The sequence below is a fragment of the Dermochelys coriacea genome, chromosome 2 (genome assembly GCF_009764565.3).
Source record: "Dermochelys coriacea isolate rDerCor1 chromosome 2, rDerCor1.pri.v4, whole genome shotgun sequence".
Taxonomy (NCBI): Eukaryota; Metazoa; Chordata; order Testudines; family Dermochelyidae; genus Dermochelys; species Dermochelys coriacea.
Genome location: NC_050069.1, coordinates 239,916,375 through 240,060,553, shown reverse-complemented (window position 1 = coordinate 240,060,553; position 144,179 = coordinate 239,916,375). Strand labels below are relative to the sequence as shown.

The window sequence follows — 144,179 nt, the reverse complement described above, 5'->3', positions numbered from 1 at the left end:
CTACGGTGACCCACACTGAGGAGAGGCAATGAAGGAAGATGTCAGAGCGGAACATAGTTCCTGACATGCTGGCGATCTGCACGTGTTCAAGGGAGTTCAGGCTCAAGGTGTAGACTTAGGCCCCTTGCTAGTTTAAATGTGGCTCTTTAACTCAGACTAAAAGCCAGAGACACAGTAACTGCCCACTGTACTGCAAATAGAAAATTACTGTGCAGTTCAGCCCTCCTTGTTCCTCGGTCATCCTCATCACTTAGCAGCCCCATTCTGCTGTCTACTGCAGCCTGCTTAAAGATTCAGGCACCTGCAGGGCTTGGCGGCTGCAAATGTTAAGCATGGCCTTTGTGATGCCAGAGGTTGAATTCAGGATACCATCAGTTAACAAAGGAAAATGAGCAGGAGGAGATTTTCCCAGCTGCGAGCAAGCCTGGGAGGAAGTGTGGCTCAGTGAATCAGGCAATGCTGGCCGAACAATTGGAGGAACTGGCTGGAGGAAATGACTAAACTCAGCCAGACGGGCAGTGCTGGAGAGGCTGTTTAAAATAAATAACTGATCCACAAAAGCTAAACTGTAAAGGTGAGAGGGAGGGACGTAGGTCAAACTTCTGTGAACAGAGGTTGCAGGATGAAGGCTGATAGATATCCCCCACCTCCTATATAGATGAGTGGCACTTCAGCTGTGAAGTTATTGCCACAGGTCTGGGATATTCAGCCAGTGCTGCTCCAGAAGGGGCATCTCCTGGGGCTTGCATAGACTGCAGGGATGTGATCAGCATGCCAGTTGTAGGAACATTTCCCAGTGCTGCCTGACATGCATGCCAGCCAATGGAGTACAGGGCCCAGTAGTCATCGCCAGCAGGTTCCCCCACCAGCAGAGTGGAGGGTGGGAGAGACAAAAACAGACATTTGCCCTCCCACCGCTGCATTGTCCCAAAATGCAAACAGAGTGCCATGATGTCAGGCTGTCACACATACACTCTAGGCTCTGGCTCTCTGTGACTGTGTTCAATCACGTGGCACTTGGAGTGCAGATCTGCTCTGAAAAGTGACAGCGAGGCTTCATTCATCTCTCAGTGTGCTTGGGTTACAAAGGTAAAAGGCAGCTTCTCTAACTGCCCGTCCTGCAAACAGACCACAATCAAACTAGGCTCTTGCCATTACATACATTATCACCAGTCAGGAAGATTCTGCAGGCCAATTCAGGCCCTCGGTTACACCCGTGCAACCCCCTTTGTACAGCTGGATTTTAGACAACAGTTCTCTTGACACACAAGGTGGAACAGATTCATGCTCAGTCTTTCTTAGTTGTGCTGGTTCTGCAAGACACACAAGAGTAAACAGCTGTAAAATCTACTTTCCTCCCTGAAGTCAGCAGCCGTGACACTGAATTCACACATTTCAACAGACCTGTTGGGTGAGAAAGGGAATACCTAGTCACTTTACAGACTGGAACTGAACTTCCAGGCTTAAACATTGTTTCCATTATAGAGCATATTTCTGTTTAACATTCAACGAATGTTTAGATGTGATAGTGGTTCACTCAAATAGAGGTTCTTCACCATCTCCTGTCCTTTTGAAACAATGGGGACAAATTAATCCTTGGCCTAGCAACACGGAAATTAAAATGTTTTCCAAGTGGCTTGGATGAAGAGAAGAGTCACACAGCTATTGAAATAAAACCCAACCCCTGTCCCCTCTACTACAGCTCAGATTAATACTGAAATCCACTTTCAGGAAAGAAAGAGCTTTACTGCCTTGTGGGTTCAGCTAAGAAAACAGCAAGCCTGCGAAGCATAAACATTCGTCTGTTATCACACTCATTAGCCTCAGCTTCAAAGAACCCAACTGTGTTTATACAAAGTACAGGAGAGTGTGCTGAGTTTATTTTAAAATAGGAGCTCTAATAAACAGTACTTTTATAAAAACAAACAAAAGAACATAACTGTTTCTGCCTTTGTTTTATAGAAGAGTCAAAACAGAGCTCTCTCCTTTGACTCTAGAATAAATGAGTTTGTTTCTTCGCAACAGTTATCCCCCCTATATAAAATGTATTGTTTAATAGCTTTGATCTCCCTACAGGCAGTACTTGAATTTGATTCAAAGTTCCGTATAGTTAAATGCTACCACATGCTATAAAATCTCTCTACAGCCTTTGCTGTTAACTACAGTAAATTGGAATAAGAATTTGAAAGTCATGCTGCCAAAATAGAGGGTGGAGCCCTTCACTCAAGCTAAACACTTTTTCCATCCCTGACCTGTTCACAGTCACCGTGCAACTTAGAGGTCTGAAGTTTATACAATAGCCATTATGCTATCTACAGTAACACTGCAGCCTTTCAATTGGCACTGGGAAATGCAGAATAAATATATCAGCCAAAACCAACAACAGCTATAAAAGTCTTTCTGATCCTTGTTAATCCCTCAGCAACCTGGTTATACTTGTTTATAAAAACCACAAATGCTTAGACAAAAAAAATGAAGAAAATCAGCAGAATGTGTGAAAAATCCCCATGCAGTGAAGTCTGATGTAATGATTTGGGGAGTTTCATGGAGGGGGCACGACACTTTCAGGATAAAGAATTTTTTCCATTTCAAACTTTTTCCTGAAACTGATAAGTCAATATTCTTCAAACGCTCAGTCAGCTGCTGTAAATCCGTTACAATTTCACCTTCCCTAGATACAATCCAGACACTATTGTTTATAAACAGGTATCGCTGTACAAATGATTACATGACTCCTATTTGTCACATAATTCTGCCCCCTTTTAAAGATGATCATATTTTTTTGAATTGTGGTAATTGATGAAGGCCCAGACTTACTTTGCTAGGCACCATAAAAACATAAAACCGATGGATGGTCCGTGCCGTGAAGAATTTGCATCTAAAATGCTGCATCATCTCTTATAGACATAATCTTGATACCATAATTTCCATTCCTGTGTAGGTTAGGAGCACTGAGTGGTAGCAATCTCTTCCCTTCCTGCAGATCTCCTAAACTGTTCAAGAGTGGAACAAAACATTGTCCAGGCTTAGAAGTAGTTTGTGGCATGCTACCAGGGTCCATACTATTGCCACTTTTAGAATAGCCTACTCTACTGCAATATGGCTGTACCATTTAGGAGCTGAAGCTAGTGCAGAACATAGCAGCTCACTTATTCAGTGAGCACAACACCTGTCTTTCATGATCTCCACTGGTTGATTGTTGGCTTCTGGGAGGAGCTGAAGGAGTTGTTTTTGACTTATAAAGGCCTAACTAATTTGAGATCACCACTCTCTTTGTGCCACATTGCTGTAGCTGAGACCATCAGCAGAGCTTGAAAACAACTCACAAATCACAACTCTGGGGCTGAAGCACCCACGGTGGGGGGTGGGGAGGGATGCTTAGCACCTACCAGACAATCAGCTGTTGGCAGCCAATCAGCTATTACATGGGCAGCCCCCATCAGCTGTTTTCTCCACTGCAGGCAATCAGCTCTCACCATCCGGCCAATCAGGCGGCTTCGTGCAAAAAGCTATTTTCAGCTGTTTTGGCCTGAAGCCAGGTTCCCAGCGTGTGCAGTGGCTGCAGTTCCTAGCCTGGCTCTGACTGCAGGCAGGTGAGTCTTTTTCCAGGGCAGAGGGAGCTAGGCTGGGGCAAGCAGAGACACAGGCAGCTTCTGGGCTGGCCTCAGAGAGCTGCGGGGAGACAGCCTGGGGAGGCCAACAGCTTCTTGGCTGGCTGCCTGGGCCTGGGGCGAGACAGGCAGGCAGCTAAGCTGATGCAGTGTCTGGCACCCCTCTTTGGTATGAAGACCTCAAAATCCCAACTTCCCTCCACCCTGAGAACCATCCTGAACCTCCCAAGCCAACCAAGTAGCTTATGCACTTTCCCACAGCCTACCCCCACAGGCACTCTGGGGTTATAGTTTAACTTTTTGGGGACCACATAACATAAAAGCAAGGAACACAAATTCCTTTGCAAAGCCTCAAACACACACACACATTCTTACACTTTATCCAGACAACACAAGAGTTAGAGCTAGGCAAAACAAAGCTTCTGAAACCCCCTTAGACTGGTTTCACCCCTGTTCTGAGTCTCTGGGTTTGGTTCAAGTCCTTAAGGGAAGCCAGGTCCTTCCTGCCTCCATTCTTTCTGCTGACACTTCTGATTCTGGAAATGACATGGCTCCCCTTGCTTAAAGGGCATGCCATTTTTAGAAACACTGACAATTTTTCTTTGGTCCTGTACTTCTGCTGGGATTTCCATGCTGCAACCCTGTATGGGATTGCTGGCAAAGAGTTGTTAGAAGTCAAGAGATCTGCCTCTAACTCCAGGGTAGAGCTAATAAATGTTGATGACCATGGTTCAGTTTCCAGACATAGCCTGTTTTCTGCTACAAAAATGGAAGTTAAATCCACTCTGAAGGTTACAAGTAAATGCTATAAAACAGAGGAATTCATATTTGGACACAAACATACTCCCCAAACTGTCACAATGCATAATATTTGAGCTTCATTAAAACACTGCTTTTTAGTATTTATTTATTAGTGTTCAGAATATTTCATACCATACTAAGTAATTAAATTATGTATCAATAAAACAAATTCAAACATCTATTAATAACGTTGTAGGATCACACTTTGTGTTTTGTCCCTCATGGAGATACTTAAAAGACAAAAATGAAACCCCAAACAAGACAAAGTATAGCTCTTCAAGCTTGGCTGGCTGCATGGGGCTAGGGCTGGGAAGAGGCGGGAGGGCAGGCAGCTTCTCAGCTCAGGGAATGGGACCTAGGGAGTGGGGGTGGGGCTTATGTGGAGGGGTTGGAGCCAGAATGGGGCACACATTGGCAAAGCCAAAAGTTAGCACTTCTGTCACAAATTGTCATCCTTGTGCTTCCTCTCCACTTTCTCTACCTCTTGCGTATTTTTCACCCCCAAGACATATGCGTAAGGCTACGATTTTGTCACAGAGGTTATGGAAATTTTGAATTTGAATAAAGTGTGTGAAATCTTGGAAATGGCTGTAAAAACATTTGATTAGGCCACAAAAGCAAGTGGCATTGCAACCTGGTGCATAGAGTTGCAGTGCCACTTAAGTTGGCCGTCTACCCTTCTGTAGATGGAAACAGAGGGATGGATGGGGCAAAATGAGTGGTTTACCAGCCTATGTGCTAGGTTCCAGTGCCTGGAGCAGAGAGCTGGCCCGAGCTCCATGGGACAGGAGCTGCTGCTGCAGCATGAGAGTAGGGCAGACTTGCTCTCCAACCCCCTGACTCCCTTGAGCTTCATCTTTCAGCATCCCCACTATTCTATAGTGTATGTTAATGTAGAAAAAGCTACATTTGGTGACCTTTCTGTGACTTAGCAGAGAGGCTAACAGAGGGAGTTTGCCTGGGATCTGTCTGAGAGGAGGTACGCTAAGGGCTGCATTAGGGAGGCTGTGTTGGTGAGTATCTGAGTGTCTGTTGTGGAGACAGTTTGACCGAGTACTTGAGTGGTTGTTTGAAAAAGTGTGAATTGGGAGTGCTTTGTTCCAGGAGAGCCTTGAGTAGGCCTGACTGTTATAAAAAGCCAGTTAGCTGCGAACCAGCTGAGCGGCAAACAGCAGAGAGGCTAACAGAGGGAGTTTGCCTGAGGAGAGTCCACTGAGGCTTACATCTTGCCGGCTTTTCCGAGTAGTCACTACAACTCCTGAGGAAGCTCGTAGAAGGAAGGTAATGGATGGGGAGTGTTCAGCTGTTGTGACCTGCACTGGATGTGCCAAGTTTGTCTTTCTTCCACAGGACAGAAGTGACTTTGTCTGTACAAAGTGCATATTGGAAGAGAAGGTTCAAGGTCTGGAGAAACAAGTATCGACCCTGCGTTGCACAAGAGAAACTGAAGGTTTCCTGGACAGACGTCAGGATATGCTTCTACAGACACAATGTTCTGAGGATTCAGAGCAGGCTGCACAGCGGGGACAGGAGGATGGTGAAGAAATTTGGCAGCATGTCACCTCCAGAAGAAGAAAGGGGAGTGTCCATGTACCAGCAATGCAGATACAGGTAAACATCCTTTTTCATGTTCTCTCCACAGGTACTAATGCGGAGAGTGGACTAGATGATACATCTGAGGGAAGAGAGCACAAGGAGACTCCGCTGATTGGAAGGCATGAGATGCACTGTTCTAGGGATGGGGGTTCCACGACCACCGCTTCCAAGAGAAGGAGGCGGGTGGTGGTGGTCGAGGACTCTCTCCTCAGGTGGACTGAGTCATCTATCTGACGCCCTGACCGGGAAAACCGAGAAGTCTGCTGCTTGCCAGGAGCTAGGATTCACGATGTGACAGAGAGACTGCCGAGACTCATCAAGCCCTCGGATTGTTACCCCTTCCTGCTTCTCCATGTGGGCACCAATGAAACTGCCAAGAATGACTTTGAGCAGATCACCGCAGACTACGTGGCTCTGGGAAGAAAGATAAAGGAGTCTGAGGCGCAAGTGGTGTTCTCATCCATCCTCCCCGCAGAAGAAAAAGGCCTGGGTAGAGACCGCCGAATCGTGGGAGTCAACGAATGGCTATGCAGGTGGTGTTGGAGAGAAGGCTTTAGATTCTTTGACCATGGGACGGTGTTCCAAGAAGGAGGATTGCTAGGCAGAGATGGGCTCCATCTAACGAAGAGAGGGAAGAGCATCTTCGCAAGCAGGCTGGCTAACCTAGTGAGGGGGCTTTAAACTAGGTTCACCAGGGGAAGGAGACCAAAACCCTGAGGTAAGTGGGGACATGGGATACTGGGAGGAAGCATGAGCAGGAGAGCGCGAGAGGGGAAGGCTCCTGCCTCATATTAAGAAAGCAGGACAAACAGCAAGTTATCTCAAGTGCCTATACACAAATGCAAGAAGCCTGGGAAACAAGCAGGGAGAACTGGAAGTCCTGGCATAGTCAAGGAATTATGATGTGATTGGAATAACAGAGACTTGGTGGGATAACTCACATGACTGGAGTACTGTCATGGATGGATATAAACTGTTCAGAAAGGACAGGCAGGGAGAAAAGGTGAGGGAATTGCATGGTATGTAAGAGAGCAATATGACTGCTCAGAGCTCTGGTATGAAACTGCAGAAAAACCCGAGAGTCTCTGGATTAAGTTTAGAAGTGTGAGCAACAAGGGTGATGTTGTGGTGGGAGTCTGCTATAGACCATCGGACCAGGAGGATGAAGTGGATGAGGCTTTCTTCTGACAACTAATGGAAGTTACGAGATAGCAGGCCCTGATTCTCCTGGGAGACTTCAATCACTCTGATATCTGCTGGGAGAACAATACAGTGGTGCACAGACAATCCAGGAAGTTTTTGGAAAGTGTACGGGAAAATTTCCTGGTGCAAGTGCTGGAGGTACCAACTAGGGGCAGAGCTCTTCTTGACCTGCTGCTCACAAACCGGGAAGAATTAGTAGGGGAAGCAAAAGTGGAAGGGAACCTGGGAGGCAGCAACCATGAGATGGTCGAGTTCAGGATCCTGGCACAAGGAAGAAAGGAGAGCAGCAGAATATGAACCCTGGACTTCAGAAAAGCAGACTTTGACTCCCTCACGGAACTGATGGGCAGGATCCCCTGGGAGAATAACATGAGGGGGAAAGGAGTCCAGGAGAACTGGCTGTATTTTAAAGAATCCTTATTGAGGTTACAGGGACAAACCATCCCAATGTGTAGAAAGAATAGTAAATATGGCAGGTGACCAGCTTGGCTTAACAGTGAAATCCTTGCTGATCTTAAACACAAAAAAGAAGCTTACAAGAAATGGAAGACTGGACAAATGACCAGGGAAGAATATAAAAATATTGCTCGGGCATGCAGGAGTGAAATCAGAAAGGCCAAATCACATCTGGAATTGCAGCTAGCAAGAGATGTTAAGAGTAACAAGAAGGGTTTCTTCAGGTATGTTAGCAACAAGAAGAAAGTCAAGGAAAGTGTGGGCCCCTTACTGAATGAGGCAAGCAACCTAGTGACAGAGGATGTGGAAAAAGCTAATGTAGTTAATGCTTTTTTTGCCTCTGTCTTCATGAACAAGGTCAGCTCCCAGACTACTACACTGGGCAGCACAGAATGGGGAGGAGATGACCAGTCCTCTGTGGAGAAAGAAGTGGTTCGGGACTATTTAGAAAAGCTGGACAAGCATAAGTCCATGGGGCCGGATGCGCTGCATCCGAGAGTACTAAAGGAGTTGGCGGATGTGATTGCAGAGCCATTGGGCCTTATCTTTGAAAACTCATGGTGATTGGAGGAGGTCCCAGACCCCTGGAAAAAGGCTAATGTAGTGCCCATCTTTAAAAAAGGGAAGAAGGAGGATCCTGGGAACTACAGGCCAGTCAGCCTCACCTCAGTCTCTGGAAAAAATCAATTCTGATACTTAACATGGGGAAATAATGTTTATTTCTACCTCTTATTTCTACCTCTTGCCTGTTTTTGAATGTTTATTTCCCCATGTTAAGTATCCTCACACCTCCTTGTCAACTGTCTAAATGGGCCATCTTGATTATCACTACACAAGTTTTTTTCTCCTGCTGTTAATAGCTCATCTTAATTAATTAGCCTCTTACAGTTTGTATGGCAACTTCCACCTTCTCTGTATGTGTATATATCCTCTTACTATATGTTCCATTCTATGCATCCGATAAAGTGGGCTGTAGTCCATGAAAGCTTATGCTCCAATAGATTTGTTAGTCTCTAAGGTGCCACAAGTACTCCTGTTCTTTCTATGGAGGTGGTTGCATTTTGCACCGGCTCCCTTGATGTAGAAAAGGAATGAACCCATCGGCCACATGTCTGCCAAGCTACCTGACTCTGTCCTTCTCCTGGGTAAATCTGCATATCATTTGGCTCATGGCTTGCCTAGTTTTTACAGTGCGCAGACTTGGCGCTTCCTTGGTAGACTAAGAGAGTCCATGCAGAACACTGTTAGCTTGCTCTCTCTTCTACAGCCTCTTGGTTTGAGCGAGACACTGATTGGCCTTGGCAGATTTAACACAGGACAGTACATTTTCCCAAGGCAGGTCGTGTGGCGGTGAGAAAGTGATTGAACTTTCTGCCATGCAGCCTGGCCTAGGAACAATGAAGTGTTTTCTTTGGGTCAGGACTGGCACAAGTCATTTTCTCAGCATGTCTTCAGGTTTCATGCTACATAGGGATTGTTGTTCTTGCATGAGTTCTTTTTCCTTTGGGCAGTCTCTGAGGATTGTTGGAGGTGTTTACAGTCACTTTTCCACAGTGTGGTTGCTTGTTCTCTGGGGCTGCAAATGCAAGGATAGGTTCTCTGGATTGATAAAATATGTGGGTATACTACCCTGCTTGATGGGAATGGTGACCCACCAGGAATTCCTGAGGAGAAGCTTCTCCATGGACTTTCCCAGTTTCTAGCTGTACATCACCACCCTGATATACCGGCCTCAGTGGCAAGTTTCTTGTGAATCCTTTCAGCATAAGGGCCTGGAGTGCTGAAGGCAGCTTTTTCCTGCAGTGGACTGAAAACAAGAAGAGACCATCTTCAAAGAGGATTAGGATATTAACTTGATTTGTTTTTTCAGTTTATGCAATTCTTATACTTTGCAGCACTGATGGCTCTTTGGAGAGGTTTCAAAAATTCAATTTATTTAAAAAAAAAAAAGCAATTAGCGCTTACTCCTGCTAACTGTTGAAGTACGAACAACTGATCCTTCTTCCATCTGGCACCCACTTTTGACCCCGATTTCTTACTTGGGACACAAACAGGAATAGCTCAGAGGGGAAAAAACAGTGGGAGAGATATTAAGATTCTGCACTTGTGTTAGACATATAAATCATCTTTGAAGTATTCAAGATTTTTTGGCCTCATTAGAGAAAGAACTTTCCCAATCAGAATAAGGTCACATTGTTGTTATTACTAGAAATGTACTATTATTCCAGCTGCTGGAAACTGGTATTTTTTCCCACACATTCCACTGGTGATGTGTTAATGGCAATATTTGATGATAAGCTTATTAAAGAAGGGAAAATATAAAATCAGAGCGCATTAAAAAGACAGAGGTTGATATAATTACAATCCCTGCCGTGGAAGTGTTACTTTCAGGGAAATATGAGAACAAAGCTAAAGAGAATACATCACACAACGGTCCCAAACTGTAAGCAGGAACATGTTTTAACTTAAATGAAGTGTGTGGAGAAATGAGGAGACCATGGTAAAAAAGAGGACTCTACTCTTGTTCCTCTTGTGTATCTATTTTCTTGTCTTTGTCTGTTTTACCATGTTACTACTGATTCCCTCCACAACGTCTTATTGCAGGAGGTTCCTCCTATGCTGACTCAGCAGCGTTTGCCTCACACACTTACTAGCTGAATGACAGGAAGTGCTGAGTCCCTAACATTTATGCTGGGGGACTGGTTCATTACTAACTCAGAGGAAAGAGTGCCACCTGCTGAATCAGCACAACCTGCTGCAGTACTGAGATCTTCCCAGAGGTCCCCAAGCTGATTAGACTGTACAACCTGAAAAGATCAAAGCCAGAGGTGGTTTATACAGCTGTGAGACAGATATAGAGCTGCAGGCCAGATACAGTCCTATATTTGAGTTCAGTGTCAACAAGACAGTTAGTTTGTTTTTATCAGATGAATAAGCAAAAGAAACCATTTGTTCAACTTTAATTGATATTAGTCTTGAGAAAAGAAGACTGGCGGAGGGTGAGCCTGTTAATAGTTTTCCAATATGTTAAAGGATGTTATAAAGATGATGGCGATCAGTTGTTCTCAATGCCCACTGAAGGTAGGATAAGAAGTAATCAGCTTAATCTGCAGCAAGAAAGATTTAGGTTAGACATTAGGAAAAAACTTCCTAACTGTAAGGGTAGCTAAGTAGTTGAAAAGGTTAACAAGGGAGGTTGTGGAATCCCCATCATTGGAGGTTTTTAAGAACAGATTAACAAACACCTGTCACGGATGGTCTAGGTTTACTTGGTCCTGCCTCACTAGACTAGATGACCTTTCAAGGTCCCTTCCAGCCCTACATTTCTATAATTCTAAATTAAATGCATGCAAATGAGACTGGAAATGCTTGAGGCTGCCTGCCTAATAGTCTAGCAGTCCTCCTCCTACTGAGCTCCTGGGAGAAATAGTAGTTTAAACATAAAGTCCAAACAAACATTCTAGAATCCAAAGAAAGTTTCTGTCTCCAAATCTGTGGTCGTGTCTGCACATTCCATTTAGTTCCACATGCACAGAACAAAAAGCCCAAGTCCCATTACAGATTCATCCACCCCCAAAATGCTAAAGCACGGGTTAGTCGTTGCATCTTCCCAACTGCCACAGCATGACTTTACAGATCTAGAATCATAATTTTTAATGAATCCTGCGCATCAAAGCAGAACCTTAACTTTAAAAACAGTTATTCATTGTCCCCAGAATCCTTTATTGCATGGAGTCCTCCTAATCCCTCGCTTTCTGGATTTGAAGTTAATTGCTCAGAGAACATATCCAAAAATATACAAACCAGCGGAGTTTTGAAGGATATATTGAAGATCTGCCCCAGTGCTTTATTCTTCAAAACTTGCTTTTAAAAGGAATATATATTTTGCTCCTATCCTTTATGAGGTCATTGGCATCTAGGAATACAGTTCAACTCTCCAGGGCCAAAACATGTGCCTCTAACATTTTAATGTGTGACAAAGATTCAGAATGAGAGAGAACAAAAATATTTGAGAAACTATTTCAGTAATTGGGGAGGGAATAAGGGTTAAATAAAGAGCTTTACACTTCTTTTTCAAGATGTTTAAAATTAATTATTAATTAATTAATTAATTAAACAAATCAGCAGTGAAAAGATAAGGGCCTGCATGGAGTGGAAGCAAATTTGGGTCTAAAGTTAGCAATACATCTCATGGTAAAGAATAGCTGAGAAATGCCCACGAATAATAGACCTTTCTCTTCATATTTAGTTCTTCTTTAAACATGTAGATAACCCAAACTCCCAGGACCAGCTCCCTCTCCAAACTGGTACTGTAAAGCTTAATATTAAACCTGCTTTCTTCCTGCAATCTGTTATCCACAATAGCAAAACAAAATTTACTACCTTGGATACAATCATCTCCAACTGCTTTTCTAGTGTACTTGTTCCCAGTTCTGAGTTTCCCAATCTGGCTCTGATCTTTTAATCACAGTGTCCGTAACACTGAAGTTAGATGTCAGAGGGGTCTTCTCTTTTGCATGCAAAAACTTCTGTCAGTCTGAAGGGAGAAAATCTTTCTGAAAATTGAGAGCTACCACGGGCCTCAGTCTTGAGAGAGAGGAAGATGGCACTAGAGCTTTTTCTGCCCTCAGAGAGGTTCTTGTATAGAACCAGTACTATTCCTTTTCTATTCACTGGTCCTAGACTAATGATCAGAAAGAAAAATTAGCTCCCCAAATCCCAACATGACTACCCATCTGCAATGACCCAAAAGCACAATTACCACCCACATGCATCCAGCAGTCATAGAATCCAGCAGCACCACCCTTCAACACTTGCGACCAGCACTTAACATGGGTGCACAATGTACGTGCACTAGAAGGAGAAGAAGACAATGAGAAAAAGTTGAGTAGGTATCTGCACTAGCAGCAGACCATGTCCATTGTGGCCTATATTTGTAGCATAGCATCCAAGCTTGTTTCCCAGCCAGTCCACCTTTGATCTGCAGTACATTGATCTTTGAAATCATCCATGAAGACAATTCTGCTCTCCACTTCAACCAGTCTACTTTTTTCAAGCATACTCCCTCACTAATACGCCTTGGTCATTTCCACAAATTATTATGGAATACAAGCATTCACAGGGAGAAAATAGTTCTGTTGCTGCCTGATGAGATGTGGGCTTTAAAAACAAAACACTAAGGGTATGTCTACACTGCAATTAGGCTCCCAGGGCTGGCTTTGCCAGCTGACTTGACCTTGTTCGGCTCGGGTTAAGGGGCTGTTTAATCCCTGGGTAGACATTGGGGCTTAGGCTGGAGCCTGAGCTCTCGGACCCTCCTCCCTCACAGGTACTAGAGCCTGGGCTCCAGCTGGAGCCTGAATGTCTACACAGCAGTTAAACAGCCTTTTAGCCCAAGTCAGCTGGCAATGGCTAGCCACAGTTTTTAATTGCAGTGTACACATATCCTAAGATGTCTAGATTCCTTCTTCAGCTGTTTGGTCAGTGCCAATATCACTAAGCTAACTATATGGGATGGAACCTTTCCCTCATTTCTCTAATGGAAATGTGCTGAAGCATACAATTGTTTTTCAGTCACTCATTTAACAGCACACACAAAAAATTATACTAGCACTGAAACATATGGTTGATCTCCGAGTAAAGAACACAGGCAGCTGGAGGTACTTTGACTTCAATATTGATCACGATTTTTCATAATTTTAATTTAATTTCTAATTGTTTCTTCAATCCATCCCTTTTGTAGGCTCTACATTGGTCTAACCTAGAGCCAGTCAGGAATTTTTCAACTGAACTTTTTCTCTTTCCCTTCAAAAAATGCCAATTCATTGAAACAAACTGTTCATGAAACAGTGCCGATTTAGACGAATCTCCCAACTCAACATTTTTTTTAAAAAATTTCAAAAATCATCCCAACATTTTATTTCAACATTTTTGAACCAAAAAATTCCAATTTTCCAGTGTGAAATAACTTTTTAATTAGAAATTGAAGGTAATTAGACTGAAAAATGTTTTTAAAATGGTCAAAATCAAATCAAAACATTTTGAATTAATTGAAATTAAATGTCTGGAGTGACCCAAACTGAAACAGAAATTGGTTTTTTGGTTCATGAACATTTTAGATATTTTGACACTTCATCCCAATTTAGGACATTAAAAACATTCAAACTCTCATAACTATTTGCAAACTGGGAAAACCATTTCCTGAATAGTCCTGTCTAATCACATTACCATGGGCTAATGCAGTCTGTGCAATATGTTTTAAACTAAAAGAGTGACTTTAACTGTTAGAAGATGAGAGTAGGTAAAGTTGGAGAAAAACCACGATTACCATATTGCAACTCCTTTCAAGGGAAGACATAGTTCCCAAGAAAGAACACATCACATAACAAATTTAGTCTTAGCCAAAAAGCTCTTTTTGGGTGTAGTCACATACTGAGATTTATTTGATCACCTAAAGCAAGTCAACATGACTCTTTTAAAGGTACTTGAAAAACATACTTTTCCATTTTCACTACTGTCCCTAGCCTCTGTGAGGGGTCAGATCACTTGATGAGTACCTGTTTTGTTTATTCCCTCTGAAGCACCTGGCATTGGCCACTATCAGAAGACAGGATTCTGGGTTAAATGGACTTTTGGGCTGACCCAATATGGCTGTTCTTATTGTACATCAGTGTGAATGTTCTAGATGAAAAGCCTTACATCAAGGACTGGATTTTAAAGAGTGGTACTGACCTTAGTGTTTGTGCACTCTTAACTTCTCCAGTGTCCCCTATTGAAAAGAACAGCCCTGGTAAAAGTGTCATTATCTTTCAGTGTCTCTTAGAATCATAGAATATTAGGGTTGGAAGAGACCTCAGGAGGTCATCTACTCCAATCCCCTGCTCAAAGCAGGACCAACACCAACTAAATCATCCCAGCCAGGGCTTTGTCAAGCAGGGCCTTAAAAACCTCTAAGGATGGAGATTCCACCACCTCCCTAGGTAACCCATTCCAGTGTTTCATCACCCTCCTAATGAAATAGTTTCCTAATATCCAACCTAGACCTCCCTCACTGCAACTTGAGACCATTGCTTCTTGTTCTGTCATCTGCCACCACTGAGAATAGCCTAGCTCCATCCTCTTTGGAACCCCCCTTCAGGTAGTTGAAGGCTGATATCAAATCCCCCTCACTCTTCTCTTCTGCAGACTAAATAACCCCAGTTCCTTCAGCCTCTCCTCGTAAGTCATGTGCCCCAGCCCCCTAATCATTTTCGTTGCCCTCTGCTGGACCCTCTCCGATTTGTTCACATCCCTTCTGTAGTGGGGGGACCAAAACTGGACACAATACTCCAGGTGTGGCCTCACCAGTGCTGAACAGAGGGGAATAATCACTTCCCTCGATCTGCTGGCCATGATTCTACTAATACAGCCCAATATGCCATTGGCCTTCTTGGCAACAAGGGCACACTGCTGACTCATATCCAGCTTCTCATCCACTGTAATCCCCAGGTCCTTTTCTGCAGAACTGCTGCTAAGCCAGTCAGTCCCCAACCTGTAGCAGTGCATGAGATTCTTCCTTCCTAAGTGCAGGACTCGGCACTTGTCCTTGTTGAACCTCATTAGATTTCTTTTGACCCAATCTGTCTAGGTCGCTCTGGACCTATCCCTACCCTCCAGTGTATCTACCTCTCCCCCCAGTTTAGTGTCATCTGCGAACTCACTGAGGGTGCAATTCATCCCATCATCCAACTCATTAATAAAGGTGTTGAACAAAACCAGCCCCAGGACCGACCCCTGGGGCACTCCGCTTGATAACAGCAGCCAACTAGACATCAAGCCATTGATCACTACCCATTGAGCCCGACAATCTAGCCAACTTTCTATCCACTTTATAGTTCATTCATCCAATCCATACTACTTTAACTTGCTGGCAAGAATACTGTAGGAGACTATCAAAAACTTTGCTAAAGTCAAGATATATAACAATCATTTTCAGTGCTTTGTGGTTTTGGACTTTTACTGTACAGTACATAGATGCCTTGTGAGAGGTGGCCTATAATTGGGTTAAACTGTCTGATCTTAACATAATAAGTATTTTAATACTCCAGCCTTAGTATTTAACTCAACCTTCATGAAAAAGTCCTATAGATTTTAATAATAATTAATAGGATTCTTCAGAAATTGCTCTACAATTTTATAGAATTTAATAAAGGATAACAAAGGAATTAACTTATTAAATTCAATAGGGTGGTTAAAAAAAGCCCTATGGCAAACTTCTCATTTTGTATTCGACCCTCTAAGAACTTTCCTATCTCAAAGTTAAAATTACACACTCAAACAGCATGTAATTTAATTGACAACTTTAACAGAAATCTTAAATCCTGAGGCCTGGGAGGCCGAAAATTAGACACAGCCACTTTTGGTTTGGTTTGTGGGTGCACATGTTGACCCTGTGCTTTGCCCTGGGGAGCAGGATTCCTGCCAAATGCAATACCCTGTGGGTTCACAAACATGGAGCTCTGGGGAGGGGCAAAGGAAGTGCACACATGCCAATTGCTGCGGAGAAATCCAGCTCTGAAAACTTTGTTGTTATAGGGTCTCCCAGGAGAGCACTTTTCTGTTGGTTTCTGAACTTTTCACTGCTTTTTCTCCCCAAGGAAAGATTTTGTTTTCCAGGGTGTGGCTTTGGCAGTGGTATGTCTCAAAGGCTACGTGGCAAGTTTTCAAAGCAGTAGAGTCCAAAACTCAAGAGAGAGAACACTCAGATGTTAAAGCTATGGTAGGATCCAGTTGTATTAACGGAGCAGGAGTACAGTGACCATCTCAGAAGACAGAGGTGGCATTGTGCAGCTGGAATGGAGGATGGCGAGTAAGGATCAGTATAGGGTTGGGCTGGGATTCAGTTGCTGGGGAGGTGAATGGCATGTCAGGGGAAAAAAAGAGGATTTTTAAAACATCAGCTGGTTGGGACTCTGAACAAGCAAAGGACACATCAATATTTAATAAACTATTTTATATTTTTAAAATCAGGAGAGCATTCTTCTGCTTGAAGAGACATGCATAAAAGGGAAAGAATCTTTCAGAAAAAAAAACGTCATTTTAAAATAGACCTGCTCTGCTGAAGCGCGAGGACTGGCACATTTGAAAGTAATAGTTGGAAACTTTAATTGTGCTTGGCTTTGACTCATTTGAGAGCTTGATGTGTTTGGAGTGAGTGTTAAAAAAATTCAAATGCTGCTGCTTACTTGACCAGGCAGGATTTTCCATGCTCTACAATAACCCCAAGCCTAGTCTATCATCTGTTTTGTTGCTGATCATTTTAACCTTGTATGGGCTGTGGGTTGGGGCACCTGCCAAATGACTGGTTAAAGGCTGGTTACCAAGGTCTCCAACAGAAAGCAACTTATCCCAAGCTTGCTGTAGGGGAATTTCTGGGAATGTGGGAGCACCATCTTCTGTTGGAACCCTGCTGCTTGAGACAGGAAGACATGAAACAACATACCAGATAGGGTGGGGGCGGGCTAAGAAGAAAAGTGCAGAGAGGAGCTAGCCAGAGACTCCAGCCAGTAGGAGCAGAAGCAGCCAAAACAGGAAATTTTGGTCTTCTAGGCAATCGAAGAATTTTCTACAGTTATGACTGGAACTTTCTCTGCTCTGTGCTGATTGGCTGTTTGCACCAGCCCTCTCCTTCTCTCACTATCACCTCAGCCTCATTCCACACCTGTCCCTCATACCCTCTTCTCCCCTGCCCTGTCCCCATCATGGCCACTCCTTCATTTTTCTTTTCATTTAGCTGATCCCCTCCTCGCTAAACTCAATTCCCACCCTATAGAACTAACTTGACCTTTGCTCCCATCACTTAGTTCACTCTGCTTGAGTTACACCCTTTCCTCACCTAGTGTCTGTCTTGTCTACTTAGACTGTAAGATCTTCAGGGCAGGGACTATCTGCTACTGTTTGTACAGCCCCCTAGCACAATGGGCTCCCATGAGGGGAGCACAAGGAAACAATGAGATCATATGGGTCAGCATGACAGGCAGTAATCTCAGCACACCATCAGTCTAACTTGTCCGCTTGCTGCAGGCATCATGGCAAAGGAGATTTTTAAAGAGGACAATGAGGTGGCTTTGGGGATATTTACAGCCTTGCATTCTTCACACCTTTCCAGGGATTGATGCTAATATTTTAATAAGAGGCTTCCACAAAAATTCTCCTTTTTAGCCTGCAGTTAGACCCTTTTTCCCACCCCCTCACCCCCAGAGCTTCCTACACTTGCAGAGAGGAGTAGGGATGCACTGCAACATCTATTTGACTCCCCATGTAAACAAAAACCATAACTAACCAAACAGTGCATTTTTTGGCCATGCTAATGCTTTGTCCCTGAATACAGCACTCAGAATATTGATTGTATAATACAGTGTTCAACTCAGCTAATAAAGTGGTAATTTTGGGGCCAAGGTCCTGTACCCAATAAACTTTTGAAGATACTGCTGACACGTGTAATCTGGTGAGTTTCAGGTGTATTTTTGAGTGTTGCCTACTAGAAGTATTGATTACTTACCATGTTTATTAGGTTAGGCCTAAGGATGTTTGGATGTAGACAGCCGGGGTGTTTTGCCTTATACTTTGATTGTAAGCTCTTGTCTATTTGTTCTGTATTTGGTATTTGATACAGAGAGGGGTTCAGTCAGACTAGGCTGCATTATCACCCTTGGTGCCAGGACCCTGATCCAAAGACTTTCAGCTAATTTCAATGTGTTTAGGATCAAAGCACAGGTAAATTGCAAGTCACCCCATCAATGTTAATGAAGCAGATTACCCATGGAACAGAAAAGATAAAACACACTGAAACCATGTCCAAATATCACCCATGCACTGAAACTCAGCAGCAGAAAGCAGACTCATGCTGTTCTCTTATGCTGACCAATACTTTTCTGAACACAGTAACTATCTGAATAGTTCCTACCTCTCCTGTTGCTTTCAGTGTGTGTTCAGCCACTGGGGAAAGCACAGACCTTGATGCCCTCTATTGGCCACACTAGGCCACAATACAGCATAGACAACAACAATAGTTCAGAAGGGATGGGGTGAATAGTTCTGAGCAGAGGTGAAAGTAAGCCAGTAAGCCCCAGTACGGCGTACCAGTAAGACCGGCTTTCCCAGACAGCAATTTAAAGCCGTGGGGGTAGTGGTGGCGGGGCTGTGGTGTGAATTTAAAGGGCCCCAGAGCTCCAGCTGCTGCTACCACCCCGGCCCTTTAAATCTCTACCTTAGCCCTGCTGCCGAAGCCCTGGGGTGGGTTCAGGCAGGGATTTAAAGGGCCCTGGAGCTCCAGCCCCTGCTACTGCCCCAGCCCTTTAAATCCCTGCCGCCGCTACGGGGCTCAGGCAGCAGGGCTCTGGCGGGGATTTAAAGGGCCCCGGAGCTCCAGCCGCTGCTACCGCCCCGGCCCTTTAAATCCCCGCTTGGGCCCTACTGCTGAAGCCCTGGGGTAGCAGCAGTGGCAGCGGGACTCCAGAGGGGATTTAAAGGGCCGGGGCGGTAGTGGCTGCTGGAGCCCCAAGCCTTTAAATCCCCACCTGAGCCCTGCTGCCCAAGCCCTAGGGTAGAGGTGGCGGGGCTCTAGCGGGACTTAAAGGGCCCTGGAGCTCCAGCCCCCGCCCTGGCCCTTTAAATCCCCGCCGCTGCTACCCCAGGGGTCAGGCAGCAGGGCTCTGGCGGGGATTTAAAGGGCCCCGGAGCTCCCGCCACCCGTACCCCCCAGGGTCCTTTAAATCTCCACCTGAGCCCTGCTGCCAAACCCCTGGGATAGCTGCGGCGGGGCTCCAGAGGGGATTTAAAGGGTCGGGGCGGTAGCGGCTGCTAGAGCCCCAAACCCTTTAAATCTCTACCTGAGCCCTGCTGCCAAAGCCCTGGGGTGGGCTCAGGCAGAGATTTAAAGGGCCCTAGAGCTCCAGCCCCTGCTACTGCCCCGGCCCTTTAAATCCCTGCCGCCGCTACCCCAGGGCTCAGGCGGAAATTTAAAGGGCCCTGGAGCTCCAGCCGCCGCTACCCCCCGGGGCCATTTAAATCCCCGCCTGAGCCCTGCTGCCCAAGTCCTGGGATAGCCGTGGTGGGGCTCCGGAGGGGATTTAAAGGGCCAGGGTGGTAGCGGCTGCTAGAGCCCCAAACCCTTTAAATCTCCACCTGAGCCCTGCTGCCTGAGTCCTAGGGTAGCAGCGGTGGGCCTCTGGCGGGGATTTAAAGGGCCACAGAGCTCCAGCCGCCGCTACCACCCCAGGCCTTTAAATCCCCGCCTGAGCCCTGCTGCCGAAGCCCCGCAGTAGAGGTGGCTGGAGCCCCGGGGCCCTTTAAATTCCCGACGGAGCCCAGCCGCTGCTACCCCAGGGCTCGGGCAGCAGGGCTCAGGCGGAGATTTAAAGGGCTCGGAGCTCCGGCAGCTGCTACCACAGCGAAGTCCCAGGCCCTTTAAAACTCTGCCAGAGCCCAGAGCCCCGGGGTAGCGGTGGCAGCTGGGAGCCCCCAGGGCTCCTCAGTGATTTAAAGGGCCCAGGGCTCTGCTGCAGTAGCAGCAGCTGGAGCCCTGGGCCCTTTAAATCGCCCCCGAGCCCCAGGGTTCCCAGCCACCTCTGGAGCTGGTAGCTTGGGGGTGATTTAAAGGGCCCTGGGTTCCCAGCCGCCACTACCGCAGCTGGAGCCCTGGCCCTTTAAATCAAGATTTAAAGGGTCTGGGGATTTAAGGCCCTGCCTCTTCCGGTTAAGGCCACATCCCCTGCTCAGGACTCCAGCATACTGGTAAGTCCTCTAACTTACTTTCACCCCTGGTTCTGAGGCTCACGTTCACAGATTTGCCACTTTGTTTTCCTTGGTTCCTCCTCTCTTGTTATACTGGGATACTCCCTAGGCCATGGCATTATATTTAAAAGTCCACTGAAAAGACTGAACCCATTTTGAAACTATTAAGGATCTCAAATTAGTAATAAGATGTAGACTTAAAACTAGAGCTATGGCCTGAGGAGCCAGATAGTTCAGAAATGGATCTGAATTTCTACCACAGTGGTATGTGGTTTAATTTTCATGCCTGACTCATTTACACACTAAATTTAAAAATTGAAATTCAAGTTTGTTCTAAGAAATTCAAGTTTGTTCAAGGTTATTTTTCTCCCTTCCAATACCTGATGCAGTAACATATGCACTTAGGGCCTGATCCTACTCCCATTAAAATTAAAAACAACCTTTGCATAGATTTTAATGGGAACTGGGCCAGCATCTTAAAGCATAGCCATTCTCTGCTTGAGATCATCGCCGCTTGTTGGGGAGATACCAATCTGTACTCAGTACTTGGTAGAATTTTGATTATTTTTTAAAAGTGTAAATATATTGGTGTAATTTAAATCCACACATTTGACACAACTGATCTGGGATTTTAAACAGTATTTTAAAATTGACAGAACATCTCCCTTGTAGGGCAAAGAGGCACTGCTTCTATCCCTGCATTTGGCTTTTACAGTGCCAGAATCAGAATATGTTTCTAAACGCAGCTGATTTCTCCCTTTGGAATGTCTGATCATCATTAACTTTTCAGGAAAAGCCCATAAAATTCCTGTGCATGCACTAGACTTTAGGCCAATATAGATGTTTGAACATCTCTATTCCTTATATACTGAATATTTGTTGGCAATAGCCCTTCACTAGAGACCTCACAATGTCAATTGTTATTACTGTGTTGTATGCAAGATCAGTGGGATGAGGTTAATAAAAAGCCTTCCCTGTAGCGCGCGCGCGCGCGCTCTCTCTCTCACTCACTCACACACACACACACACCCCCCAATTGTCAGCAACTGATTTACTGTGTGATCTTAGTTCCCAGAGTCATGATGTGTTAGACTTCTGGACATGCTGCAAAACCCATCAATCCTCTCCGACAGTCAGGAAGAAAGTGGGTTGAGGAATGAAGAGGGAATGAAATGTTGATGTGTAGATTATTCTTATGTGGGGACATTTTTACAGTTGTTGTCTTTTATGGAAAAGTCCAATAGAATTTATTACAAAAAAATGAATGTGTATGGGTTTTTAAACCATCTCAGAGAGTTTAATAGCAAATTATATCCTTGATTTCTATAGGATGGTTCAAAGAAAAAAACAATAGAAATGTATCAAATTCTATAGGTTTTTAGAGTAATTTCCACAGAAACCTACCAAATGCGTATAGAGTCCTATTGTTTTCATCACTATTTGATTCTGCAGAAGCTACTGACCAGAAATACAAGTTGAAATACATAAGCAAAATCGCCTGGGGTCTACCTCAGTAGATTTAGAGCCTGTACTGGCTGGCACTAAAATCAATGGCCCTAGAAGAAGCTTGCCTCAGATTATTGAGTTCCACCTTTTCATGTGATTTGGCTCCTTGTTTATCAAAAGGAATAATACATGGACCTTTTCATTAATAAGAAGCATCTGATAATCTAGAAATTATTAACTTTCATTCCTACTGGAACAGTCCTATTAAATTTCACAGGGATTAAACCCATACATTTCAATAGAAATTTAATAAGGTTTTAAATAATTGCTCTAAAACACTAATAAAAAGTAGAAAGCCATAAAATGGCATTTTCTAATAAATTCTATAGGATAGCACAAAAAACCCCCCCACCACACTATAGAAAAGCTGTTTTCCATTAAATTCTAGTTAGCTTTCCCATAAGGGATTGGAAAAACTGGAATTCTTGAACAAGCTAAGGGAGGTGGGCATCTAACTCCTTTAGGCCCCTTTGATAAATTAATGTTTTAACCTCACAATCAAAGGTCAAACGTATTTGATTCTACGAATATTGTAGCTTTTTGTGCATTGATACATGCTTCTGGCACCTGCAGGAGCAATTTCACATTTCAAAGTACATGCTTCAAAAACTCCCCCTTCCCCCCGCCCCATTTGTAGGCTGGAAGGGAGCTGGGTTAGTGAGTCTAGTGGGAAGCAGAACAGACATATGGCTCATACTGGAAAACCCACCCAAGCTGCTATGATAGCTATTAAGTGACTCCTTTAACCTCCCCACCACCAGTTTGATGTCCTATGCTTTATTGAAAAGCGGGCCCCCCTCATAAAAGTTTTCAGTTATTTTCCCTCCTTAGGAGCTATTTTTTCTGGCAGAGCCAGGAACACTCTTTGTTTTTCAAAGTTTTCCAAGCAATCTGTTGTGACTTTCTAAAAACTCCAATAAGCTACACTGGGATGTGTAACTTGGCTACTGCAGTGCGCCTTGGGTGGCTGAAGGTGCTTAGCCTCCCAATGCACTTGAACATACACTAAGACACTCAAATATGTACCCATAGCCAAGTAACACACACCTTGTTGTTGTGCCTTACAATGCTTAAGGTACTGGAAAATGGGAGAATGCTTCAGTTTAGTTAAGTAGCAAATATGTTCTGACAATGAAGAGCAGTGTAAATTTTAGTCTTCTATGCACCATTGAAGTCACGCAAAATAATATGTGACAGTTCCCTTACCCACCAAGTTGCTACCCAAGGGGCAGACAACCCATTGTATCTTTCAGTATATTACATTGCTAAGACAATTCTGTACTTTGCTATTCCCATACATAATGGAAAGAAAAACTTTACACACCACTACATTTGCTGCATGAAAAGATCAGTTGCTCCAAAAATGAATGTGAATTTAAACTGTTTCAATTAATGCTGAGGATAAACCAAAATTATAACTAGCCTATTTCTTGGGGTTGCAGAAAGTATTGTAATAGGAAGGCAGGTGTAGCTGTGACTGCTCGGTGAGAGGCCAGGTTGAGAATCCTGGGCAAAGGCGTCTCATCCAGCACTGCCTCTTTAGGCCAAAAATCCCCCCTGCCTCCATTCTGCCTGGCCACTCTCCTACTTTCAGTGCCTGTCCCCTACACTGGCTGATTTGGAGATATGCAGAAGAGGGCAGCCAGCTCAGAGATCCACAAGTGTCCAGGATAGGGACTAGCATTCAGCCCAAAAGTGGATCTATGCTGAATAAGTTGGTAGGCAGATGGCAGAGAGAGACTGAAGAGCAGGAGGATGGAAACCACCCACCCATCATACCTTTCAGCACATGGGAGGGAGAGGAACAAGAAGGGGAGTTGGTTCTGAGCAGGGGGGAAGGAAAGAACAAAATAGAAGCACAGAATGTACTCTTTTTTTATCTTGATTTCACCAACAAAAGCAAAACAAAAACAAAAAAGAACCCAGGCACAGTTTTCCCAAGGAGAGAAATAGAAGAGGAGTCACACAAGACACTGCTTAATGCACTGCTGCAATGCATTCGCATCACCGTGATGGGCATGGAATACAAACAGAAATAAAACAGAATACTCTGCTCTAATCCCTCACTTTAGGATTCTGGAGCAAAACACTTAAACTGCCTAAATACATGGATTTGTGACAAAATCTATTTTACACAAAACAGCTACATTTATAAAAAAGGCTGATCAAGGACAATTCCAAAGAACCTAGTCACTAATTTGGAGCTAAAGCGTCAGTAAGGTCTCCGTCCATATGAGTGTACTTTGGTGCATGTAGCTGAATAACGCTAACATTTGGGGGCAGGGGGAGTAGTACAGTTTTCACTAGTGAAACTGTATGTGTCCCAGTGGGTTTGGCATTGGAGAATTGTATTGCCTACTGTGACAGAGTGCAGGGAGTGTGTAGGTGAGCCTGCACTCTGATCACTCTAGAGGCTGATTAGTGCCCCAGGAGAAGCTGACTGCGGGCTATGATCTGAATCAGACTGGTGGAGATAGGAACTTAATTGGCCCCATCAGCCCAGGGCTGATTAAAAAAAAAAAAAAAAAGGTACAGGAAGGAAGTGCAGCCGGGTTTGAGGGTGTGTGGGGGGAAGGAAGGAACAAACAAGTAGGGCTAGCTGAGCCTAGGCATACAGAGGCCTCAGAGATCTCTGTTCCCCTCAGGTCTTGCTCAGAGATCCTAAAGCTTGGGAAATATTGTTAATAGGCAAGAGCACAGGAGACTGTGGTGACATTGGTGAAGGGAAACAGAAATAAAGTTACACTAAGAGCACACCTGGTGGAGTCTGTGTGGGTTCTGCAGGGAAGATGATGAGGGTGGAACAGGCCCCTGTTACACTTACACATGCAAGTACTGGAATCTTAGGCACCTGCCTACAGGATAGTGCATCCACCAAAGTGCAACATGATCAGGATCCTAAAGTCAGTCCTTTGCTTAGATTAAAGTGTGTGCATGTCTATACATATGTACACAGGCACAGAAGTATAGCTCTCTCTAGGATGAATGCATGATAACTGTTTAAAAGTACACAGCACCAGTACATGAACATTTAGTACAAGATGCGAAGATATAACAGTAACACAGAAAATGAACAAACCTTGAGGAATTCTTCTCTCAATCAGGGTTGTTGGCTTACACACTGGAAAATGAAGTTTTAAGCTAGCGCCTTAAGTCATAAATAAGTGCAAGTAGGAATTTGTTTCTAAATTGCTTTTAAGACACTAACTTTGAAAATGATATGCAGTCACACATTCCTTTGTTTCAGAGTAGCAGCCGTGTTAGTCTGTATTCGCAAAAAGAAAAGGAGTACTTGTGGCACCTTAGAGACTAACAAATTTATTAGAGCATAAGCTTTCGTGAGCTACAGCATCCGATGAAGTGAGCTGTAGCTCACGAAAGCTTATGCTCTAATAAATTTGTTAGTCTCTAAGGTGCCACAAGTACTCCTTTTCTTTTTACATTCCTTTGTGTATCTAAAGGGCTAGGAGTGGGTACATGGGGAGACAGTCAGAAAGGAGACTTTCCTGGACATTTTGGAGTAACATTGGAGAACTGATTTTGATCAATTGTTGTAACGCTTAACTCAGTGGTTCTTAGCCTACGTCTAAGGGGACCGCAAAAGGTTGTCATTACGATAGAACAGTGGTTTTCAGCCTGTGGTCCGTGGACCCCTGGGGACCCACAGACATGGGCAGCATGTCATGGAGGCTAGGGGAGGTTGAAAGAGCTCTTGCTCCCCACTGCTGCCCCACAGCAACAGCAGAGGCACAGAGCTTTTCTGACATTGGGTTGAGGTAGTGGGGAGAGGAGCAAGCTGGGAGCAGGGCCTCAGGGGGAAGAGGCGGAATGGGGTGGAAGAGGGATGGAGCCATGGGCAGAACAGGGGCAGGGCTGCAGGGGAAAGGGTGGAATGGGACAGGACCATGGGTGGAACCACAGGTGGAACAGCGAAGGGGCTCCAGGCTTGGAGGTCCACCAGGGCAGAGAGATCTGCCATGGTCCCAGCCAGGGCTGAGCTCTCAGCTGCCCCCCGCCAATGGCTCCAACAAAACTCTCAGCACCTCGCCCAGCCTGTTTGGGGCCATGGGGGCGCAGAGAGCAGCGAGGGGGCAGGACCTTGGCCAGAAGAGGCAGGGCAGGGGGTTAGCCTCCTCAAGAGGAAGCTTCATCCGCTGCCCATGCCCACAGAGTATGTCTAAGATTTCCAAACGGGTCCATATATCCATTCAAAAATGTTTAGGAATCTGCAAATGAAAAACAGTTGAGAACTACTGTCTTAACTGACTTGCAGTAATACCGGCACTGATCTGACTTTCACTTTACAATTGAGCCTTGCACAGAGATAAAACCTAGACCTCTGCCCACCTGACCTGCCTATATGATCTGTAACTCAACCACCACACAACTGAAGGGTTTGTGAATCTGCATGGAGGGTGAGTTAGACTCACAACTGAGGAACAATTGAGCTATAATTCATCCACAAATTCTAGTCAAAACAAGGCCATGAAGGGAAGTCCGTTTTCTGCAAGGAGTAATTAGGAGAGACTGGCATGGGAGTAACTCACTAGCTTTAGTGTCTCCGACCTGGCTTTTCAGATTGGTGATAAAAAAGTAATTGTCTCTGTATATTTGGTGTGAGGTTGATTTCTTGTAGCGTTAAGGCTGTTTGTGACCTCACAATTTCCCTTCAGATCTTATTAGATCCAGATAAAATCCTCTTTTTTTAAAGAGAGGCCATCATAAAAAGGCAAGTGGTCTTTTTTGCCTGGAATCATCCCAGAGCAATACAGCTCCCTTTCTGCCCGTAAACCCATTCATATTTACTATGCAGCTGTTTCTATCATGAAAAAGGTTTGGGCTGTTTTTGTTTTTTTTAAAAAAAAAAAAAAGACAATGAGAAAAGTAATATAGTGCTGAATATCAAGACACTGGTGCAAATCCTAGTGTTGTTTTGTGATGAATCTCTCCCTAACCCAGCCCATTTTTAAATTGGGCCAGTACATTTTCAAACATCCAGACGTACTACTACAGATGAGGCTATAGGAACAGCATCAGAAATCCCACCACACTCTCTCACACACTGACATTAGAACTGACTCTATATCTGAATTTGCAACGTGTTCCACTGCCTAATCACCTGAAAAACAAAATACATCTATTCAAACTGAGCAAACTGTCTTTAAAAGAAAAAGAGTAACAGAATAAGCAGTTTTAAACACTTTCAGTGTAGACAGGAGTTTTACCCCCACAACTGTTTTGCTAGGGGAAACTGCTTTGGACTAATCCCCTAACAGGACTGTAATACAATTTGTATCACCCAGAATTATGCTATATGCTTCATGCAAGAGACAGTGAAATCTTGGCCCCCACTGAAGTCAATGGAAATTTTGTCATTGACTTCAGTAGGGCTAGGATTTCACAAACGAAACCTAACCAGAGTTGTGATCAATGTTTTACACGTGACCACACAAGTGAAGACGATAAAGCAGTAGGCAGAAGTTGAAGTGGGTAAGGCCAAGGGTCACAACAATACAACCATGTGGTTACTTGGTTAAGCCATGTGCACAACCTGATGGCTGTTTTCGCCCACTTCTTCCATACGTATATAAAAATGATAAAAGATACAGATTATTGAATATCAATGACTTGCTTATTGTGAGCCTCAGGGGAAGGGAAGCATGTTTCCTAGAGATGGTGGCAGCTTGCTGGACCAGAGTAATGGGTGCTATAGGGAAAGGTCCTCATGGTTTTGAAACAGTGTTGAATGTGTATTCAGACATGTTACTATTGTCATATAGGAAGATGTCCAAGAAACTCATAGACAGCAGCAATGCTGGTCTTGTTCTAAAATCTTAAAAGGTAGATTTACCAGTTTATAATTTTCTTATTGATTGCTCACATATTTTAGTGGGTGAGCTTACTGCTTATGAAAGTGAAAGAAATGCAAGACTGGCTGTAGCCAGAAATAGTGTCGGTAAGGTTGAGCAAGCTTTCCCTCTCAGCTCTGTTAGAACATCTGACTTAGCCCCTGCAGTCCCCTTGCTGCTGTTTCAGTCTGAGCTGAATTGCATATCTATTTACTGGTAACAATTTTCACTCGGTATTTGAGTCTAGCAGTCAAATTTGCAGCTGGTGTAAACAAGGCAACTCCACTGATAGCAATGGAGCTGAATTCACTTACAGGAAGGGAGCATTTAATACTAGATCTCCAGAACTGAAATGTTAGAAGAATTTTGCTATTCAGTCTAGCATAGTCTGAATGCAGCAAGCTATTGGCTGTCTCACTGAAATAAGGGTGTTCACCCCACACTCAGAAAGGATAGATACTTTAAAACTATATGATTGTAATCTTAATAATAAAATCTTCCAGTTGGCACCTATGTCAAAGCAGATTCACATTAAAAGTTTAACAATCTTGAGATTGTCCCCAACTCAAAATCCCTGTCCATATTAAGGTTGGAACTATTACAATCACAACTGTTTGAATGTTTTTTTTCTAGCAGAATTTTAAATTATATGAATATGAATTTATTTCTGAAAACTGATTGCTAAACTATTATATAGACTACCCTATAGTTAATTTACTACATAGACATAAAAACACTTTAGTGTGGTGAGCTAAAGAAACAGCATGTCTACACAAATCAGAGAAGTGATGCCCAAATCTTGCTAGGGATCCTTCTAATTTACACAAAGTCAAAATTGTAAGAAGCATTTCAAGTAAACACTTCCACTCCACACCGTCAAATGCCTTCTCAGCATAAAGGGAGAATGCCTTACGAAGACCATTTTTGTATATACTGACTTAGACAAAAGCAAGAAACATTATTTTAAAATAGTTTTATTAAAAATAAGTACATAAAAATTAGAGGCATAATTTCTATATATTCATAATCTAGGATATATGTAAATACTACATTGTATAATATCTGTGCATGCCTCTCTCCATCTTCCATAACTCTTTACCAGACTTAGCCTTTATCCAAGTGTTTGGTGTTTCTATGTGGTTAAAACTTATCAACATTTCCATTATTTGGCTACCATGTTGTTGGTACAAAAATTAAACAGGAAGATTAGGTGTTACAATAGGACCAACATGCCTTTCTATATTTGTTTTAACAGTAAAAAGTAGTGGCCATGTTAATTGCAACTATATTATCTTCTTTGACTGAATGATTGAACACATTCCGCGGTGTAATGGTCAATCACACTTTTATCCCTGCATCACCTAGTCTATTTGCTGGATCAGCTTTTGAGTTCAAGATGACAGGTTCCAGACTACCGTCAAATGCCTTCTCAGCATAAAGGGAGAATGCCTTACGAAGACCATTTTTATATATACTGACTTAGACAAAAGCAAGAAACACATTATTTTAAAATAGTTTTATTAAAAATAAGTACATAAAAATTAGAGCATATAATATCCGTTACACCGCGGAATGTGTTCAATCATTCAGTCAAAGAAGATAATATAGTTGCAATTAACATGGCCACTACTTTTACACAAAGTCAAAATTGTAAGAAGCATTTCAAGTAAACACTTCCACTCCACACCGTCAAATGCCTGATATTATATATTCAATTGATGTAGTCTGTGACTTTCATTCCTTCTAAGTGCACGTTAGCTTGTTTATAGAAATAGAAGATTTGCCAGACCAGACCAGACTGTCAGTTCATCAAATCTCGTAATCAGTGGCCAATATCTGGTGCTGTAGGGGAAGGCATGCTCCCTTCCCTATGCCCTATATATACTGCAATATATATTCAATTGATGTAGTCTGGGGTTTTCAAAAAGTGCCTAAGAATTGAAAATCCCAACCTTGATTACTTAAACAGAGATGCTTATCCACATCATCCAAAATATTTTAATGTGGTGTCCTACTGCTATATTCCCCATAAAAAAAAAAGTGCAATAATAAAAGCCAAGAAAAGCTTTTATTATTTTTCTTATGCACCATTTTCCATCAACAGTGAGCAAGATTCTCAGCTGGCACAAATCCATGTAGCTGTAGCTCAAGAAATCCATGTATTTACAGCCATTTATACCAACTGAGGATCTATCCCAAAATGCTTAGTTAGTAAAATAGTAGTAGGGGAAGACTGACCTTTAATTAGACAGGCTAGGATTTCCCAAGGCTTACTTTTTTTGCTGATAAAACTTCAGTTTAACAAGAAGCAGATTAATTTTAGCCTTCTGGCTAATATTTTGATTTTAAAGAGATCCTAGACCATTCACTTCTCTTCAGAACCCCAAGTTTTAATTTAAATTGTTTGCATAATAGATTTGAAGCAAAAATATGCTTATCGCCTCACTTGATTTTTTTTTTTAAACTCTGAGGCTGATGTTTATGAAATAATTTCACCCTAGAGAAAAAAGTGTTTCTGCCTTCTACAAAGGGTTGGGATTGATAGAAAGAGAGGGAACAGTCTCACAAAAGTCCACAATGTGCATTTAAATGTGCCAAGAAAAGTAGGATCACTAGACAATGTCATGTCCAACCACCAGGATTTATGTACTTTTTTCAAGAGAAAAATAAAGTGGTGTGTAATATGATCTAGGAACATTGCCTGCAACTGCTTCAAAGACACATTTGAATCAAAAGGTTAGGAGACTAGAAAATAAATCTGTCCTTGAAAGGAAATGATGCAAAGCCCCATAAAATATCCTTTTGTTGCAATCTTTGCCATAATGTATATTCACTTAATTCTGTATGCCACTGTACATTTTCCCCAAGAATATGAGAACAGACAGACACCCATTCTCGAAGAGAAGGATGGGCTAGGACAGAAGATAGTTGCCTGTTGTTAGAAGACTAAGGTACTTCTAGAATTCTGTGCATCTTTTCTGGCTGTATAGCCATAATTAAATAACTATTCTTAGAACTACTTATTTGTAGTGTGGAGGCACCTAGACACTCCAGTCATGGACCATGCACCTATAATACTAGATACCGTACACATGCACATACACACCAAAAAAGCTTACAATCTAAAGAACTGTGCTGATCTCAGGCCTATTTCTGTTCACTTCACTCATACAGTGGAATGTATGGGTACACTCTCGCGACTGAGTTGAGGGAAGCATGCTTTGGCAAATTATCTCTGACCAGAGTAAAATTTAAGATGTTTCAGGAAAAAGACAGTAGGCTGAAGTTAATTGACACTCATTAGAAGGCATTTTGTGGTGATGCAGTAAGGATGCCAAATAAGACATTGCATTGTATTAAAGAAAAGAATACCCACGCTGACTTTGTCTCCAAAATATAGATGTGTGTGTGTGTGTGTGTGTGTGTGTGTGTGTGTGTGTGTGTGTCCCCGTCCTGTGTTTACCAAATGGAGAAGAGAAAGAACAGGTGGGTGGACAATGGCTTGAAAAAACTGTTACAAGCATTAAAAAGGTACCATATTACAGAAAAGAAATACAAGTTACCTGACAATTTTTTCCATTCTTTAAAATTGTATGTGAATTTAGCGCACATGAAATGGCTAGATTAACAGCCCTGGAAAATTAAACCCCTTCTTTGTCTACAGAAGATGTACAGCAATATCAGTGACAGGAGTTGCTCTACACCAAGCTGCCTATACCTACCCCCTATATGCTGCAGGGACCAAAAGAGGCCACGGAATAATTCCTTCTCCAAGCCCACTCAGTCCTTTGCCTCTTTTTTAAGACTGCAAACAAAGATGCCAGTTAGAATCCATTATGCTTTGTGTGTTGCAACAAGTATGACTGCATTATTAATGTATCATAAAAACACTGGGACTGGGTCATTACTTTGTCCCCTGGCATCATGGCAGGACTGAAAATTTTCTGTTGCAGAATGTCATCTGGATTCTGTATCTACTGTTTGCAGTCCACCATGACACCAATAAGCAAATAATAATAGCCACTATCTGTGAAGGACCTAGTTTGTATTCTTCTAGCAAAAAGAGAAAAAAAACACCCACCCAAGAAAACACAATTTTAAATTATATTTCCATGGCTTTGCCAGGACAAACAAGGGAGCAAACAAAGCATAACTTTGTTGGCTTTGGCTCATTAAACTCAGGAAAAAATTCCAGTATGTCAAATGAAAAAATGAGAAAGATGTTTGGAAAATGAACATTATTTTCAAACATTTTAAGAGGTGATAGAAACACTGCAGAGTGAAAACAGCACATTACTTTCCCTTTAGATGGCCCATCATCTCAAAATGATACTCCTCAGTTGTATTTTCTCTCCAAATAGCCCCTGGTATAACATTTCTACCCACTTTACCTTTAAGAAACTAAGAATTTTAAGACCCGATATCTACTGTCATTTAAGTCAGTGGGAATATGATCAAGATTAGATGTTTTTCTAAAAGATAGCTCCTGTTTGAACTAGAGCCTATTTGAGGGAATTTGTATGGCCTGTGTTATACAAGAGGTCAGACTAGATGATCACAATGGTCGCTTCTGGCCTTGGAATCTAATCTGTGAACACTACATGTAAAATTTGTATAAGAAAAACAATTCTCTGGGAAATAAAAAAGGCTGATAAAAACAAACAGATGATTTGGGAAGTCCATGATCAGCTTGACATCAAAAGTTCCCCATTGTCAGAAAGGTTACCAACTCCAAGTGTATACAACAGTGAAATTAAACCTGTACAGTGAACAGCTGGCACTGGTTAATATTTATGGTCTTCTGCAGCAATGGTGGAGGGGTTTAAACTGATTCAGGAAACTCAGAGACAAGGTGTCTTTGAATCAACCATCTCTCTTACCAGTATTTGGAGCATAAAATCATATCATTTATGCCTAACTGCCACATGTAACTCTACATTTGGGATAAAATTAAAGCAAAGCAAACCGAGATGTCCATATTCTCCCTCTGTAATTTATTGTGACAAAGTCTACATTTTCTGACTGCCCTGGTTTCAAAACTTCAGAGACTCTGCTAAAATAAGAATAGAACTTCAATTCTGCCCAGTAAGAGCTTTTGTTTGTTTTGTTGTTTGTTTGTTTTTTAAAGAATTTGTCAGTGCTACAAAATAATGCAATCACTTCAGTGAAACAAGAATTCAGGAAGCCTTCCATCCCATCACTAATATTTCATAAGCAAGAAGAGATAAACCTTGTGTATACTGTCATTTAATCAGACAAAATATTAATCATAAAGTGGTGACAAAGTGATAGGAGGCAGGAAATTCTACGCTGAGGCTATTATTTTATAACCATGCCTTTATAATATGCACATTATTTCAGCATGCAAACTAATTTTCTCTACATCTGGAGAAAGAAAGAATGGCACATTTTACTTTTTTTCTTGAAAGACCGAACAGTAATATACTGAAATACATGCAAAACAGATCTTATAATGTTGTTACTTATCTTATACGGGTACAGGAGGATTAAGAACATAAGAACGGCCATACTGGGTCAGACCAATGGTCCATCTAGCCCAGTATCCTGTCTTCCAGTAGTGGCCAATGCTAGGTGCTTCAGAGGGAATGAACAGAACAGGCAATCATCAAGTTATCCATCCCTTGTTGTCCACTCCCAGCTTCTGGCAAACAGAGGCTATGGACACTCACAGCACGGTGTTGCATTCCTGTCCTTGCTAATAGCCATTGATGGACCTATCCTCCATGAATTTATCTATAGTTGTTTTTTTTTTTAACCTTGTTACACTTTTGGCCCAGAACATCCCCTGGCAAAGAGTTCCACAGGTGTATTGCAAAGCACTTAGCACAGTGTTTTTATTCTTCTAAGTACATTGGTTGTAATGTGTGGAGAGGCCCCCTCAGTTTACACAACTTACACAGGAAAGTGCAAAAGTTGGTTTTTCACTGTAGGAGTCTGTCTGCATACTCTAGATAAATGGAAATCTTAATAGTCCACATTTCCCTGCCAACCGTAATTTAGAAAGGGAAAAAGTTAAATATGTATTTTATCCTGCAGCTAGTAATAAAGTAGGATTTAGTGGTACAAAACAAAGTTTGAAAATTTCATGCTTTTTTTAAAATAAGTCTTACTTGACAAGTTTATATATTTGGCAATTACATCAAATCCTCCTTTGACAGATGTCTTAACAATAACAGCATTTTGAAAAGAAAAAAGCATAAGCCACATTAAGACCATTTTTAAATACTAATTAACCATTTTAATACTAATATTTGCAGTCACTAAAGATTTCTGAATCTATGTGCGTCTGACACCTTTAAAATAGAGTTCAGAAGGCTGTACGCCCAATTTTATTTACCTGATACCAGAGCTAAATACTCTTCAAGAACATTTTAGTATTCATCCTTTCCATTCAATTAGATATCTCAAATACTGTCCTTTTATAACAAATTATGTTTCTTTGGAAAGTCCTATAATAAACTGAAAAGGAGAAATTACTTACCTTGTACAGCAACCGGAATCCTTAGAGATGTGTGTCACTACATATGCTCCATGTGAGCATACGTACACACCTGTGCACTCTAGACTGGAGATTTTCAGCAGCGGTGTCCACCGGTCTGTGCCTGCTCTTTCAACGCCCTTGTGCTCCACCATGAGAGTATATGAAGGGGGTGGACCTGCTGCCATGCCACTTCCTTCTCAACCATGAAAGTCCAACAAGAGACTCTGACGCAAAGGTAAAGGAAGGTGGGTAGTGGAGCACCCATAGGGGGACACATCTCGAAGAACTCTAGTTACTGTACAAGGTATGTAACCTCTCCTTCTTCAAGTAGTGTCCCTATAGGTGCTCCATCTGAGGAGACTACAGAGCAGTACCCCCATCATGGAGGTAGTGCCAAAGAGGAGGATGCAGTACAGATGGTAAAACAGCTTTACAGAAAGACATATCAGCTCTTCAAGCATTTAGGCTTCAGTACATTCCTTAAAATCAGAAGACGCATTCCCATCTGAATCAACAACGGATGATTTTAGCTATGTGGAAAATCATTAAGTACAGTACACACCACTGGCTGCGGGTGACTGGCAAATGACATGATGCAGCACAGGTCTGGGCAGTAGTCCCTTTTCCAGCATGCTGAATGGAAGGTACCTGTAGCGTGGTGAGCACCCGCTCCAGCCCTGAAGGGGTTGGAAAAGCCCTGCAGAGGGCTGGGGCTGGAGAAAGGAGCAAACCTCTGGCTGACTGGGGGAAGTGGTGGCAGCTGGGGGCCATGCCCCAATCAGGGCCCAGCTGGCTCTATAAAGACTTTGAGCCAGAAGTTCCAGTAGAGAGACTTTCTAGCTTGGAGAGAGAGTGACCTGGCTGCAAGAGCTGAGAAAGTACCTGGATTGGGAGCAGGGCTGGGGAAGGCCAAGGGAGCCGGGGAGCTCGGACCTAGGAAAGCCCCAGGCTGCAGGCCTGGGAAGGCCTATTAGGTACAGGGGTTGCAGGAGCAGCCACGGGTAGGCAGAGGCAGCAGGTCCAAACCCCCTCGCCTGTGATGAGTGGCTGCAGTCTGTCCCAGGGAGCGGGGGCTAGTTGGTGACTAGCAGTAGCTTAAGACTGAGGCGAGGTGGGGATAGTGGGTGGGGGTTTCTCTGGGAGGGAGAGACCCAGAACTGGGGGGGTTACTGCCAGGGGCAGCACCCAAGACAAGGACAGCGGGGTCTTGGAGGGACACGGGGGCCGGGGCGGTGAGATACCGGCCTGAAGAGGGCACTCCAGAGGCTGGAGCACTAATTCCCTGAGAAGGCCAGCAGGAAGCGCTACCGGGTGAGTCGGCTCTGTGACGGTACCACACTGCTTAGAGTGATGGACCAGTGCAAGATCATTATTTGTTGCCCACTCCAACAGTTGTTCACCATTTGAGGCTGCAGTCACATTACCCTACTTGCTATGATGACTAGTAAAGTCGTCAGTATACACTGCTGGATCGTTAAGCTTTCGGAGAACTTGTGGGCCCCATCTTTCACTTGGTGGCTTATATACATTTGTGATTTGAAACCCACCAACTTTAATCATGTCACAAAAGGGTGAAAATTCAGTATGGACAGCATCCAATATATCTCTACAGATGTACATGGCTTGGCCATATTTCACCAGAAGATCATGATTTAACAGATCAAAACCAATGATCTTAAACTGATGTGCTTCATTCAGTACAATGTGAATTTCTTGTAGACAAATGACATCAGCTAGAATTTCCTCTGCCAGAGCACCAGTTAGTTACCACTTGACAGCAGACAACCCTTCAACATTAAGCTGGAGGACCTTAAGTACTGTAATGGGGCAAGGCCAGATGGTTATGGAAGAGTAGTGGGAAATAGATACATTAGCTCCAGGCTAAACAAATCCTTGGTACCAGGATAAGTGAACTGGCAGCTGCTCCAGGTCAATTAAGACACCTAGGGGCAATTAAGAACTTTCCAGAAGGCAGGGAGAAGGCTAGGTTGATTGGGACACCTGAAGCCAATCAGGGGCTGGCTGAAAATAGTTAAAAGCCTCCCAGTTAGTCAGGTGGGAGTGCATGTCAGGAGCTGTGGGAAGAAGTTGTGTGGTTGGAGAGGCTGAGTAATACACACAATATCAGTCATAAGGAAGGAGGCCCAGAGGTAAGGGTGAAGCGGAGCTTGAGGAAGTGAGGGCTGCTGTGGGGGAAGTAGTCCAGGGAATTGTACATGTCATGTTTCTAAAAGGTCAGCTACCATAGCTGATACTATTAGGGTCCCTGGGCTGGAGCCCACAGTAGAGGGTGGGCCCGGGCTCCCCCCCCCCACCTTTGCCCCGTGATTAATCACTGAGACTGGGAGACAACAGAGACTGTGCAAGGAAGAATAACTTCTCCTTACCTCCCTCGCTGGCTGATGATGAAAATGACTCACTAGACTGTGACCCTTGTCTCTAGAGAAAGAAGGGTTATGTGGAGGGTCACAGTGAGCCTCTGAGGCTAGCGAAATCCGCCAAGAAATGCGGGACCCACACAGAGACAAGCCAGAGCTTTGTCACAACTGGTGTCAAAAGTGGGATTTCATTCACAGCGTGGCGGAAGAAAGAGGTTTAAAAAAAGTGCACTGGGGTTTTGGATTTTTTTGTTTTGGTTTGGTTTTTCTTTGCTTTGACCACAATGGAGGAGGTGGTAAGAGCTCTGGTACAAGCCACGACAGCCCAGCACCCGGGTTCAGGCAATGGCACAACAGGAGACTATGTGGCTACAGCAGGAAACCAATCAATTATTGATGAACCAGGCGACCCAAGATCGTGTTCTCTTGAGAGAGGTGGTGGACCAGCTGAAGATCCTGACCACCCAGGCCCAGGGGTCCGACGGGACACAAACCCTGAGGGCCACCTGCTGTCCGCCAAAGATGACGTCAGGAGATGACAGACGCATATCTCCTCTCATTCAAAAGGACTGCTCAGCAAGAGGTGTGGCCCCAGGAGCAGTGGGCCAGCATTCTTGCCCTTTTTTGTGTGGAGAGGCCCAGGCGGCCTACTTTGACTTGCCTGCCACAGATGCCACTGACTATACCCGTCTGAAGGCAGAGATCCTAGCACGAGCAGGGGTAACGGCAACGGTAAGGGGCCAGAGGTTCCATGAGTGGAAATACCAGGAGAACAAACCCCCAAGGTCCAACCTGTTCGACCGCATACACCTCGCATGGAAGTGGCTACAGCCCAAGGTGTGCAGGCCGGAGGAGATTTTGGAAACCCTGGTCATAGACCATTACATGCGGGGACTGCCGCCAGATCTCCGCAAATGGATAGGCCAGAACAATCCGTCCATGTACGACGAGATGATAAACACTGGTAGAAAGACAGATGACAGTCAGGGGACTGACCCAACTACCAAAGGAAGGCCCCTCTGAAGCAAGCAGCTGACCCCAATCCTGGAAGGTTGGGCAGCCAAACCCCTGGGGAGTCCTAGGTGGAAGAAGGGGGGCCAAAAACCAGCAGGGATCCCAGAAGGAAGGGATTGGCCTGAGTGGGGGGAGCCCTGGGACTAAACCCCCTAACTCCCGGGATAGGAGAGTGAGTTAAAGCAATTATAGATGTTATGCATGTGGGGAGTGGGGACACATAGCAGCACAGTGTCCCAGCATCGAGGAGCCTATGCAATGTAACTAGGGGGACTGGGAGGTCCCATGCTCCCTTATCCACCTCGCAGGGGTCGCATTAGCCCTGCATAATTACACCAGGCCAGTGAGGATAAATGGAGCAGAGACTACAGTGCTTGTGGACTCTGGGAGTGCTATCACCCTCATATCGGGTAAGCTGGTAAAAAATAGTCAGCTGTTACAAGCCAAACGCGTAGCAGTGACGTGCATGCATGGGGCCATGAGCCATTACCCCACCATCCCAGTGGTGATAGAGGTTCAGGGAAAACCCATTGAAGTGACCGTGGGCGTAGTTCCTAAACTACCATATCCTGTAGTCATTGGGAGGGACTATCCAGGGTTTGATAATTTACTGCCCCCGGAGAGGCTGGAGGGAGGTAGAGACCCTGAGAACAGCAACTCGTCACCAGGGGAATGTCAACCCCCAATGTTCGCTGAGATTTCTCAGGATCTGTTCTCAGCCCCCCGAAAGACCCGCAAGACAAAAAAGGAGAGGAAGGCCGCGAAGGCCTTGGGAACCCAGATCCTGTCCCAGGGCCAGAAGACTCCCTAATAGGCAGATGGACACGAGCAGCCAACAGAGAAACTTCCACCACAGAAGGTGAGCCAGAAGCTGCCCCCAGCCATGACGATGGCGAGCCGTTGGAAGGAGCAGAAGCCGGCCCCTGGGAGCTTGGGCAGATTAGTCCTGGGAGAGAGACTTTTGGGCGGGACCAGGCGGAGGATCCCAGATATGATAACGCCAGGAAAGAGGTGGCTGAGATTGATGGGATACCTGTGGATGGGAAGGTCCGGGGTCCCGGACCTTACTTTATAGTGAAGAAAGATCTCCTGTACCACGTGGTGCTAATGCAGGAGCAAGAGATACAACTTCTGGTGCCACGAAAACATCAAAAAGCCATATTGAGTCTCGCCCACATTCACCTGTTTGGAGGACACCTAGGGGTAGAGAAAACCCAGGCACGGATCCTGCGGAGGTTCTTCTGGCCAGGAGTACATGAAGATGTCTGGCGATACTGCACCTCTTGTCCGGAGTGTCAGTTACATAGCCCTCGCCCACACTTGCGGGCTCCTTTGATACCTCTTCCAATAATAGAGATTCCTTTCGAACGGATAGCCATGGATCTGGTAGGGCCCCTAGAGAATACAGCTCGGGGCCACTAACATGTGCTTGTTGTACTGGACTATGCAACCCAGTACCCGGAAGCTGTTCCCCTGCGCAACACAGCTTCCAAGACAATAGCTAAGAAGCTAGTACAGATCTTTGCCCGGGTTGGGCTACCCAAGGAGATATTGACTGATCAAGGGACACCTTTCATGTCCAAGTTGATGAAAGATCTCTGTTCATTGCTCCATGTACAAGCCCTACGGACCTCTGTATACCACCCGCAAACAGATGGCCTTGTGGAAAGGTTCAATAGGATCCTCAAGGCCATGCTCAGGAAAGTGGTGAGCCGGGATGGGTAAGACTGGGATACCCTATTGCCTTACCTCATGTTTGCAATCCGGGAGGCTTCGCAAGCCTCCACGGGTTTCTCTCCATTTGAACTACTATATGGGCGCCACCCTTGGGGCATATTGGATATAGCCAGAGAAGCCTGAGAAGAGGAGTCAAATCTCGGAAGGAACATAGTTGAGCATGTACTGCAGATGAGAGATAGGATAGCCCGAGTTACGCCCTTTGTACAGGAACACTTGGAGAGCGCACAGGAGACCCAACGAACCCATTATAACCACCAAGCGACGCTTCGACAGTTCCAACCAGGGGATCAGGTGATGGTACTGGTGCCCACAGCAGGAAGTAAACTGTAGGCCCAGTGGCAGGGACCCTACAAAATAATCGAAGCCGTGGGAGAGGTGAACTATAAGGTGCGGCAGCCAGGCCGCCAGAAATCGGAGCAAATTTACCACATCAATCTTCTAAAACCTTGGCACGATCGAGAGGCATGCTTAGTCATGATCCTTCCCCAGGAGGATAACTTACACGAGCAAGTGAGGATATCATCCGACTTGAGTCCGATCCAAAAGATCAAGGCAGCCGACATGATTAATCGCAACAGAAATGGGTTCTCTACAAAACCAGGGCGGACAACTGAGACCTATCACCATACCCGCACAATCCCCGGAGCCCAGGTAACACTGAGACCCTGCCGAATCCCAGCAACCAAAAGAGAGGAAATCAAAGCCAAAGTAAAGAAAGTGTTAGAATTAGGGGTTATTGAAGAATCTTACAGTCAGTGGTCCAGTCCAATTGTTCTCGTGCCTAAACCTGACGGTACCACAAGATTCTGTAATGACTTTCGCCGACTGAATGAAAAATCCCAGTTTTAAGCATACCCCATACCACGCATCGATGAACTGGTTGACTGACTGGGTAGTACCTGATTCTTGACTACACTGGATCTGACAAAAGGGTACTGGCAGATTCCTCTGACCAAAGAAGCTAAAGAAAAGACAGCATTCTCCACCCCGGATGGGCTATTCCAGTACACCGTCCTCCCTGTTGGGCTACATGGGGCCCCAGCCACATTCCAGCGCCTCATGGTAAGCTGCTGCGCCCCCATACTAGTTATGCAGCTGCATACCTAGACGATGTCGTCATCCATACGCCAGACTGGGGAACCCACTTGGAAAAAGTTGAGGCAGTACTGCGCACCGTAAGGCGGGCTGGCCTCACTGCTAATCCCGCTAAATGCACCATAGGGCTAGCAGAGGCTAGGTACCTGGGATATATTGTGGGAAGGGGCATAGTGAAGCCCCAAACGAATAAGCTAGAGGCAATTCAAAACTGGCCCCGGCTAACCCGAAAGAAGCAGGTCCGTGTGTTCCTAGGCATGGTAGGCTACTACCGACGGTTTATTCTCCACTTCGCCACTAGGGCAAGTCCCCTAACAGACCTGGTGAAGGTCCGAGGTCCAGACATGGTAAAGTGGACCGACGCAGCAGAGAGGGCATTTACAAACCTTCGGATGGCCCTCTGTAATGACCCCGTACTCTTAGCCCCAGACTTTAACAGGGAATTTATTTTACAGACACTTCCGAGGTGGGGTTGGGAGCAGTTCTGTCTCAAACGGTAGGAGAAGAGGAACACCCGATCCTCTACCTAAGCAGAAAGTTTCTCCCGAGAGAACAGAAATACGCAGTAATCGAGAGAGAATGCCTTCCTGTCAAATGGGCTATGGAGACACTGTGTGATTACCTCTTAGGCCGGCGATTTACTCTTGTGACGGACCATGCACCCCTCCAGTGGATGCAGCGAAATAAGGAAAAGAATGCAAGGGTCACCAGGTGGTTCTCATCCCTCCAACCATTCCAGTTCCATATACGGCACAGGGCTGGATGCCACTATGGCAATGCTGATGGTCTGTCACGAGCATACTGCCTGGTGTCCCAAGTTGCCCAACTCTATGGTGTTGAGCAGAGTGTGGGGGGGGGGGGTATGTGACAGGGCAAGGCCAGATGGCTATAGAAAAGTAGTGGGAGATAGATATATTAGCTCCAGGCTAAATAAATTCTTAGTACCAGGTTAAGTGAAATGGAAGCTGCTCCAGGTCAATTAAGACACCTGGGGCCAATTAAGAACTTTCCAGAAGGCAGGGAAAAGGCTATGTTGATTGGGACAACTGAAGGCAATCAGGGGCTGGCTAAAACTAGTTAAAAGCCTCCCAGTCAGTCAGGTGGGTGTGCATGTCAGGAGCTGTGAGAAGAAGTTGCAGTGTTGGAGAGGCTGAGCAGTACACACCATATCAGGCACAAGGAAGGAGGCCCTGAGGTAAGGGTGAAATGGAGCTTGAGGAAGTGAGGGCTGCTGTGGGGGTAGTCGTCCAGGGAATTGTACATGTCATGTTTCTAAAAGGTCAGCTACCATAGCTGATACTATTAGGGTCCCTGGGCTGGAGCCCGGAGTAGAGGGTGGGCCGGGCTCCCTCCCCCCCCGACCTTTGCCCCATGATTAATCACTGAGACTGGGAGACAACAGAGACTGTGCAAGGAAGGATAACTTCTCCTCACCTCCCTCACTGGCTTATGATGAAAATGGCTCAGTAGACCGTGACCCTTGTCTTTAGAGAAAGAAGGGTTACGTGGAGGGTCACACTGAGCCTCTGAGGCTAGAGAAATCCGCCAGGAAACGCAGGACCCACGGAGGCAAGGACAGAGCTTTGTCACAATATACATACTTAAAAATAGTGTATGTTGTATAATTTGGTTTTTTTTAAAGTTCAGATAACTGACATAAGGAGCAGGATGAAACGTAACCGAGTGGAGCACAGAAATGTAAACTGGCGGAAGAAAAGGAACAAAAAACTAATGAAATTTTCCAAAATCTTTCAAAGCTGACATTTTTCAAAGAGAATCCATCAGAAGCAACATCTTCTCTCAGTAGCACAGACATCGTTCCAAAACCTGTAGGAGTTTCAGAGACTGACCCTTCTTCTATTGGTGAAACAAACACCATTCCAGAACATGTGGATGCGTCAGAGACTGTAACTGATTATCCTACTCCAGGTGCTAAAACAGACTTTGTTCTAGAAGATGTGGATGTGTCAGAGACTGAACTTGCTCATGCTTAAATAATAGGAGAAAAGATCCTGGTATGTGGGTTGATTTCAGTACCGATGATGTAGCTTACTGGATAGATCGTGGACCAAATGACTGTCAACACCACACTAGGCCTTTTGAGAAATCATGTTGGACTTTTACCAATGGCAAACAAACAAGATATTGTCCACAAAAAATATTTTTCAGCATGAAAGCGAATGGTGAGAAATACTTGAGACTGGCTACTGTATTCACCATCAACAGGGTCTGTGTACTGTTTTGTTTGCAAACTTTTTGCATATAAACTTTCAACATCCCAGTTTGCTGCAGATGGATTTAGTGACTGGCGGAATACTGTTTTAATTGAACAACGTGAAAATAGCACTACTCACAGAGATTCAATGTTGACATATTTAAATCGAAGACAGGGCTTTGGATTGACAAAAATTGGAACAAAAAATTAAAGGGAAGCGTGAATAATGGCAATATGTCTTGCAGCATGTTATAGCTGTTATTCAAACATGAGCTGAATGTGGTCTGCCTTCCCGAGGATCAAATGACACATTTGGATCGTTGCAGAATGGAAATTTGAGATTGTTGGAGCTTGTGGCTCAGTTTTAGCAGGCCATATCTCAAAATATGGGAATGCTGGCAAAGGTAACCCATCATAATTATCCAAGACAATATGTGATGAACTCATTGGTCTAATGAGTGACAAAGTTCGTTCAGCTATTGTGGATGAAATAAGTACTGCTGGGTACTTCAGTTTATCTGTCGACTTTACACCTGATCTTTCACATATTGATCAACTGAGTATTGTACTAAGATATGCGTCTCCCACAGATGGAAAACCAGTTGAACCATTTATAACATTCCTCAATTTGAAAAGCCACACTGGTGAAGAAATGGTAAATCAAATACTGCATTATCTGTGCCAAGTTTGCAAAATAGATTTCTCAAAGTGCAGAGGTCAATCTTATGACAACACTGCCAACATATCAGGGCATTATCAAGGAATGCAGAAGAAGCTTTTAGAACAGAACAAATGTGCCATATTCATACCACGTGCTGCACACTCTCTCAATCTTTTTGGCTGCAGTGCTCTTGATTGTTGTCCTGTGGCAGTAAGTTTTTTCTCAACAGTCCAGTTACTTTATACATTTTTTTTTGCCTCAACACACCGATGGGCAGTTCTTAAAACATATTTGGGCAATGTTCGTGTATTGAAATCTCCTTCTAATACTTGCTGGAAGGCATATGCAGTGGCAACAAGTGCAATTCTGGAGTCCTATTCAAAGATTGTGGATTAATTAGAAAGTATAGCTGAAGACCAATCACAAAAGGGAGAAACTATATGAGAGGCAGAAAACATGGCAAACAAGATGCAAGAACTAGAGTTTGTATTCATGTTGACCATGTGGAATGAAATTTTACAACACTTTTACCACACAAGTCAAGCTCTCCAAGAAAAAGAATTGGATTTGAAAACATGTGCAGACCTCTGTCAATCATTAGCACACCACTTACACACTTTGAGGAAGGATTTCGAAAGATTTTAAGACATACCAAAAGAATCTTCCCTGATACTAACTACAAAGAAGCCCAGTCATGCAAGCCAATCAGGAAAAAAAAACAAGCAAATGATAGCAGTGCAACAGAAACAGCATTGAATCCTAGAGACAAATTTCACATATCTACTTACTACACTATAATTCATACACTTGAAGCTCATTGGATATGAATAGAGCCCTTTAATGTGTTTAATAAAGTAAATACTTATGGAAACTGCGTGATCATGGGAGACTTTAACTTCCCAGATATAGACTGGAGGACCAGTGCTAGTAATAATAATTACTACTAATAATAATTATATAATAATAATACTAGTAGTAACAATAGGTCTCAGATTTTCCTAGATGCGATAGCTGATGGATTCCTTCATCAAGTAGTTGCTGAACTGAGTAGAGGGGATGCCATTTTAGATTTAATTTTGGTAAGTAGCAAGGACCTCAGAAGAAATGGTTGTAGGGGATAATCTTGGTTCAAGTGATCATGAGCTAATTCAGTTCAAACTGAACGGAAGGATTAACAAAAATAAATCTGCAACTAGGGTTTTTGATTTCAAAAGGGCTGACTTTCAAAAATTAAGGAAATTAGTTAGGGAAGTGGATTGGACTGAAGAACTTATGGATCTAAAGGTAGAGAAGGCCTGGGATCAAAGCTGCAGGAGCTATCGGAAGCCTGTATCCCAAGAGAGGGGAAAAAATTCATAGGCAGGAGTTGTAGACCAAGCTGGATGAGCAAGCATCTTAGAGAGGTGATTAAGAAGAAGCAGAAAGCATACAGGGAGTAGAAGATGGGAGGGATCAGCAAGAAAAGCTACCTTATTGAGGTCAGAATATGTAGGGATAAAATGAGACAGGCTAAAAGTCGAGTAGAGTTGGACCTTGCAAAGGGAATTAAAACCAATACTAAAAAGGTTCTATAGCCATATAAATAAGAAGAAAACTAAGAAAGAAGAAGTAGGGCCGCTAAACACTGAGGATGGAGTGGAGGTTAAAGATAATCGAGGCATGGCCCAATATCTAAACAAATACTTTGTCTCAGTCTTTAATAAGGCTAAAGAGGATCTTAGGGATAATGGTAGCATGACAAATGGGAATGAGGATATGGAGGTAGATTTTACCATATCTGAGGGAGAAGCGAAACTCAAACAGCTTAATGGGATAAAATCGGGGGGCCCAGATAATCTTCATCCAAGAATATTAAAGGAATTGGCACCTGAAATTGCAAGCCCATTAGCAAGAATTTTTAATGAATCTGTAAACTCAGGAGTAGTACGGAATGATTGGAGAATTGCTAATATAGTTCCTATTTTTAAGAAAGGGAAAAAAAGTGATCCGGGTAACTACAGGCCAGTTAGTTTGACATCTGTAGTATGCAAGGTCCTGGAAAAAATTTTGGAGAATTTAGTTAAGGACATTGAAATCAATGGTAAATGGGACAAAATACAACATGGTTTTACAAAAGGTTGATCGTGCCAAACCAACCTGATCTCCTTCTTTGAGAAAGTAACAGACTTTTTAGATAAAGGAAACGCAGTGGATCTAATTTACCTAGATTTCAGTAAGGCGTTTGATACTGTGCCACATGGGGAATTATTAGTTAAATTGGAAAAGATGGGGATCAATATGAACATCAAAAGGTGGATAAGGAATTGGTTAAAGGGGAGACTACAACGGGTCCTACTGAAAGGCGAACTATCAGGCTGGAGGGAGGTTACCAGTGGAGTTCCTCAGGGATCGGTTTTGGGACCAATCTTATTTAATCTTTTTATTACTGACCTTGGCACAAAAAGTGGGAGTGTGCTAATATAGTCTGCAGATGATACTAAGCTGGGAGGTATTGCCAATTCAGAGAAGGATTGGGATATTATACAGAAGGATCTGGATGACCTTGTAAACTGGAGTAATAGTAATAGGATGAAATTTAATAGTGAGAAGCGTAAGGTTATGCATTTAGGGATTAACAACAAGAATTTTAGTTACAAGCTGGGGAAGCATCAATTAGAAGGTCGGGAAGGAATTTTCCTCCAGGGCAGATTGGAGAGGCTCTGGAGGTTTTTCGCCTTCCTCTGTAGCATGGGGCACGGGTCACTTGAGGGAGGATTCTCTGCTCCTTGAAGTCTTTAAACCACGATTTGAGGACTTCAATAGCTCAGACATAGGTGAGGTTTTTCGTAGGAATGGGTGGGTGAGATTCTGTGGCCTGCGTTGTGCAGGAGGTCGGACTAGATGATCAGAATGATCCCTTCTGACCTTAGTATCTATGAATCTATATGAAGAGGAGAGGTGAAGTGTACAAATTAGTAGCAAGTAAATTTTATTTTCTAAATGATATGGAGTTATCTGACGAACAATATTCACAAGGTTCCCAAAAGCTAGTTGACTCATACCCTGTTGACTTGAACATGAATCTCTGTGAAAAAGTACGGCAGTTCCATTGTTATATGCACGCAAAGTTTAATGAAACAGGAAAAATGAAATTCAATCACATTGATCTTCATGACACAATATTGAAAGATGGAATACAATGTGTATTTCCAAATGGAGAGATCGCACTACGTATTTTTCTAACTTTGATGATTAACTGCTCTGGAGAACGCTCTTTTTCTCAGCTGAAAAGAATAAAAAACTCTCAGAGAACAATAATGTGTCAGGACAGACTTGATTCACTTTCCCTATTGTATATGGAAGTGGACATGCTTAGTTGAGTCAGCTTCAATGAACTTATCCAGAATTTTGCAATCAGAAAATCTAGAAAGAAGCTATTTTAATTTCAGCGTACATGTAAGTTTTGTGTCATTTCGAAAAATAAAATGTTTTTACGTTATAGTATTGTTTTTATTTTGAATTACATATGGGGGGGCACCATAATCTTTTTAGTGCTTAGGGCCTCTAAAGGTCTTAATCCGGCCCTGGCAGGCACGCAGTCACACAGAATCCTCCCAAGAGTAATCATTTGTATATCTGGGAAGCAGTCTTGTTCTAGACCAGCGAGCCCTCTCCTAGTCACATGTTGACGTGAAGTGCTGGAAGATTGGGGTGTGTTATGGATCTTGATTTTTGGGTGAGGAGATTCACCGTCAAGGGAAGACAAAGAGGTGACCACAAAGACATGTGAACCAGTTTTGGGAGCCACACCTGTCTTGGCCAAGATGGTGCTATGAGGATGGCTACTAATTTTTCTTGTTTCAATTTGCTTCAATGTATTCTGATCAGGTGGCCCCCGATATGAAATAGTAAGTGCTGGCAAGTGTAACAAACTGCTCTGAGCTCTAATATGTTGATATGGAGGATAGCCACCTGAGAGGTTCATCTTCCTTGAACTATGAGGTTCTGGGAGTGTGCACCCCAGCCTATCAGGGAGGTGTCTGTGGTGAGGATTCTCATGGGAGGAATGGAACTTCCATGCACACTTTTTGTGAATTCTTCCACCAATTTAGAGCGTCAAGGACACCCTGAGATACAGATATCTGTTTGCATAGACTGTGCTTGTTGGGAGAATAGACAGTTTTCAGCCAGGCCTAAAGACACCAAGAAAGTAGTCTTGCTACAGGTGTCACAAACATACAGGCTGCAATATGGTCCAGAAATTTCAGACAAGCCTGTGCTGTGATTTACGGACTTCGTTGTGTGTTTCAAACAAGGTTAGACATTGTGGTAAATCTGTCCTTGAACAAACATACTCTGGCAGTGCAGAAGTCTAGAGTGGCCCCCATGAAGTCTATGCATGTATTGGTATATTTTTTTCTCATGGAGGCAGAGGCCTAGTGAGTGGAACAGAGATAGAAACTTGCTGGTTGCTGTTTGAGCCTCTAGAAGTGGCTTTCAGGAACCAATTGCCCAGGGAAAAACAATTATTCCCATCTAGGCTGCAGCAGTTGATAGGACCCTGGAAAGACCCTTAGGGTGGCAGAAAGGCCAAAGGGTAGGTAGTGGTTCCTGTCTAGCTCAAAACGAAAGTATAGTTTGTGTGAGGGATGAATGGCGATATGGAAATAAGCATCCTCAAGTTTGAGGAAACAAATCAATCTCCAGAATCCAGAGAAGGAATGATTTTTCTAGGGTTATCATTCTAAACAGTTAGCACAGATGAAAGTGTTCAAAATCCTGAGGTCCAGAATTAGTTTCCATCCCTCATATCTCTTCAGGACCAGGAAGTACTGAGAAAAGAACCCTTTTTCAATGAAGTCCAATGGAACAGGTTCGATCACCCCCAGTGTTAGAGGGATTATACTTCCTCTCTGAAGAGATTTGCATTAGATGGACAGAGGGACAGAGAGGGAGAGTGAGGTGGTGGTAAGAAGCTGAACTGAATGGAATAGCCTGTAGAAATAATTTGCAGGATTCATCTGTCTGAGGTGATGAGCTCCCAGGAAGGTAGAAAATGGGATAGACAATCCCCATAAGGGTGAAGGGGAGAGAGGTGCAGTGTGGGATCCACAGTGGGAGGTATTTCGTGACCCTTGACCATTGGCTCAACTCAGATGTTTTGAGGACATCACTGGCTGAGAGGCTGCTGAAGAGGAGGGCCCATTCTTATGGAATCTGGGCTTCTTCCTGGGAAGTTCAGCCAGTCTGTGAGCTGTCGTCAAACTGGATGAGATTGATGATCCTTCTGCAACCTGCTGTCTTTTTCTTGTCACAGGTATACAAATGGCCAGAGATTATAGTGTCACCTGGGAGTTTTTGAGAGAGTAAAGGACCTATCCACGGCATCACTAAACAACTTGGCCCCTCAAAAGGAAAATCCTCAACAGTGTTTTGCATTTCCTGTGGGAGGCCAGATGGCTTGCAGTCAGGAAGATCAGCATGACTACTGCTATAGCCATGGAACATGCAGATATGTTGGCGGCCTCGAGTGAGGCCTGAATAGATGTCTTGGCAACTGTCTGGCCTTCTGTAATGAGGACTTGAAATTGTTCTCTCTGATCCTGTGGCCCGTGTTCAATAAAGGCTGAGAACTTAGAATTTGTTGTCCTTCACCATCAGGGCTTCGTCATTGGCTACTCTGAACTGCAGAAAGGCCAAGCAGTAGCTATTGTGACCCAGAAGGTCCAGTCACTTTAGCTCATAGTCTGATGGCATTGACTGGAAATGGTGTTGTCGGTTTCTCTTTTTAGTGGTCTCAACCACCACAAAGTTGGGTATAGGGTGAGAAGAAAAAAAAATTGATGGAATGGTGGAATGTCATATTTTTTGTCAGCCTGTTTGCACTTGGTGGGATGGTAGCGGGAGTTTGCCAGACTGTGAGTGCTAGGGCCTAGAGAGTCATTGTTGGGAAAGGAGATCTTGCCCTGGTGAGATGTATGAAGAATATCCAACAGGGAGCACTGAGGCTCCTGTATCTCCTCCAGTGGAATTTGTAAACTGTCTATTATATGTTTCATCAGATTTTGCAAGGCCTTGAAATCATCAGGGTAAGATGGTGGATGAGACATGACAGTCTTATCTAGAGAGGAAGAAGAGGACTTGTGAGAGGGAAATGTTTCTTCCTCCTCAACTGGTTCCTGCTTCTCAGTGAGATGTACCTGAAGAGCAAGGCTCGATGGCACCAGTTGTTGTTCCTCATGTGTCTTCTTACAAGATGGAACCCAGTAGAACTGGTCACTGTAGGGGGCCCATGGGTTCCAATTTGCCCACGGAGGTGGGGCATACGGGAAAGAAGGGCGGTTTCAAAGATTGTCCTTGAAAGGGTCTCTGGATGTATCTCCTACTGGGAGGCAGGAAGGGGAGGACTCTTATATGGACACCGCAGAGTCAGATGAGTCATGCCCCGTGTCCATTGGAGGGGTGGAAGATACTGGTACTGAAGGTTGAGTCAGTACTGGGCCGCAGGGAGGGACCTGAGTTTGTGTAGGTACCAAGATTTGATTGCTGGTTGGCTGGTGAGGAGCTACCAGGAAATGTCACCTCAGTATCATCTAGAAATCTCTCTCTGCACCCTCAAAGTCTGTGTGGGAACCATGTTGGCCCTGGAGGACAAGTCACTGTTGAAGACAATGGTGATGGAAGGAAAGTGAGTCTGAATCTGCAAAGAGCGTCTCTCAGTACCACTCAGTAGGTGATTCAGACTCTTGCAGGGTGCAAGTGTCCTTGTGGAACAGGAGCCTGGATGATACCGGAGACTCTGGATAGGGATCCTCAGGAGTCAGTATGTCAGATGATAATGGAGACAGTACCGAAGAACTATTGTTGCGTGATGAAGGTTTCATCTTGACTGGAGTCCCTATGTTTCAAAGGCACTAAGTGTGGTGCCGACGTTGGTGCCGTTCTAGGAGTTCTTGGTACATGGCTTCTTTGTCGGTGCTATGATATCATTACCAGAGGGGACAAGAACCTCAGCAGTACTCATAACAGGATGCAAGTTCTCCTAAGACCCAGACCGTGAGGGATGACCTTCCCCTTCTCTTATTCGGTTCTGGACTATGGGGTCTTTTCTTTTTGAACGTCAGTGTGGTTCTGTAAGGCCTGCCAGGGTCTTTGCTTACTGTCAGAGCAGAGATTGTCAGTGGATCCGATGTACAGTGCAGTGACTCGGACCCTTCAGGTCTCAAAGTGGTCCATTAATAGATTTTAGCTTGTCCTCCCTCAATTTCTTAGATCTGCTCTTGAAATCTGAGCAGATCTTACATTTGGAGAGGATGTGAGACTCCCTGAGGCAGTGGAGGCAGCTGGAATGTCAGTTGCTTCAGTGAAAAGATCTGGCAGGGTTTGAAGATGGGGGTCTTGGGAATAACCTGACCTCAAGGCAGTAGATCAAGGCCTGAGATAAAACAAAGGATCAGATGGGGGCTGGGGGAGAAGAAGAAGCAGGGGACCCCAAACTCAGATTGTTCTAAATAACAGAAAAAAATTAAAATAAAGATATTACAAAAATAAGTGAGATGTACACCGTGACGGTCTGTCTCAAGCCACAGGTCATTAAGCAGAAACTTAAGTGATGGTGAGTCCCCTGCCCCTCCCTATATGCCCTTTTGCCAGAGCACAAAGGTGCCTAAGGCACAGGCATGGACCTATGGACATTGCTGACAAGAATTTCAGGTCAAGATGCATAGGGGCACATACCACCTCATGTGGAGCACCCATAGGCCACTATTAGAAGGGGAATTGTATTGATTAAAGTGAAAAGGTACTGGTCGTACCACACCCAGTTGCTTATCTTTCTAAAATACAGATGTGGACTTGAAAAAATTGTCCAGAAACTAATAGTGTTGAGGAAAAAGTAGCATAATGTAAAGCAATACAATGCTATTGTTTAGACTGTCAACATTTGAAAAGAATGAAAAAAGACACGTCATTTACATTTCATCAAGTCAGAGATATACATGAATAGCTGCAGTGGGGTTAAATTTCAGTAGAGTAAGTCTGGATTTACTCTGGTGTGATTGAGATCAGATTCTGACCTAGCAGACAGGTCTGTTCAGGAAGAATGACATTGTAAGTCACTTTTCATAGAAGAACTGCATTTTAAACACTACATATGCACAATAGGGCCATATTATTGTTACTGTGCAATGTAATTTTGGACTTCCTGACTATGGCCCAGATTCAGCAAAGCAGTTAAGCATGTGCTTAACTTCCATGAGGCTGTGTGCGCGTTTAAGGCTAAGCATGTGCTTAAGTGCTCTGCTGAATCAGGGCCTCAATGTTTTGCCGTAATAGAATTTTACATGCGAGATATAGTTTTCAGTTTGCTATATTTAATATATTGTGCCATGCCACTATCTCTTGGTATTACAGGGTGTCCCATCAATAGTTCAAAGGATTTACTGTATAATACATTACACTTGGACTCCTGTTCTTTCATCCAAGACATTGAATAATTGCCCACAAGTATTTAGCATATCATATCTTAAGCATGAGAAATAATCTGTTATTTCATATTTCAATGCCTTGACTAAATTAACATCCCTAAGTGCTTTTTGGTTTCACTTAATTCTCTACCAGTGGCATGATTTAAGTTTCTTAGAACTTTGGTAATAAGTCAAAATTCATGACTTAAGGATTGTTGGTTATACAATAAGGGACTGGTTCTCCCGTATTTGAGTCAATGGGGATTTTGCCATTGGCTTCAATGGGATTATCATCATCACTGAGTAAACGAGGGGTACAAAAAAGATAGGAAAACGTTCAAAATATAGAAGTAGGAAGATAAAATAGAGAGCTTCAAATTGATAAGGCCTGAGCCCCAAGTGAAAAGAGGACTTGAAATGGCAAAGCAAACTCTTCGCCATGTCTATACTACAAAATTTTGCCAATGCAAGTTCCACCAATATACAGATGCTGCAGTTATTATATCACTTGTGCCTGTGCACATTTGGCTCCTTGCATCAGTGCAGCACTTTCTTACTTACAAGTAGTGCTTAAGTTGTTGCATAGCGCAGTGCATCATGGGTAGTTTTCCCAGTGCACAACCTGCCACAGTTCAGCGTGCTCTCTTTTGGGTACTTTTGGCAATGAATGATGGGACAGAAATGACTGGGAGCAAAGGGTCAACTTCCCATAATGCAATGTTCTCAATCCCATAGTATCATCTCCATCCCATAATTTTTAATTTCTGATTCATCGGCATGGGACTTGTTGCTATCCTCCATCTCTGACAGAAGCATGCAGCCTGAACAGCTCTGCACTATTTTCATTAACATTGCAAGCACAACACACGTGATCCACTAGTATTTGCAGAACTGCAAGAAGAACTGCTGGGAACATGATGATTTACTTGTGGTCAGCTTGCCATGGGACATATCAAGAACCAGTTCAATCACAAATCACAGTCATATGAGGGTCTTGATGCAAAAGACCTTAAAATTATGTAAAAATAGGGGAATATCCCATAAAAAGAAAGCCTCAGTACCTGAGAGCTTTGCTCATAGGCTTTCACCAGGCATCCAATGTCCCTGCTGCCTCAGACACTGCAGGGGAACAGGCCCAATTGCGGTACCTAGAAGCCCAGAAAATACATGAGTATGAGGAAAGGATGGCAGAGCACCAGATCAAGGAGCCTGAGGCAACCCAAGCAGCAGCAAGAAAAACAAAAGAAGATGAGAAGAGAGCCCACCAAAGATGCATGGAACATCGGGCAGCAGCCAAAGCCAGTGCTGACATGGAGAACAACCACCAAAGATGCATGGAACAACTAGAAGCTGAGGAGAAAACTGACACATTATAGCTCAAAGTCCTGGAGTGGCAAACACAGCAGCCTCTGTGAGTGAGTACCACTCCTCCTCCCGAGCACCAGGGAGTGGGAGAAAACCTGCACAATTTATCAAGAGGGAGGGAGAGGGAGGCGCTGATCAGTGGGCCCGCCAGTGGGCAGGAGGCACTGGGGGGAGGTGCTGATAGGGGGGCTGCCAGTGGGTGCTCAGCACCTCCCATTTTTTCCCCGTGGGTGCTCCAGCCACAGAACACCCACAGAGTCAGTACCTATGTTTCAACTACAGGCTCCGCAGATGCAGAATGGCAGTTGAATGTGCCTTTGGTCATTTGAAAGGCTGCTCGCACTGTCTACCCACGAGATTAGACCTCAGCGGAAAAGGTATCCTAGTGGTTATAGCTGCCTGCTGTATCCTGCAGAATACCTGTGAAGGAAAGGGGGGGAAAGTTTCTGCCAGGGTGGAGGTGGAATGGCTGACCACTGATTTTGAGCAGCTGGATGCCAGGGCTATGAGAAATGCTCAGTGCGGAGCTATTCGACTCCGGGAGGCTTTGAAAGATCATTTCCCAATAGTAAGCCACAGTAATGTGTATTGCTGTAGTGTGCTTTAAACACATTCTTATACATTTTAACATCTACTCTGAACTATACTAACACACAAGTGAGCTAATTTGACTTCCAGCTGTGAGTTTGTCAGTTCTTAGCTGACCCCTAACCCTTGGCCACAGCTGGCACTTGGCTTACCAGTATCACAGTGGCATTCATAGAGCTACTTCAAATGGTGGACTGCCGCTTCTGGGCCTGAGAAATGAGCTCTAACTGGTTGAATCACATATAATACAGGTTTGAGTTGAGGAGCAGTGGCTGCAGAACTTTTGGATGTCCAAGACCACATTCCTGGATCTATGCACCATGCTTGCCGCAGCCATCCAATGCAAGGATCCCAAATGGAAAGCTGCACTGACAGTGGAGAAGTGAGTGGTGATCACCCTGTGGAAACTTGGAACGGTGGATTGTTACTGGTCAGTGGGAAATCATTTTGGAATAGGAAACTCCACTGAAGGGGCTGTTGTCATGCATGTGTGCAGGGCCATTATCATCTGCCGTGCTGGACTGTGACTCTGGACAATATGCAGGACATAGCAGAGAGTTTGCAGCTATGGGATTTCCAAACTGCAGTGGAGCAATAGATGGCACAGACATCCCTATTTTGGTACCAGACCACAGAAAGGGCTACTTTTCCATGGTTATGCAAGCACTGGTGAATCACCAAGGATGCTTCACTGACATTGATGTTGGTTGGTCAGCATAGGTGCATGACACTTGCATCTTTAAGAACACGGGACTTTGGGGATATTGAAATGACAATAGTGATTCTGGGGGATCCAGCTAACCCTTTACTCCCATGGCTCATAAAGTCATACACTGGCCACCTTGATAGCACCAAGGAAAGATTCAACTACAGGCTCAGCAGGTGCAGAATGATAGATGAATGTGCTTTTGATAGACTGGAAGGGTGGTGGTATTGTTTACTCACCAGATTGGATCTCGGTGTCAATCTCTCAATGGTTATAGCTGCCTGCTCCGTCCTGCACAACATCTCTGAAACAAAGGGAGAAAACTTACTCCAGGGTGGAGGACAGAGGTGGAGTGGCTGTCTGCTGAGTTTTAACAGCCAGGCACAAGGGCTATCAGACAAGCTCAACGAGGAGCTATACAGCTTAGCGAAGCTTTGAAAGAGCACTTAAACAGCAAGCCACAGTCATGAGGAATGCTGCTATGCTGCAGTTCTCCACAGACTGCAATGGGAGTTGAGCCAAGAATTGATGAACCTAGAGGTCCGCAAGAGTCTGCAGCATCTGAGTTTGCTGACGGAGAAGCCCCATTACATTCTGGGGCTTCTCCTCTCCACTCGTTACTTCTCCATACAGTCTGCAATATTCACCCTCCAGGCCCTCTTTCCAAGGTTGGATGCAGTAATGGCTTGTGGGATCTTACAGTACAAGTCCTCCCATGTACTTTTTTTTCTCCTCATCTGGGACAGTCATTCCACAGTACATATACCTCAAGGCCACAATGGCTGCAGATACAGATAAAACACACCAAAGGCACTATTGTCAGTACAGTAGGAACAGAAAGCTAAATTTAAGATTCAAAACTCCCCCCTTCCCTTGTTCCCCTAAAATGTTAAAGACGACAAGCTTATTGACACTTCTGCTTTGGAGTTCTTGATTCCTGATGCCACACACAGCTCAAACCAATGTTGAGTATAGCCCACTGGGTTCATGGGAATGAGAAGGAAATTGCTCAGTTGAATGCAATTATGAGTATAAGGCAGTAACACTGAATACTAGCACCATTTTCCACAAGTGGTGGTGGTTTTAGTTGATCTATCACTCCTGTGGGTAACAAAAGCACAGAGAGCACAACTGCTGCTGGTGTCTCATAGCCACCTGGGCCCATATGCTGCTAGCCTGTTTACTGCAATGTTGTCTGCTGAAGTTATTGCTGACTGGCATGGGAAAGTGTCCTATCATGGAAGAAGGATAAGGCTGCAATCCTTAGAAACTTTCAGGAGAGAATTGCAGTGAACTTCCTTGGAAGTTTCATTGAGATTTCTCAGGAGGATTCAAAGGACATCTCTGTGTACAGAAACAAAGTGATTAGCATGCCACCTTCCCTGTCTAACTTGGGGAATGAAAAGGAGATAGCACCTCTACCTTTCTTTATTGTACCATTACCTCTTGTAGTAGGAGTACATTAATGAAAATTGAGTTGGGGGTGCTATCACTGCTATGGAAAATTTATTTACACACCTACCCAAGGTTCTTTTCCAGGCATCAGGCTAGTCTGTGCTTGACTGGATTATGGTGGAGTTAAAGACAGGTCCTAGCTCACAGCATAGCTGGATCCCCTTGTTGTCCATCCCCCAGACTCCTACTCCTCTTCCTCATCGGTTTTTGCTGTTCATTGCAGGGGCCTGTGATTTGGGCTCCTCAGAGGTATCCACAGTGGTATGCAAGGTGATGGCGGTGTGTCCACCAAGTATGGCATGCAGCTCTTTATAATAGTGCCAGGTCGGAGACTTGGCACCAGTTCGACTGTTGGCCTCGCTGGGCTTCTAGTATGCCTGCTGCAGTTCCTTTGCTGTCATGCAGCACTGCTGCTGGTCCCTATCGTACCCCTTCTTCTGCATCCCCTCTGCAATCGGCTAGTAGATGCCGATGTTTCTATGGCTGGTTGGGAGCTGTGCTTGCACAGCCTCTTCTCCCCACAGACCCAGGAGATCCCATCATCTCCTGTCTAAGCTAGGCAGGAACATGTCTGGAGCATGTAGCCAGCATGGTCAGCTGGGCAGTTGTGCACAACAAAGAGCAGATAGGGCGTGTGCTCAACAAGCTGGACAACCAAGAAAAGGCATTTCCAAAATTCGCAAGAGTATTAAGGGGGAACTTTTAGTCTGTGACCCCTGGGTGATGGAGTAAAAAATTATGACCAGTGCAATAAATGTTGGGCATTGTGGGACAGCAGCTGGAGGATTTTAGGATTGACTTAAGTAACGCAGTGTCTACACTTGCGCTGCATCAGCCTTGTACATCGACCATGGCTCAACCCCACTCAGGTAGGTGGTGTTACTATGTTGGCATAAACAGCGCACTTACATCAGTGAGAGACAAATTTAAGTGTAAACACCTGCACAACTAGGTCACTGGGAGGCAGCTTACATGGACCTAACTTTTTAGTGTAAACCAGGGCTTAGCAAAACTTTGGTAAATATCCGAATGCATGATGAGTTTCCTTATTCCACAGAGGAAGCAGATTTCAGAAGTAGTTTTGGCACCTAGTGTGATCTGTCACCTGACAAGGTAATAGATGGCTTGCATGGGAACATGTCTTGCTTAGCTCTATCTATCTATCTTAAAGAGAAAGTTAAGGGGTGAACTGATTACAGTCTATAAGTCTCTACATGGTGAACAAATATTTAATAATGGGCTTTTCAATCTAGCAGAGAAAGGTATAATAATCCAATGGGTGGAAGTTAAAGCTAGACAAATTCAGACTGGAAATAAGATGCAATTTTTTAACAGTGAGGGTAATTAACCATTGGAACAATTTATCAAGGGTCGCAGTGGATTCTCTATCACTGATAATTTTTAAATCAAGATTGAATGTTTTTCTAAAAGTTATCCTCTAGGAATTACTTTGGAGAGGTTCTATGGCCTATGTTAAAGAGGTCAGGTTAGATTATCACGATGATCCCTTTTGGCCTTGGAATCTATGATTCTATGAATGCTTTGCTGTATTCAGGTAAGCAATACAAGGTCTGCATTATATATTTATTTTAACATAACAGCAAGTCCTTCACAAACCAATAAAAACAGGAAAAGTATAACCAATGTTACTAGGTTGGAGAGTCAGGGAAGAGATTTCTAAAATTTCAATGTGTTACCAGCCTGGTTTTTAAGTAATATGTTTTGGAACCTTTATTTCCAAACTGTATTAGAACAAGATTTTAATAACTAGGGAAAAGCCTTCTACTTTGTATTAATTTTAGAATTCTATCTAGTCTAATTAAAAAGCATATGCTGTAAACAGAGCCATATTTAGTCAGCTGCTGCTCACTGATTACATACAGTTAACTGGGAAATGAAAAGTGAAAGACAAAGACTGGAAAATCCTAATAAAATTTTAAAAGATGAACTGAAACAGAGGAGTTTAAACAAGCAACCACACAGTAAACTACCTGATGAACTGGAAAGCAAATGGGACACTGAAAAGAAACAGAAGAATTTGTTGGAGCCATTAAGGTAAAGAGAAAGCATCAATGGATCAAAACTCTTCCAAAGATCTGAATTTTTCATTGAGAAGTTGCACAGACAGCACACTAGTTTCAGAGAGACTAACTAGGAAATAAGAGCAAAACAGAAGGCTATCTAAAAATATTAATATTTTCAGGGCCCCAATCTATGTATTTATAGAGAGAGCTTCACCATATTATGCAACGGCTGCTTAGATCTCCCTTCTGTCACCAGATCACACTAACGCTACCGCTTGCTTATCAAACCAGATGAGACTGGGAGGATGAAAGGGTAATATGTTATTAAAAGAAAAGAGAATGTGACCCCCATGCAAATATGAAAGTTACCTAATAACTGGTAACAAATCCAAAAGTTAAAAGATACTGAACCAGTGTGCTATGCCAATGTAAAGCTGCGGAATATAAATGAAATTTTAACCACTTAAGGAAAAAATCCTTGTCTGAAAACAAACAAGAGTCATGCATATAAAATAAAAATTAGTTGGATTAAGGTATGGGAGACACAGGGCAATAGAGTAATTTAACAAATATATATATGTTCAGAGAATCTTAGAAAATTTATTATCCTACTAATGTGGGATTGTTTACTATAGTATATTTTTACTTCTTTGTCTATTTCAGTGTTAGCTGTCTAAAGCAATGAGTCTTCCTCCACTCTGTGCGATAAGACTACTCCCTGTATAAAAGATAGATGCTCCTGCTAGGAAGTTTTTCCTGATATTCAGTCCAATTGTACCTTTCCTTAATTGTATCCAATTATTTGTAGTTTGACAACTTTATGTATCATCCTAAACAATGCTTCTCCCTCCTTGGAAAACTCCAAAAGAGAACAGAGAAGCAGGGTTTAAAACACCCTCAATGTTAAGATGCAAATAAATGAGGGGATGGAGGAATAAGTTGATACTGGACAGAAAAAGGAAGCTGATGTTAACAGCTTGGAATATTCAAAAATATGTACATATTCTTCTATTTGAAAGAGAAGAGTGGAGTTTTATCTATGCTTGAAATGGGAAAGAGTCACAGCGTTATGGCACTGGTTATATCCTGCTGGAATCATGTTAGAAAAATGAATGGGAGTATATGTCTCAGTAATTCATGGTGGTTTTACTTCCTGTATCAGACTATATAGATAATATGTAGAATAGACATTTTCTGGGAGTAGTTCCATGTAAAATTCCAAAACAAGGCTGTAATGTTTATGTTAACATGAATTTGTATCTATAAGTAAGAGAGCTCAGCACAAGAACTAAAATTTAACTGAGGCCTTTCTGTAAAATAAATTGAAAATAAGTTTCCCATCATTAAAGAACAACAGAACTACTTTTAAAGTGTAAAAGAAAAACTGTCACAAAAGTTTCAGGCACTCTATATGGAAGTTATAACTTCCAATACTGCAGACAGGGTTAAACAATAATTCCTTATCTGAAGAGACGTATTTTCATGCAAATCCTGAATATACGAGCCATCTGACACTTATGGTATGTCTACACTGCAATTCAAAACCCAAAGCTAGCCCAGGCCAGCTGATTTGGGCTCACGGGGCTTGGGCTAAAGGCTGTTTAATTGCAGTGTAGACGTTTAAGCTCAGGCTGGAGCCTGGGCTCTGGGACCCTGTATGGTGGGAGGGTCCCATAGCTCAGGCTCCAGACCGATCTCGAATTTCTACACTAAAAGTAAAGAGCCTCTTAGCCTAAGCCAGCTGGCATAGGCCAGCTGCGAGTGTCTAATTGCAGTGTAGACATACCCTTAAAGTCCAGCTTTGACCACAAAGATTTACACCATAATACTAGTCCATTAAATAGGTCTGGGCAGTGGTGCTCATAGGCTTGAGACACAGGTTAAGCAGTGCAGAAGAAAGTGAGATGCACAGTGATTGAGAAGAGGCACTTAAAAATGACCCCAACTTCTTGGATATGAGTCTCCGCAAGATGCCAATGGCTGTGGCTAGATCAACTGACTTTAATGTAATTGCTTGCAAATAAAACCCAGATGAGCCAGGAAGGACAAAAGCAGACTGTTTAAAGAACAGGTTTCAGAGTAGCAGCCGTGTTAGTCTGTATTTGCAAAAAGAAAAGGAGTACTTGTGGCACCTTAGAGACTAACAAATTTATTAGAGCATAAGCTTTCGTGAGCTACAGCTCACTTCATCGGATGCATTTGGTGGAAAAAAGTGCCACAAGTACTCCTTTTCTTTTTGTTTAAAGGAACAGTAACACTGGAGAAAATTTTTCATCGACATCACAATGGCACTGAATGGTGAGATTTAAATAAAAGGTCAAATAAGGAATGCACAACCACAGCTGTTGAAGACTTATCTCAGAGAACAAGTACAATGAACAGTTTTACAGTTAAATAGATATACTGTTTTAGAGGAATTAAAAATGATTTTGAGAATCAGTTTTAGTTAAAGATTTTCAAAGCCACATGTCAAACCACCTGCCTACTAGATTTGGAGGGCTAATCACCCACCCATTTATTTCAGGCTAGCAAAGGAGATTCTGAATTCTGGATCACCTGATATATCATCCAGCTCAGATGACTGACTAGAGTAAGTATAGATAGGTTACCAAAATAAACGACAGACAGGCAGAGAGTGATAGACAAGACAGACCACTCATGAAGCAGGATACTGAAAGGTATCAGCTCCTGCTCTATAAACCAAGGCCCCAGTCTTGCAATCCAATCCATTATGGCAGATCCTCTTCCCTGTGTGGAGTCACACTGAAGTCCCCAAGGGTCTGCCTGCACAAATACAAATGCAAGATCAGGATCCAAAGGAGCTACACAAATCTACCCTTGTAAAAGGTGTGGGTCACTATGCAGATCCTCAAGGAACTGGAGGATCTCTGTTTAAAATAATATGCAGCAGAAGCGTATTTACTGATACACGAGTTTTTAGTAGCAGTGTGTTAAGAATAGATTTTATCCTTTTCATAGTTAAAGTTCAAATTAAGTTTTCTTTCAAATCCAGTTTTTTAATCTTGGTCCCTAACATCAAACCTAAACCAATCTACTCAAAGTGTCATGGGAAGATCTTATTTAAAAAAGAGTAGAATTTTACTGAAAATGTTGAGAAACTGAACAAGGCATACGGGAGACACAAGGTTTCAAAATAAATGGGATGATCTCATTTTTGATCAATTTCCCAACTGTTGATTCATCACAGCTCCAAAACAGCTCAGTCTAGAAATCCTAAACTTGTGTTAGTTGATCTTGGCGAGAATCTTCAACTAGTTTGTTGGCAGAATTATTTAAGTAAAAATGATTTATGCATCTTTATTCTTCCAAGTACCCAAAACTTGTGTTGGATGTCTCACTACACAAGTAAAAACCACAGTTCCTGCCCCGTAGAGCATACAAACAAAAGTTCAATATGACAGAACTAAGGAAAGAGAAATATGGGGAAGGAGAGGGCTAGAGGACAGGATATTAAGAGTGACCAGAAAAACGTGGTTCTGCATTAAAGAATGTACGCATATTGAGAGCTATGTTGCTTTTCTATTGTGTTACATTCCATGGCTCCCCCACCCCCCAGGCTTCATAGAAATGAATTTTTAGAGAGATTTGAAGGTGACAAGGGAAAATGACTTGGCAAACAGGACCAGGAAGGGCATACTAAATGTAAGGGACAAACAGACAACCAGGGTACCAAGGCTACTGTCAATGGCAGAATAGAGAGTGTGTATGATCAGCTCTGGAATTCTCAACTCTGTGGTCACACTTGGGCACAGAATCATATAGGAGGTGGATTCTTGTCTGACGGAATGAGGGAGAAGGTGGAGACCTCCAGGCTGGGGAGCAAAAGGAAACTACAGGATGTAGAGAAAACAGGGAGAAGGTGGAGGGGTCAGTGGCAGCAGCCTCCATCAACACTACCTGCAGACTTCATTGGGACACTGTCACTGAGCAACTTCAAAATCTAAGGAAATCCTAGAGCACAAAGCTATGTTAACTTGAAGTTAAATTATATTTACCACCTTATGGCAAGACACCCTTAACAGAATCCTGCAGGTTTCCTTAAATAATTTAATAATTAGAAAACATGGGGTTTTACCATTGAGGTTGCACTTAAAAATAATTTCAGGCATAGAAAATACGGAAATGCAATTAAGATCACACACCTCTTTAGTTCTGCCCACAGACCCTCTCCTAGGAGGCAATCCAATAATACACATCAGCAACAAAAAAAACAGAGGAGTGATCTACTTAGACTCCCTTCCTCTTGTTGGATTGTTTGTACACAACTGTCACATGTAAACCAGAAGCTGTCAAACTGCTTCTTAGGAGACCACCTTCTGGGCACAGCAACCCTGTGACAAATATCAGTAGTTGTTGCCATGGAAAGAACAATGTTTAGGAAAACATCTAGTGATTTTTAACTCTCTAATGTGCTAAGCCTTGTGTCATTTATGGGCAAAGGTAATCATGTCATCTCCCTGCTACACGTTTCTTTTGCCTTCCTCTCCCCCAGCATACACTCCCCTTGATATTTCACCCTCCTCTTCCCTGCCTGCTTCTCTTCTCACAAGTAGCTTTTGTCCCTTTAGCATGTAGTTCCTTTTGTTTGTAGCTTCAGTTCCTAAAGACAGCTCCTCTTTCCTTTCTTCCTCCTGTGTAGCAGCTGCCCCTGTGGAAACAGGCTGACTTCTTGTTTACGGATGTTTTATAGGCATTTAGGTTCCTCTTTGCAAGGAGGCTACATGCTTATTTGTGTAGTAGCAGCTAAAGCAAGGCGAAGCAGCCAGCACTACATGGCCTACCAGCTTTCTGATCGTCAGATGTCTAAGCTAAAGTGCACCTGTCTTTACAGCAAACGACTACTGCCTTCTTTACGTTCACATACAAACAGCAGGAAGATAGCCTTTTACATCTTTATCACAAGTGACCATTAGCCAGAATAATCATTTGGGACTATTCCCTGAAGGTATACAGGATTTCAAGGGTAACAGTGTTGTAACACTGTAAAGCTTTGTATAGCTACTAGGGCTGATGGTTAATCGCAGTTACCTCACACAATTAACTAAAAAAAAATTTAATCGTGATTAATCACAATTTTAAGTGCACTGTTAATAGAATACCAACTGAAATGTATTAAAGATTTTGGATGTTTTTCTATATTTTCAAATATATTGATTTAAATTACAACACAATATACAAAGTTGACAGTGCCGACTTTATATTATTTTTTATCACAAATATCTGCCCTGTAAAAATGGCAAAAGAAACAGTATTTTTCAATTCACCTCACACTGTACTGCAATCTCTTTATTGTGTAAGTGCAACTTACAATTGTACATTTTTTTTGGTTATATAACTACACTCAAAAACAAAACAATATAAAAAACTTTAGAGCCTACTAGTCCATTCAGTCCTACTTCTTGTTCAGCCATTTGCTAAGACAAACAAGTTTGTTTACATTTACGGGAGAAATCTCAAAAGCGCAACACTCTGATGCGGAAACTACAGAACCCGAAGCACCAAAAAAGAAAATCAACCTTCTGCTGGTGGCATCCGACTCAGATGATGAAAATGAACATGTGCCAGTCCATACGCTGCTTTGGATGGTTATCAAGCAGATCCCGTTATCAGCATGGACGCATGTCCTCTGGAATGGTGGTTGAAGCATGAAGGGACATATGAATCTTTAGCGCATCTGTCATGTAAATATCTTATGACGTCAGCTACAACAGTGTCATACGAACTCCTGTTCTCACTTTCAGCTGATATTGTAAACAAGAAGCAAGCAGCATTAGCTCCTGCAAATGTAAACAAACTTGTTTGTCTGCGGGATTGGCAGAACAAGTAGTAGGACTGAGTGGACTTGTAGGCTCTAAAGTTTTAAATTGTTCTATTTTTGAATGGTTATTTTTTGCATATAGTTCTACATTTGTAAGGTCAACTTTCATGATAAAGATTGCACTACAGTACTTGTGTGAGGTGAATACTATTGCTTTTGTTTTTTTACAGTGCAAATAATAAAAAAAATAAGTGAGCACTGTATATTTTGTATTCTGTGTTGTAATTGAAATCAATATATTTGAAAACATAGAAAACATCCAAAATTGTTTAAATAAATGGTATTCTATTATTGTTTAACAGTGTGATTAATCGCAATTTTTTTTAAGTGCTTGACAGCCCTAATAGCTACATACTTACCATGCCCAGGGCTGCAAACCTTTCTAAGGACCAGACCAAATATAAAGTAGTTTGCATGCCTAGGCACAAGGAATCACATTTGCACACAAGACATTTTAAACAGGGCCATGTGCTCGTGTCAACTACACAGGTAAAATATGATTTTAGTGGACTCCATGCCTACAATCACAGACTAACAGCTTCTGAATATTCATATCAAATCCTTATCAATTCTGCTTAAAATTGTTTACGTGGGAATTAATTTCTAGTGCTAAGATGATGAATAAAGGAAAAATCATTCCTTTGACAAAGCATTTGTGAACCAGAAATTCATAAGTGCAGACGGATGTTACTATTTTAAAAACTATATTAATATGAAATTTATCTAATAAAGTACTTTTAACTCTCATGAAGAATCTAACGGATTATAATGGTGTCTGTTGAAAAATAATATTCCTTGCTGTGCGGGATGTACACGACTCTTCAGAAAAGTGCTGCTTTCTGCCACTATACCTCAAGCAAAAGGCAGTTAATACTACCATACTAGATCAGACTGCAGTTCCAGAAAGGAAAATCAAGCCTAAGTCATACCACTGCAACTCTGAAAAATCTGATATATTAAAAATAAATAGTAAATATAAATCTCAATATCAGGGCTATTTCTCTGGAGTGCAAAGAAGGTATCAAAGTGTCATTGTCAATATTACTTTCTAGTTTTAGTGTACACTACAGCAACGGTTCTCAAACTTTTTGGGCTCAAGACCCATTTGTAAACCTTGAGGATCTGTCACAACCCAGAGATTGTCCCCACCAAAACACCCCCAGACTTGATGCCTCCCCTTCCTGATGTCTATGGGAAAGAGAAGGACTTAGAGCTAGGATTCGAGATGCTCCAGCCAGATGAGAACAGCTGGGGAACCTTCCCCACCAACTGGAATGGAGGCACAGAGAGCCAAGACTCCCCACAAAAAAAAAAAAAAAATCACCACACAGCCCTCCGTCTCTTGGCCCCTGGGGGATAGAAGGTAAGGGATGGAGGAAATTTGGGGGCCTGCAAGTGAAGTGGGGAGATTGAAGACCCTGAAAAAAAAAAAGTGAAGTTTTGGGGCTTCTGGGAGGATACAGGGATAGAGGAGTCCAGGGGGAGGGGCAGCAAGCCAATAACTCCCCCAAAACACAGTTCCTCCCCACAAAGCTCATGAGGACAGAGGGGAAGTCACCCAGCCGTGAAGGAAGGGATACAACAGAGGGCCAGCATTTACTGGAAAATTGGACACCAACCGCTCCTTCTCAGCTCCTGTCCTGTGGGGTCAGCTGGGCTTGGCCCCCTGCTCCAAGCATTACCTCCAGGGTCACAGCACCTGACCCGGGGGGGGGGGGGAGGAGAGCCATGTGACCTGGCGCATGGGATTGCAGTACCACTCAAATGTGGCCCAGTCGCTCTCCCGTCATCATGAAGAGCAGCTCCATGATCTTTTGATGCATTCTGGCAATCCAATTTTGGGTCATGACCCATGGGTTGACAAACACTGCACTGCAGCAAACCCTTGTTGGTTTAGTTTAAAATGGTTAAGAAATGCCTTGAGAGCATTGCTCTATGAAATTACACGTTAACTCTACAGTACTAACAAGTTCCAGTTGCTTTATTATATCTTGCACCATTTACATGTGTGGAAAACTGTTACAAAAGGCATAAAGTACTTTGAATTAAAATAGTTTCTAGTGCATTGATGTGATGGTGGTGGGAGAGGGGTGTGCTAGCATTGCATCATCTTTTAAGCCATGGTTTCATTGGAAAGAAGTTGCTTCTGGCACCTCCTTTGCTTAGCAATGTTTGTCCAGTAGCTGGCAGGATTCCGGAAGTCCTTTTTCCAGGCCCAATCTGTTTTGCTTTTTGAACTGTACCCAGCATAAGGCTGCTTCTAAGAAGGTATATATGAAAGCTGATGGCTGGATGGTCTTCATCCATAGGTCATGTGGAAGAGTGAGAAGGGCTTTAGAGGAGATAACATCCAGAGGAACTAAATAAGGTTTAGCACAAGGTTTAGAACAGTGGAAGCAGGAGGTAATTTTCTCCATCTCATCTCAAGTAGAAACTAAGTTCAAGTAATGTTCTTCCAATTATTACCACAAGCAATGCTCACAACAGAGTAGCAGCTACCGTGTTTGATTGCTAAAGGTCCTTTTCCCACCATTGTTCACCAAACTGTTTGCATTATTAATTTTCAAAGAGTCCAACAGGCTTTTGATTCGTTCACTTGCTGGTCCCTTCCTTCTCTTCTTGCCCTTGACACAGTTACTTGCTACAGATGGTAGAAGTAAGGCCGCCAGTCCCCAAGGCTGGCTATTACTCAATGAAGAATGACCTTTATCTTCCTGCTGTAAAATCCAGGCACACTCTCTGGCCAAAGCTACAAACCTATCCAGCTGGCTTTGATTAACATTCTTGCTGATATTGAGGGCCTGTTCAAAGGGGTTCTGGATGTAGAGAGGAGAAGGCTCAGGCTTATTTTGCTCCTTTCCCTGCAGATATTTTAAAGATAGGAAAGACATACATTTCACATGGGTATTACACACACAGCAAACAGAACAGTTCAGCTAAGTTATTACAGCAATATTAGATATCATCACCTGATTGCAAAGGTCCTTTGACCTAATAAGGAATTTCTTTCATAAAAAGGAAAGTAGATGTTCATCAACTTAGCCTGTCAATCTGAACATGTCATTTCCCACTCTTTGCGTAGGTTCAATGGCTACTTCTTGTTCACCAGAGCACTTTTAAATGTCTCATCTCCTTCAAGGCAATGCACATCTCCACATCTCAGATTGTCTTTGATGCAATTCTCCCATTCTCTCTTCTACACCAGCAAGAAAAGTTTCAGCCTTCCACTGTTGTCTCCATCCTGCCTTTTATGCATGGAATGAATACCTTCTCCCATGTTGTCCTTCATGCACGGAATGATTTCTATAGCTCCATTTGTTAAGTCAACATGGCTACAAAAATCCCTCCAAAACGCTCCATTCTTTCACAATGCCCACTAAAGAGTTAATGATTTTTTAAAAGCAGTAAGTTATTTCCTCCCCTGGATTTTCCCCAGTGCCTCCTGTCTTTTACATGTCACTCTCTCAGATTTTCAGCTTTTCACAGCATGGTCTGCCTTCTTGTGTTTTCTACAGTGCTGAGTACCATTTCACTATTATAAAGTGCTCTTGTGAGCTGTTTAGGCAACACCAACTGCTGCGCACTGTGGTGTAAAACTCATGGGCTCTCTCACAAACTAAGGAAGGAACCAATTCCATGCCAGAGTCTATTTCAGGTCCTTGTCTTAGGGCACAACTTATTGGTTAACAGAAAACTCATAAGTACCACCAAAACCAAGCAATTCTCCTGCCAACGATGCCCTGCAGTCCTTGGAGGCTTCGCCCCTGGCTCTCTCAGAACTGAAAGGAGAACACACACTTCCTTTAAATCTCTTGCTGGTTCATGGACAGGAAGGTAGCCCTTACCCATCTATTTTACCCTATTACACAGAGGCAATTGTGTAACACAAACACACAAACAAATTCTCTCTTATTTGAAAGGAAGAGGCCAGGTAGTCCTTATACAGGTAACAGAAAGCAACAACACAGAAGAGCTGAAGGCCCGCTCCATAGACCAACTTTTAAATGTGACCTACGTAAGCAGTTTGGTCATTTATATTTATGCAAATTCTAAAAAAGGGTTATCTTAATTAGTCACAAGTTAATAATGTTCAGGTTGTGTCTGCAAAGTAACTTTTCTGCCATGTCAACCAACTGATAAGTCCACACATACTATGACACCTAGCAGTGTTTGTGTCAGTGTCTTCTGTGACTATCTGGGTAGGTATCTCCCAGTGTCTGAGCAGGAAACTGAGTGCCCAAAGGGTACACTCACATAGCAGCACATGGGACAACATACTCTGGGATCTCCTGTCTCACAAAGGGCTAGTAAAATACAGATTGGTTAAGCCAGTTACACAAACATCGTTAGGGAGTCCTGTAAACGTTGCAAACAACTGTGCTGAATGAATTACATGAAGAAATGCATGTGCCAGAATAGCTCTCTAAGCAGACACAAAACATGTAACTGTCAGAGTTACTAACCAGATTTTATCCATTATGAGTGGGCACACCAGCCATGGTGAACAGCTATACCAGTAAATAGTTTCAAACTCAGTTAGAAGTTGAAGTATGGATTGGTTCTAAACTCTGGGTTCCCAATCCAGATCACAGTTATTTAAAACTGCAAAGTGTTTAGGGATACACTGTTTGTATGAAGACCAAAAAAAAAAAATGTTGGATTGTGTTGTACAGTCTAGGTTTAAAAAAAAAAAAAAAAAAAACAGCTCTCTCATCACAAAAGTGGGACAAAGAAGGCAGCTACTACTGAACAATGACACCTCTCATGTAACAGAGCATTCAGCTGAGAAGCTTTATTGACTTATAGTGAGTGCTTTATAATACAACAAATAATTAGTGCTGCAGCACAATCAAGAAGTAGGTGATCAGTGGTTTTGCTTTGTTCTACAGAATTTAACTCTGTGAATCTGACTGCCAGTTTTAAAACTAGTTTTATGGATAAAATCAGTTTACAGCTATTCTATGTGTAATTTCTGCAACTGCAAAATGTGCTACACAATTGCAAAACACAAAAGGTTTCCTGAATGATACTATTTCCTTATGATCATAAAAGATTAATTTTCTTATTATGAAGAAATATACATTAGATAGTTAGTCATGTATTAGTTAGTAGGATAAATGGATAAGGGCAGCAGAATTTGGCCCTTTATGCAGTATTGCACATTTGTACCTCTCATATAATGAGAACGGTGACAGTTAAAGAGTAATGGGAAGAGATTAAAATGCATTTACCTTACGAATATTTATAGAGTTCTTATTGAAAGCAAAATTCCCAAAATATTCAAAGAAGTCACTCAGCAGCACATCTGAAAGGGAAAAGGGAAAATAAGGAAAGGGATATGGTTCTCCCAGAAATGGAAAAAAAAAATTAATGTAGATTCACCTACCCAACGTTTCTGTATTTTCTGTAGGCTTAATTTCGTTCAAATTGCTAGCAAAGGTACAGTCATGACCTTCGACTATATGCTTATCTTCTGCATCTGAAATGACAAGATGTGAACAATGTATTTAAATGTGATATACAGTAAAAAGAAGTCCCCCATATTTATTAAGCATAACTCAGACATCCTCTTCAAAAAGAGAGCAGTACCTTAAATCAGTGCAAGTGGGTACAGAAGATAAACTACTTTTTACAATTCACAAATTTAAACCATTTAAATCTTTAATGGGGGAGGGAGAGTGCTTAGGACTAAACAGGAGATTTTTCAAAAGCACAAATGGGTAAGTGCGTGATTCCTATTTGTTCCTTTGAAAATCAGCCACTAAGAGCTTGGCTACACTTGCAGATGTAGAGCGCTTTGAGTTAAACCAGCCTTCGGAGAGTGCAGGAGGGAAAGCGCTGCAGTCTGTCCACACTGACAGCTTCAAGCGCACTGGTGTGGCCACATTTTCAGCGGCATTGGGAGCGGTGCATTCTGGGCAGCTATCCCAGCATGCAAGTGACTGCAACATGCTTTTCAAATGGGGGAGGGGAGGTGGAGTGTGACAGGGAGTGTGTTATGTGTATGTGGGAGGAGAGAGAGAGAGTGGGTTTTAGGATGGCTGAGAGTATGTCAGCATGCCATCTTATAAATTCAGACAGCAGGAGACCCCCCACCTCTCTCTCTCTCTCACACACACACACACACACACACACACCATTCCACACATATGGCTTGTTTTGTCTCGGAGCAGATAAGCAGCCGGCTGTCAAAAATGGAGCTTTCAAAGGGCATATCCGCATTCCTGCAGCGATTCAAAAACAATGTCAAGAGTGGTCACTTGACTTAAGGGGATTATGGGACGTTTCCAGAGGCTGATCAGAGCACAGTAATGTAACACCTCGTTCACACTGGCGCTGCGGTGCTCCAGCAGGGGGCACAGCAAACGTTATTCCACTCAGCAAGGTGAAGTACCAGCACTGTAGCCGCGGAGTCAGAGCACTCTACGTGCCTTGCCAGCGTGGACAGGTAGTGAGCTAGTGTGCCCAGGGCTCCTTTATTGCGCTGTAACGGCAAGCGTAGCCAAGCCCAAAGACATTTTACACAAGGAGGCCTTGCTTATGGCCTGTACCATCACAGATCAGTAGGGTTACAGACACAAGTAAGGGTTGCATGATTAGCATCCTTCCTCTCAGATACTTATCACAGTGCATTGGGATTTTTCTTGAAACATTTCAAGATACCAATTCCACTGTGACTGTCGTAATTCCACAATCAAAATTTCAAAGAGAATTAAAAAATAAAGCTTGTCGGTAACAGATTTTGAAAGCTTTAAAAGTTGTTTTTACTTCAAAACTATTAAAATTTAGCATGCACTTTAGCCTTTATTCTCCATTTCAAAGCCTGGGAAGAAGCATGTCTAAAGGTTAGAACAGATGACTGGTGAGTCAGGACTCTTGAATTCTATTCTATTCTAATTTTTCGCTGGCATACCTTCTTTGATCTTGGGCAAAACCTAATCCATTTACCCATTTATAAAATGAGTAAAAGCTACCTCACAGGGACATTGTGAGAATTATTTGCAAGTCGCTGCGCCCTCTTCGATAAAAGTCAGTCAGAAAAATATCTTTTGCTTTTAATTTCTTTAAAAGTTTGATATTGATGTCAAAGTTGATGAGTATAAATAACATATTATACCAAATGACAGTGAAAAGATTATATTACATGGTAGTTTATGGTTAATTTATTGAGGAACAGAAGATCAGCAAATCAGAAGAAACAACCACCTGGACTTTTAAGAAAAGGCTGATTTTAAATTGTCTGATGCACAGAACAAGCCCACTCTCCGAGCCAGTTAAAATAAAGCTTTTCTATAAGTACTGCAGCTCTCCTACTGGAATTAAATGAATAATTTAGTCTCAGATTAATGGTGTCAATGGAATTTAATATTGTGACTGGAAAAATTTAAAAAAGCAAAATAAATCTAAGTGTCTGATTCTCCAAAATATTCATCTTGCAACAGTGAATCAGTAACAATGTTCAATGACTTGGACGTTCTCTCAAATATATGGCATTTGCAACCTGCAAGATTATTTTGGACCATCAAAAATGACTGAGATTCACACAAAACTCAATGAAACCAGAGCGGAGAGAAAACACGAGAGCTAGTTCAGTCCTACTCCAAAATGGATATGTTCTTACCCGCTAGATCTTTAAGTTGGTCTAGTGTTGGAATGATAGGTGGTGTTCTCTTTTGAAGGAAAAACAAGGCCATCATTGTTAGAGAGAAGTTTGTAATCCAAGGACCGGGAATGGTACTTGTGATGCCATGTACACGGGCCCAGCACCGTACACTGAACACAAGAGCTCTTACACGTGAGTCAAGGCTACCATATATATAAAGGAGTTCTGAACTTCTCATGGCAACTCTGTGAGACACAAGTCCAAGGAACAAATTGTAAACATTAAAGAGAATCACCAACTGTCAAACGTAACCATAACGCATGCTGCTCTAAGACGTAACAATTATAAAGAAATAGGATCTTTTGTTCAAATTGTTGCATATGACATAAAAGTAGGAGAGAACATCAGAAAAGGTCTAGGATAAAGTTCCAGATGGCCCTTAATTAGAGATTTAAGTAGTGGAAGAGAAATACTATCAGTACGCTTTAGGAGTGGAATCTGCATTGTGTAAAATGTCCATTAAAAAAAATGCAACATTACAATGGAGAAATAAAGCATTCCAGAGTCAGAAAATGCAGAATTAACTTTGAAAGTGCAGACTTAAGTTAGACTCTCATGCTTCTGAGTATTTTACTATACAATAAATTGTCTAATACAAAACAAAATACAATCTGGAATTTCTTAGATAACTTTGGATACAAAGGGTTACAATACAATGCATTCAAAAATCAAGTAAAATCTAAAAACCTTAATCTCAATGAGATCTACTAAGTCTCAGTGAGATCTACAAAACAAGCCACATTTAAAGAAAGTCAATTCAGCAGTTTTCAAATTATGAAGGTTTAAAGTGAAACATCCCCAAGTTTGTGACAGTCCAGTGTAAAGTTTTTTTTTAAAAGCAAAGTATTAATACCACAAGAGGCAGGTACGGATACATGAGTTACAGGCTCCCAGCATTGCACGTACTCCTCTAGGTTATGAGGCATCACCTCAAAAGGACAAACAAACTTCCTAAAATCTAAGTCAGATTTTGGGAGTAGAAAAGTTACTTTTCTTTTAAAATGTAGACTGTGCTGAAGTACTTTACACCATCCCCAATGTTCTATGCTGTTTTAGAACAAGCAAAAGTGAAGACAATTCCTCCTCCATCTGTATATGCACCAAAGGAAAAAAAAAAAAGCTTTCTACATGCAAAACTACTGAACCACATTTTGCAGTCTTAGTTTGTTCCACAGCCTCAGTGCATATATCATCACTGCACACTAAATCCAAGCTCTGATTCAGATTTGAGCACAAGCCCACCTACCATCCACACCCAAATCTGCCTGACTTTGGTCAGCAAGCACTTAGGACCTGAGTTCTAGTACCCTGCTAGTGGGTGGGTCAGTCTGTCCCACAATGACTAAGGTCTAAACCCTGACAATCTGCATGGTGGTTGCAGCTTAAGCTGCAGACCCAAGATAGAAGGTCTGTGTAGCACAGAAAGGATGTTTTACAATAACTGGATCTGGCTCCCAGATGTACTAACCCCAAATTTACAATGCACTGTGGACACTCAAGTGCAGGCTTGGAAACAAAGTCCACAAGCCCAGATCCCACAGACCCAGGTTTAAAATGCAGTGTGGACATAGTCTTAGCATGTCAAAACTTCAATAAAGGCACCCAGAGTACACAGTTAACTTTAAAAAAAATTTCACCTCTGATCCGAGTACAAGTTCAAAGGAATTTCTCTCTAAAGTTTATGTGCAGTTAAAAGAAGGAAGGAGGATTACGATCATGCTATAAAAAACAGATCAGTCTACATACACACGTCAGTTACCACATTCTCCCTTTTTCACATGGCTGTCCACAGGTAGATTTTGTGAAGAATCGGAGAAGCAGGGAAGGGTACATGTTTAACTCTGACTTAAAAATGATAATGCAACAAAAGATTTAAGTGGCATACAAACTACAGCAGTAGGCAATTTAAGACCCTGTTTTCACTTGCTTATAAGTCAAACTAACAGGGAGAAATTTTCCATGCCAGGCATATGTCTTGGGATACATTTTTTTTGGAAAGTTTAAGCAAAAATGCTTCAGCCATTTCCCAGAACAGGACTAGGGAAAAAACACGTTTTGCCTATGTTAAAATTCACATTCCACTAAGCAGCTCTAGTGCCTCTGTGCTTTGGAGTTGGGACCTGAAATTTGGCAAGGGGTTTGCATTGTGTCAAGGATGCGCCTTTTGCTGTTCCCATGAAATATCACCCAAATGTGGCCAAAGTTATAAACTTTTGAAAAATCTGTTCACGTACACATAGTAGAGATTTGCAAAAATTTGGCAGCTAAATTCTCCAAATTTTCCATTGTCACTGGACATATTCCTGTGTTTTTATGGGTTTGGGTGTGTAGCTTTATACGCACAAGAGAATAGCAGCTCACAAGTCACAAGAAATGTAACTAAAACAAACAAGTGTCCAATGGACAACAGGGAAATGGTAAAGAAACATTTCAGTTAGAAGCTTCCAAGAAGTTATTAGCTACAGTAATACAAATAATAGTAAACATACTTATTTTTACTGGTACTATCATTTACAATTAAACAAATCTAAGTCTTGCAGTTATCAAGAGAAGACAACCTCATCTGGTTCTACAACAATACTGCCCATACAGTAAATTAAATTTTGGCCCATAGTCAGTGATTAAATGTAGTTCCTTGCTTTGCTATTCTCCTCTTCCTCTCTTGTATAATCACTTTTATCACTAATGTACAAGATATCACAAGTAAATACTGCAGGTGATGCAACAGTCTCAGGAAAAAAAAGTCCGAAAAGTAAAGAGGAGGAATACCAAAAGTAATTACAGACATAACTCAGGAGCTTGTTCCAGTGTCTTCTACAGCACACCAGATCTTTCCCAACCCATGATCAATAAAAACAAAACATGTACATGCCTCACTGGCATTCATGTGGCTATTTGGTACATGTAATCAAAAAATGAAAGCAAACCTAGGAAGAGAAGTGGCAGGCCAAAGGGCTATTTTTAAGAAACCTACTCCCCCTATTGGGCATCATCATGAAAGGCATCAAATACAGAAACATCAAGTCTCAATTCCTTTCTCTTAAAAAGAATTGCCTGTTTGCTGATTAGGTGGCAATATGCTAGGCTAATATAAAATAATTACGAGTTTGTCTGTGTTCAGTCCAAGAAAAAGAAAACTTCAAATAACCTGAATCTGATCACTGAAAGGCAATTGAAGAAATATAAATTAACATTGGTATTATACAATTGCCTAGTTTTAAAAGCAAACAGAGAAATCAAAAAAGTTAATGAAAATCCCATATATTCTTGATTTCATATCCATTTTATTATATTGTTTTATATCTGTCTATTATTGTATTCACAAGTTTTCATGTCTCTAGTTTTAGAAAGTATTTATAATCTGTATTTTTACTGTTAAATTAAAAAAGTCCAGTCCTCAAAATTAGTCTTCAAAAGTTTTTTTTTTTTTTTTAAAGTTGTCAAATATATTTCCTACTTTAGACTCGTGTAGAAAAGGAAAAAAGTTATCAAAATGTATCATTTGTTTGATATACAGACACACATACAGAAGCCTATAAAAGTAATTTTCATTATACCTTTCCAACATACATATTATTGTTCTATTTACATTTTTTAAAATGCTACTGCCATATCATTACCTATTGTTAGTTGTCAGGTCACACTGGAACCCCGTTGGTTGATGGGAAAATCTCACCAATGGACAGCGAGCATTGAGTATCTTTTGCACACCCACACAGCCAGGGCCAAAGTTGTCAATGCAATCACCAATCACAGAGAGGATTCTCTGTGATGCTATTCTTTGAGAAGGTACTCTCTTCATCTGATATTCCATATAAAAAGGACCTGTTTTCTAACACAAAAAAAGATGAAGGTAAATTACCAGTTCTGAAAATGACATAAGATTCTGGGACACTTCTGAAAGACAACAGGAATCACTTGCAAAGAATGGTTTGTGATTAAAGATTTAAAAAAAAAAAAAAAAAAAAAAAAAACAACACACATTGCAAGTAGTTTTTAGGACTCGATAAAAGAAAACATTTTAAAATATCACTATCTTTGCCTCTCTTACATTCTTTCCAGATTAACAACTGGGAAATTAGAAATTCAATTGCTTAGATAAATATACGAATGCTGTAATTTCAGTATTGTATATAATAAGTAGTACAGTAGTTTCCAAGATTTTTTTTTCAGTTATGTAAAAACAGAGAGGTCAAGATGAAGCACACTGTTTTAGAGACCTAATTTAATAAAAAACTAAAAACAAGAAGTACAACCAAGCCACAAAACATGTTATTTCCTCTTTTGAAGAAGGTATTTGTTAGCTTGTACCAACCACATTTGTGAGGTTCTTTGTTAAAGAACATTTCCTTTTAGCTTTTGGAAAATCCCAGAGTTTCAGCACATTGGTTTATCATTACCTCATAATGCAGCCCAGCTTCACTATCTCAGAAAAGAAAGCTAATGTTCTATGTATTTTATAGAGTCAGAACAATTCTCTATTGCAGTATTCTAACCATGCCAATGTTCATTTTCCTATAATGTGTCCTTATACCTGCTAATTCATGTCCAGTTTAGGTTACAGTAATACATTTTTATTCACACTTTTGAAATAACTAGAATATTTTAAAAAAAATTCTCAGACCTTGTCTTCACTGCATGCTAACCTTGTGCTCAGCCTGTTTCCCCTCTTAATATGGTATGCCTTCACACATCCACATCTGCCACAAGGCCATCACCACACACCAAGCTATAGGGCACACCATAAGGCAGCTTTTAATGAGTGTTGCTATTACGAGGTTTAATGAAGAGAATACGTACAGCTGGGGCACCCATAACAAATTAAGATATCCTGGTCTCCAATACCTTTCCATAAACCCACTGGGCACCCCTGCTATGCATTACTTTGCCATCTACTGGTGCTCTCACCCATGACTGGAAGCGGTCTACCTTCAATCCCTTTGCTCAGCATCCATGGTCCCATCCCATCTGCAGTTTCTCCATGCTTGCCCACCTCTGGTGTTTGAAACAGAATAGCAGCCCCTAAGCCTGTGTATCAGCCACCTAACTATATGAACACACCAGAATTTTGATGCAGCTTTGGACTAAAGTGAGCAAAATCCACATTTAACACCAGAGCAAAAATATCACATTGATCATGAGATTGACCAGATGGGACAGCAGGACACGGAGAAGGTAAATGGGATACAAGATGAGCTACTGGAAGGCCAGAAATAAAAAGAAGAAATTTGGTGAGAGCCCCAAAAACCTGTCCATTTTATGATGTGTTGAGAACCCCCATAAGCAGAAAAGCCCATTTCAGCACAGACTCATCTTTAGAGCCAGTGTGGAAGGGAGTCTGGAACCTGCATGTCTGTGACGATACAACCCAGCCTCTCCTGAATAGCCAGCAAGGAAATGGAGCAGAGGAATTGGAAGAGGAAGATGGCCTTAGCCTGGGAGAAAACCTTTGCCCCGATGTACAGGAGCTGTTCCCTTATACAGCCCAGAAAGTCACAACATGGTGAAGGCTTCCCAGGCAGAGGAAGCAATGAAGGACTCAGAATGTCAGGCCAGTAAGATGGAGCCTGTCACCTTTGTTATTATGCAGAATATTACAAAATACATACATTAGCTTATAATCCTAACTTTGATTTCAGTTAAGGGTGGATGCAGCACCATTATGCTTGAATATCCTCCACCCCCTCCCTCTCTTCCAATCATGCTAGTCAAAATGGGGTATAGGCAAAGAATGCAAATTGGAACTTCACACAGTGGTGGAATGCAGCAGCTTTTTTTTATTTTTTAAATGAAAGTTTAAAGGTTTGTGAACAGATCCTGGCCAAAATATAAACTGCCATAAAATTGTACTCAAAGGCACTCACCACTATCCCAAACCACCTGCATGTTCAGACCCCATGCCACCAGTGCAGCCAGTTTCTTATGGATATGATTTTGGTCCAATCCTGGAGAGTAACTCAGCTCAGGACAATTGCACCTGTATTCCCCTTCCATGCATCAGCAAAGTCATCCAGTTTTAGGGTTGCTCCCAGCCATCACCTCTCTTGGGAAAAGACCAGCATCTTTCTGCTTCCTGACTGACATTTTTTTAGGCTGCACAATTCCCTGCCTACACTGTGCTATTCCCAGAAAACCAGACAGACAGCCTAGAAAGACCAGCATCTGCGCTTCACTTTCTCCTTAAAAGCTATAAACTGTGTAATTACCAGACATCTCCTTCTAAGCAAGCATGTTTATTCTTAAGATGAAAACATTACATGGAACACATACTAAAAACAATAAAGAGAACCTACAAGCTAAGAAGCTTACCAGAGGTCACCCCAACTCCAACATCAGGCTCTGGCAGATGTCAGCTCTTCCAACTTCCCCTATGGATTGAGGCCCCCTTTTAAATAGAAGATTCTGTCTGTTTGCTGAATCAGCAAGAAGGCTGTGAGTCAGTTTAAACTCAGGCTACTTTAGCCAAAAGTCCTTTCTTTGTCTGTTGGTCTCTGGAGAATTCAGTTAGAACTAGTCTCTCTGAAGGTGTTACAACCTGAATGAATTTGCCTAATCACCTCACACTGTCCAGAATTATTAAGAGAGCTGTGGTCACCTTCCCCCTTGGAATTATATACAATACCCGGCCCACAACTATACATAAATTGAATATAGTAAAATCCCCCAAAGATATTGCAGAAAACTGCCATATCTGTCACAGAAATGAAACAGAATCTTTCACTCAGTAAAAGTTTCAGGTGATCTTTGATATCCCTTGGTAAGCCTCCCTCTGCCACTGTAGTAACTCAAAATCACTGTCCAGTCATTTATCAGTCCATCTGTCGCAAGACACAGATTTCTTTAGCATAAAAGCAGGGCCTCATTCCCGATACCTGGAATAACTGTTCCATCTTCCATTCTGGTATCTGAAGCAGCACATCTTGTAAGGATGAAGAGAGTGCAATATACTCATCACTGCTGCCATGTCTTCAAGTAACAGGCTCCCCACCCATTCTCCCTTCTCCCCAAAATTGTTTTGGATAGTCGGAAGGTAAAATTAACTTGCCATTTATTCTCCTGGGATAATTCCAGGCAGAAATTTGATGTCAGAATGAAAGTGCAAAGGGAACAGTATTCTTTTGAGATAAAAATTTGTTATTTTACATGTGGCTTCATAGACCGAATATAAAATTGCATGAATTCAAAGGCATGCAATATTTTTCCTCTGTATTTCAAGAACAAGTGCACCAGCATTAGACTCATTAAGGAGTGGCCTGGCAACCAAGAGACCACTCTATCAGTGATATGATGGAGTTGTCGGAGAGAAAGAGAAAGGAATTTATTTCTCTAGCGCATGCACCAGCACTACATTTGAATACAAGGCAAAAGCCCAAATGCATCATGCAACCCCACTGTTCAGCCCCATTGTACTCACCATGTAACTTGACTATGCAAGCATAAATGCCATCCCTTACAGTCTTTGCTGTAGCAGACCCTGTGGTAGTAACAGGTTCATTTTTTGGTTGTCTGCAAGTATGCCTCGAATCATGATTGTTGGCAACCCAGTCAAGTACTCTCATTTAAGTTCACTTATATTGTGAAGCACACAATACACCCCAATCACATATACTGTGCTAAACACTCTACAGTCCAAACAAGTCAGTAAGCAGTGCCATTTTATCTTTAGTTGGCCAAAGGCACATTCCACTACCAATCTGCATTTGCTAGCATGTATTTAAACTGCATCATTCTCTTGATGCGCATCAGAGCCAGCAGACTGAAACCAGGGGAGCAGAAGACACCTTAAGTTGCCTAAAGTCACAGCTGGCATGGACACTGCATTGATTTTGGGCGGGGTGGGGAAGATAACATGTCAGTTTACCCAAGCTGAAACATGCCAGATATCTAGAACACCCTGGCATCACGAACCCAGCCAGCGTATCTGATGTAAGTATCCATGGATATTCCCTGGAGGTACACAAGAGCCTTCATAATGATGTAGTATCATTTCCTATTAATATACTTCCTTGCTTGAGATGGTGGATGGGTATGTGTCCCAATCAATCGCACCTGTGCAGTTCAGGAAGCCCATCTGTTTAAGCCCTGCAATTATTTCAGGAATATTTCCAATTTTGGCAAGCCTGGAGGACAGCACATCATTAATTGCCTTGCCAACTTCAATGACCACTGAACTACCTGTAAATTTTCCAAACCCAAATGGATTGCCAACAGATCTGCATCAGCCTGAGGTTGTCAGTTTTCACAAGGCAAAGAGCAACACAATTCAGGACCATTACCAGCTCTCATGCTTTCTGCAAGGGCAAGGTCCTCATGGAGCTGTGTGAATGTGTCTTCATGTGAAAGTGGGCTCACTGCTGGTCATCTCATGTTTCCATCACAAAAAGGTCTCATCAGTGAATGCTTGTATTCCTGGCCCAGAGGCAGTGGTCTGAGGAGGGGTTATCTGCCATTACAAACAGTACCCGCTCAGTTCACACCTCCGCGTCCAGAGAGTCCTGTGGAATTGCTGTTGCTATGCTATTTCTAACTGCAATTTGCTGCCTCTGTCTTCTCTAGCTTTAAAATAATCTTTGAAACCCCTGCCAATGTCTTCTGGTAGCAGATGGTGCAGGCACACGAAAAAGAAACACTGCCTCCATAAAAAGCAGTAGTTTTAGACCCTGGTAATTAGGGAAAGGAGGATCCATACCTTCGGCCAGCACATAGCAACACAACACCACACCAACTAGGTCACTGCCAGGAAATGAATTTCATGGGCCTAGACCATTCCATTCAACAATCCAAACAGTGAACAAACAAGTTGCACAACACCACCCCGAGGATATGAGCACAGTGTGACAGTGAGTTGTGGCATCATGAATCTCAATTTACAAGCTCAGATAGCTGTACTGTTTGTCATAGCCAGTGCAGCAAAAGGGTATGACAGCAATGTGCTATCACCAACAATGTGGTTGCACAGCAGCAGGGCAGGCTACGATGTGTTGACAAGCACATGATTACTTACCCCATGGTTACATGCAGTGAAGAAAAAGTTTCATGCTATTTCCTTCTTTTGACACAGCATCATTACATATGGACACTATTTGTTTTTATCTTCAAGTCCACTTCTAGCTACTAATCTGACAATATTCTAACTGGATGAGCTCAATGAGAAAACCCAGAATGGCTTTTGTAGCCTCACTGACAATGTGTGCCAACTAAAACAGCAGCATTACCAAAGGAAGTGGCTTTAGTATCTTGATTGAGCAGAGCTCCATTAAATGGCATCAGCAAACAATAGAGTAGGGTTAGGGAAAACAAGCAAGATAACCTGTAGCTTTAATTTTACAATACAGGGTGGACAAAAATTACTATTTTTTTAAATCTGATTTCCATTTAAATGGAACTCTTATTTAAATTAAGTACATTTTGATAATCTATGTAATCTATAAAAATCATTTAAATTAGAAAAAATATTAGGCAGGACATGTTTGTGGCCAAAGTTTTAAAGAAAGTCAAACCACTGAACTGGCGGAAGTCAACGGCCAAGCACATGTAAACCAGCTTTTGACAGCCTTCTTGCAGGTGCAGAAAGCTATTTTCCTAACTTCAGTTTATTCCACTAATTCAGTTCAATGACTAATTCATTAAAACTTAAGAAACCGACTGGTAGCTTAACTAGAAAAGCTTATTTTCCTCTTCCAATCTATGAACAAAAATGAATTGTCGGATGAGATCTACAATTCTGAAATCCTGAAGGACATGGCAAACAGAAACAGTCAGTTCAATTCCCTAACTACAAATAGTTTTTTGTTTAATAAATCAGTTAGGTTTCTAACAACATATTTTTTGCATTTAACTTACTTTTTTTCCCTCATATATCCAGCACATTTAAGATATTTTTATCAGTTAAATAAAACTAATTTGAAAACACTGTTTTTATGCAGTTAATTCCAATTTCCAAATAGAGCTTGACACAAATCACAAGTAAAACATTAAATCTAGTGAAGAAGAAATGCATAATTCACAATTTTCTAACATAATACAAAATGTAAAAATTAAGAATGAATGAACGTACACTAAGCTTAAACTGTTTAAATAAATGTGCATAGATACAGTCTATCCTCCTGGTTAGCAAGTAGTAGTATCAGTTTTAATGTAAAGGCTACGTTTAGTTGCAAAAACAACATTTTAATGGTTACCAACTAATGAAGAATCAACTTTTCTTTAAGAAAATAAGTACAAATGCAAAACCAGATTTCAATTATTTAAATCAAGATTTCCTGCTTGCTGATTTAAATCAATCCACCCTATTACACTAAAGTGCTAGATGCCAGCTGGACAGATTTACTAAAAAAAATCCAGAGCAAGACATCTCAGACCTGCTCACATCCTGGGTAATGGCCAAGAAAGATTTTCAATAGAAGGAGGTTCACCTATGGAACACTGTTCTTGAGTTTAGCTCAACTGACTAACAAAATATTTAGAGGTTCTATAAATGCAAATTGCCAACATTCCAGTACATTCACTGCATTCATTTTTATTGGCAGATGTCTTCTCAATTTGTTCGATTAATGAAGTTAGTTGGTGCAGTAGAGTAAATTATACAAATCCAGTACCAGAAAAACTTGCCCAACTGCTGTTAAGTGCCAATAATTGGGCAAAATAAAAATTACTCATTCATATACTTCCATGAGGCAGTGAAATACAGTAGCATACGTCAGAGGTGGGTCACAAAGAGCTGAAGTGAGGGGTCATTAGACAGACTGTGGCCAGATCGACACTAGAAAGTTAGGTTGATCCACTTATGTCGCTCAGGGATGTGAAAAATATGCATCCCTGAGTGACATAGTTAAGCTGACCTAACCCGGGGTAGACAGCTCTAGGTTGACAGAAGAATTCTTCCGTTAACCCAGCTGCCACCTCTTGGGGAAGTGGATCAACTACAGCAATAGGCGAACCCCCTCCACTGTAGTGAGTGTCTGCACTGAAGCAGTACAGTGGCCTTGCTGCAGCAATTTAAGTGTAAACACGGTCCTAGTCTTACAAAATATGTGTCCGAGAAACTTAGGACACGCATGGAAAATTCAACAATTTTATATTAAGTTTTTAAACCTCCATGATCTAAATTCTCAGAAAAAAATTCTGTGTGCCTTATTTTAAATGAGCCAACTTGGAAACAAATTGGTTACTTCACTCAACAAGTTCAGTTTGGGGGTTTAAAGTATAGCAGTCTATTCTAAGCCCTAAGGGTTTTGTCCTGGTGCTTGTCACTCTGGCATCTGAATGCCTCAGCATTAACTATGGAGTGCAGTTGCTGTATACTAGAGTGAACACTACAGTTCACTACAGATTACTTCTTGCCATGATGAGAAAAACTTCAGTTTATTTTTACTCTGTTTCCACATCACAGTTGTTAATTCATTAACGGTCTCTATTTCTGTACACCTCGTCCCAAAACACCGAACCTCTTAGACTCTTGTGAGAGACTTTATCTGAAATCTTTTAAAAAACTTCAGTATAGCATATCCACTGTTTTACTTATATCACTATGTGGTTAAATCTGTCAAAGAATTCCTACAAGTTAGAGACATGCAGTTTACCCTTACCACTCTTGTAGGGCTCCTCCCAATTTCATCCAGGTCCAAAAACATGTCTAAATCACATCCTAATTTGCCAAAGGTATTCACTGAGGAGCCAAATGGCTTCACTGTGCACTCTGGGAAATATGCACATGCAATTTCCTGAATCAGAGAACAGGCTAGAAACCGGAGCTTAGTGTTCTCCTCTGTTAGCTGATACTCATCCATTAGGGTGTACAACTGACTACTTACCTAAAGAAAAAACAAACAATCAATCAAACAATCAAAAATATATGTTAGTTCCATTTTCTTATTTGTTTGCTTAGCATCCAGTCTTTCTGCCCTAATTTAATACTCCCCTCAGAAGCTATTTCTTCAACTCCTTAAAATGAATGTCAATGGTATGTCACTCCTATAGAAGTAAACGAAATATTTACAAATTAAGGTGTCCTCTAGAGCTTTAGACACCAGTTCCTTCATTTCAGAAACCACCACCAACACATTTATAGATATTATTGAGGATTCTTCCTTATGGAGCAGCAAAGTAAAACCCAAAGGAAAAAGAAAATAATAGATCCAAATGAAAACATGAACAGTGTAGGCCATGATACCCAGCATTTTGACTCCTATCAGATACTAAAGTATTCACCATAAATGATGCAAATGCATCCTGAATGTCCTAATTCCCAAGCTATTCAACTCGCCACTGAGGGTTAATCTAGCTCTAGCCTGTGTGGTTGCAATTTGGTAATGGCTTTTCCCAAAAGAAAAAAGAAAAAAAAAAGTATTTTTGTTTTGAAGTAGTAATGGAATGTGCCCCTCACCTCCACAGATCCCTTCATCCTATCAAGCCATCCAGTCCATTACTGGTGCAATTTCCTACTGCAGGAGAGTGCCCCCATTTCTGTTCAGTCATCTGCAGTGGGTGCCATTAGCTCAGCTCTGAAAGGTATCCCAAATATCTTTGCACTGATAGCAGTAGTGCATCAAAGAAGGTACTGTGACAGCCTGTGCAGAGTTCTGGAGTACATATGAAATTCACAGGTAAATAAGAGGAGAGTGAAGAAAGGTAGAGGGATACATTCCTCAGCTGGAGAGCAACACTGGTAGGATTCCATAATTCTCTCAGACATTAACACTGTAAGCAATGTCCTACTTAGCTTATGGCTAAGGCTTTCCTGTCTGGGACTCTCCGACCATACTCATTGCTTGCTACCGTTGAAGAATCTAATCACTATATATGAACCAAAGTGGGCAGTCATTGGGCAAGATTATAGTCCCAGTTACAGCACTGTATATCCAAAGTAACTCAGCACAAGTCAATGGAGTTATACTGGTGTAAGAGTGTAAATCCAGACTAAATCCTGAGTAACTCCATTGGCCAGCCTGCATTCCTGGTATGGGATAGTACAGAATGCTTAATCAGGAATTCTGCTGCTACTAGATAGGGAACATTTCCCCTCTCAACAATGTTTCCTCTATGGAGACCTAAGTCCACCAGTCACTTCTGTCTTGATCAGTACATATATGTATTTCAGCCTTAAAAAAAAAAAAAGAAGTAGATACAAGAGGTATATTTTACTTATAGCCTGGGAACCTGGTCCCATATTGTAATACTCCAAGAGCCCTCATTCCTATTACCTTCAAGAGAAGCTTTAGTTAGAGTCATAAATAAAGAGCAAAAAAACCTTGCTCTGGACTGAAGACTCAAAAAAGGTAAATATTAATGTATTGTAAGACTTCTGAAAACAGTATTTTCCCCCAAAAAATTGTAGGGAAATTGTACAAGTCCTCTATGTTCCTGTCTTAGCCTGATATGTTACATTACTCAGACATTATACTTCAAGGTGTCAGCCCTACTCTCACAGTAGTTTACTTAAACATGCACCTCCCTCTCCCTTCCACCTCTTTTCACCATTTTTTCCTTCTAATTTTTAAAGCTTAGAAATATCAAGCCTTTCTTGTTTTTACTAATGGATTCAGATTTGGGCTCAAACCTCAAGCGAAGGCGTAGGAATAGTGGAAATAAATATCAGTTTCTTGAAGAGTCAACTGTTTAATACAAACAGGTGTTAAAAAAAGACTTGCAAGACTGAACAGAAGTAGACCATCTCATTCAGAGATTGTTTTCATACACAGTAATGGTCATAGCAACTAAAGTAACCACTTCACGTATTTATTTCAATTTATGAAATGCATTTATCCAAGGCAATCCTCTAATAGATAAATATTTCTGCCCAGTGGAATTAACCTGTAAAATCCCAAAAGAATCTTTAGATAATTACACATTTCCATATGCAAAATATAAAAAAAAAAGAAAAAAAAGAAAAAGAAAAAAACAAAAAAGTAACCTTAAGAGAGCTATAGCCATAGACTTACACTGTCAGCACTACAAAGCTTCTGAACAAGATCATTGACTAAAATGGTGGATTGCTTATGACAGTGAACTGGTACTTGATCAGCAGCTTCAATCGATGGGTTTTTCAGTGTTAAAGTAAAAAGTCTAGATTTAAATGGAACAGCACATTCCTCTTCAATGCCTGGGGTTCGGGTAATATCCTGTAGTGAAGCTATGCTGTCTTTTTCAGAAAATTCTACCACAGCGTAGGTACCCTAAAAGCATTAAAAAGTGAAGAGACATGGTAAAACAGCTGGTACAAGGCATAAACAATTACATTGATATTACTGTTGCAACAGTAATCACAGCTGTCTAGATACAATATGATTTTTAGCCTATGCATTTCACACTAATTCACACCTCAACACCTTTATACTCTTTCACAAGCTGCCAAAAAGAGAATTTAAGACATATACCATTTGGCATAATGAACAAATTTCTGCATTAGAAAGTAATCAAACTAATGAAAATAAATATTTATTTGCACTAGTGCTAGAGTTAGGAAGTTGAATGTCGTGCAAATGACTATGTTCTGCTGTTAGGCAAGCAGACTGAGTGGTATGAAAGTTACTGATAGAGCGTTAGCCCCATCCAAAAATGTGTGCTATCAACTCATTTTGGGTGTCACTATTCAACTAAAAGAAACAAATCTTGACTGAAAAATTTAGAAGTAGAAATAAAAATTCTTGATTTATTTAACATCTTGTAAAATTTAACAAATATGAAAAACACACAAGTAATTTGTCAAAGAAAGGTTTCAGAGTGGTAGCTGTTAGTCTTTATCAGGACTAAAACAAACAGGAGTCCTTGGGGCACCTTAGAGATTAGCAACTTTATTTTGGCATAAGCATTCGTGGGTTAGAACCCACTTCATCATATGCATGGAGTGAAAATACAGGACCAGGTATAAATACATGAAAGGATAGGGGTTGCTTTACCAAGTATGAGGTCAGTCTAACGAGATAAATCAATTAACAGCAGGATACCAAGGGAGGAAAAAAAAAAAAACTTCTGAAGTGGTAAGAGAGTGGCCCATTACAGACAGTTGACAAGAAGGTGTGAGTAACACTAGGGAGAAATTAGTATTGGGGAAATTAAGTTTAGGTTTTGTAATGACCCAACCACTCCCAGTCTCTATTCAGGCCTAATCTGATGGTATTGGTTGGGTCAATTTCTCCCTACTGACCTCACACTTGGTAAAGCAACCCCCATCCCTTCATGTATTTATACCCGCGCCTGTATTTTCACTCCATGCATCTGATGAAGTGTTTCTAACCCACAAAAGCTTAAGGCCAAATAAATTTGTTAAGTCTCTAAGGTGCCACAAGGACTCCTCGTTATTTTTGTCAAAAAAAGATGTCCAACTTTTGAGAGAGACATGAAAACTGAATTTCTTTTTGCCCAAATCCAGCTTTTAACAAAAGATTTTAATATAAAATACTCCAAGTACATACATAGCTTTCATAAAAGTAGTGACTGTTAATTTTTCCATGATGGGACAAATACTTGAGAAATTTTTTCTCACTGATCTTGGCTGGGCAGTTAATTAAAACAGTCCGTTGTGCTTGCTCTAGCCTTTCTGCTTGCACCTCAGGAAATGTCTTCTTTCGGCTACTGACTTTAGAATCTGTGGGAGGGGGTAGAAAAAAAACTCAGCATAAAAATGTAGGTTTTATACAGATTTTGGTAGCTTGATGTTAAGGAACCTACAGAACTCAATTTAAAAAAAAAAAAAAACAACAAAATTTATAATGGGCAATCCCCCAAAAGAGAGGTTCTCCGCCCACATCAATTTCTCTTCACCTCCCTACTGTTTTACTTGTTCACCTCTAGTTTTCCCTTCTCCTCCCATGTGTGCACTCCCAAGAAGTTTGCACTAGTGCCCTTTTTCAGGACACAGTATTTCCCCACAGACACTGAAAGGAGCCACCGTGAAACTGGGAACAAAAAGGAACAACCCCGCCCCACCAACGAACCAACAAACAAAAGCCATAGGAGTGCTATATGAAAGTGTAAGTGCAATTCTTCCACAATTTTACTGAAGTCAGATAAGGAGGAAAACCAACAACAATGAATTCCCACCCCTGTATTTCTATATTGTACCTGTTATGTTAACATTAACGACTGGCTCGCTATTTTCTATGTAAAACATCTACTTAAACTGAGACAGAGCATATTACAGTTGAAAGCAGTTGTGATACAAATGCACAACAATCAGATAGTGACAGATCCTTCAGCCCAGCGGGTCTCATCCTTCCTTGATCATAAAACTTCATACAGAATAGCCAACAGAATTGGGTCTGGAAACTCATGCCAACTCCCCCTTAATATTGTGACTACGTCTTAGTGTAGTCGTCACATTTCTCTTTTCCCCCTTCTTTGTTTTTTCCTTTTCTGTCTTTTTTTGTTTTACTTTCTGCTTTTTATCTCTCCCTCTTCCCCCCCCCTCCCCAATTTTCTCCCTCATTTCCCAACTTTTTGCTTATTTTCCCCTCCCCCTCTTTTATCTGTTGCAGGTTCTGTCATCCTACCGCAGTAGCTGACACTAGATCAGTGGTTCTCAACCTATTCACCATTTTGGGCCGCATATGCAGCTTTCTGTGTGTTATGTGGGACTCATCCACACAATACATATACTATCTGTATGGTCCTGAGGATGACACATGGGCCACATCTGTGTGCTGATTGGGCTGCCCATGGGCCGCAAGTTGAGAACCACTGCACTAGGGAATGCTGCTCCTTGCATGCTGTCTGCCTCTGTTGCACAGAGCTAGCAGGCAACAGTGCTATTTAGTGTCACCTGAAGAGGAGCTGGTGGGAGAACACACAGAAATAAAGAGGATGAGCTGCTGCCTCTATCTGCAGCACTGAAGCTGGGTTTCTGAACAAATTAATTATCAGGCTTACACAGTAGCAAAGTGGTACTGAACTTTAACAGTAATGATTAATATGTGTTGTGCAAACACATGACAAATATGATCACTGTCCAGTCTATGTGATGCTTGCTAAAGCTATTCCTAGCAGGGACTTTTGTTTGTTTATTTTTAACATAAGAATCATCTCTTGAGAATCCCAGAGATTCCGTAAACTCAACTTTCAATGATTCCTGAACAATTTTCTAGGAATAACTGGCAGCACTCTATGAAAAATCATATTGATCCTTTTTCAGTCTTTTGTATTTAACTTTAAAAAAAAAATCTTTACACAAGTTCAACTGATATGCTTAATGAGAAAAAAGGTCTAGCTTGAAAAAAAACTAGTCGCTAGATACTGAAAATAATATATTTCAGTTTTTAAACTTTTGTTTCTTAACATGACCATTCAGGAAGAAAAATCAAGATAGGATGTATTCAAATGGGTTATTTCTGGTTTGCAGAGATTAGATTTAGATATTTTAACTTGCATGGTATGCAAGACAAAAAACTACTAAAATATAAGCAGATACAGTTTAAGTCCTGATTAGACATAGCCTGAAACAGAACCCTGGAATTACCAACGAGTACAGTAACAAATGTGACAATGCTCTTCAAAACTAGACGCTTAGTACCGCATCTTCCCTAGACACATATGCCCTCCACCCGCCTTTTGACAAAAACAGGATGGTTATTCTCCCTTGATCTTAGTGATGCATATTCAGGAACTGGTATATGGCAGACAAGGACAGCTCTGCCACATTCTAACATAGCGGTGTCTAACATGCAGCCCACTGACTGGAAATAAGGTGTAAAACTTTTAACAATGAGTATACTCAACCACTGGAACAATCTGCCAAATGTCATGGTGGATTCTGCATCACCGGGCATTTTTCATTAAAATTAAAAAAAATCGCTCTAGGAATTATTTGGAAGGAGTTATTTGGCTTGTGTTAAGCAGGGCAGCCTAAATGAGCACAGAAGTCCTCTCTGGCCTTGGAATCTATGAATTCTGCAACGTGGTCTCATTTCACACGGCTGTGCAGCCCCTACAAGGCAGGTACACACCTCAGTCTGAGAGAAGGCTACTAGTTCTTGTAGCATCTGCAGGCCACCTGCTCCTGACGGTAGCTGGGAGCGAGTTTGCATGCAACCCGCCCGGTTTGTACACAAGCTGCCAACGCAGCCCCTCAGCTAGGCAGAGTCTGGCCCCTCTCAGCCCTAACGCGAGCCACAGGGGCTGGCAAATGAGTCCCACGACGCGGCGGGGCGGGCACTACCGTTCCCCAGAAAAGCCCGGGCACCGGCCGCGGCGCTCCACCCGCGAGGCTCCCCCGACAGCCCCGCCCGACTGCGGGCTGCTATCACCCTCCTGGGCCCCAGACAGACCCCGGCGCCCAGCAGCCTCCCACCCCATTGTCCGGCAGCCGGCCCCTCGGCGCAGTGCAGCCACCCCCAGCCAGGCCCTGTCCCGCCACAGAAGCCTCCTCACCTGCCTCCTCTCCGCCAGGGGCCCTCCGCGCGGCGGCGCCGGTGGAGCTGAGCCGGACCGGGCTGAGGCGCGGCCTCCCCGGAGCGCGGCGCGTCTGGCCTATCCCCGGCACGGGGAAGCGCAACCGGCACCACAGCAGCAGCCCCTCCATGCGAGACGCCATTACCGGAACGTGAGGTATGGGAGAGGATAAGCCGCCGTGCGCAGGCGCGAACTCCCGCGGGGTACGGAGCGGCACGAGAGTCAAATCTCGTACCTAGGTCTGCTTCTTGGTTACCGCCGCCCAGAGTCCAGCCCCCGCCCCCTCCGAAGCCAATAGGAACCTCCCCCCGGGATCCGATCCTCCAGCCGCCGCCCGTCACCGGCCTCGGGCCTGATCCTGCGGGGTGAGGGCGAGCGAGCCCCTGCTCCCGGGGCCGCTCAGCGTCCCGCAGGCGGGGTCCCCGGCGCCGCCGGCCCGCTCCGCAGGAGCTGATGTAGCGCGCACCGAATAGCGAAGAGCCGCTCCTGCCGGTCATGCACGGCGCCTGGCCGCCGCTGTGCGGGAGCCCTGGCCTGAGCGGGGCGTGGAAACGCGTTTCGGCTGAAGGAGGCGCTCCTCGCTGGAGCGGAGGCACGAGCGAAGGTCCCAGTCCTGCAAACCGTAACCCACGTGCTAATCCTCCCGGGGGCAGCGGGGAGGGCAGCCTGCGACTGCCTAGTGCGACGGTGCCCACGGGCTCCTCCTTCCCGGGACATAAAAGCAAAGGCGGCTGTGAGACAGACACCGAAGAGAAAAGGGACGAGCCGTGCAAAGGTTTTGGGAAACAGCCAGGCTGGGGGAAAGTGCAGTCAGGACCCCGTTGCCAGTAAACTGATTATTTGATAAGGCAAAATAAAATACTGCATGTTCCCTATTCTTGTTAGTGGTGGGAACACACACAGTGAGCTCCTGCAGCAAAGTCAGGTTTCAGAGTAGCAGCCGTGTTAGTCTGTATCCACAAAAAGAAAAAGGAGGGCTTGTGGCACCTTAGAGACTAACATTTATTTAAGCATAAGCTTTCGTGAGCTACAGCTCACTTCATCGGATGCATTCAGTGGAAAATACAGTGGGGAGATTTATTATATACACAGAGAACATGAAACAATGGGTGTTACCACACACACTGTAAGGAGAGTGATCACTTAAGATGAGCTATTACCAGCAAAGGGGGGGGGGGGGGGGGACCTTTTGTAGCAATAATCAAGGTGGGCCATTTCCAGCAGTTGACAAGAACGTCTGAGGAACAGTCAGGGGTTTGGGGGGGGGGGGAGGGGGAGAAATAAACATTGGGAAATAGTTTTACTTTCTGTCATGACCCATCCACTCCCAATCTCTATTCAAGCCGAAGTTAATTGTATCCACAGATCCCTTAATTGTAATTCCAATTCAGCAGTCTCTCGTTGGAGTCTGTTTTTGAAGTTTTTTTGGTTGAAGAATTGCCACTCTTAGGTCTGTAGTCAAGTAACCAGAGAGATTGAAGTGTTCTCCGACTGGTTTTTGAATGTTATGATTCTTGACGGCTGATCTGTGTCCATTGACAGAGCCAGAAGTCACCTACTACAGGACAGGCCCAACAAAGAAAATAACAGAACGCCACTAGTCATCACCTTCAGCCCCCAACTAAAACCTCTCCAACGCATCATCAAGGATCTACAAGCTATCCTGAAGGACGACCCATCACGCTCACCGATCTTGGGAGACAGGCCAGTCCTTGCTTACAGACAGCCCCCCAACCTGAAGCAAATACCAGCAACCACACACCAGAACCACTAACCCAGGAACCTATCCTTGCAATAAAGCCCATTGCCAACTCTGTCCACATATCTATTCAGAGGACACCATCATAGGGCCTAATCACATCAGCCACACTATCAGAGGCTTGTTCGCCTGCGCATCTACCAATGTGATATATGCCATCATGTGCCAGCAATGCCCCTCTGCCATGTACATTGGTCAGACTGGACAGTCTCTACGTAAAAGAATAAATGGACACAGATCAGACGTCAAGAATATATAATGAGGGTGTATAGTAGATAGAGCCGTATAAACATGTCATTGTATAAAATTTTAGTTTGTACTGACTTCACTAGTGCTTTTTATGTAGCTTGTTGTAAAATTAGGCAATATTTAGAGGAGGGGTCTTCCTCCTGGAAGACCTCCGTGTGCCCCAGAGGTACATGTACCTCTGGTTGAAAACCACTGTCTTAGAGGACACCTAAGTGTTGCAGGAAGTGATTTAGGTCCTCACTAAAAGAAAAGGAGTACTTGTGGCACCTTAGAGACTAACACATTTATTAGAGCATAAGCTTTCGTGAGCTACAGCTCACTTCATCAGTAGCTCACAAAAGCTTATGCTCAAATAAATGTGTTAGTCTCTAAGGTGCCACAAGTACTCCTTTTCTTTTTGCGAATACAGACTAACATGGCTGCTACTCTGAAACAGGTCCTCACTAGGTGGCAGTCTGTAATTCTGGCTTGCCTCTAACTAAACAGGTGCTAATTTACTGGAACGGAGTGTTAGATGGAGCTATGCTGCTGGAGCTGTTGCCTTTTGGATGTATAGACAACGGGCGCCTCCTGGTAACTGGGGGGGGCACAATGTAAAGGGGGGGAACATGTCACCCCCCCACCATGTCGCCTCTGAGAGGAACTTCCAGCTCCACCTCCCTGGGCCAGAGCTGCCAATTCCACCAGCTCCTGGGGAGCTGGGGCTACAGGAGCAGGGAGCATGTGCTTTTGCAGCCGGCTGGGGCCAGCCCGGACCAGGGAGACTCACAGCACCAGGGTCTACCTAGAGATCTTGGACACCTCAGCAGGGGGAGAGGCATGGGCAATGCCCTTACCTCCAGCTGAGCAGAAGCCAGGGAACCTGCTCCCCGTACCATCCCCAGCGACCCCTGCACCCAGCCCTGGCCTGCTGCACTTTCCCCACCCCACCAGAATTATCTGCGAAGGAGGGATCTGTCCTTCTCCCTTTGTGCCTCTGCCCTCCCCCCCGGCATATTTGGCCACTTTCGCTGGCAGCAGAGTCTGGGTGGGGAACAGGAGGGAGCCACCTCTTATGCTGTCTGAAGATGGCCACTCCTGGTAGCTGACCCAGTGCAGCATGACAGCTATCTGAGAGAGCCTGGTTAGGAAGGCGGCAGCGGCCCACCCTCTTCGCTCACTGTCCAGGCCCGGCTGCCAGAGACAGGGTCTGAGCAGGTCAGAACGTGTGCAGGGAGGGGGGCTCTGGCTCACTTGGCCCCTGTCCCCGGCAGCCAGGCCCGAGCTGCCTCCGCAGCTGAGTTCTCTCTGGCAGTCACCATGCTGTAGAAAGCAGTGGCTAGGCAGCCTGAGAAGTGGCTGGTCGTGCTCCCCACCCAGGCCCAGCTGCCAGGGACAGGAGCTGAACAAGCCTGCGGTGGAGGCGCAGCAGAAGGATAGAGCCCTTCCTGCCTCCCCCCTGCAGGCTGAGCAGAAATCTGGGGGCACTTGATGCTGCTTGGCCCCTCTATGCGTTGCCTATGTTTGGATGAGATGTAAAATTGTAGTCCTGAACATTTGTAGTGATTCCAACTCTCGTGACCCTTTCCAAGAGTAAAGGTTGTTCACCCGAGGGCCTCCACCAGATTCTACGTTCTTTACAGTGCCTGCCTAAGTCAGCCGTTCCAGCTAAAGAGGGTAGTCAGTTGCTGCGCTAAGTGTGCCAGCCTCTTACTGTTAAACGGCACCTCTGCTCCACCAGTAGGTGACTGCATTTCAGTGGTAAGCGAAATGGTTGCCAACTTTCATGATAATTATCGTTTTCCTTAAATCACTAGCTTCCTGGAGTCAAGTGGATATGTGATGATTTCAGCCTTCATTCTTAAAGAGAAACTAAGTTTCTAGCTCTCATGGCGGTGGAGAAAATGTGACTCCAGTGCACCCTAAAGGCTCAACAAGCAGAAGGCATATAAAAAGAACAGCAAATCTATTATTTGTACATAATCTCCTGATTTTAAAGTCAATTTCATGATTTTTGCTGTGGCTGATTCATGATGTTTATCCGATGAAGTGAGCTGTAGCTCACGAAAGCTTATGCTCTAATAAATTTGTTAGTCTCTAAGGTGCCACAAGTACTCCTTTACATTTAGGGTTGGCAATACTGGATGCCTCTCATATGGGGTTGAGAGACTTAATTCCTAATCTGCGTGGAGAGGCTTGGCTGGAGTTCTGTGAGCTAAGGGGGCTGGAGAGGAGCTGCTGGGTTATGCTGTTCAGGCTGCGCAGACTTAGGTGGTCCCCGAGGCTGGAGCCCTGGCCTATTTGGTCGCCATGTATACGATGGATCCCCAAAAGGCCTCCCCCTCCTTGTTTGTATCTTACGGGGACGGGCATTGCGAAACAGTCAGGCTGGCCAGCTGGGCGGGGACTTCTGGTAACTGGGTCAGCAAAAGCCAGGAACAATCCGCACTTTCCAGTGTGGAAATGGGGGGGGGGAGGTAGCTAGCCTCACGTTCACATCCCATGACTAGCCTCCTTCCTTCTCCCTTGCATTGCACCATGGTGGGGGTCGGGAAAATACACCTCCACTCCCCCATCAGCCCTCTTGCATTGCACCGGCCCGGGGTCAGGAACACCCCCTCTCCCATCAGCCCTCTTGCATTGCACCGGCCCGGGGTCAGGAACACCCCGCCTCCCATCAGCCCTCTTGCATTGCACCGGGGCGGGGGTCGGGAACATCCGCTCTCCTATTAGCTCTCTTGCATGGCACCGGGCTGAGGGTCTGAAAAGTACACTCCCGCCCCCATCAGCCCTCCTGCATTGCACCGGGGCGGGGGTCGGGACGATGTTCTTAGGGTTGCCCAGAGAAACCTTCACTGCAGCTCCCTTGCACGTTATGCAGCGGGAGGGGACGGGAGACTTTGCTCCCGCCGTGCGTTGCCCAGAAAAGGTAGCGCTGTGGCCCCGCGGACCCCTCCTCGGGGGGTAGGAAAGACCCTTCCCCAGCCGAGCTCGGGGGGGGGGGGGAGGCGGCTGCAGCGGCGGATTTTCCGCCGGTTTCACAACGCGGCGGATTTTCTCTTTCGGGTTCCGGCCAGTGAAATAGAAACTGTCAGGCTCGCCCCGCCTCCCTGCGGCGCGTCACCCCCGCCCGGGCGGCTGCTCGGGCACCCGCAGCGACCTGCTCTTCTGCCTCTCGCGGAGTTACCAGCTGGAGCTCCGCGCTGCCGATGCTTCCGGCCGGCGCCCCGCTCACCGGAGCCCTGCCTCCCGCGGGGGCGCGTAGCGGCAGGTAACGCGGGCTGGGCGATGGGTGCCCGGGGGGGGGGGAGACGGGCAGCTCCCCAGCTGGGGGTGCTGGAGCCTCTCGTTTCAGGGGTCGCCCTGATTTCCCCGTCGCGAGAGCCTCTGCCCCTCTGTTAGGGGAGGTAACTGCTCCTGGGCTGGGGGCCTGGATGCCGCCCTCCAAACCCACCGGCTCCAGGACCTGCTCTCGAGCCCAGGCTGGGGTTTCCCAGACTCTGCGCAGTGCTGGAGCTGCCCGCTCCGCCGGTGGGATTTCATTTGTTCAAACACAATTTGCAGTTAAGCGGTCTTGTTTGTAAAAATGCTTTGGCCGCTGCTGCCAAAACTGGAGGGGAAACGAGCTGGGCGCAAGCTGCCCCCTGTATTGGAGGGGGATGCTCCTTGCTCTTAGAAAGAAACGTTGCTTGGAAATGTGTAAAAAATATACATATGAATTTGGGGGAGGGGAAGTTAAGGAGAGCGGTTAGAGTATTAGCTTTTCCCCTGTGACACTTTTTCTGGGTTTTACTGACGCACACATGGAAAGATAGAAGAAGTAGTGAGTAAGACAGTGTAGCAGGTAGTAGCGTAGACTTTTTCTATTGAAGAGAAATGTTTAGTGTAACCCAACCTATTCCCTGGGGTTCCAGCAGGGACATTGCTCACAAATTAACACTCCCTGCCCAATATCTCCATGGCTATGAGCATGGGGATTCAAAACCAAATTCCCATGAAAGACTTTTCCTGTAAACAACTGAAATACATCTGTTCCTTTTTTCTCCAGTCACACCATGTTAGCACACACCAATTTTCCTCAGCTGTGAGGGGAAAATGGCAATGTCTGAAGGCTATTTTTAAGGACTTCTGGAGAGAGGAAAAAAGAATATTTCTTTGGCCCACATTGAAGTATGTGTTCTAGGTTCTTAATCATGGTGGGGGCCATGCATCTGCTTTGGTCATGTATTTTACTATGGCAGGTTGTATTATTAGATCAGGTATGGGAAAGATGTAGTCAGAAAACATATTCCTCCAAAATTAGGTTATGTCCCTGCTAAAGAGGAACACAGCTGATGTAATGCACCAAGGTATGCCTGTGTATGCTCCTAGTGGATCTGTGGCTCACACACTTGAAGCTCGAGTTGGCCAGGATTGTGTTGTAACTAGCTGATAAAGCCCTGATACCCAGTAACCTTTTCCACCTCCCCTTGAATTAGTTAAGTACTATGTTAAGCATTGTTGGTTTAAAGGCTACATCATAAACTCTAGACAGGGTCCACTTTAAATATAGATAGAACAAATGGCTGTTCAAGGTATCACAGTTGTAGCAGGTCATATTGTTTAATGGCATTGTATAAGAAGTGACCGTGAGGTGCAGGCATGTTCTCGTTTGCCTGTGAAAACCCTTTTGAAGGGACCCCGGTCTCCTAATGAAGATTACTGTCCAGAAAATATTCCATCACACTGTCTATATTCAATTAATGGGATAAAGACACAGGGACAAATTCTGCTTTGAATTACACAAATGAAAGTCTAGAAACTCCACAGAGTTTAATGAAGTAACACCAAATGTCTGTCTATGGAACTCAGCACAGAATTTGGCCCCATATTGGTAGCTAGTGGCAAATGTAAAAAAAAATGGGGGAATGTCCAGGAAGTATCAGGTCTTTGTTAGTATGTGATAAGAAGCCTAGGGATGTTACTTAGAAGGTGCTGGGATTCCTACCAAAGTACAGGTCCGTATTCACGGGTTCTATCTAACTTATTAGCCTGCGTCTAGCAGCAGTCTGTCAAGTTTGAAGATTCCCTTCTAGAGTTCTTTAGGCTGTAGATTGACATGGTTCTTGTCAATTTCATGGCTCCTCTCCCCAATCTGAGCAGCCCTAAAGACAAGAGTGTGTGGTGTTTTGTGTTTTTTTTGTTTTTTTTTTTTTAGAAAACACCACACACACTGTTGCAGGTGTCTTTCCTCCAGTTTTATGGAGCTGTCTGTCTGCAGACTAAAGGAGATATAGTTGTGTTGGTATATATCTGGAAGGTTATCAGGTACAATCATTAGGGCTAGAAGTTTTTTTTTCTCCTGTTGAGAGCCTAAATTTTGTAGAAATAAATGTCATAGGCTTTTCTGCAGGGAAAGTTTCTTCGGTGGTGGGAGAGTACTTTCCAAGCCATGTCATTCTTTCCTTGAAAGCTCTTAAAGTAAAAATACAGGATTCACTCTTGTGTATTACTGATGGCCAGTCACACTACAGTAAGACCATACCTTTTTCCTCATTTAAAAAAAAAAAAAAAAAAGCCAAGTAGAGATGTGTTTTCAGTGAGTCAATTAGTTTTCATTTTCAGGCTCTGATCCTGCAAGGATTCCTGTATGGATGCAGGTGCCCTGGGGTCTCAGAGAACTGAGACCTCCAGTTACGTGTAAGGTTTTTGGTTTCTTTTTAAGATTGAAAATGTAGAAGTTGTTAAAGCAACAGGTTTTTCTTTTTTTTTTTTTTGTGAGGAGGCTTGTGACTAAAAACTGCTCTTGAAAAATAGTCTGACTTGATCATCATCATATGAATAATTAGCAAGTGATGACAGGATAAAGGAAGTCTCATGCTTAAATTTTAGTCAGCTCATATAAATGCATACATTTTATATTATTTGGCTTCTGTAGGTGAAAGCAGAATTCCATTTACAAACATGAGTAAAACCAATTTACAGACTTGATTTCTACAAACATTTGGACAGTGCACTGAAGTGGGAGTGACTTGATCCCTATTTTGCACATTCAAATATATGCCTTACTAAATAGGCTTGGGGGAAAACAGTAAATACGCCAGGGGCAAGTAGGAGCCATCCTTGTTGCGTGGTGCTTAAGATGTTAATTTCTGTGGAATTTTAGCTTTTTTTTTTTTAGTTAAAGAAAAACTTTCTACACCTTATTGTAATGAAAATCATCTTCCAAATAAAACAGCGTTCATTGCTTTCCCCCCCACCTGCAGTAACTTCCAAAAAAATCTCTGATGCAGTCTGCATTTTCCCCAAGCCATAGATAAGGAAAATTGACAATATTCTGACCATTTTCATTGCTGGTTTTTTGTGTCCCTCCCACTCTCATAATGCTAGTAATTATTGCTAGTGCCATGCTTTGCTCAGCTCCCCTAAAGCCCCCTTCTTAAGGGCAGGGGCATATGTGCTTGCATTCACTTGGTAAGGGTGATCTGAACTGTTCTAGGTTAATGCAGCAACATTAATTTATGATGCACATGGGTGTGGAGAGATGCTGTTGCTTTCTGCCTCCTCTTTCTAGCCAGGGACGACAGAGAAGTGGGGGAGTATGTTGCAGAGCTACCACTTCCCTTTCCGTGGCCTAGATCTGCTGATTATTCCTGACCTACACTCAAACCTGCACCATGTGGTCTGAAGTTATCAGCCATGTCATTTGCTTTACTTTTCTCCAATGCTGGTTCTGACGTAAATGCTCTCTATGTGCGACATATTTGCCAGAAGGGTTCCATGACCTCACAGGGAGGGAAGCAAAGATAGCATCTTGACCAGAAACTACAGCTAGGCGGGCTGCACTTCCTGATAGCTGTAGCAGATTATGTCTGCTACCTGTCCTCAAGATGAGTAGCTTGTACTTACCTGGTTTTTTTTAGGTGTCACTTTCTGGTTTTCCTCTGCTACCCTGGTGTATGTGGTTATGTTAGATTATGGAAGAAGCAAACAGAAGATCTGTGAATGGGCTGCACTTTACTCCATTCTAGGGAGAAAGCAGGATCCTCTTTCCCTTGTGTATCCAAATGGCAGGCATAGAAATTAAAATGTGGAAACCAACACTGCAGAACTGATTTCCTACCCTACTCGGAAATCTAGATCTTTTTGATTCTCATGTGCACTGTCATCTTTTTTCTTCAAAAATTCCCCTTATCTGAACCTTGTGATCTTCAGCTTTTCTTTCCATGAGACTAGTGAAGTGATAATCATATGAGCATGGGGCAGTCATTCAGTTTTAGGAGGGCTGTCATTTCTGGACAGGTTTGCAGAGTGGTTTGAAAAGAACAAACAAAGGTGCAGAATTTTGTGCAATCAACTGTGAAGAGGGACTGACTATACAGAAAAATCTGATTGAACTCATTGTATTAGGGTTTTTTTTTATGGTTTTGTGCAGTGCAACCAGAATTAATTTCAGGTAAGAGTTCATTGGCTAATGAAATCTGCATGAAAGAGAGCCCCCTTAGTCTTATTTAACCTGCATTTAAGGGGGCTGGTGTGTGGATGCAGTTTGAGTAGGAAGATTCTTAGCATTTGTGGGTTGGAGAGTAATTTGGTTGAAATAGCATTGATTTTAAATTTGTTAGTGAAAAAGTGCTCTATGTAACTTGAAAAACAAATTGAAGAAAAAATAAACTTGGAATAGAGAGGAGGATGGTAAGGACAGACATACTTTTTTCATATTGCTGAACTGTAGCATTTTCTTAGCTCCTCTTACAGATTTGAATACTGAGCATTTTCTAGCATATATACGCTGTGGCAAATTGGCAGCACTACTTTAATGGGTCCTGCGCTTTCTCTTCTTGGGGAGGGTTCAGGGTTATTAACTGCCCCACTAGTGTCCTAGAGGAGGGGAGTGGAAAGGGAGGGACCCGGGCCCATCCTCTACTCCAGGTCCAAGCCCAGGGATAGCAGTAAACCGCTTGAACTAGTGGTTCCTTCCCCTGGGCTACTTCTCTCTCCTGCCCTTCAGCTTGTGGGGCTTCCTGCCCTCCCTCAGTACAAACCAGGTATCCCTTTACCTCAGGTCTTGGTCATCTTAGCCCACCACAGCACTTCTCCAAACTCTCCTCTGCTTCCCTCCAAACTGCTCTCTGCTCCAACACCAATCCACTCTGCTTCAACTCCTTTCCTTGTCTGATTGAAGCAGGGGGGTTTTATGAGGTGCTCTAATTGGCTTCAGATGCTTTAATTAATCTATAGCAAACTTTCTTCCCTCTTCAGAGAATAAGGCTCCCTTCTAACACTCTCCTGCTACCCTCTGGCCATGCTGTATCACAATACTTGTATCTTAAAGTCAAACCCCATATTTTTTATACTGTATAGATTACCCTGTGGCAGGCACTAGTGGTGATGCACCGTTTAATTTGTACCATGGTATTACACAACCTGCATTTTGCTTCTCGCATTGTTTGCTGATCAGTATCCTTGATCATTGAATGCTTTATAGGATATCTAGTGTTCTTTGGGAGTCATAGCAGAGAAGGAGAAATGACACTTTTTTGTAAAGCTGTTGTTCACTTCTGATATAAAAACAAGTTATATTACTAACACTACTTCAGTGTACTGCTAATTATGTGCAGATTTACTAATTATATGTGGAAAAAAGATTTCAATTTAAAATCTAACAGTATAATAAATACACATTTCTCATCCTGTTCTTGTCTATTTAGCCAAAACTATTTGTTTAGATGCTAGTAATGCTTATAACATTTATTTTTGTTTGCCTTTTACAGGTGAAGTTTAGAAAACCAGATAGTAATGGAGTATATGAGCACTGATAGTGACAATAAAGAGGAGATTGACTTGTTGCTAACGCACTTAAATGTGTCTGATGTGATAGACATTATGGAGAACTTTTACCCAAATGGAGAGCTGGCAGTTTACGAAGACAGTCTGATTACTATGTGTCAAGAAACTAATCAAAATGGGGGATGTACAGAATCCTTATTATTCTGTGGAAGAGAGGTTTCTTTTCTGTCATGTGTCAGGTACGGGACTGAGGAAGACTTGCTCGCTTTTGCAAATCAGGTGTCCAACACTGCAAAGCAAATTAACGGACAGAGACGACAAGAATCTGGAATCCTATTAAACATGGTATGTCATTTTGCATGAAAAAGAGAATAGAAAATTTTGAATGTAATTACTGCAAACTAAAAACAAACCTACAAATTCTTAAACATACATTGACATAGTAACAACCAACAATAACAATAGGAGGTATCTCATAATTGTAAGGAAAAGAATGATCAATAAGATTATTCCACTTGAACTTAATCAAAAAGCATCTCCCCCAAAAGTCAATATTGGAACAGTGTATCTCAGTAGAATTACTTCTCCCTATTAGTGTTTACTGGTACAAAATGTGATAATCTGATATACACACAATCCATTTACAGACTGTAGAAAATTACAATAAGGAATGGTTAGCAATGCAGTGATTGTTTAAGAATTACAAAACGCTTTGTTACCATAACTGTCACATGCCCCTCATTTTGAAGTGTTCATTTTGGTCCCAAAGTTATTTGCATTCCATAGAAGTCTGTTGTTGAAAACTACTTACATTCATAAATAAACTGTCATGGAAAGAAGTGGTAGAAAGAGTTATGCACAAAACAAATGAATCCCAGAGCATTTAAAGTTTCCAGGATGGATTTTTATTATTTTTTTTTGTCTCCCTCGTTTTTGATCTTTGCCACACTTTGCATCCCACGTTTTGGCCCTTGGTAGGTAGAGAGGTATGTTTGTTACCCATATATATATATATATATATATATATATATGGGCTCAAGTCCAGAGTTCAAATGTTCCCAAAGTTCAGATCCAGGGTTTTCAGACTGGGGCCATGGGCATATATATAATATATATGAAAACCCTGGATCTGGACTTTGGGAACATTTTAACTCTGGACTTGAGCCCACCTTTTATACAAAGCCGTGAGTAATGATAACTATGAGTGGTGGCTTTCAGAGCAGTCCTATTATTACACGTTCTAAGATTCAAAATTAAAAGCTCACTGGGAGTTGGTGAAAATCTAAAAGTAAGGGCTGATGGTTTCACTAATTCTTGATCTTAGGTCATGGGGTATGAAGAACTTGTTTTTGCTGACTCAAAGCTCTTGTCATCCTTAAATCTGCTAATACAGTGGTCTTCCAGCTGTCAGGAGACCTTCAGGTTAAAGATTGAGCGTACATAAAGAACAGACTAGTTCTAAAGCTGAATGAAAAACATTTGAGTCTAAACTCTCAAATGCGCTGTTTATTGTATACTGTACCATGCCTATTTCTTTTCTTGAGTTCAAAATTCTCTCTCCGTCTCTATCCTAATCTAAATATTAGCATGACCTCCCCCATCACCAAAACAGTCCTTTTCAATATGTTCTCTCCGTTATGTTGGCAAGGCATTAGCGCAATCAATCCCAATTGTCTCAAATGTTTATAAGTTTTTCAAACAGTGCAGTATTTTTATGAACATATGTTCACTTTTTAAAGTAGATGACACTGTGAAATGTGGCTTTGCTTATTTAGCCTATGCACAGAAACTATTGAAAATATTGTGCTGCATATTTGTGACGCACCTGGATAGACTTTCAATTAGGTACACGGTTATTTTGTGTGCATATCATTTATGCAGATAACAGATGTGTATGCATGAACCTGCAGTTTGTGGGTGCATGCAACCAATTAAGCAACTGAGGAGTGGAGCCAGGGTATTGCCAACAGGTCACCTCTATGTGGATCCACCAGTCTCTGCCCACTGAAAAGTGGAGGAAGATGCCAGAATGATTGTCATCTTTGGTCTGCTACTGTGGAAGCAGAGTGGTTCCACTGCTATGCAGGTGTTGGTGGGACAGATGTCCCTCTGTCCCATTCCTTTCCACTCACTTACATAGCTTGGCCTCAAGGACTTCGTTCTGGGATGCAGGAATTGCTCTTTTAGTGAAAAGGCTCCAGGGCTTCTGTTTTTTAGTTACTGCTGTACCCTGTGTTTTAATAACCAAGTTACCTGTGTATTTTTCAAGCCACTTTAAATTAAATTAGATATAAATAAATGATCAAATAAATGGTGATCATAGTGTAGGGAACTGTTTATTTTGCTACATGTTCAGTTGCTCATTCCACTGAGGTGAGAGATCAATTATCCTCACAAAATTTGCTGGGATAGCACACCAGAAATTGTGATTTTTGACAGATTCAGGCCTCTAGTGTTAGATTATTTTTAATAAAGTTTTCATCTTGTTTTTTAAAATTGCTTCAAAGCATCTCCATTTTCTAAACAACCCAATAGCTAGATTTAACAAAAGTGAAATTACCAGTTGCTCCGTTGATCTTGGTTTTCCCATGGAGCCATTCATATGTTTTTAGGGCTCCAAGATAAAAAGTCCTGTGTCTTCCAGAATACAGAATTGCTTTTGCTCCTGACAGAGTCATCAAAGTTTGCTCTGGCAGAATTTTGGAATCAGAGAGAACTTCCTGATGATATCTTGTGGTCTGGGAAAGTATGAGAAATTTTATAAGGGGAAAACTCACAGTTGATCTGTGGCAGAGGCCATAATAGTTTCTTACAAATGTATTTGCTAATTTGTAAAAGATGGAAAAAATTCCTGAGAAATACGAAATGTTGTTCTACTGGAAAACTTATTACATTCTTCAGCCTCTGTGCTAGTAATATATGGAATGAACAGAGAGATGGACATTAAATATATATTCTTTTTGCATCAGTTTTTGCTCCACTGTCCACAATGTGTATGTATTGTAATTTGAAGTATAACAACTTGTCTTTGTGTCTGCTCATGATCATCAAAATATAAACAAAGCTTTCATTATTTTAACATCTTGAAACAAGTTTAATATTAAACTTGTTTCATCTTATTCTTGCAGGTAGGTGCAATACATGACTATCAGTTTTGTCTGTCAAGAAAATCCTTTTGTTATTGAAAAAATCTGCTGTTATTTCAAGCATAGACAGATTAGATTTGTTTTTACATGAATGACACTTTAGAAACATTAATCTCCACAACATGCTATTGTGTGTAGTGTGCAACTGAGGTGCTTTGCAATACAGTATGTGAGACACCTTGTGTCGTAGGTGTGAAACTAATGTACTGCATAGGTCTGTTTTTGTTTCTTTGTGTGAATTCAGAACCTTGTTAAATCCCAGTAAACAGACTATCCATATCTGGAATATAATATCTTTATAGTAAAATAAGACTGAATTAATTGAAAACTTATTCGCTGGAAGTATAATAGCATCAAAGAACGAAGTGCTTCATATATCATCAATAACGTTTACAGATTTATAAAATCATGTAGAACTTTGTTTCATGGTATAATTCAAAGAATGTGAGGACACATGGCAAAGTTTAAGCCATATTTCTGCCTTTTAATAAGCTGCAGAAAATCTCATTTCTTGATGATTTGTAAGTATTATTCCCCTGCACACTGTGATGTTAGGAAATGCAGAAAGTCTTACTCATCTTCTGTAACATAGCTATTACTCACAGACTATGTGGCATAACAGGTTATCAGAACCCAGTAAAGAACAAACAAGCCTTCAGGTAAACTTACACAACCCTCATGGTCAGTCTCAGTAAATGTGGTGGTGTTGCCAGGCAATTAATTGCAACTGATAGAAGATTAATCATTGGATAAAAATGTAAATATATCTGCCAGTAATGAGCAGGCCTCATGCTATTCTCATTCTATGTTTCTAAATAAAGACTACTAAATTATATCACATGTATGCAAAGGAAATGCTGAATTAAGTAGACTTAAGTGATGACCCTTTCACTGCACGTGTAGAATTTTCTGCAGTTGAAGTACCTACCTTTCTAACATTTGGTTTTTTGCTATTTTTTTCTTTTATAGATCACTCCAAAAAATGGGCGCTATCAAATTGACTCCGATGTGCTTTTGTTTCCATGGAAGCTGACCTACAGGAATATTGGCTCGGATTTTATTCCTCGAGGAGCTTTTGGAAAAGTGTACTTGGCACAAGACAGAGAGACAAAAAAGCGAATGGCATGCAAGCTGGTATGTTAGTATCGCACTTTTCTCCCCCAAATAAATATTGTGCAATGTGATATATTTAATGCGTTAAAAGAGGATATTTCTGCATTTAATTTCAGTGCTAGTTGCGGGTATCGCTGTTGGTTTTATTGGATTAGTGGGGGGAGGGGGAGAAATGTTCTACAATTAACCTTTGTACTAATACATTTTTTTCAAGAGTGCTTAGTGTTTGAATTACTAAGCATGGCTTTTTTTCCTGAGGCACTGTCAGCAAAAATTTGAAATGTTGCATTCTGCATTTTTTAAGAAAGTTCATTTCTTTAGAGGAAAACCCTCATTTGGGGGATGTAAGAGGTAAAAGCTTCAGCATTCTGAAAACATACAATGATTTGTGTAACTTCAGTGCTGAGCAGACCTGTTGCTTAACCAGTATTCTTTAGAAGTATTTACATTAAATCTTACAGCCATCAGTATAACACAACATTGGAGACGAAATCCTAGCCCCATTGAAGTCAATGGCAAAACTCTCATTGGCTGACTCAAGTGGAGCCAGGATTTCATCCTGACTCTCTCTTGAATGAGAGAGACTTGCATTAAGGCCCCAGTTCAGCAACACACTTACATGCTATTGATTTCACTGGGACTTAAGCTCATGTATAAAAGCTTTCCTATATTAGCTTAAGTGAGACTAAATATGTACTATTTCCATATTTGTTTTGGGTGTATTGTAAGGATAAGTAGAAAAAAAATCCATGATTTTCCACAGCCTAGGGTTTTGTGTCAGGCCCATCTCTTGTATGGAAACAACTCTGCATTTAACTTTAAAGTATTATATTGTTTTTAATAATAAACACATCGGGCCAAACTAAGGCTCAGGTGGAGCCATGCTCCATGCCTTCTCATCCCCCCTTATGGGCCATGTAACAGTGCCAAGAGTGGGTGCCCTCCTTGCCTTTGCTCAGGGAGCATGGACCTGGCTTTCCCCTGTGCAGAAGAGCTGGAGAGAGGGGCTCACATGCCCTTTTCCACCCCATGCACCCAAACTGGGACTTCTTTAGTTTGGCACTTAACCACAGTACACCTCAGGCTTAGGATTGTGCAGCTATGCACTATGCAAACAGTACTTCTCAATGAAATAAAAATGAACCTCTGAAACAGCTGGTTCGGAGCAGCGAATGAGGAATAAAAGAATGGCCGTTGACCTTTGTAGCTGCAGATCCCTGCTCTGTATTTTCTATCAATGCCACTTAAAGAATAAACAAAATCCAAGTGGTCATTTCACAGTGACTTTCTTTACCATCGTACCTACGGTAGCTTTGTGATTTTGATCAGGATTTAACCCAGGTTTCTCAAGTTGCTGAACTTGTTTGTTTAGTTGCAAGTGTAAGTAAGGATAGCCACACCTGTTCAGACAGATGTGATAGCAGGGGGTGATTCTCACAGTATAGAGGAGACTTCAGATGGCTAATCGGAAAATGGAGCTTTTTCTTTTCTTTTTTTTTCTGAGCCAGGAAGTCTGGTCAGAATTTTGCATACTCCTTTAGGTTTTGATGGGAATGGATGTTGCTAAATCGCTTTGCCTGGGACGGTACAATCTCTTTGGGCATAAGTCCAAAAGCTGCGTCTGTTTTACACAGGATGTGTCTGAAACCAAAAGGAGGGACAATTCAAGAGAGCAAAACTAAGCCTATTTTAATGATTAAATAGTTGTATTTGCCTTTGTTTTTAGTTTACATATAGAAAACCTAGCCATAGAACAGCTAACTGGTCTGTCTTTGTTTTGTCTCAACTTGCTAGGTCCCAGTGGAACAGTTCAAACCATCAGATGTTGAAATCCAGGTCCGCTTCCGCCATGAGAACATTGCTGAGTTATATGGTGCTATCCTGTGGGATGAGACTATCCATCTCTTTATGGAAGCAGGAGAGGGAGGATCTGTCATGGAAAAGTTGGAGAGCTGTGGGCCTATGAGAGAATTTGAGATCATTTGGGTGACCAAGCATATCCTCAAAGGACTTGATTTCCTTCACTCAAAAAGAGTCATCCACCATGATATAAAACGTATGTATCTTTCATTCTTTGTAAGGCTATTTCTTTTACTTGTTACACACAGAATACTTACACATTTCTTTTTAATGCTTCTACTGTAGGGGACAGTTTTGAGGTGCTGAGGACCATCAAATCCTATTGGCCTTAGAGGGGAATTGGCTGACTGACACTCATTATCTCACGATATCAGGCCCTCAGAATAGAAGCTATTTAAACTTATCTTCTTACTGCTTTTCTTTAATGATTCTGCTGCGCTGAAACATCGCTGTTTGTTCTGGACGGGAACGTTACAGCCGCTTAAGTAATCCAATTCAAAATGAAAAAAAGAACCTGAAGAGTTCAAACATACACTCTGATCGATTGGGCGAAAACTTTGCCTCTCTGTCTGTTTTTTCCAAGGGTGAACAGTTTGCCCTTCTGTTTTCGTTTTACAGTGTTGGTTTTTGTGTTGTGGCTTTGCATTGCTGTTTCTGAGACTTTGTTTCCACTCTGTAATTGAACTAGGCACATAATTAATTTTTTATTGGGGATTATAGTTTACCTTCTATCAAGGCAGCTGTAAGTGCTAGAGCCAATAAATACTACTTCTGCCCAGCAACACCACCAGAGCTCAAATCCTGCTTGTCTTTCTCAGGGAAGCATGGTTCTTAATTAGTATTTGGCCTCTAATATTTATTTTGCAGCTGATTCTTGCTAAACGTGGGGGTTTAAAAGTAGGACTTGAAACATTAGAACTTACTGTTAGAGTAACAATACACAAAATGGTGGCCACAGTAGTTTGTCAAGAGCTGCTTAATCTGTGCATGATTTTTAAAAAAGAAATCTTACAAGTAAACTTTGAAACAGTGGCAACTATTAAGTTAAATCATTTTTTTTCCTAGTTGCATTTTGTGTGTCTTTTTCCAGTAAATATCTTACAGAGCAATTCAGTCATTGACTGTAAGAATGGAATTACTTAAAAGCCTTTCTAAACACTATATATGAATGATGGGTCTGATAGAATAATTGATACATATTTGAGGTTTGAAAGAATTTCAACTCCCCTCTTCCCCCCGCCGCCCCAATTTTCCAGCAACTTTTCACTTCCCTGTTTTGGCTGGGTTAGGAGCATTAGTTAGGTAGATCAAAACGCGGGCTTGAGAGTACCCGTTTTGATTGTTGTCACCACAAGCCTGGATGCTGTGTGGTGGTGATGCATTGCATCACCTTGTGGTGACAAGATGCGTCATTGTCAGGAGAATGGGGATAAGAGAAGAATTATGTCTAAAAGGAGCCAAGCAGCCTGCTGCTAGCTAGACAAAACCACGTGTGTGTGCAGTGTACTGAATGAAGCCGAGGGATGTCAGTGGTGTTCCCCTCCTCCTGTTTCTATCTGAATGAAGAGCTTGACCATGGTGGAGAATGTGTATTGGTGAAAAAACTAACTGTAAATGGATGGGGAGGAGGAGACTGTCTCTGATTCCTGGAGCTTTTAGATATTTCATCCATTCTACAAGTTGAAGTTTCAGAAGTGAATTTATGTAAAATCTCTGGAGCTGGCAATGAAGTCTTCTGTCTCCTTTTGGAGGAGGGGCAGGTTGCAGTGAGTGTCTCCCTCTCGCCTTCCAGGTAGAAAGGAGGGGACATTTGTGAAAGGGATGAATCTTTCTTTAAGGGAGAAGAGGTTAAAAAGGACTCCCAGCTGGGACAATATTTCTTTCCCCTCCAGGTTCTGTTGCTGGGGAAATCTCAAATTTCAGGATCCACTTCAGATTCCCCTACCAGCAAATCCTCCCTTCTCCATCCCCCAGTGGAGGAGAAATTCAGGGGAGCAGAGCTCCCCCAGGCAAGGCACAGGAAGAGAAACTACCCCTTGGCTTTCAGCTGCACCTCTCTGAGCTCCTTATTTTTAACCCCTGGCTAAGATGCTGTGATATCAAGAAACTGCTCTTTTGGGGCCCAATCCAAAGCCCATGAAAGTTAATAGGAGTCCTCCCATTCACTTGAGTGAGCTTAGCATCAGGCCCTTGGTATTTGCAGCCCGGCCAAAATGAGGAGTTACTGGAAGTCTTGTGCTAGAGCTTACCCAGATAAGATTTCAAGCACTTATCTCAAACTTTGTAGTCTAGGGAACAATAAGTGCGGTTTCAGGTACCTCTCCCAGTTACTACTTGTATTTGTAGCAGGGTCATGTTCTGCACTCTCTTGTTCACTTTCATACCATATTAATCTGTCTTTACAACTGTGCTAACAGATAGATGTGAATAAATCTGTGAAACCAGAGAGCAGATTCATAACCAGAAAACCAGCTGAAAGCTCACTTAAAGAACAAGTAAGGTGCAAAATTATGAGTCCACTTCATTTTTCAACTTGCATGAAGGTGGATTCTCAGGGACCATGAGGTTGGATTCGGTTTTGGTTTTTGAGTTTTGGGTAAGCAGGAAGTCCCCTTTTAAAATACAAATAGCTTCCTCTACTCATTTGAAAAGAAGAATAGATGCAAGGATTTAGCTCAGACTTTCCAGACACAAACAAACAATCTCAACCCATAAGTTGTTTTTTAAACATGGAAAGTTTCATCCCCCAAAGAGTTGGGTGTTTTTATTTATTTATTTATTTATTTAATTTATTTAAGTTAAGAGCAATTGGAAACAACACTAATGATTTTTCTTGCAACTTAAACTATGATGTTCACTACCCTGAAAGATAAAATTACATAATAAACATGTGATTCTGCAGATTACTTGGTACTTGCATTCAGGTTCTAGGATAACTACTGTAGCATGTAACCCGCACTCTGATTTAAAAGACAATCCTGCATGGGTGTAGGAAACCATGAAAGAGACTCAGAGCAGGCCTGTGGCCAGGGGAATAGCCACTCCATGTATTCTCCCTTCCCAATCATTTTTACTAGGAAAACCATCAAGAAGTAATTGGTCTGAACAGTATTCAATTCAATTCCTCACTGCTGAATTGTACAGAAGGGGCAGTAAGGCACAGAGGTGGTGGGGGAAGCCAGTGGCACCATGTCAACTGAATGATGACAGCTGCCAGTGAGGCTGAGGCTCATAGCTCTGCAGAGAGAAAAACCCTACATGTGAAATCCCGCTCCGCTCTGAATCCTACGACCCCTAAGGAGTTGGAGACTATGCCATTTACCTGCTCCATGAAGCCCAAACACCTCGAGATGACCCTTGTGGAATTGTCAGTGCCATCCCTGTGGCTTTCACTGTTGGAAAATAGTCTGACTTATAAGATCCATGTAATACTTAGAGCTAAATAACTTGCTGCCAGTAATGGTGTTGATCTGTGAAGTGACATATAGGCTGAATATACGTTTAGAGCTAGAGTTTGGGCTGTCTTCCCTTTTCCCATTCTAGTTCTGCACGAGACGTTTATATTGTACAATAAATGGCACCAGCTTGCTAGAACCTAAAACCCTGTCTTTTTTGTTTGTTTACCTTTAGCCAGCAACATTGTTTTCATGTCAACTAAGGCCGTTTTGGTGGATTTTGGTCTAAGTGTTCAAATGACTGACGACACCTACTATCCCAAAGACCTCCGAGGAACAGAGGTATGAATGTGTGCACAAGAAAAGCCCTATGATTGCGTCATTGAGAATTATTACAATGCAACAGACTTTCCAGAAGACTTTAGTGAAATTAATGTTTTATCATTTTTTAAAAATCAGATGTTCTCACACTTAATTCATTTTGTGACATAGTCTTAATTACAAATGACATTTTTAGATTAGTGACTGGGGAAGTGTGACTGTTCTATCTTGTAAATTTGATTTATTATCCTCAAACTTGCCCATTTACTAACTATGGTTAAATCCAGATCCAAGGGCGAAATTCTGGTCCCACTAAAGCCAATGGTAAAACTCCCATTGACCTCAGTAGGGCTGGTGTTTTATTCTGACGGATAGCTCCACAAGGGGAGTTAGATGCCTAAATCCAACATTTGGATCCCAAACCCCTGCTCAGCTGCACCCAACCCTGTAGACCTCTAAATCCCCTAGGTGCCTATGTTTCTGATGGTGAGCACGCGCAAATCCACCTCCATCCTGACACCTGGTGCCTAGCTTTCACTTAAGCTCCAGCAGGATCCTCAAACCTGACATTCCCCCATATAGGTGTCTAAAATAGATTTTAGGCCCCGATTACACATAGCTGTAAGCTCTTGGATAAGCCAATGGGGCTCCTCACAGGCTTAAGTCTTTCCAGGATTGGGGCCTTGCTTAGCAACCGAGAAGCGGCAGTTGGCTTGGATGGACGAAGAAAGCGTGGCCTTGCTTAGTATTGCCAAAGAGGCTGTGCTACAGGAAATGTTTCCGCTGGAATGCTGACTCTTGTCATTTTGATAGCCTTTTCGAACAAAGAATAAGTATGTATTTAAAGGAGACGTTTACATAACCCTCTCCGGAGGAGTGACGTGCTACTTGCAAGGGCAGCACAGACTAGTACATTTCAAAGACGCAATTGATATTTCAGGGAACGTTTTGTTTGAGGAGGATGCTGGAACATTTTTTCTGGCTTTCCAGTCAGAAGAGTTTTGAACTGAAACATTTTTACCTTACTAAAAATAACTAGCTCTGTGCCATTAAGCTGACAAAATGCCTTTTCATTCTGTACGACAGTGTTGGGTTTGGAGCTGTGTGGTAGGAAAGAGGTGAAATCCTGAGGGGGACTTTCTAAGGGAGGGAGAAGATGTGTGTAAATGGGGAATATTTAGGTTCGTGTCATGGAAAGGTGGAGTTGGGCTTGCTTGGAATTAGACCAAGAGTGCATGAGCCAAGTTCAGCTTAGTGAGAAAAACACACACTTGCTTATTTATGTAGGATTGATTAAATGGCTCTGTAGTGTGAAGCCAGTTAGGTGCTCACAGTCCTGTACCTTCACAAGGCATACGCAAGTTCATCCAGTCCCTTAGTGCACAGACACATCTTCCACCTTCTTTGGAGAAAAGAGAAAAAAAAAAAAAGACACAGAGGGGGCAATAGTCCTCTGTGGTTGCTGTGCTGTTGGTGCACTGCAGCCTCATGAGAGACATAGGTGGGATTGTGGAGAATGGGGATGGGGAGACTCAAACTTTAGGTAAAGCTTTGTGAGAATGTACACAGGCTACCCCATGAATTTTAGGGCCTAGAAGGAAAGACTCATGCTGTGCTTCCTGCTGGCCTTTATCTCCCTTCAACCCCACCCTCAACAGTGCCTGCTTAGCTTGCAAGGTTGCTGTGCCATCAGTGGATGGCCTAGCTGCCACTGCTCCACCTGTGTCCCCTCTGAAAGCCCTAGGGGGATGGTTACTGCTATTCTCTCTGTCTAGGCAGGTATTTATACTGCAATCACAGCTCTTTATCTGAGTGGTAACTGGTGGTAACGCTGTGTGTGACTTGCCACACAGCATTCCAAGGTTAAGTTCTTGTTGCAGGTATCAGAGGGGTAGCCGTGTTAGTCTGGATCAGTAAAAGTGGCAAAGAGTCCTGTGGCACCTTATAGACTAACAGACGTATTGGAGCATAAGCTTTCGTGGGTGAATACCCACTTCGTTGGATGCATGTAGTGGAAATTTCCAGAGGCAGGTATAAATACACAAGCGAGAATCAGGCTAGGGATAACAAGGTTAGTTCAATCAGGTTAGTTCTAGCAGTTGAGGTGTGAACACCAAGGGAGGAGAAACTGCTTTTGTAGCTGGCTAGCCATTCACTGCTTTTGTGGTTGGCTAGCCATTAAACAAAGACTCTGAATGGCTCGCCAACTACAAAAGCAGTTTCTCCTCCCTTGCAGTTCACACCTGAATTGCTAGAAGAGGGCCTCACCCTCCCTGATTGAACTAACCTCATTATCCCTAGCCTGATTCTCGCTTGTGTATTTATACTTGCCTCTGGAAATTTCCACTACATGCATCCGATGAAGTGGGTATTCACCCACGAAAGCTTATGTTCCAATACGTCTGTTAGTCTATAAGGTGCCACAGGACTCTTTGCCGTTCTTGTTGCAGGATGATTTCGGATAATGCCAGTGCTGTTTTACCAGTAGTTTAGAGGATGCTGGATGAGGGGGAAATGTACACTAAAGCAGATATACTGGCCTGCAAACCTAATGGGTGGACAGTGCAATGGCCTATTGAAATTTAGCTCTCCATGCCCATGAGCTGTGGAAGTGCTGTGCAGATAGCATCATCATCCACCAGCAAGAGGGAGTGCCTCAGGCAGCCTGGCCAGCTGATTACTGAATGGAGCTGACTGGCTCCAAATGAGGAGGCTGAACTGGAAAGTGTGATGGCTGCATCTTGAGGACATGCAGGGTGTACACTTGAACAAATGGGGCGGGGGGGATATCACTATCCAATTGTGGTGCCTAAACTAGAGGGAAGGCAAAAGTAGAGGCTCACCTTCCTTTGAATGCCCTTCTCAGATTTACATGAGCCCCGAAGTGATACTCTGCAGAGGCCACACGACAAAAGCGGACATCTACAGCATGGGGGCTACTATCATTCACATGCAGACTGGCAGCCCACCATGGGTGAATCGATATCCTCGCACCGCATATCCATCGTACCTCTATATAGTAAGTATCCATAGAACAGCTTAGATCAGACAGCCAAAGACAGAGAGACCGCTGGGTTCTTGTTGGTAAATCCCCAACCTTCCAGGGGAGTCTGAAAGTATTCGCTGCCAGAGAAATGATACCATTGGCCCAGCTCTGAAAGAAATATTATAGAGGAGAAAAGCAGGTTGTGATAACTTAGGAGGAGACACAGAGACTGAGAGCCAATATTAAGATTAAACAGCTACCTTTCTATGGCACTTGGATGTGCTGTGAGGATGAGCTTAGAGTTGTGCGAAACTTAGTCATTTCAAGTGCATGTCGGTTCATATTTGTTACCGTTACAGGGTTTGAACAAACCTAAAAAACCCAGAGAAAAATTAACTAAAAACCTCTAAATTTCACCCAATTTTGCACTGAAGCCTGGCAAATTTCTCATGCACAATGCCTTAAATGGGTTCCAGTTTGCTTAGAAGGTTTACAGGCCTTTGGCTGAACCAGTCTGAATCTTCAGGTTACATTTAAACCTGAAACAGGTGAGGTATGCATGATAAACCTATTCCATTGTGACTGTTCAGCACAGTGCCAGAGTGGCAGGTTTTTATAACTTGTGAGTTATGAGAGGGGAATTCCCGATCGTCGAAACTGCCAGTGGCAATGAGGAAGTTATCATCTTAATGCTGAGAAGTCTTTCCTTCTTGTTTGCTAGATACACAAGCAAGCGCCCCCGTTAGAGGACATTGCAGAGGATTGCAGCACCAGCATGAGAGAGCTGCTGGAAGCTGCTCTGGAAAGGAACCCTAATCACAGACTCTCTGCTGCAGACTTACTAAAACATGAGGCCTTGCATCCGCCACCAGAGGACCAGCCACGGTGCCAAAGTCTGGACTCAGCCCTGTTTGAAAGGAAAAGGCTGCTGACGAGGAAGGAGCTGGAGTTGCCAGAAAACATTGCGGGTACAACAGCAAGCTTCCCACTCTTGTGCTTTTATACTGTGTTCCCTATCTACATTGTATTCACTGAAACAAAGCTAAAGGGCTTCAGGGCCTCTTGACAAGAGAGCTCAGTAAAAATCCTGACAAGATGAGGTCAAATGCAGGTCTCAGTGAAATATGTGGCAAAACTCCCATTGACTTCAGTAGGACCAGAATTTGGCCTAAATTCTGTAATTCCAGAAGAATCAGCTGGCCAGAAAACCCAGGCAGGCCTCCAGGACAGTTTTTTAAAAGTACATATTACTTTCGTGAATTGTTTGACCTCTCTCCAGTAATAAGACCATTTTATTATTAGCTTTTAGTTTGGGAGTTTTTTAATATGACTTTGTTTTATTTTAAAAACTCTTTTATACCTTGACCATGAAGTTGAGGAGTGTCAGCACTGACATGCAAGGCCTCTGAAAGGGGCTGTTTTAAAAACAAAAAGCAAATAATTACCCACATACCAAGCTACCATACTGTGTGTGATACATGCTTATGAAGGGTGAGGCATGAACCAGTTAAAACCTTACGGGGTTCAAGAATATAATATCAGGTCTGAAGGGAGATCTGGTGCCAGCAAGCTGTTAAGACTGTATGTCTCTTTTCCTTTCTTTTAAAATATTTGTAGTCTACAAATACTAGTAAAATTTGGTGGATGCATCCTGGCAATAGGCACTTAGAAAAACAAAACACAACCAAACAAAAGTCCCAACCCTGATGAAATGCTTTCTTTTATTTACTTTGATTTAAATAATTTAAAAATACACCTATGCACATGCATAATCAGTAATACAGTGCAACAAAACCCCAGCCGCATTTAAAGTAATAAAAATAAAATTGTGTTTCTATAATGGTGCCGTCCTGCTGTTTGCTTTGTTAGGTGCACAGTCCTTTGGCCGCTACAGCACTCCAGAGGCAGGGCTCTGTTGAGGATCAAGGGACATTTGGCCATTAGTCTGGGACTCCTGAGTTTGGTGTGTGAGTGCCCAGGACACACATAAAAGTGCTCAAGGGTGTTCTGAGGTTGCAACAGCTTCTTCAGAACCATTGCAATTCATGAAATTATGTGCTAAGTAAAGCAGAGACCCAGCCACAGTTCTGTACTTTGCAGTGCCTAAATGGAGATGTAATCTGGCCAGTGGAGGGTAGTTCTCAACTGGCATAGTGCCAGCAGAGCTCCATCTATTACACCAGCCTCTCCTGTGGAATCCTGGTTTAGGGGAATGTCAGGAGATGATGGAGTTCTGCTTCCTTCTGGCAATTCCCAGCTGGTATAAGGGCCTTTAGAGACCAGATAAAATTTTCATTCTGCTCTATCATCAGGGCTCTGGGAACCTAGGAGTTGGAACCAGTTCCAGCCCATCCACCTCCACTCTGAGTGAATCTGGCCCTTTTTTTTTGGTCTGGAGATGCCGATGACTTACAATATTTTGTTTAAAAATTTAAGCTTTTTTTAAAAAAAAAAAAAAAAAAAAGTCCAAAAAAGAGTAAAAATAAAAATTAGGCCATTAAAAAATGTTGGCAGTGTTTTAGATGAGTTTTTGTCTTGGATTGTAAGGCATTAACACATTTCACCTCTTTCTTTTTCAGATTCATCTTCGTGTACAGGGAGTTCGGAGGAATCGGAATTGTTAAAAAGGCAAAGGTCACTGTACATAGACCTTGGTGCTTTAGCTGGCTACTTTAACATTGTTAGGGGACCACCAACATTAGAATATGACTGACTCTAGTGATCTCTTGTGTCTGCTGGTCAGAGTTGGAAATCTGTCTCTTCAAGCTAATTTTGTGTATAACATAGTGCCTTTTTGAGCTGTAAAATGTGAACTGCTTTTAACTGCACAGATGATTAAGCTAACTGATTTGTGGACTCTGGTAAATATATCCCAAGCAATAACATGTTCCTTGACAGCAAACCAACAATACGAAGGAGAAAAGTTGGGAATATTGTTGGGAATATTGTTATCTGGAGACTTTCCATGCACTGTGTGTTTTTGTACATGCACTTTACATGCTGCGGGCTATTTACATTTTATACAAGCAGAAAAATCCTTTCATTGAAAAAAATTGAATATTTGGGGGCAGATCCTCCAGTGTGACTGAGCTGCACTCACTGTAAGTCTGGCTGGAAAGACTTTGGGCCATCTTTGGCAATCCTACCCAATCTTCAGCTGGCTCAGCCTTCGGCCAATCTCTCAGGGCAGATTAGGGCAGCCTTTAGATTGACATGAACCATGCCAACCACCAGTGGGCCTTGGAGCTATGCATCACTGGGGCACGGGGGTGTACTGGTCACTGTGTCTTTGTTCTTTCCACATCAGGAAAAAGTGGGGGTATGTAAGGAGTTTCTGTGGTGGCTCCACAGCACCTGGAGGTTCTCTGAGAAGGGAGAATCCTCCACTGGCTGTAGGCCAGCTTTGTGCTATGAGAGCAGTGCAACCTCCCTTCATAAGCCAAGCATTTTGGCCCTGAACCTGCATGTGATTCTAAATGTTATGTACATTAGAGCCAATGCAAGTATGTCTAGGGCAGCGATGAGTTTGCTGCCAGTAATGTTGAGAGAATTCCTGATTGTTGTATTAATCACTAATAAGCTGAACAGAATGCTTTAAAACTGTACATGTTGAACTGACTTAATAACTATGTATGGGAAAGCATGTCAATAGTGACAAGCTGTGTTTACGTTCCTATGGAAACAAAATGTATCTTGTTCTCGCTATGCCTAATATATCTAAAACGTGATGTTTTGGATGATAGTAAAACTGTGTAAACTACATAGTTCTGTACATCCCATAGGATGAGAATGTAAACTTTTATAAAACTCTTCAGTGCTTAGGATCATATCTCTCTTAAGCATTTGTTAAAGATGGCATACTATGTATGTTGTATGGCAAATCCCTTATGAAGCAAGGCCTCATTTTTAGATGTAAATTATTTGATGGCACCTATCCAAGAGATGATCTTAAACTGATTATTTTCACTTTGATACCAATATGATTGGATGAATAAATCCAATGTGTTGTGTTAAGTGTTCATTCTGTCAGTTCTTTCAGGATATTTAGTTATGGCTGAATTGCAGAGCCAACTGGGAGAGCTTACAGTGGGCTTGTGGAACTCTGTTTACACCTTCCCCTGCCAATGTAAATTGCTCTTGTCCAGTGACAACGTGCGGGTTTGGGTGAGATCAGTGTGACAGTTCTTTTGGTGTTCCCAAACCTCTCTGAACTACCAGGTAAAAAGGAATGATCTTCATGCCATCTGCTTCCAACATTTAGAAAAGTTTCCAAGGTACCAACTTTCAAATAAACGTTGGTGGAGGATGGGGATAGGTGAGGTCTTGGGGTGCTAAGCCTGCAGTCAGCGGAGGGTTTTGTGTGCACTCTGGTGAATGTTAGGCAGTTGTATAGAGTTACTTCACAAACATTAACTGCTTGTCACCCCGCCCCTCCAAGGACTGGTATGTGAGGAATTGTGTCCTGGTTTCTCACATGGTACATTGGAGGCAGTGGTGTTGACTTAACTAAAGTCACCAAGGGAGTTCATATTAGAGCTGGGATTGAACCCAGGAGTCTGTGGCTCCTAATCCTGTGTTTAGCCCACTCTCATTATTAAATTCTCTCTCTTTCGGACCAGCAGCCATTTTGGCTACTGAGCCTGGGAGCCAGCTCAGCTACAGAGACAGCCTGCTGTCAGCTGGAAGGGAGTTTAAGTCATTAGTGGCACTACAGGCATAACTGCACCCCACAGCTGCAAATTGGTATGGGATCCCCGCCCTCCCTTGTAAGAAGTAGCCCCAAAGGAAGAGTGACTCAGGTGTTTGAGACTGAGGTGGACAGCTGCTTCATTAGTTAGGGTATCTGGGCTGCAGCCCCTAGCAGAGGGAGGTCACAGCTTCCCCCAAATGTCTGCTGCCCCTCCGGGAGTAGAGATAGGACATTCCTGCCCCAAGAAGACAAGTATTGACTTGGGATAGTTGTGATTCTTCATTTGGACTTCTGTTTGCCCCAGAAATGGAGGAATTCTGAATTGGCTGGAGGGTCAAATCTCCATACTAGCTCAGGGAAGGTTTTCCCCAAGAATGAGGGGAGATGGGGTCATAGAGGCACTTGGATGCCATAGAAACAAGCCACCCTTTCACTGTCCCAGCAGACTGTCACTTTACAAAAGCATATCTCTGTCTCTGCAACTAATGGACACACATCATAGTAAGAAGTTAGATCCCCCAACTCCTTACCTAGGTTTTGTGACTCCTAATGATACAAACCTCTGGCAAATTGATAGAACTTCCATAATGGAGAACAACACAAACTTGTAGCCGGACAGAATCCAGTATGTGCAGCACTAATGGAAGTAGAAAGCAGTAAAATCTCGGGGGGTTGCAATTGACTGGATCCACACAAAGTCTGCTAAGTAAGAAGGTGCCTGTTTTTATTTTCCAGAATAGTTTAAAAAAAACCCACCCTTTTCTGCTTGCAGCTACGATGAATGGGGTTGTAGCACTGAGGGAAAGAAGGCTATGTAGTGGGCTCAGCAATTCTCAGCTCGTGGTAGCTTCTGAGCTTTCATGGAAGAAAATTGTGTGATCATTCCATTTATTCTGTCCAGTATAGGACTGGAAGTGACATCCTGGGTAATCAAGTCCAGTCTCCTGCAGCAGGCAACCCCATCATATAACCCTGTTCATAAATGTATCAAGTTTCATCTTAAAACTAGGTTGGTTGGTTGCTCTACAACTCCTATTGGGGGGCTGTTCCAGAATCTAACTCCTCCAATTGTTAGAAACTTTCTTCTAATTTCCAGCCTCAGTTTGTCCATGGCCGGTTTTTATACCCATTTGGTTTTGTGCCAGCTTGTCCTTTTGTCTAAATAGCTCATCTACCTTGCTGGTGTTTACCTTCCTAATTAATTTATAAACAGCAATCATATCCCCTCTCAGCCTTCATTTTGCTAACTTTTATATGTTGGTGTGAGAATAACACGGCAACATTGGATAGTTTGTGTGAGATCACTAAAAGACTCACTGTGTACATGGATGGTATTTTGGGAAATTCCATTCATGTTGGCTGTGGCTAACAAAATGAACAGGGATCAGGTTGTCAGTATAACTGAATCAGGGCTTGTCTATGCGGTGCAGCTATATGCACTAGGGGGGTGTGATTTCTAAAAACACACCAATGTGCTGCACACTAACTGGCCTATGTAGACCCTGCTGGTGTACCCAAAATTTCCTTACTGTGTGTCACGCTGTCTTGAGTGGTTCATGACTGTGAGTGCCAACCTTTTGAGGTGCAGTCCAGACCAGTGCGGGGCTGTGTCACCCTTGCCCTGTGAGCTTGAGTGTCTCGAAATTCTTTGCTGTTGTAGCTCCCTCACGGGTCACTCACAAACAGCCTGCCAGCATGCAGGTCACACCCTGAGTGTTTATGTAGGGCCACAGTTCTGGTTCAGCAACTCTGACTACAGATGCTTGTCAGCAAGACACCAACCAAACTCTGGCTCCCACCAGCCTTGGTTATTACTTGCAGGGTGACTCCAGCATATTCCCAGTCCCAAATTTCCCCCCCAGAAATTGTATTCTGTAGGCACTGTCCAGCCCTCTCCTGGACTGTTCAGATAACAAAAGTATGTTGACCCTGTAAGGGAACAATATACAATTTTCTATCTTAAATGGACTTACTCACACAGTTCAGAATACTGGATTAATTTTGACTAAAGAACAAAAAGTTTATCTAACCATAAAGAGACAGGTTTTAAGTGAGTACGAGTAACGGCATTAAAGTCAGAAATGGTTACAAGAAAAATAGAGATAAAACCCTTCCTAGTACTTAAACTTTACAAACTAGGTTTGGTTCAAGGTAAAATTCTTACGATGTGCTTCTAACAGCATTACTGATTGATCATCAGGCCAGGATCTCTCTCAAAGTCAAAGAGCTGGATTCTTTTGTTTTAGGTTCAAGAGAGATAGCTAGGGAGAGAGAACTCGGGGTGTTTTTGCCCTTCACTTTTATAGTTCCCTCACCCTTTGAAATGGATCTTCCTGAGAGTGATCCCAAGATAAAATTCTTTCCAGATGAGAGCAAGGAGACGTGGTCTGGGAGGGGAGGTTTGCTAAGATGCAGATCTGCTCTTGTCCCCTTTCCTTGCCAATGAATGGCTGTGTGATAGGTGATGGCCCAACAGCTTTGATGACACCTGGCCTGGTGTGAACTTGTCCTTTGCCTTTGAGAAACAGGTTTACCCACTCCTCAGACCTGTCTGGTAAACACACTTCAGTCATGAGTTCAGTGTATGTTCATAACTTTACATACAATGTTGTTACATACTTTTTTACCAGGATATTATTGGCCAGTGAATTACTGGTTTTGAAATGATACTTAAAAAGGCATATTTTGTACAAAATGTTGACAATAGTGTGTAGGGTGTGAATATAGGGATGTAGTCTATCTCAACACCTCAATCTGGTGGCATGGTCTATAACAGATTTCACCATCCCAGTAATAAATTTGAACTCCTGAAGGACTACAACAGTCACAGACAGTCCCCTTGGGCACTCTGGTCCATCTTGCCACTCAGGCAAGCTAGACTTAGTGATAGTTGGTTGCCATACACCAAACATCACAAAAGATTTAGGTTGCTCCCAGTCACAAGAAAACAGTCACTTATCCCCATCAATTTGTACCTCAGATTTTACACCAGAGACAACGCTTGTAGCCAATGCTATAGTAAACTTAACTAAGGACTTATTAAATAGGAAAAAAGAAATGAGAGTTATTTACAGGTTAAGCAGACAAATATATATACACAAATGAGATATAGTCTATGGTTCCAACTGGTGACAGAGTTGTCGCAATCTGTCAGCACTGAATGTCTTTTAGAGCTAACCCATGCCAAGCAGCTTATGTTTAGAAATCTTTGCCCAACCGACTCCAGACAACATAAAAGATCCATTTTCAAGCTTATGGGATGAGTTCATGTGCAGGTCTCTCCTTCCTGGAGGGAGTTAGGAATTCAGTCCACAAAGTCTCTGTCCTTTAATGCTACACAATACGTCCTTTGCCTTCAATGGTCCATCTTGAATGCAGGACAAGCACTTTACCTTAATCAATGCTGCTTTTCCTTTTTGGTGAGTTACACAATTCTAGAGGTTTACAGTGAAAACACCAAATGTAACTTTATACCATGGGCTATTGAGATTATAAGTGAGATCAGCATGTGCAGCATCCTATAATCATTTTATAACATCTAAACACTAAATATATTCTTATCAACTTAACATCTAATATCTCTTTTGATAATACTACCCACAGACCAGTAAACAAGACTGGTTTCCAGCCATGTCATTTGTAAGTATTCAGTGAGGCTTCAGGCCTTGGCATGAGCTGGTACCTCATCTGCCAGCATCAGAGTGTGCATTAACACAGTGGTTCTCAACCTTTCCAGACTACTGTACCCCTTTCAGGAGTCTGATTTGTTCTGTGTACCCCAAGTTTCACCTCACTTAAAAACTACTTACTTAGAAAATCAGACAATACAAAGTGTCACAGCACACTGTTACTGAAAAATTGCTTACTTTCTCATTTCTATCTTAAAATAAATCAATTGAAATATAAATATTGTACTATACACTGAACTGTAAGTACATACAACAATATAAACAAGTCATTGCCTGTAGGAAATTCACTAGTGCTTTTTATGTGCCTGTTTTTAAACTAGGCAAATATCTAGATAAGTTGCTGTACCCCCTGGAAGACCTCTGAGTACCCCCAGGGGTACGTGTACCCCTGGTTGAGAACCGCTGCATTAAAACACTACTGTTTCAAACACCTGTTTAGGCATCACTGCAATCCACAAAACTTCTGCTCAGCTGCTGTTCAACTTCGTGGGCACCTAAAGTCCCTCAGAGCCCAAGTTTTTGCAGTAAAAGTTCCTTAAGCATCTATATTTCAGCCTCTGAGCATGTGCACTGCCACCTCCTCTTGGCATCCAGATGTCTGTCCCCCACCTAAATCCTAGAGCAAGGTCCAGTATTGGTATGTTACTGAAGGCTGGAATGTTGTTGCCTTGGTAATGCTGTTCAGGCTGCTAAGCGCTTTTGTCCTAACAGGATATAATGCAGCCTGCTAATTCTGCAAACCTCGATGTTACTCATAAAGAAAGATCACAAGCACGGTTCGGTGAAAAAAGCACTCGGTCAGGCTTATTGCTTTCAAGGCACAGCCCTAGTGCCCTGGCTCCATGGGTACAGCTACACTAACTCATGCATGTCCAGTGGCAAGGAGTGGCTCAGTCTCTGCTGTCCCCTAGGCTAGGGGTTCCCAAACTGTGGTATATGTACCTCTGGGATATGCAAGACAGCCTTGGGAGTATGCGGGAGAAATTGTGCAATGGTGGATTTTATTTATTATTTTATTTATTGCATTTTCATAGTAGGCTACTGAGACAAAGCTTTAAAACTCTGTGGGAATTTATTATATAAAATACCGTAGTTAATTTTCTTCAAGATGTACCAATGAGAACATAGATACATAGAGATGCTGATGTACAGCGCCCTCACCTCCAATCACTGAACAGTTTGGGTTCAGTTGCCCAGCAACTGTCAAGTCTACCGAGCTTAGAATTTAGAGTTGATTCTTTTCCTGTTGTATATGTCGCACTATAACTATATCTGTATGTTACAGTGAAATAGGGATAGATGGCTAAAGACAGGTAACGTTAAGAAGAATGCACAAAGTAGGTAAGGGTGAGAAGGGTAAGAGTATTCAGGCAGCTAGTAGATCTGGAAGGGGTTCTGTAGTTTCTGCATCAGAGTGAATTTTAAATACAGATCTATGCAAACACTTTGAAGGTATTAAACTTGAAAGCTTATGCTCAAATAAATTTGTTAGTCTCTAAGGTGCCACACAAGTACTCCTTTTCTTTTTGCGGACACTTGGGTGTGTTTGGGAGACAAAGGTGGAAACCTGTTGAAATTGTTTGGTTAACTTTAAAGTTTTGCAACATAACTAAACATAGTATATATTGTTATATTTTTGACATTTTTGCTATAACATTTTTATAACTCTATTTTAATATTTAATAAAGGCCAAACAAGAAATCAACATTTTGTTAACATTACCTTTGAATTAATGTTGAGGTTTCCCCTTACATTTTTTCCTTTGATTAAAAAATCTGTGATTAATAAAAGAGAATTCTCTTTGTTTGTAATTGCATTATTTGTTGAGGCAAAAATATATGTACATATATTTATAACTGAGGCCATTTTAAGTTTTGCAAAATTTGTAATTGGTATTATGATGGTTATACCGCAATCATTATATTAAAATAGTGCGGTGCCACTTATATTGAAAAAGTATAAAATTGACTTTTGTTATAACAAAATTAAAACAAACAGACAAAAATGGTCATGTGACGCACACAACATATAACATGGGACAACATACGTGACATACAAAGCAAACATACAGTTATTTTAAAAAATGCTATTAAATGAAAATAAGAAAAGCCCATATTTCAAATATAAATCAGGGATTAGGATTAGAAGTAGAGTTAACATTTCTGTTGCTTGGCAACCATATCTTTGAGAAAATTTGGAGTATTTCCAGCTGTTGCATTCCTGAAGGTTAAAATAATTAATTCACTGGGCTTATTTAAAGTAAAGTTTTTAACTAGTTTTCTCTTTGTTTATTTGTTGTTTTGTTTTCAGTTGCTTCCTCTTTTTCAGCAATTGAGGTTTCTGTAATAACTATAACTTTTAACTTTTAAAACAAAGAAAAAGCAGGGGGGAGGGAGAAGTACAACCTAGGCAAGGCGAGAAGTGTGAGCCAAGAGAAATTAACTCTGTCAAGATATCTTAAAGTACAGGCACCAAAAGCAAATTTAGTAAACTGAGAGAGGATATAAAAGAAAAATTAACTGGTATGCAAGAATATTTGAGAAAGAAGATTATATTATTGCATATGCATGGGGCATGATTGACTTGAGGGACGCTTCTCTGCTCCTTGAAGTCTTTGAACCATGATTTAAGGACTTCAATAGCTCAGACATGGGTGAGGTTTTTCATAGGAGTGGGTGGGTGAGATTCTGTGGCCTGCGCTGTGCAGGAGATCGGACTAGATGATCAGAATGGTCCCTTCTGACCTTAGTATCTATGAATCTATGAATCTATTATTAGCTCTGAGCTAGGAGTGGGGCTTCGTGGGTTAAAGCAAGGGGTTGGGAACCTTTATCCCTGGTTTTTATCCTGCTTCTGAGAGAAGAGTAGGGGTTGTTACCTGCTCTTGCAAAACCTGAATTTGTTCCCCCAGTGTCTGTTGCTTTTGTCTGCATGCCAAATGGATTGCAGGAGTGCCCTTCCCTGCTGTTGTTAACCATTTCTGGGCAAAGCCATGTGTTAATGTATCAATTCTAGGTGTTACCTTCTCACTCTTGGTTTTTCACCTTGACATTCTTTTTTATCCACTCCACTCGGATCAAATCGCAGCTCCTGTTTTCTAATTTGCTCTGTTAACTATTCTATTTTTACTCTCCTCTGATTTACCAATTTAGTGAAAGTATAGTTTGCTACTTTTTACTCCTGTGCACTTACTTGGTCATTCCCAATGTCCCCTTTGCAGCACCCATTCCGATCATCCCCTGTTCCATCTTTTAATTTTGTTAGGGCCACCTTTTTCCATTTCCATCCCCCTTCTTCAGGTGCTATGAAAGTACCCAAAGTCTGTTGTTGCCCATCAAAATTTATATTAGGGGATGGCACTTCTCTTTTTTGCAGATTTTCTACTGTTGCTTCCAGATTTCTATTATCCTGTTTCATTTGCTCAAGCATATCTTACGTCTGAAATGCCTGCTGCCCTGCCAGCAAGGCCTGGGCTTTTCAATGTTTGATCGCTTGGCTGCTTCTTCTAATTCTTTTGTTTTTTGTTACTAGCCCCGTCAATTTTGTGGCGTATTGTCTAGGCCACCTCACTACCATGACCATTAAGTGCAGTATTCTAGTCCATGTTTCCCCACTTTCTTTTCTGAACTCATATGGACCCCAGTGCATCCATAACTCATCAAACTCTGTGGAGATTTGAAGGGAGGGGATTAGGGGATTCCCTAGCTCAGAGTTTTCTGTCATGTTAGGTTGCTACCCCTACAGTGGACAGCTTATCACTACCGGATCAGTGGTCAGGGTCAGTGTTGTTAAATGCTGAAGGCTGGAATGTCATTGCCTTGGTAACACTGTTCAGGCTGCTCAGTGCTTCTATACTAACAGCAGATAATGCAGCCTGCTAATTCAGCAGACCTCAATATTACTCATAAACAAAGACCACAGGCCCGGTTCGGTGACAAAGGCACTCGGCCAGGTTTATTGCTCTCAAGGCACAGTCCTAGTGGCTTAGCTCTGTGTTACAGCTACACTAACTCATGAGTGCCCAGTAGCAAGGGGTGGCTCAATTAACAGTGGGAGTCTCTGCTGTCCCCTAGGCCACACAAAGGATCCAGGCAAGGTACCCCAACAATTATAGACTGAGACAAAGAACTGGGATAAACAATTTAGGTACCACCTTATGTGTCTCCTGATCATCTATTTGCTACCTCTCCTTGTCCCTGATATCTCAGAGGCAACCTCCCTACTTCTTGTTCTGTCAAACCATTTTATCTTGTACTAGATTGGGGTGCATCTGTAGTAGCCTTCTGAAATGTATTTATGTATATATCTTGTGTATTATCATTTGCCAAGGCCAGGCCTACTCTGGTTCACAGCCTTTGGTTCACGCCTCAAAGCTTGCACCAGGCCCAATTCTCCAAGCACTCTTTCTCACTATTACATCTGGTAGGCGTGCTCAGAGTCCATCCAAGTCCACATAAAAGAGTTGGGGTGAAGGGAAGAGGAGCAGCTGCCTTATAACCTTTAGCCCAGTGATTAGGATGTGCGATGGGGATGTAGGTTGGGATGTGGGAGACCCTCTGGTTCAAGTCCCCCATTTGCCTAACAAGGGATTTGTCACCTTTCAGGTGAGTGTCCTATCAGGCTTGTGCTTTCTCTTGTCCCAATTATTAATTAAAGTGGAACAACTTCAATGGGAGAGATAGAGGGAGCCTCACATCAGAATATTCCTTAGCCCAGTGGTAGAGCACCTGAGAGGTGGCAGATCCCTGTTAAAATCCCTTCTCATCAGGGAGAGGAGGGATTTGTACTGGGGTCTCCCACATCTCAGATGAATATCTGAACTACTGGGCTAAAGGTTAAGGGGGGGCACTGCCAGGATCATACGGAGCTAGGTGGCCTCTGAGCATGCTAGCTGGATCAGGCCCCACATGTGACTTAGGCAGCGGAACTCCTGTCTTCCCACGGTTCGTGAATCGCTAGCACAGATAAGTGCTGAATTCTGAGAGAGAGGCTGGGCTTAGCACACACCCCTCTTATCAGCATCTCCCACTGGCTAGTTTAGGTCTTCCCCACCCCCCACCAGCGTGCTGACTTTGTGGATTGCATTCTTAGGCACCTACCTCTCCCCATTCTGTGTAGAGGGAGCCTTGGCACCTAACACAGGCTTTGTAGATCGCAGTGTGTTCCTGTGATTTCCTAAAGGCCTGAGTCCCTTTTGTGGATTCGTGCCCTAGCTGCTCCATGCCTCAGCTCCCCTGATGGAAAAGAAGCATAATGCGTGTCTCAGGGTGTTATGAGTATAAATGCACTGAAGACTGTGAGGTGCTCAGGTACTGTGGAAAGAGGAGCCATATAAGTACTTTAGATATCCTTCTAGAAAGCATTTATTGGTACCTGAAATTTTTCAGTCTGTTTGCATCATCTTTTAAAAGCCAAAGAAAATCAAATGATTCAACAGAGTTACCTCTAGATGGTTATAAGTGGGAAGATTTTCAAGACCATTTTATGAGGTTTTCCTTTTTATTACTATGAAGCAGAGGGTGCATCTAAAGCCATATACAAATGGTATCTGACCAGATCATTGACAGTAAACAAGTATACATTAACAAGTATCAACCCTGTTACCAGTGACAAGGGAAGTTTGTACATATGGTCTACGTAGTGATATTTATGGAAGACTGCAGGATGAGCGGATAGATGGGTAGCTGTTTATCTGCTCACAGAGGTGTATTGGAAGAGACAGAAGTTATCATCCCAGTGGCTCAGCAGATGAGGTCTATTTGCAAGACAAGCCTACTAGGGATCAGAAGCTGAACTGCTGCTTGGCTGAAGTGGCTGATATTCAGGTGACTGACTGACTTGTTGTGCTGACTGGTCCTCACTCAGACTCTTCCTCACAACTGGTGCTCTCTTGAGCACAGGTGGCTTCTCTTCCTTCACATTAGTTTTCTCAGGGACCAGGTCTCCTTACCTGATTTCCTCTCTCCTGTGAGGACAGTTGTCACAGGGAAGATGAAGGTCCTTCTTATCCAACTGCAGAGAAGGCATGAGGAGATAAGGAAACCCACTGATCTTCAGCTACCACTGAAAATGGCAGGGGTAACCTACTGGATCCTGGCTTGGGAGGAGATAAAGCAGGACCAAGTTGGATTACAGCCCTGGGGTGTGAACTGATGAGCAGATTGGCTGGGGGATACTGGCAAAGGGGCACAATAGGGATAAGCAGCAATGCCGAATGAAAGTGGAGGTATTGCGCTCGGCGTACCACAAAGCAAGAGAGGGAAACAAGAACTCTGCTGCCCCGCAGACTTGCTGCTTTTACAACTAATTCTATGCCATACTTGGCAGTCATGCCACCAGCACCCCTCAGATGACTGTAGATACCTTGGAGGAGCTTGTGATGGCGATCTCTGCTGTGAACAGTGAGGTTGAGGAGGAAGAGGGAAAGGAAGCATGACAGGGACTCAAACCATGCCATGAGCCAGGAACTGTTTGAAACTCCACAGGAGTCCAGCCAGTCCCACCAGGCGAGTACAGAAGAGCCTGCAGATGAAAGGGAAGGTAGCCTGGGTAAGCATGTACATGTATTATTCCTTACATCTTTTTTCTTTTTTTTTTTTTTGCTTTTCCTTTTCTTCAAATTTAAACTCACTCCCTACCCTCTGCCTTCTACCCACCTTTGTTCCCCTATAAAAATGGTGCCTGGCCCATCCACAAGTTGAGACTTTACTGGTATAATGTTAGAAAATAACAGGTTAGGGAATACATTCTACAAAGGGTTGTATGACTGTCCAGTTGCACAATCCACAGTCTGGTGCTCGGGGGAGGTAGAACAAAAAGTGGTAGAGTTGGCATTTGCTTTTCATTTCTTTGGCTTGTGGGCTAGGCGGGGACATATAGAGTACTTTGTTTATCTCGGTAGGGATGTTCCTTTAGTCCTCTTGGGAGATCTGGATGAAACTTTCAAGGAGATACTCTGCCATTTCCTTATACCTGCACCCAGGGGGAGGGGAGGGCATGACCTGTATAGCAACATGCAACAGAACACCCCCCTTCTCCCAGCCAGGCAGCACTCACTGATTTGGTCTGGAGAGTGGTGCTGCAGCAGCTACAGTGTCAACAAGCATTTCTTATTAAGGGAATAATAGAAAGGGAGTTTTGAGACTAATCTTTCCCTTTCTATTGTGACTATAAATCCAATAGTACATCTGTCTGTTTTGATCAGTAGCTTCTGGTTTGGTGGCCTTGGGGGCTGCCTTCTCCTTGCCCGCTGAACATCTGACCCTGCTGAGGAAGAGAAAGACTTGGACTAGGAGGAACAGCTGGACACAAGGGCTATTAGAATAGCCAGCCCTGGAGCTACATGGCTGAGGGAGGCTTTAAAAGAGCTTTTTACCAAGTCAGCCACAGCAGAGTTTTCTGTTGCTTTCATGAAATAGTGTCTGTCTTGTGTGCTTTACATTATATATTGCTTTGGTCTTTGCCTGCCGCTATAAATTCTGTAACACTGGGTATACATTTATAAATATGCTTTACAAATATAAAATCCTTCTGCTATGGATTCTGCAATATTTGGTGTGGACTAATAAAGATACTCTGGATTTCCAAAATATAACTTCATTATGTGCCATTGTGTATCGCTGTTCAAAGTCAGCAGACAAATGATCCACCTCCACCCTCCACCTTGTTGAAACTTTTTCTTCTTTGCCTCACAGATGTTATGCAGGACACTGCAGGCAGCTATCACCATTGGGATGTTTTTCTTGCTGAGGTCTAATTTCAGGAGAAAACAATGCCAGCATCCCTTCAACCTACAAAAAGCACATTCAATTGTAATCCTGCACTTGATGAGCCAGTAATTGAATCTTCCCTTGGCCCTGTCAGGGAGACCAGCGTATGGCTTCATGAGCCAAGGGAGCAAGGTATATGTTGGGTCCCCCAGAATCACTATTGACATTTCCATATCACCAGTGTTTATCCGCTGGTACGGAATGAAAGTCCCTGATTGCAGCTTTTTGAAATGTCCCATGTTCTTCAACATGAGAGTATCACACATCTTCCCTGACCAGCCCACATTAATATCAGTGAAATGTCCCTGGTGATCCACCAGTGCTTGTATAGCCATAGAAAAGTAGCCCTTTCTGTTGATGTACTCAGCGGCAAGGTGGTCAAAATAGGGAGGTGTGTGTTGTCTATTGCCTCACAGCAATTTAGAAACCCCATTGCTACAAATCTTTTCACTATTTCCTGTACGTTACTAAGAGTCACAGTCCTGTGTAGTAGGAGACCTTTAGTGGCCTTACGCACTTGGATGCATGCCTCCCATTGTGGATTTTCTGACTGGTGGCAGTCCAGTGTTGCAAGTTTTCAGAGTGGGCTCACTACTTGCTTCTCCACTGTCAGGGAAGCTCTCATTTTGGTGTTGCCAGAGGAGCAGGAGGAGCTGGGCAACAGGTCCAGGAATGTGGCTTTTTACATCCAAAAGTTCTGTAGCTTCTGCTCCTAATCCCAAACCTGCATTACAATGCAATCCCACCAATCAGTGCTTGTTTCTTGGACCCAGAATTGATGCTCCACCACGTAGAGCTGCTCCATGAATGCCAGCAGCATCTTGGCATTTTTCCCCCACTATGTCCATCAGCATCCAGTTATTTTGCTCAGATATCTCTTTGTCTTCCTCCTCACAATCCCGATTGTAGCAGTACTCCTTCAAGCACTGCAAGTACCCAAGTATCATCCATCCTATATGAGCAACCCACAGGAGAATTGTGCTGAACTCTGCAGGAGCCATGCTTCCATCAGAGAGAGGGTGGAGACCAAAAAGCACTGTGAGTTCCTGTGAGAGTTTTAAAAATTGGCATGGAAATTATGGGATGTGGAAAGTATGGGATGAAGACGTTGGCATGTTGGGAACTTGACCCTCCTAGTTCCCAGAAATCCATGGATGAATCGCTACTATCCCACAAAGCACTGCAAAAATTTCCCAAAAGGCATTGTGTTGGATGGTGGCATGGGACACACTTGTAGGGGCAGGATTTTAGAATTGCACTATAAGAATTAATGTATAATTTGATTTCATCCTGCTAGCCACCCCCTTTGAATAGCAGAAAGGAATGACCGGCTGGGACTATGAGATTCTGTTTTCCCATATGCATTAGAAATTGGGCCCTCTTTAGTTCTCTGTTTTATGGTTTAGTTAGTAAGAGACAGGATTCTGTATTGTGTATATGTTAAGCAGATTAGAGGAATATTGAAGGCCTGGGTCTCAATGTAAATTGTCTTGGTTATTGATTGTAAAACTTAACAAGGTTTTATTTGCAATGCCTTTTTGCTTGATATAAAATACTACTGTTTGTATTCTCAAAGTCTCTGTTAAAGACTGTTTGGTCTCTGTAAGAGACTGCTTGTGTGAATGAGGAATGCATGCATCAGGAAAAGATGAGGTGTGAAGGCCATTGTTAACCAGATGGTCAAGAAAGGAGGAGTGAAGACACTTATTGAGATTTGTTGATGCCTGTCATAAATATAAAGGGAAGGATAACAACCTTCCTGTATACAGTACTATAAAATCCCTCCTGGCCAGAGGCACAAAATCCTTTTACTTGTAAAGGGTTAAGAAGCTCAGGTAACCTGGCTGGCACCTGACCAAAAGAACCAATAAGGGGACAAGATACTTTCAAATTCGGTGGCGGGGAGGGAGGAAGGGAAAGGTTTTGGTCTGTCCGTTCTGTGTGCTTGCCGGACACAGATCAAGGAAGCAAGCAATCCAACTCCATTAGAATTAGTAAGTACTAGCAAGGGAATGTGTTAGCTTATTTTTGTTTTGGCTTGTGATTTTCTCTGTGCTGAGAGGAAGGTGTATTCCTGGTTTTTCTTTTTGTAACTTTAAAGTTTGGCCAGGAGGGAAATCCTCTGTGTTTTTGAATCTGATTGCCCTGTAAGATTATCTTCCATTCTAATTTTACAGAGGTGCTTCTTTTACCTTTTTTCTTTCTAATAAAGTTCTATTTCTTTTAGAATCTGATTGGGGTTTTTTGGGGGGGTCCTAAAAAAACCCAAGGTTGGTCTGTGCTCATCTTGTTTATTCTCAAGTCTCCCCAGAAAAGGGGGTGAGGAAGTTTGGGGGGATATTAGGGGGGGAGTAGAAACTCCCAGTGGTCCTTTCCCTGAGTTTGTCTAAATCACTCGGTGGTGGCAGCGTTACCTAATCCAAGGTACAAGGGAGAATTTGTGCCTTGGGGAGTTTTTAACCTAAGCTGGTAGAAATAAGCTTAGGGGGTCTTTCATGCTGTCCCCACATCTGTACCCTAGAGTTCAGAGTGGGGAGGGAACCCTGACAACACCAAAGAACCATCAACATGTATCCATGATTGAGGAAGGGCAAATTGACAACCCTGAGGTGAAGGATGGCACCGCTAAAGACAATTGATTAAATCGAAACCAGGACAGGATGACCCTCTCAGAGGTGTTTTGGAATGTTAACACCAATCAAGGAGTAACCAGTCAGAAACTGACACAGCAAAATGTATAGACTTCAACAGAGAAAAGGGAGTATAAGAACAGGGTGCTTTGCCGTGGGACTTTGGGTTCATCTTGCCACACTGCAGGAGCATCGGATCATGACCGACAGAGCTGCTGCCCTCTGCAACCAATCTGGCTGGCCACTAGATTGATCCAGACTCTGGACTGGTAACTATAAACATCAACTGGCAGGACTCTGTGTGTGTGTGTGTGTGTGTGTGTGTGAGAGAGAGAGAGAGAGAGAGAGAGATTGAAAAGCATATGCTAACTGTTGTATTCTCAATAAATGTGGCGTGCTGCCTTCTTCCCTATAAAGATCCTGCGTGCTTCTTATAAGTATAACACAATGGGATATCTACCCAAGGTGCACCACACTTTACAGCAACACAAGCACTCCTGGTGATTACGCACAGCACTGATGCAAGCAGCAAAGTCTGCACATTCCCAACCTATATACAAATTTGGGTGGCTGTACGCTGATGTAACTTGTGTCAACCAAACAATGTAGTGTAGATATGACCTTAGTTTTATTTTCCTCAGTGTCCAGGAGGGCTAATGGTCCAGTGCCACTAATGCCCCTAAATCTATCAATGGGTAGAAAGTGTTCATGGGATGAGCAGTTGTTAGACTGGATCTGTGCTGAGACATTCTCTCTTTCACTACATACTGAGTTCCCCCTGTAGGCTGGGAAGAATGAAGATTACTTCTGAACGGAGGCCTTCCAGATACACTTGGAAAAATCTGGTCAAAGCTTTTAATTCAATGTTTCTCTGATGGCCCCTGCTGCCTTTCTCTCTATCTCCCTTCCCACATGTGCTGAAGAAGTTTGCAGCTTAACAGCAAGAATCATCATGCCCCTAAACTGTATAAAAGGAAGTGACAAGCTAATCACGCTCCCATTAGCTGTGGTTCCTCAAGACCCCCAATGTTTGCATGTGTCTGAATCTACTGTCACCAGGTGAGCTTCTCTCTGCTGTTGGATTCTAATCTGTGTGTTGATTCTGCCTTCCAAATGCGAACTATCCAAATATCTGACCTTTAACACATTTATTGTTCTTACACTCTTTTATGTGTGAAGGAATAAAGCTTTCTCCCTGTGAAGCTGGAGAGTATGTACTCCTTGTTTTAGAAAGAGGAGATTTTAGTTCCCAGTGTTACACAAAATTCTGGTAAGCAAATCCTTACCAGAACAGAGGAGGAGAACAGAACTATTTCACCCTTGTTCCTTCTCCTTTTTCAAAACTGCAGCTGTTTCTATGCTCTGGGGTTGGGAAGTGAGCTATACCCAGAACTGGAGATTTGTCCTGAGATTTGTTTGAGAAAAGTTATGGACGAACTACAGTAAAAATGTGAATTAAACTCTTCTAACATATTATGCTGGAGAATAGTGTTGTCTAACAGAAAGCAAGTCTTTGACCTATGAGCAATCAAAGACCTTGCTAAAGCTGATGGATGTGCTAGTCACCTTTTGTTCTGGCTAAACAGAAGAAGCAATTAAGCTCCTTTATGGAGAAAGGTACCCGAAACAACAAAAGCTACCACCCAAGGCATTGGACTGCAAGGGAGGGCCTGAACAAGAACTAACTCATGAAGAATAAGAAGGGTTTCCCTGGGACAGACTGCAAATGCAGGGACTGGGGCACTGATAGGTAAAGCTGTGTGAGGCTGTGTGTGTCATAAGAAGAGAGAAAGTGATCAGATAATGAGAGAAACAGTGTGAATTGTGTCCCTGGGGAGAAGCCGAGAGAGAGAGAGAGCTTCTTTTGGGCAGAGGGCTGGCTGGAAAGAGGCTTGGAAATTGTGAGCAAGGAAACTGCCGCCTGCTGTGTTCAGAGAAACGGGTCTTTGTACATTCTTTGTAAATAAAAAGGATTGCACCAAAGAAAATATCTCACTCCATCATCTTAACAGAAACAACCTGGCAATGCCTGAATAGTGGCTAACCACTCAGGCCAAGGCAACAATATCTTTGTGAACCCCATTGGTCGGGGACAGATTCAGCTAGTAGCCACACCAGCATAAATCCAGAGTGATTTCAGTGGAATTACTCCCAACTTGGACTGTGTCTCTGGCCACTCAGGCATGTCCCAATGGGCCATTCCCTTCTTTATGCTAGTCTCTTTCACATGTACTTAGTGCTTGCAGTCCATGGCTCTTCTTCCTCAACTACTGCCTCTGGGGGCACCCACACAAATAGCATCCTCAACTGGCTGCTACTATATCACTCTGTGACTCGCCACAGAAGGAGAACAACTTATCAGCAGCCTCATGCTTGATTGTTCCCCAAATGTTCTCCAATTGTGGATCCCCAGGCCTGGTGTCTCTCTCCTCTGCAGTCCTGCCTGAATCACATCCGTGTATATGTTTGTGTGTGAAGATGAGAAGGGGACTTGGAGCAGATGCATTTGTCTGAAGGGGGATTGGACACAGATGGATTTGTTTGGAGAGAAAAATGATGGTTCTGTGTGTGTGGAGTGGGCTGGGGGACTGATGTGTTTTTGTGCATGACAGAGTAGGGGAAGTGCTGAGTGAGTGGTAGGTTGCGGGTGGAATTGGTTAATTTCTGTGGTGGTTGGGATGGAGGAAGCGGGATTTGATAGAAATCATTATTGTCTATAGTCACACACTGTATCTGTCATGTGGATCTTTTGGAAAGTTCTGAGAACCTCTCAGAAGCTTTTGTCCAGGCTGCCTCAGCCTGCCAGTCTGGCCAAATGACACCAGAGTAGCTGAGATCATAATCTGGCCTCAGAAAACCACAGGTTGCTTACATTACTGTTAGACACTTGATTTCTATTAGCCTGTATAACCCTATACAGCTCAGGTTACACGGTATGGCTGTCAGGATTCTATATTATCAATTACATTGCAATAGCATTTAGAAGTCCCAACCAGTGCACCATTGTGCCAGGCGCTGTACAAACAAGTAAAGCAATGGCCATCCCTGCCCTAGAAATACCATACTCAAAACTTTTCAATGAAATGTATTCAGGTGTCACCCGTAAATCCATCCATTATCCATCACATCAGTGTCACCCAATACCAGCATCACAAATGATCACTCCCCAACATTCATGTTGGAGAATAATTAGGAAGTCTGGTCTCTGCCTGGTATCCACAGCACAGCATGTCATACTATAAGCAGACAATTAAATCAGGTCACAGAAATAGACCTATAGTTCTTGTGACTGTGCATTTGAGGAGGGCATTCCTAAACCTTCCTGCAGCCTGATCTGCACCTCAGGATACACGTAGTTAGCTGAGGAGGACTTGGATTGATGTTTGCTGCTCTGATAATGTGAAGAAACTGTGATACATGGGAGCTGGCCCTCCATAGTTTCTCAACAGAGAGCTGTAACACTAAGTATTACCTAGATAGCTCTTGTTTTTTCCAGAGCAAAGAGGCAAAACCTTAACCACACAAATTGACTGCGATGGATAAAATTTAAAAAAAACAACCCAGCTTTACTCTGCATAGTGTCTCTCATACAGACTGTCTAACAAAATGCCACACAGTGAAATAATACATTTCAGAAAGCTATAATAGCTGTGTGGTGGGGACAGGGGACATGTATTAATCTTTAATTTGAAGTGAGATGGAGAGTGCCTCTGTTGGATACACAGGAAGGCTTTTCCAGATGGCAGGAACTGCACAAGGAGAGAGCTCTCAAATCCTCAGTGGCTAGATTGTGTCACAGGATAGGGAGGAGGCTGAAACAGCAATAATATCAGAGAAAAGCAACAGATTTCCTTCCTCTTTAACTCTCACTTACAGTAATTCAGGATCAACTCTAGATTCCCTCCCCACCCCTCCCAAAAACCCTCATGATTTTTGTACAAAGAGGAAGTCTTTAACTGCTCTGTCCAGAGGTGCCAACTCTGTGGATGCTCTGGGGCTCAAACACCCACCGAAAAGCAATAGGGGGTGCTGAGCACCCGCTGGGCTGGATTAATCTTTCAGTGTCCTCCGCACACATTTCAGAAGTGACCATGTTTCCTCTTGCAGAGAGGAGCAGATTGCCCCTGATGTCCAAGGCGGCTCTCAGGACCAGTGCAGCGAAATGTAAATTAGAGCAGCCCTCTGGCTTCTCTAGCTTATGCCTGGGTCTGGATCCCTGCCAGCCCTAGCATTCAGGAGCCTTCAAAAGTGGTGTACAGCCACCTGGGCCCACCCCAGACTGCACAGAGAGGAGTTTAGCACAGCTTAGAATCAACACCAGAATTTGGTCAGCCAATGAGAGCATGTTGTGATGATGCAATGTGATACCTGCTGTAGAGCTATGATGAGGTTGGGGGTCTCTGTGAATCACATGGAACAGGAACTATCCTTCACCTACTTATGCAATTTCATAGTTTAGTTCAACTGATTTTCATTCTGACTCCTCAAGAAACAAATGTGATTCTCCATGTGACGCTCTATGGGGTTCCTTTGGGCAGTGGCCTGAGCAGCCCCAGGGGATGCCTTTTGTGTTCTGTCTTGGTACCCTTGGTTCAGGCTCCCTGCCTGTAACAAGTGCTGTCCATTGTGCAGGCCAGCAGCTTCCTCAGAGGTCTCTCTGCAAGCCAGGCTATGTAACACTCCTAGTGGGGTTTTCACACACATCTTCCAGGTTTTGCAGCACACTCAGCACTTTTGTTTGTTCTACAAACAATTTTCTTTTAAACTTTTGGTATGAAGACATTGTATGTGTTTGATAAGAACCAGGAAATGAAAAGTTACATATAAGAGAGAAAAAGAGAGAGAGAGAAATGTGGCAATTCCTTCTGTATTGCACATAAATGGAAGCTGGCTGGCTAGAAACATTTTTGGTAATACAAATATGTGCATTAATTTCAGCTATTATCTAAATTATGGAGTGGGCAAAGCACAGAACCAATTGCATGTGGAAAGCACTTCTCCATAGCTGCACTTTTCTTCACGTGTACCCCCATTCTAGTATGCAAAGGAATGAAAGATCATGTGTGTCTTAAGAACTTTCAGCTGCAACGGCCCAGAAAGGGGTGTGACTGTGCGTAGGGCACAAGTAGCCGTGTTAGAGCAATACTTACTCTAGCCATATGCAGGCCTCAGGAGCATGTGGAATAGTTGGGTCCTGGGCTGAAATAACTCTTGTGTATACCTCCAGACACCAAAGGCCATGGGAACAGGGAGAAGAGCAGCATTGCCACTCATCTGAAATATTCTAGTTTACTTGAGAAACATATCAGATCTTGGCCACTTGTTTCTACCGTGTTCACAAGGAGAGTTTGCCATCACAACAGAGCTGAAATCAATGTGATGTGGAGCCCTGTCTACATATGTAAGGCCCATGGTCAGAAGATTTAGAGGGATGGAATTCTCTGCTCCCTCTGTAAGGGCAGAAGGCGAAAGCTAGCTCTGGCCAGCTTCATTTAAATGAATTATAATATTGTTTACCCAGAATTCCATCTACTCACTTGTGTCCAGAGCTGGATTAAGACCTTTATAGACCCTAAGCAATGAAAAGATTATGGTGCCTCCCCATATTTAATTAAAATAAAAACAATAGTATACAGTAAAATAAAATTTTATTTTTCGAAATGACACATAACTTACATATATGCTGAAATTAAAATAGCTTCTTTCTAGATTTTCTGATTTCTGGATAAGATAAAATTCTGGATAAGTTCATCAAAGCTGATTCAACGAAGCATGTCCGCTTCCATACACACTAGGAAAAGTGAATCAAGTCTGTCCTGACACATTGTTGTTCTCTGAGGGTTTTTTATTCTTTTCAGCTGAGAAAAAACATTGTGCGGAGCAGTTAGTAATCACCAATGTTAGAAAAATAGGTAGTGCAATCTCTCCATTTGGAAATACACATTGTATTCCATCTTTCAATATTGTATCATGAAGATCAACGTCACTGAATTTCATTTTTCCTGTTTCATTAAACTTTGCGCGCATATAACAGTGGAACGGCCGTACTTCTCTACAGATGTTCATGTTCAAGTCAACAGGGTATGAGTCAACTAGCTTTTGGGAACCTTGTGAATATTGTTCATCAGATAAGTCCATATCGTTTAGAAAAGGAAATCTACTTGATACTTCTTTGTACACTTCACCTCTCCTTTTCATATGAGCTTCAAGTGTATCAATTATAGTGTAGTAAGTAGATACATTAAATTTGTCTCTAGGATTCAATGCTGTTTCTGTTGCACTGCTATCATTTGCTTGTTTTTATCCTGATGTGCTTGAGGGATTGGGCTTCTTTGTAGTTAGTATCAGGCAAGATATCTTTTGGTATGTCTTCAAAATCCTTCCTCAATGTGTGTAAGTGGTCTGTTAATGATTGACAGAGGTCTGAACATGTTTTCAAATCCAATTCTTTTTCTTGGAGAGCTTGACTTGTGTGGTAAAAGTGTTGTAAAATTTCATTCCACATGGTCAACATGAATACAAACTCTAGTTCTTGCATCTTGTTTGCAATGTTTTCTGCCTGTCGTATAGATTCTCCCTTTTGTGATTGGTCTTCAGCTATACTTTCTAATGCATCCACAATCTTTGAATAGGACTGCAGAATTGCACTTGTTGCCACTGCATGTGCCTCCCAGCGAGTATTAGAAAGAGATTTCAACACACGATCATTGCCCAAATATGTTTTAATTACTGCCCATCGGTGTGTTGAGACAAAGAAAAATGTATAAAGTAACTGGACTGTTGAGAAAAAACTTACTGCCACAGGACAACAATCAACAGCACTGCGGCCAACAAGATTGAGAGAGCGTGCAGCACATGGTATGAATATGGCATATTTGTTCTGCTCTAAAAGCTTCTTCTGCATTCCTTGATAATGCCCTGACATGTTGGTAGTGTTGTCATAAGATTGACCTCTGCACTTTGAGAAATCTATTTTGCAAACTTGGCACAGATAATGCAGTACTTGATTTGCCATTTCTTCACCAGTGTGGCTTTTCAAATTGAGGAATGTTATAAATGGTTCAACTGGTTTTCCATCTGTGGGAGACACATATCTTAGTACAATATTCAATTTATCAATTGTGAAAGATCAGGTGTAGAGTCGACAGATAAACTGAAGTACCCAAGAGTACTTATTTCATCCACAATAGCTGAACGAACTTTGTCACTCATTAGACCAATGAGTTCATCACATATTGTCTTGGATAAGAATGATGGGTTACCTTTGCCAGCATTCCCATATTTTGAGATATGGCTGCTAAAAATGGGTCAAATTGAGCCACAAGCTTCAACAATCCCAAGAAATTTCCACTCTACAATGATCCAAATGTTTCATTTGATCCCCAGAAAGACAGACCATGTTCAGCTAATATTTGAATAACAGCTATAACACGCTGCAAGATATGTTGCCAATATTCACGCTCCCCTTTAATTTGTTCTTCCAATTTTTGTCAATCCAAAGCCCTGTCTTCGATTTAAATATGTCAACATTGAATCTCTGTGAGTAGTGCTATTTTCACGTTGTTCAATTAAAACAGTATTCCGCCAGTCACTAAATCCATCTGCAGCAAACAGGGATATTGAAGGTTTATATGCAAAAAGTTTGCAAACAAAACAGTACACAGACCCTGTTGATGGTGAATACAGTAGCCATTCTCAAGTATATTTCTCACCATTCGCTTTCATGCTGAAAAATATTTTTTGTGGACAATATCTTGTTTGTTTGCCATTGGTAAAAGTCTGACATGATTTCTCAAAAGGCCTAGTGTGGTGTTGACAGTCATTTGGTCCATGATCTATCCAGTAAGCTACATCATCGGTACTGAAATCAACCCACATACCAGGATCTTTTCTCCTATTATTTACAGCATGAGCAGGTTTAGTCTCTGACACATGCACACCTTCTTGAACAATGTCTGTTTTAGCACCAGGAGTAGGATAATCAGTTACAGTCTCTGACACATCCACATGTTCTGGCACCCTGACAGCAGGATTGTCTGGCTATGTAGACTACCTCCTCAGGCCCTACGTTACCAGCACTCCCAGCTATCTTTGAGATACCACTGACTTCCTGAGGAAACTACAATCCATCAGTGATCTTCCTAAAAACACCATCCTAGCCACTATGGATGTAGAAGCCCTCTACACCAACATTCCACACAAAGATGGACTACAAGCCGTCAGGAACAGAATCCCCGATAATGTCACGGCTAACCTGGTGGCTGAACTTTGTGACTTTGTCCTCACCCATAACTATTTCACATTTGGGAACAATGTATACCTTCAAATCAGCGGCACTGCGATGGGTACCCGCATGACCCCACAGTATGCCAACATTTTTATGGTTGACTTAGAACAACGCTTCCTCAGCTCTCGTCCCCTAATGCCCCTACTCTACTTGCGCTACATTGATGACATCTTCATCATCTCAACCCATGGAAAAGAAGCCCTTGAGGAATTCCACCATGATTTCAACAATTTCCATCCCACCATCATCCTCAGCCTGGACCAGTCCACACAAGAGATCCACTTCCTGGACACTACGGTGCCAATAAGCGATGGTCACATAAACACCACCCTATATCGGAAACCTACTACCGACTATTCCTACCTACATGCCTCTAGCTTTCATCCAGATCACACCACACGATCCATTGTCTACAGCCAAGCTCTATGATACAACTGCATTTGCTCCAACCCCTCAGACAGAGACAAACACCTAAAAGATCTCTATCATGCATTCTTACAACTACAATACCCACCTGCTGAAGTGAAGAAACAGATTGACAGAGCCAGAAGAGTACCCAGAAGTCACCTACTACAGGACAGGCCCAACAAAGAAAATAACAGAACGCCACTAGCCATCATCTTCAGCCCCCAACTAAAACCTCTCCAATGCATCATCAAGGATCTACAACCTATCCTGAAGGACGACCCATCACTCTCACAGATCTTGGGAGACAGGCCAGTCCTTGCTTACAGACAGCCCCCCAACCTGAAGCAAATACTCACCAGCAACCACACACCACACAACAGAACCACTAACCCAGGAACCTATCCTTGCAACAAGGCCGTTGCCAACTCTGTCCACATATCTATTCAGGGGACACCATCATAGGGCCTAATCACATCAGCCACACTATCAGAGGCTTGTTCACCTGCACATCTACCAATGTGATATATGCCATCATGTGCCAGCAATGCCCCTCTGCCATGTACATTGGTCAAACTGGACAGTCTTTACGTAAAAGAATAAATGGACACAAATTAGACATCAAGAATTATAACATTCAAAAACCAGTCGGAGAACACTTCAATCTCTCCGGTCACTCGATTACAGACCTGAGAGTGGCTATCCTTCAACAAAAAAACTTCAAAAATAGACTCCAGCAAGAGACTGCTGAATTGGAATTAATTTGCAAACTGGATACAATTAACTTAGGCTTGAATAGAGACTGGGAATGGATGAGTCATTACACAAAGTAAAACTATTTCCCCATGCATAATGACAGGTTTTAGAGTAGCAGCTGTGTTAGTCTGTATTCGCAAAAAGAAAAGGAGTACTTGTGGCACCTTAGAGACTAACAAATTTATTTGAGCATAAGCTTTCGTGAGCTACAGCTCACTTCACCGGATGCATTCCGATGAAGTGAGCTGTAGCTCACGACAGCTTATGCTCAAATAAATTTGTTAGTCTCTAACGTGCCACAAGTACTCCTTTTCTATTTCCCCATGTTATTTCTCCCCCCCACCCCGCCCCCCCATTATTCCTAGACGTTCTTGTTAACTGCTGGAAATGGCCCACCTTGCTTGTCACCATGAAAGGTTTTCCTCCTTCCCCCTCCCTCCTGCTGGTGATGGCTCATCTTAAGTGATCACTCTCCTAACAGTGTGTATGATAAAACCCATTGTTTCATGTTCTCTGTGTGTGTATATAAATCTCCCCACTGTATTTTCCACCGAATGCATCCAATGAAGTGAGTTGTTGCTCACAAAAGCTTATGCTCAAATAAATTTGTTAGTCTCTAAGGTGCCACAAGTCTCTGACACTTCCACATGTTCTGGAATGGTGTTTGTTTCACCAATAGAAGAAGGGTCAGTCTCTGAAACACCTACAGGTTTTGGAACAATGTCTGTGCTACTGAGAGAAGATGTTGCTTCTGATGGATTTGCTTTGAAAAATGATGTCAGCTTTGAAAGATTTTGGAAAATTTCACTAGTTTTTTGTTTCTTTTCTTCCGCCAGTTTACATTTCTGTGCTCCACTCAGTTGGTTACGTTTCATCCTACCCCTTATCTCAGTTATCTGAGCTTAAAAAAAAAAACAAATTACACAACATACACTATTTTATATATATATATATATATATATATATATATATATATATATAAGAAAGGAAAAAAAACAAATCAAGTATGTATAACTCAGAAGAATATATCAATAATAAAACATAAATGTATTGCAATTTGACAGGGATCTGATTTCCTCGCATTATTTTGATCTATATTAGTGGGACGCCCCCCGGTTTAGGTGGGGATAAGTAATAAAAAGAGAACAGAAAATTGGGGGAAGAGTGTAGTGGAGAGTAAGGAAGTCTAACAAAGTTCTGATTTGTCCCATGATGACTACTTCGATGCTTTTTTTGAAATGTCAAATATCAAATTTTTTTTTTTTAAAAAAATCTCATTTGTTTTGGTGCCCCCTGCTTTGCTGGTGCCCTAAGCATGTGCTTAGTCTGCCTATTGGGTAATCCAGCCCTGCTTGTGTCGCTTTCGCTGGAATTTGTTTGCTTTATTTGTACAAATCAGGGGTGGCGAAACTGAGGCTCATGGGCCACATGCGGCTCTTTTACAGTTAAAATGCAGCTCACAGAGCTCCCCCATGTCCCCCCATTCTCCACTTGCCAGATTGGGGGAGGGCACTTGGGACTTCTGCCAGAGATGACTGATGCCTAGTGAGACTGGGGAACGCGATTTAATGGTTTGCCCCCCAACAGCTTGAGTCATGTCCCCGCAAGCACACCCCTTCTCACCCTCAGTGGCTCCTCCCTACAGCTCCCACGTGTTAGCTCTGTGCAGAGAGGCAGCCTCAAACAGCTGGGAGGGGCGGCTACTTTATCTCTGTGGGGAACAAAATCTAAGATCAACAGGAAAGCCAGGAGCTCAATCACAAGAGCAGAGACTCTATCCAAATGGTCCTGTTTTGCTTTATGGTCCTCATCTGGAGACTCTGTACCCTGAGTGGAGTAGACTGGTGTTGCTGATGACGATAATGACGATGATGATGAACTCTGTCCACATATCTATTCAGGGGATACCATCATAGGGCCTAATCACATCAGCCACACTATCAGAGGCTCGTTCACCTGCGCATCTACCAATGTGATATATGCCATCATGTGCCAGCAATGCCCCTCTGCCATGTACATTGGCCAAACTGGACAGTCTCTACGTAAAAGAATGAATGGACACAAATCAGACGTCAAGAATTATAACATTCAAAAACCAGTTGGAGAACACTTCAATCTCTCTGGTCACTCGATCACAGACCTAAGAGTGGCTATACTTCAACAAAAAAGCTTCAAAAACAGACTCCAACGAGAGACTGCTGAATTGGAATTAATTTGCAAACTGGATACAATTAACTTAGGCTTGAATAGAGACTGGGAATGGATGAGTCATTACACAAAGTAAAACTATTTCCCCATGGTATTTCTCCCTCCCACCCCACCCCCCACTGTTCCTCTGATATTCTTGTTAACTTCTGGAATTAGCCTACCTGCTTGTCACCATGAAAGGTTTTCCTCCTTTCCTCCCCCTGCTGCTGGTGATGGCTTATCTTAAGTGATCACTCTCCTTACAGTGTGTATGATAAACCCATTGTTTCATGTTCTCTGTGTGTGTGTATATAAATCTC

The 144,179-nt window shown here is 42.7% G+C and overlaps 2 protein-coding genes across 7 annotated transcripts; one reads left to right on the top strand and one right to left on the bottom strand.

Moving 5' to 3' along the window:
- Positions 1-65,782: 65,782 nt before the first annotated feature.
- LOC119852120 (mitochondrial poly(A) polymerase) lies at positions 65,783-90,184 on the bottom strand. 2 transcript variants are annotated; one of them, XM_038393092.2, is made up of 9 exons: positions 89,849-90,184; positions 86,899-87,071; positions 85,426-85,659; positions 83,074-83,298; positions 75,106-75,317; positions 71,444-71,670; positions 69,209-69,301; positions 69,054-69,127; positions 65,783-66,683 (listed from the first exon to the last, which is right to left on the bottom strand). In XM_038393092.2, the coding sequence occupies exons 1-9, from the start codon at positions 90,009-90,011 to the stop codon at positions 66,318-66,320; spliced, it is 1,767 nt and encodes a 588-aa protein (XP_038249020.1). In that variant the 5' UTR covers positions 90,012-90,184; the 3' UTR covers positions 65,783-66,317. The 2 variants fall into 2 exon arrangements, with proteins under 2 accessions (XP_038249020.1, XP_043365443.1); XM_043509508.1 differs by lacking the exon at positions 85,426-85,659.
- A 4,489-nt stretch (positions 90,185-94,673) lies between these two features.
- On the top strand, positions 94,674-117,465 carry MAP3K8 (mitogen-activated protein kinase kinase kinase 8). 5 transcript variants are annotated; one of them, XM_038393408.2, is made up of 8 exons: positions 94,674-95,127; positions 100,610-100,970; positions 104,741-104,905; positions 106,679-106,940; positions 110,375-110,481; positions 113,327-113,479; positions 114,168-114,414; positions 116,026-117,465. In XM_038393408.2, the coding sequence occupies exons 2-8, from the start codon at positions 100,635-100,637 to the stop codon at positions 116,157-116,159; spliced, it is 1,404 nt and encodes a 467-aa protein (XP_038249336.1). In that variant the 5' UTR covers positions 94,674-95,127; positions 100,610-100,634; the 3' UTR covers positions 116,160-117,465. The 5 variants fall into 5 exon arrangements, with proteins under 5 accessions (XP_038249336.1, XP_043365446.1, XP_043365447.1 ...); XM_043509511.1 differs by having other exon boundaries at positions 94,689-94,785; XM_043509512.1 differs by having other exon boundaries at positions 94,705-94,848; positions 100,607-100,970.
- Positions 117,466-144,179: the final 26,714 nt, after the last annotated feature.

Bases quoted from the DNA above. Each gene is read 5' to 3' on its own strand.
- LOC119852120 (XM_038393092.2), bottom strand. From the start codon at position 90,011: ATGGCGTCTCGCATGGAGGGGCTGCTGCTGTGGTGCCGGTTGCGCTTC. The intron at 85,660-86,898 runs GTATGTACTTGG...TAATGCTTTTAG, and splicing joins ACTACTTTTATGAAAGCTAT to GGTACCTACGCTGTGGTAGA. The intron at 69,128-69,208 runs GTAGGTGAATCT...TTTCCCTTTCAG, and splicing joins AGAAAATACAGAAACGTTGG to ATGTGCTGCTGAGTGACTTC.
- MAP3K8 (XM_038393408.2), top strand. From the start codon at position 100,635: ATGGAGTATATGAGCACTGATAGTGACAATAAAGAGGAGATTGACTTG. The intron at 100,971-104,740 runs GTATGTCATTTT...TTTCTTTTATAG, and splicing joins CTGGAATCCTATTAAACATG to ATCACTCCAAAAAATGGGCG. The intron at 114,415-116,025 runs GTACAACAGCAA...TTTCTTTTTCAG, and splicing joins GTTGCCAGAAAACATTGCGG to ATTCATCTTCGTGTACAGGG.